Source organism: Carassius carassius, chromosome 22, assembly GCF_963082965.1.
Source record: "Carassius carassius chromosome 22, fCarCar2.1, whole genome shotgun sequence".
NCBI classification, from domain to species: domain Eukaryota; kingdom Metazoa; phylum Chordata; class Actinopteri; order Cypriniformes; family Cyprinidae; genus Carassius; species Carassius carassius.
The window spans coordinates 3,851,991-3,996,169 of record NC_081776.1 but is presented as its reverse complement, the minus strand read 5'-3'; the positions used below and the strand labels follow the sequence as shown (position 1 = coordinate 3,996,169).

Below are 144,179 nucleotides of genomic sequence, written 5' to 3'. Positions count from 1 at the left end.
AAGTCAAGTCACCGGTGATCTTCAGGGACTGAGTCAAGTCACCGGTGATCTTCAGGGACTGAGTCAAGTCACCGGTGATCTTCAGGGACTGAGTCAAGTCACCGGTGATCTTCAGGGACTGAGTCAAGTCACCGGTGATCTTCAGGGACTGAGTCAAGTCACCTCTGATCTTCAGGGACTGAGTCAAGTCACCTCTGATCTTCAGGGACTGAGTCAAGTCACCGGTGATCTTCAGGGACTGAGTCAAGTCACCGGTGATCTTCAGGGACTGAGTCAAGTCACCGGTGATCTTCAGGGACTGAGTCAAGTCACCGGTGATCTTCAGGGACTGAGTCAAGTCACCGGTGATCTTCAGGGACTGAGTCAAGTCACCGGTGATCTTCAGGGACTGAGTCAAGTCACCGGTGATCTTCAGGGACTGAGTCAAGTCACCGGTGATCTTCAGGGACTGAGTCAAGTCACCGGTGATCTTCAGGGACTGAGTCAAGTCACCGGTGATCTTCAGGGACTGAGTCAAGTCACCTCTGATCTTCAGGGACTGAGTCAAGTCACCTCTGATCTTCAGGGACTGAGTCAAGTCACCTCTGATCTTCAGGGACTGAGTCAAGTCACCTCTGATCTTCAGGGACTGAGTCAAGTCACCTCTGATCTTCATGAACAAAGGCAAGTCACCATTGATCTTCATGAGCAAATGCAAGTCACCAATGATCTTCATGAGCAGTGTCAGGCCAGCACCAATCTTCTGGAGTCCAGTAAGGACACCAGGGAATTACCAGAGTTTCGTCGTCCCGTTGGTCCAGCCGCACGGAGGTCTGCTCCGCCTTGGGGGGCTCTGGTCCTGACCACATGGCTGTGGTGGTCTTCTGCTCCGCCCTGGGGGCCTTCCGCCCTGACCACACGGCTGTGGGGGTCTTCCGCTCCGCCATGGAGGACTCTGGCTTCGTCCACAAGGACGTGGTGGTCTTCTGCTCCGCCCTGGGGGGCTTCCGTCCTGACCACACGGTTGTGGTGGTCTTCTGCTCCGCCCTGGGGGGCTTCGGTCCTGACAACACGGTTGTGGTGGTCTTCTGCTCCGCCCTGGGAGGCTTCCGCCCTGACCACACGGTTGTGGTGGTCCTCTGCTCCGCCCTGGGGGACTCCAGTCTCCACCACACGGACGTGGTGGTCTTCTGCCCCGCCCTGGAGGGGCTTCATGTTGTTTTTTTGTTTTTGTGTTCACTCCTGTCCCTGTTCCTCTCTGTCAGTCTGGCCCTCCGTCCCTCCCCCTGAACCTCCTCCGGTCCTCCTCCCTCCTGGTCTCCCTGTTTGGTGTTCACACTTCTGGTGTCTGTTCCCCATGTTTTTCTTTTCTGGCCCTCCGTCCCTCCCCCTGAGCCTCCACCTGCCCGCCTCCCTCCTGGTCTCTGTTTTGTGTCTGTCGTGGAGCGTCTGGGAGCCGCTCCGTAGAGGGGGGGTACTGTCACAGTGTCTGGGTTGTGTCCCTGGGTTTCCACTAGATGTCCCCCTTTCTCACGGTGTCTGTCACCTTATCACTTCCTGTTCCCTAATTTGGTCACCTTCCTCCTTGTTAGTAATTGATTGTTTCCCACCTGTCTCCTGTTCCCTCATTATCCTTCTGTGTATTTATACCCGGTCTGTCTGAGTCTGTGTGACGGAGTCCTTGTTTAATGTTGAAAGTTTATTCATGTCCGTCATCTTGCCTTGCCTTGTCTTTGTGTCTTGTTTATGTTTGGATTTGGATATTCTGGTTTTGACCCTGCCTGGACTGTTTACCCCTTTTGGATTACCCTTTAATAAATGACTTACCTGCGATTGGTTCCTTCTCCTGTGTTTTCTGTAACACCGATCGTGACAATTTTTAAGTTATTCGATTTTTTTTTTCTAATTATTGTTCTATTTTTTATTTATTTATTTTTAATAGTATATCTGTTCTTATAGTCCACTTATTTTTTTAAATTAAATTAATTTTAATTATGTTACAAAATAATTTGAAAAGTGTGGTGTATCTTTCTGTAAAATACACTAGTTTTGCACATGGAACATTTTTTCATGTTTTTATATGAACTCTCTTATGCATGTTAAGGCTGATTTTTTTATTAAAAATACAATTAAAAGAGTAATATTGTAAAATATTATTACAATTTGAAATAACTATTTTCTATTTTCTAATGTAATTTATATCTGTGATCTCAAAGACAAATGTTCAACATCATTACTCCAGTCTTCAGTGTCACATGATCCTTTAGAACTCATTCTAATATAAGCTACTGATTTGCAGATTAAGAAACATTTCTTATCATTATCAATGTTGAAAACAATCGTACTCCTTAACATTTGTGTGGAAACTTTAATATATGTTTTGCTTTATTGGTTCATAAAATGTTTAAAAGCCTTTATTGTCAATTTTGCTGAGTAAAGTATTAATTTATTTTAATAAATAAATGAAGTACACATATACCTTGCAAGTTAGTCAATCCTAGAGTGCACCACCGCAAAAAAAAAAGAAAAAAGTTTATAAAATGTACTGTATATTTCATTTTATAGTGAAAAGTATCAATGCAAATAGATATATTCAGTTAAAATGTACTATTTCACACAATATTTGTGTATGCGGTGTATTGTTACGATTAAGGTATTATATTAGCTTAGTAACATGATAATGCAGACGCAGTCACATTCTTTAAATTATTATCATTTCATTTCAGTTCCATTTCAGTTGTAATGACATCTATACCAATATCGATATCTATAGTTAACCAAGATGGTGAAATGATGGCTATTGCTTGCTGGGTTACCACTGTAAGTTCCCGTCCTTGCCATTGGCCCTCAAAAGATTTAGTAAGACAGTCACCTAGACCTGCAAGCCAAGCATCACACCAATTTCAGCACGGATAACAAGTGTACAAGACATCGTCTTGTGTAAGTAACATTATGGTCCGAGGCAATCCCACATAGTTACTTTCTGTCTGACCTAATAATGATATTTATGACCTACTTGAAATTGCTTTCATTTCTCCTTTGGTGGGAAAATGAGCCATCCGACCGGGATCCCAGGCTGAGAAAAGGCCCGAAGCCGTGGTCATCGTGCATGCTGGGGTGATATTATAGAATTGATTTATATGTTCAGAAATGTTGCACTCCTCCTAATAGAGGTTCATGACAGCATGATGGACGGCTCTCTGAATAGACTGCATATTGGTGTATTTCTCCCCATTAAAAGCGCAAAATTTATAGTAGCTCTGTCGTGATAAATTAAACACACGAAATCCACATCCAAAGCTTTTCACTCTAATCAACAGCATTGTAACACTGCCAGATATGTCACAGTGCCATGAAGACCTCTCTTCATTTATTGGAGGAATAATAAACACTTTTATGCTTTCCATCCCACGACATGATGGTTTATTTGTGGCTGTTAACAGATAAAGAACCTCATCGCATAGAGGAGATCCTTAGTGCTCTTTGCAGTGAGAGCAATATGACATTTAAATATGAGTGAGAGGACCTAATATCTGTTATTTCGCCTATTTCACATTTTATTAAATTGCTTAGTCCAAACCCAAGTTCAATTCCAGCATGGAATTGCAGCATTGTCAATCCTACAACACTGGTTGCACTGTATGGTTTTGATTCACAAAAAAAGTAATTAAAGTAATTTGTTAATGAATCATACCACACTGGTTGTGCTGTATGGTTTAGATATACTAAAAAGAAATGTTCATTTGGGATTTGAACTAAACTGGTCATGCTGTATGTTATTGCATGTAGAAAGCATGTAGAATGTCTTGCCATTAGTTCACAGTAAATGCCAATTTTATCTCATCTGATTCAATTACGACTGTGCACCCCAAGATTTTTACTTTATTTCAATGGGTGGCAGTTGATACTTACACTACCCACTCTTTCTCCTTTATACGGATGTGGACGGACATCTTTAGTTTTTTTCCCAAATGAGGATAATCACATTCAGGAATTGAAGTATGGTATCCTCACAGTTGTAATCCATGATTCCAAGTGTGTAATCTAATCAGCTGTAGCGATTTGCCGTTGTCCCATTCATGTGATTGGAGGAGTCCTTAGCATATAAGAGACCGATTGACCCTTGTGAGTTCTCCGCAAAGTCGTTCAAAACTCATTCACCTGCTAAATGGCATAAATCTTCTCTAATCATGTAAAGTTATTGAGAGGTCTTTTTTTGTGATTTGTCAAGTGGCAGGATTTGATTCAGTCATCAAAGACTGATGTGTCTTGAGCCCTGACTCTGCATTTATAAAGCAGAAAGACAGAGCTGTGGAAGAACGCTGTAATATGTATGTCTTGTGTTTCCATTGTGTGGTTGGATTTTACCTAGTTTTCCTGTGTTCTGAATAGTTCATTCTATCCACTCTTTTGTATTGTTAGTTACCTTATTAGTTCCTTTGTTTGGTTAATAAGTCCTCAGTTCTCCCTCAGTGTTTGTCGGTTCTCGTTTGTGTTGACGTGTAATTCATTCCAGTCTCCAGTATCTTTGTTAAAGTCCATTTCCCTGTGTTTATCTTCGTCTTCGTAAGCTTTATTAGCACCAACCATAACAGAAGAACCAACCTACACAGTTTATATATTTAGCAGTGTTTTTCTTTCTGTTGTTGTATTTACTTTTTCCCCAATGGACCTACCTACTGTCCAACCCCTCTGCCTCAAATAGGAATATCGGCTCCTGGAGAATCACACCAGAGACTTTTTGGATTTGGATTTAGGAACAGTCCCCAGGAGAATTTCGCTGCTTCCATTGAGTAGGTGCTGCTGAATAACAATTCGGCTTTCACCATCAGCCTCGTGGAGGAGGATTTCACCAGCCCTACTCAAAATCCAGAGACCAGCCTGTCACCATCCACGAGCGACGCGACAGAGATGTTGCTTGAGCCCACCACAGACGGAGAGCCCAAGCCTGTTGTGATGCATGAACGAGTGCAAGAGAAAGCGACTGAGCTGACCAGTGCCCCGGTGCCTGAGCCTCATGATGAATCTGCCCAGGTATGCGAGCCGCCAACATCGTGGATTGTCGAGGGAGTATTAGTGGAGAATGATACCTTGGAGGAAAGCCCCACCCACACTCCTGCTGCTGTAAGGGAGCTGAGTCTGGCCTCTGGAGCTTATTATGAGGATCTTTTTAATGTGGATTTAATAGACTGGTTTGGGGAGGTAGTACCCAACCTGAAATTCCTATGACTCCTGAGTCTCTGCTGGTTCCTCCCAGATCTGCTTTGCTGCTGCAGAGAGCAAAGTACCAAGACTTGCTATTGTCAATACACCAACATGCTGCTGCACACATAACGTATATGAAATAACATCCATTTATAACATACATGATATTACCCCACAGCAAATCTATACTTACGGAGCTGGGTAAGGTGGATGGTTTGTGAAGCGCACTGCTACAGCAAACACTAGCCAGGTATCTGAATGTTGAGCAGCAAGCTGTGCCATGGGAATAATGATATATCAGATTGATTTAGAATCTATCAGTCTACGCTGTCTAGAGTTTCACCACAGAACTTTGTATATAATTTCAATTTAATATAAACAGCCATTACAATAAATAAGCCATGTCTCCTCATTTTTTATTTATTTAAATAAAAATATTACAAATATTACATATTACAAATTCTGAATAAATGTGATTTTTTTTAATTAAAATTAATTTAAAATACTTTATAGAACTTAGAAAACATTTATAAAACATTTGTTTGAATAAGTTTCAAACCACAGTTTGTTTAATAGCAAAGCAACTACATTTCCTTCGGCATTATTTGAGGTAATTCTATACTTCTAGCAAAGTTTATATTTTAAATAAATGTTATAAATAAAATTAAAATACTTTATAGTATAATTACTTTTACTTATAGATTACTCCAAATACATATGAATTTTGCCAGAAATGTAACATTGTTGGAGAAGAATTGTGAATTTGTCATAATTGTGACTTTATTTCTCACAGCTTTTTCTCACAATTACAATTTTTTTTAAGTAAAATGCAAAAAAAATTAAATAAATGCAAAAAAAAAAAACTATTCTTTACACAATAACATTTTTATTTTTGATTCTAAGACTTGCAAAAACTATTGGTGCTATGATAAGTCTGGACATCTTCTTTATGTAAATATACAGTACATTTACTTTTATGCATTTATTCAAAACTATACTTATAGAAGAGGAGCAAAAGCAATTCATCAAAAAGCCAACAGTATTCGTAAAACACAATTGCAGGTTTATTAGAACACTAGCTTAGCAAGCAAGCTAGTGAAATGTAGATGTTTTCTACATAGACATTTTACACATCTAAATGTAATCTACAATAATGAAATGACTAATGCAGTCCATTTCCTGTTACACTGAGTTTTTTGTGTACTGAACACTCATTATGACCATGAAGAGTAGGACACGGGCATCTTTGGAGCGCCAGAGCTCTTGACCTTCACTGCTGTTTTACAGCAGCACCCAAATGGCTCCATTGGGTGTCATTTCTAATAACCACCCTCTCCCCCCACTTCAACACACTCTCATCCCAAAACCATAGCTCAATGGACTCATTGAGTCAATTACACCGAGCTCAGCCAGAGTGCTCTGTGATACAGCTAAGTCAGTGTGGCTCTGTGGCCTGAAACATTTCCTGGGACAGCCAATCATATGTTCCCGCTGGAACCACTCAGCCACCCTATTATAACCACTCCATATATAACAGTTTTGCACTGTGCAACAGTCCTTTGGGGCAGATGCTGGCCCAGTGATGTTTTGGCTGAGAGCCAGACCCCTGTGAGATACGGCAAAACTAGTTAAGATGACTTCATCAATTTGATAAGTGACCTTTAACCAAGATTGTTATCTTGTGTTCTATGCCCGGGGATCGTCCATCGCACTGAAATTATTCATTAGCTGATTAAGTGCTAGCTCCAAGGTTAAGTGTGCGTGTGTCGACGGGCCCTGCATGCACACAGGGTCAACCGGGAAAACCCAATCATTTCGCAAATGAAGTCAACATGCCTCGTGGGGAACTGCAACAAAAGGCGATCAATAGGTTTTGCTCACTACAATGTATGAGAATGAAACTCAATTTTAATATGCTGGCTGCTGTTTTTTATTAAATGAGATGGTACTGATGATGAAACATTGATGAAACTGTGCATTGATACACAGATGGAATATTGTAATGGTTTGAATATAACCAAATTTAAGACGTGTTTCATTTTGTATGCATAAAATATATTAAAATAGTTTAAATTTATTTATTTAATAAATTAACAGGGTCATATGATGATGCTAAAAAGAACATTATTTTGAGTATTTGGTGTAATGAAATGTGTTTATGCGGTTTAAAGTTAAAAAATCTAAACTTATTTTCCACATAATGCACAATATTGTTTCTTCTCTATGCACCGCCTTTCTGAAACGTAATTTTTTACAAACCTCACTGGTCTGAAAAGCTAGGTGCGATCTGATTGGCCACATGCCTCAAGTGTGTGACAGAAATTATACGCCCCTTAACATACTGTGATGCATGTCCCGGTCAGAACACTGGTGCGACAAGACAAAAACAATAAAACCCATTACAAACAAGGCATTTGTTTCACTCAGTGGGGACATAATTACGGATTATAATGACTTATACTGTTTTTTTACACGCTGGGTTGCATCACAAACAAACAACAAGCACTACTCTACACTGCATGGCGCCAGCAGCAACAGCAAGAATCAAAGTTACTCCTTCTTTCTTTGTGTGAACATTTGTGTGCCATTATGCAAATCTTCCCACGTCGTGATGTAGACATGTGGGAGCGTGTTTAAACAAGGCGTTTTAGGAGGACGTGGATGAGTCTAAACTTTTATTAAGAATATCTCTTTGGGTTTGAGACTTTAGTCTTTGCAACTTTAAGGATTTTATCTACTCACAAACAGCTTGTAATACTTCAAAGAGAAAGGAAAACTTGAAATCGCATCATATGACCCCTTTAATAAATTCATATCATTAAAACATCTTAATTCATTTATTTTGTATTTTCTTAAATTTTATTACAAATTTAACTTTTAATTTAATTTCAGTATTTTATATAAAATTTTTATATTTCTTATTATATTTTTATATATATACTTTGTATTTCATTGAGTTAATTTTTTTGATTAAAAAATAAATAAATAAATATTAATACTTTAAATATATGAATATATTTTAAATACTTTTTTAAAGTATATAAAATGAATATACTCTATACAATTTGATATTTTAGTAGATTTTTAGTAAATATTTTAGTCAGCGATTAAAAATTCTTATATTTGCCTGAAGCCTTCAGAGTATTTCATGTAAACAGTCCAGAAAGATTAATGAGAGGGCCTCAGACGTGGGTCATGAACATGTTTTTAGGTCGTAAACAACAATGTGATACTCCATTAGGAACGTCGTCACACTGTCAGATGCGTGTTTTTGCGTGCGCCTCAGGAAGATGAATGATCAGCTCTGTATTCAGTTTGCTAATTCAATCCACCCACCCACTTCTTAAAACCATTTGCATCTCTTATTTTCCCTTACCCTGCGACAATCATTGTCTCGTGCATTCATTCCAAGTCTGAATCTCTTTGATTTCAAAGCCATGTGCGTGCACGTAAGGTTTCAGCAACCATGTGGAGTGTTTAAAGAGCAGCGAGCTTTAAGAAATGCCATTTTTAAGTGCCGTTTCATAGAGGTTCTGGAGCGTTACAGCATTAAACCCTCCTGTGGAGCCGGTGTGCACAGGAAATGTCCTGGATTTAGTAATACGTTAACCCCTTAAAGCCCTCATAATGGTCCATCTACTCATATCATCCCCATTCTGTGAGTTATATATATATTTTGTGAGCTATGACACATTATCCGGCTTTAAATGGCTTCTCAGGACTATCGATTTGCCTACTTTTCCGTTTTCCCCAATGTATTGTGTTTCAGATTATAGTATTTATTCGGGCTTTAGACAGATAACCATTCCCAAGGTGTTAGCAAACATGAATGCCCCCGTGTGATTTAAATCATCCCCTCCAACTGAAGCGCACACGCTTGAGATCTTTGTCGTCCTGCAGGGTGGCGGATGAGTTACACCCTTGAACCGTCCTGCTGTCCACGCTCATTTCATCTCTAAATTGCCTCCCAAAAGTCCTGCCATGAAATAACGTTAAATCACTGAGTGAGAAAAAATGATTTTGCAGGTTTAAAAGGGCAAGAGAGCTCGGCCAGTGAATTAAGGTGTGTGGGGTCCAACCGAACCAAATAACCAATCAGAAGACATCAATAATGGGACATCTGAAGACTGGTTTGAGATCTAAGAGGTCAAAGGTTAATAGATAAAGGAGCCCTGTGCAATGAAAAGAAGTAAATGGAATATCAGGTATTGCTGTGAATAGCACTTTGCATTGACAGACTACTGTAATAAAATCTCAGTTTGTTTAATGCATAAGGATCAAATACAATATAGTTGCACAGAAACGGTTTGCTTTACCTTATGGCAATTATTATCATTAGTATTTTTCATAAAGCATTATGTGAAAAGCGCTGATTTCAATATTTAGTTATGCTTATGTATTGGCGCATTTATTTCCCTGGCTCAACCTTTTTCACCAAAGAAACATATAATAATATAAATATAAACTCTGTTCCAAAACCTAAGCGGACTATGTAGAAAATAAGTGAGTTAACTAGGTTCTGGAAAACAGCCATAATGTGTTGTGATAAATGCTTTTCAACATGTAAAAAAAACCTTTTCAGGCCAGATTTGGTTAGCAGTGGTGTTAAAGATAAATTTGTAATACATCCATTCAATTTAGGAATATTCTAGTGCTCATATGTCAGTTGTGTAGATTCAACATCTGGATGCTGTGATGGTATTGTGGAATGCAGAAGATGTTTCTCTTCAGCCTGATTTCCATAATGAGATCATGCGTTGTGATTTATGCCAGAGTCACAAAATATTGTCTATGGGGTATGATGTTCTGCTCAGGAGGGATGGCAGATAAATTAGGTGCACAATGTCGCTGAATTATTCTCTGCCATCTGTAATCTGTTTGTCTGTGATAGGTGAAAAGTCAGGGTATATTTGAATATTGTGTTTTTTATATTTTTAATGCAGAAAACCATATTGTAGGCGATTATATTTTTGTGCTTATATATTATATTATATTATATTATATTACACTGGAAAAAGTTTTTTTTTTATATATATATTGTGTTTTTGTTCTGCCGTAATGATGACTACCATATTATAGGCCTTCATAGTTTTGTGCTTTTATGTACATATTTATTAATTTATCTTTCTTTCTTTTTTCCATTGTGTTTTTTGCATCACATTAGTGCAGAATAACATATTGTAGACCTTTCTTTTTGGGCATTACTATTTACACAATATATTTCGAATTAGTCATTTGTCCAGAATGGAATCTGACTTGGACCAGTGGAAGATTTTTCTACAGTACCTGATCATGAAAGAGCTCAAATTAGACTCCCTGATACTATTCCCAGAAGCTATTAGATGATAATGAGCTTCTCGTCACTCACAAGAAAGGTCCTTTAATGAAGTAATATCATCAAAATATGCTGCCATCACACTCATAAATGCATGCAAACACATTGTCGTGTGTATAAGGTGTAGTTTGTCATAAAAGTATTCATGCAACTTACATGCAAACCATGAAATGAAAGGGGAAAAAGGAAGAAAAAGGTTGATTAGCATTAGATTGGATGTTAGGTGGGGCTGATTTGATATGCATGGCCTGGCAGGATTTGACTGAAATGTGATTACCATTTTTATGTTTTCAGTGCCAGCCTTTTGCATTATCTATTAGATTTTCATTAGTTGCTTGTCCATCAAGTGTGAAGAAACACAAGTTTTCTGACATGGCCGTTGTCTTGAGCAGGTGTAACTGCTGGTCGTTGCACAGGTTTTTATTATAAATATCACAGCTCACAATTCACGTGGCATTTCCACGGATGGAATAATCAAGTTGAAAAGGTTGTTTGTGGAATGGTACATGGAAAGGAAGTTAGATGGGGAAAGATAAGGAGAGGGAAAGAGCAAGCCACAGACATGCTGAGAGGGGAAAACATGCAATAGCTGCAGTGAAGCGTACAGAGAGCTGCTAAGGACACGCTAAATGCCTGCAGCCCTTCAAACCAAGAGAGAAAACAGCCAATGCTTGGATTCGATTCTTGGAGGTGTTTATTCAGGCATTTGATTATTTATTTTAATTTGATGTATTTAAAACTTTATGATAATTTGTTTAAAAAAAAAACTGTGATCAGAGTAAAAAATATTAATATGGGAAATTTTCATTTCCATTCGGCAATTACAGTTAAGACATTTTGAGTTTATTTACTATCTATCTATCTATCTATCTATCTATCTATCTATCTATCTATGTTTATAGTGAGCAGTGATACTCGCCTTCAGTAATTAAAAAGATGCCATTTAACAAATACTACAAATATACTGTCTTTATGTTGTTTCTACATAAATTTGAATATTGAAAGTGAAATTATTGCAATACAAAAGTATATTTAAAAACTTTATTGGGTGGGATGAATCACGATTAATTTCAGAAAAAGGTTTTTTTAAATGATTTACAGCACTTATATATACACACTACAGTATATATAAATTGAAGTTAATTTAATTATATAATTAAAAATATATATTTTAATATTTATTTTAATCAATTTGAAATTGCATCATAACATTTTAAATATGTTAAAATAGAAAACAGGTTTTATAAGTTTTTATAGATTTGATAATAATGAATGAATTTTGATAAATTTAATGCATCATTGCTGAATAAAATTATTCATTTCTTAAAATAATAATAATAATAATTTATAGTCTCCAAACATGTAGATAGAAGTGTGTAATTTATAATTCATTCTATGAAGCACTTTATTGGTCAAAATAAAGAAAAGTCAATCATTCTGATTGATCAATTATTTTGATTATTTTTAAAATAAAAAGTGAAAAGTTTCAGTCTAATTAAAATTGACAAAATGGACATAAGCCATAAAATAAAAAAATCACCTTCATATTTTGAATATCAGTAGCAGTTTTGTCTCTTTTCACTTTAAACTCTGCTTCACGAGCACATAAGCAATGTTCAGGCCTGAAAGACAAACTCAGCCTGTCAATAAATAACGCCAACGTATTTACTACAGCTGTAAAAGGCTGACGACGGGATACTTTTGAAGTGTTAGTGCATAATAAAACGGACGAAGGATGCATGAAATCATGACTGACAGTAATTGCTGCCTTTGTCTGAGCAATCGTGTTTTTTCCGAGAGGTGTTGTAAAGAGGTTATCAGTGATATTAGAATATTTAAAGGGCGACAGAGTAGAAAATGATGCAGTGAAAATGTTAATCCAGAACGCCGGTATCTTTGACCTTCCATCATCCCTAAAGCCTTTGAAGTTCTCTCTCAATCTCAGCTCATCCCGATCTTAAAATCATCCTCTGTCTCTGGGTTTTATACCTCTGCAAAACACAGCGTGCATTTTAAGTGGCTTCTGTCTAGTCGTTGAGATGAAGCGTCGTCTCCAAAATGATGCCACTTTGGCCTTGATGATCTCTTTGAAATGAAAGGCAACCTTCAAAGAAATCAATTAACGTGGAGCATGGTTTCGATTTTTATGGATTTTTGTAAGAGTTGTAGACTAAGATGTGTTCTCAGGTCGGGATGCTTGCTGAGTTAATGTGACTAGTTTGGAATCCTCAGTCATTTGAGGGAACCAATCAGCTCGCGTTCTCCTTCAGAGCCCTGGCAACAACCCCCAGAGCACGAGCAAGTGTGCTTTAATCATCCTACTGAGCAGCTAATAGTGGGCACACACATCCATAACACACACACACATGTTTGTTTTTGTGAAAAGTGGGGACATCCCATAGGCGTAATGGTTTTTATACTGTACAAACTGTATATTCTATGGCCCCACACCAACCCTACACCTAACCCTAACCCTCACAGGAAACTTTGTGCATTTTTACTTTCTCAAAAAAACTCATTCTGTATGATTTATAAGCGTTTTGAACCTTATAAATGACCTCATAAGTCACTCTCTCCTTGTAATACCTGTGTCATACCCATGTCATTATACAGAGTTGTGTCCTAAAATGTCACAAAAACAAGAGCACACACACACACAGGCACTCATATAAGCATTCATGTAAACACACACACAGAGAGATCTCTCAGAAGCCAGCTGGGTGTCTCTGTTGAAGTTCCCGTCCTCTTGCCTTTCTCCCATAATTCCCTGTTCTATTTACTCTTGATTGCTCTTATTTAACTGACCACGGATGAACTCAAATCTGCTCCCACAGCCCCATAACCTACATTTAATTCAGCTAAATGGCTTTGTATCTGTTGTAACAGGACTAACTGAATAAGTTCAGTCCTCTACATTTTGTTGCTTGTCTTCCCACACAGATTTCCAGACTTTTTGACATTGCGAACTGATGTACTGATCTGCTGACTGTACATATGTGGGACACTTTTTGGAAAAGTCCTATGCTAATACTACAGTCGACATATACACTGCTGTTCAAAAGTATGGGGTCTGTAAAATTTTTTAAATGTTTTTGAAGTCTTTTCTGCTCACTAGGGCTGCATTTATTTAATAAAAATACAGTAAAAACAGTACTATTGTGAAATATGTTAATGTAATTTAAAGTGTTATTTATTCTTGTGATACAAAGCTGAATTTTCATTATCATTAACTCAGTGTCACATGATCCTCCAGAAATCATTTTAATATGCTGATTTGCTGCTCAAGAAACATTTTTTTTATCACAATCACTGTTGAAAACAGTTGTCATGCTTAATATTTTTGAGGAAGCATTTATTTCAAATAGAAATAGCATTATTAATGTCTTTACTATGACTTTTGATCAACCCAATGCATCCTTGTTGAATAAAATAAAATAATTTAATGAAAAATTCTTTTGAATGGTATACTGTACCATGTTTTTTATCTCACATTATCATCATCATAATCACCATCAAAAAATAAAATTACAAATTAAAATGAATGCAGGGTATTTACAAATAGGACCATGGTATGTTTCTGTACTTGTTATACTTTTTGTAAGTGTGATTTGTGTTTTTTTGCAACTTTCAACGATCATGGTACTACCATGGTACAAAAACACAGTAATACCAATTTCCTTTACATTACATACAATTGTCTTATAATAGTTGTATATAATTCATAGAGGCTTGTATTTATCTTTTTTAAGCATGAAATAATCCCTTTCATGCAACATACAGTAAATTAGAAATATATGCTACAGCACGGTCAGATCTATCTATAATATCTTGTAATATGCATTGCCACACTTGTAATACTGTATCCATCTTTTATGTTATCAGCGCTCTTGAATAACCTCATGTGGGTGGGTCTGTGTGAATGGAGCTCTAGCAGCGATCTAATATAGTGATCTGCGCTTGAATAGAGGAGCTAAAGTGGCGAACCCGCTGCGCACGCTATTCTGGTGCCAAGGTTCTGGCTCGTGCTGCTTGTGAACAGGTGCCTTGCAATGAACCCCAGCATTACCCAGCTTGGCACGGCCCAGTAAACAGTTGTCAGACCCTGTGAGCATCCGAATGTATCACTGGCCTCCATCACGAGATCGTGTGGCACCGGCTTCCACCGTGACAGTGGGTTTTTGGCCAAAATGAACAGAACGCATATGTGTTTTTGTTGGAGGCTGGCTGCCGACCATGGGAGTGTTTAGGACTGTTCTGTGTTTATGTGTCACATGTTGGAGGAGTCACTTAACATCTGAGCTTGGCTGAAAAAAAAAACAGCATGTGATGGCACGACTGATATCCAGTTCCAAAATTACATTTAATACACAATTTATCATGATCGTGATATGAAGGCGGCACATTTAAACCTAATTAAACCCATTTTTCAATTATGTGATTGAAAATTCAATGGTTTCTGATTTAAACCATCACAGAGGGAAAACTGCATGTGGATAAAGGTGTTGCAAACCACTTAATTAGACCACTAGAGTTCTTGATAAATAATAATAAAGTTTTTTTTTTTTTGCAGTTTAGGGTTGTTTCAAACACTGGGGCCTCCTGTTTTAGTGAAATCAGTGAGGTAATGATTTTAAAACAAAAGCTCCATCAAGTATTATTTGATCTGTCTAAAGGTAGAAATAATTGACACATATTAATGGAAATAAGTTGCAGTGTGAATGTGTTTGTAGGATAATTAATGACGTAACCTCATTAAGACGATGAGTTTAGGGACTTACATTCTCAACAGTGATCAGCTGCCATCTGCTGGAAGATTCAGCTCCTGCAGGTAACTGTTGAATAAAAAATAGTGCACATATTGCTCTGTTTATAACGCACCACAAGCATTAATATCGGTGTAAACAGTTAGTTAAATTATTATAAATGTTAACTGCTTACATAAACCGAAAACAAACAAAAAAATCTATCTATCAGTAAACTAAGTATAAGTAAACACACACAAACAGCCGTTGTGTATTTGTTTAAAGTGTTATGCTAGGTTCTTCTGTGCTAATGAACATAACATTATCGCAGATGTTTCCGCATAAATTTAACTAGAGGTTTCAAATATGCCTAAAAAAACCTGCTGCTATCTGACAATTTAATATATTTGATTAAAGCCATCTTTAGAAGCAGCGAGAGGACATTCGCCAGCTCTCACTTCAGTGTTGTTGCTAAAAAACGATGGAAGTTTCTGCTGGATGTATGACAGCTCAAGAACCGGTTCTTGTTAAATGATTCACTCACCTGCCCGTGAGTTGGCGGTTTGAGCCGTGAGTTCACAAATGATTCCCTCAGTGAACCCCGAGTCATTTTTTTTCGATTATGACTGATTCGGATCGAACCAGGAATATATTTTGAGTTCACGAGGTTTACACAATCTACAACAACAGAGATTTGTTTTAATAAATAATAAATAAATAAATAAGTATAGCTTTATGCATCCCCTAATTGTAAGTCGCTTTGGATAAAAGCATCTGCAAAATGACTAAATGTAATATTTTACACTACAGATTTATATTGCAAATATATCTACTTTTAGTATATCTATATAGAAATTAATTAATACATTTATTGAATAAAATTATGTATTATTTATATTTATATATATTAATACATTATATAAACAAATGTTATTTTTAATATATATTCACAAAAGTCTGTGAAGATGCATTTTCATGTGCAGTGCAACTCTGTGACAAAATAACTCTAATCTATACATGAAATTTTTCATGTCGCTCTGTCTGAACCGTCACGACTGTGGCAACAAGAAGCAGACTGGAGAGGAGGAGTTCTGTCAGGAATTCTGTCATCAGGTCTGATTTATGAAACGTCCCAGAGCTCTGCACCACCAGCTGCTTCAGAGATACTGCTGTGTGTGTTTACTGAATGAGATGCACTCAGACGCACAGCTTTATTTGCTGATTTAGGTTATGCTGACATGCATGACCCTGTTGAACTGAGGTGAAAATAAAAAAACATTAACAAGACATGATTAAAGGAATCATAACTGTAATCTTCTATTGAATAGTTTTGACATTGGTTAAACTACAAAATGTGTATTTAATTGTAATATTTGAATTTGTATATGAAATAATGTGTATTCACTCATTTGTGACTTAATTTTTTATTGTGAAAAATAAACGTATATTCTGTAATATGTGAATTTTCAACCACATGACCAATTACAAAATGTGCAGTAGCTTTACAACGCAATGCATCTGCAAATTAAATACAGTATCTCAATGTATTGTGCTCGCACTGACTTCCATTTCAAGACAAGTACACAAAATTGGATTACAAATGCGAAGTAATTTAAAATTGATAACTGGATGCCACTCAATGACACAAAAATGTGTCATTGCGTAATTAATTTCATTTCACATTAAAAACAATTATAGTACTGTATATGGGCAGGCAGTAGGCTATAAAGTGCACAGTATGCATGAGTGTTATTTTAGTATAATTGAGAAACTATAAAAATAAAAATCTCTTGACGTATTTTTCCCATAACGTCTAGGAAATCATTTAATTTCAGATGCAGTGTATACTACTCTTACTGTTTAAACTCTTCTATATGCTAACACTGTATGCTATTCCAGATTTATTTTAGGTATAGTCTAATAATCACAAAGTTATTATAACCATAGGAAAGAGTACCTGAGAGATACACAGGTGTCCTTATACAATAATTATGCTGACATACGATTTTGTTACAAAACATCAGATGGCTATTTCAGCTTAGTGAATTTGTGTCCATGGCAACTGTGAAGCAAACAAGCGAACAGATTCCATGAAGTGCAGAGGAGGTTCAGGATGTCTGATGTAACCATTTCTTTGAGAGTTCAAGGCCTCTCATCTTATTAAAATGAGTCATCCATAATTATGAGAGATACTGAAAAAAAAAAAAGGACTTTTGAACAGGGGGCATCAACATTTTTTTAATGTACAGCCTAGTCACTACAGTACAGCCCACCGTGACATCACTTATACACAAAATACTCATAAATACTGTGCAATTCATAACATTACAGGACCTACAACTATACAAACAACAGAAAACATTATCTGATGTTACCAACCCAACACCATTTACATATAAACTCAAGTTAGAGTCAAAAGAATGAGTGAATTTATAGATCGCAAATATTAATTTAACATAGATGTATATATAAAAAGAGACCATGTTAGGAATGCAAAGAATCATAAGAGTTAAATGAAAGACGAAAAAATATAATGAGCTTTACAAAAATTTAAAACTCCCCAACATCCACTCTTTTGTCCCGAAACTTGTTTCTGGCCTTGGTACGAGCTTTAAACGCAGCTGCATTGTAGAGGTGCTGAAAGAACAATAGCATACAATTACGCAACAATCAAAACTCAGAATTTCTAAAATATCATAAAAAATAAAATAAAAAAATAAAAACACATAGAAAATAAACCGCTTTCCTACCCTCTCCAGTCTGGAGCTCTTCATGGCTTTCAGAGCAGCAGAATCGATCAACATGGGTGGTCCCAGTTCAAACACGTTCCTTATGAACTCGTTTGCCTGTGGTCAGAAAATTAAACCTCAATAATCACTTCAAAGATCCCTTTTTTGAATCTATTCGCAACATCTGAGAGCTTTACCTGTAGATGGTAGTTCATCCCAGAGCCAACGAACTCTCTGAAGGCGTCATAAGTCCTCTTCTTCACCCAGCTGTCAATGACCATTCGCTCTGTGGCGAAGCGGATTGTCTCGCTCTGAAAATCCCCTTCCTGTTCCAGACACAGAAGAGAGGTCAGGGTCTGAACTGCAGCACCGATGAGTCTGTCAACTATGACAACTATTTACATCCTATCTCACCTCTACGGCCTTAAGGACATCTCTGAAGACGGATCTTTGCTTCCTCTTATCAGTCTTGGCTCTGTGTTTGTTGCAGTCGGTGGCTAAAGCGTTCAGCTGCTCACACAACGGCTCCCAGCCATCATAATCAAACTCCTGTGAAGATACAAATCATATTATATTAGAAACAAAATTATTAAAATAAACATTCCAAATTAAAACTGAAAATTATACAAAATACATTGTTATTTGCAAAGTAATTCACTAAGCTATTAAAACCATTTTATTGAAAGTTAAACACTTTAATGCATTTTATTAATTTATTATGATTCCATATTAAAAAAGATTAATATATTATTTAATAGTAATATATAAAATAAAAGTAATACACTTGATATGGTAACACTTTAGAATAAGATTCCATTAGTTAATGTTAGTTAACTACTTTAGTTAACATGACCTAAACAAGAACAATCCTTCTAAAGGCATTTATTAATCCTAGTTATTGTTAATTTCAACATTTACTAATGCATTATTCAAATTAAAAGTTGTACATGTTCACATTAGCTAATGCACTGTGTATTAGCATGAACTAACAATGAATAACTATTAAATTTACTAACATTAACGAAGATAAATAAATAGAGTAATAAATGTATTGTTCATTGTTTGTTCATGTTAATACATTAATGGAACCTTATTCTAAAGTGTTACCATATGAATTTAATAAATTGAATATTTAATATTTAATTAAATTTCATAATATTAAAACTTTAAAATATTTAGCAATTAAATCTATTTTATTAATATTATTTTGTACTATTAATCCTATTTTTAATACATTTTAATACAATCATTTTTTAAAAGGTTACATAATCATTTCATAAAATTAATTTGTATTAAATATCTAAACATTTTAATACTTTAAATAGAATACTTAAAATATATTAAAATAAATTATTGATTAATAAAATATTAAATACATTAATACTATTCTTTTATCAAATACACTATTTAAAATTTGCGTTTACATTTAAATAATGAAATTCATGAAATCATTGAATAAATATTTTAATAATATGATTGAATAAAATGCTAAATAAATGTGTAGAATTGTATTATTATAAATACTAACAACTTACAGGGTCAACATCTCTGATGAGCTCAAACAGAAGGGCGATGGTCTCCCCAGCAGCAATCCTCATGTTGACATTGTCATTCTCCAGCAGACGTGGAAGTTTAGCGAGATGTCTGAAAACAGGAGAAGGTTGTACCTTAGTTGTAGGTTCCAACGTCTCCTTCAAGATCAGTTTGTGAATACCATCAAGGATCTATGGCCTAATAACAGTGTTTTCCTACACTTACTTTTGTGCAATGACTCTGATATGGCTGCCGGTGCAGATGGTAAGCAGCAGGGCCCAGGACAGGAGAGCGTTTGTGTGGAGCTGCGTGGTTTGAGGATTCACAGAAGGTCTGCTTCCATCTTCGCTGACATACGAACGAGTGAAGAGGCTCTCAAAACACTCCATAGTGGCATACACATCCTGGAGGTGACACAAACATCAGGTCTGAAAGCCTCGGAGGCACCAACAGGTCTAAGTGCAAGGAAGAACTACTCAACGCATGCTTACGGTTAACCTGGGAACCACTTTGACTGGATCATTAAATCGCTCTATGAATGAATCAGTCAATCAGATTTGAGAACCAGTTCAGTGGAAATTCAAAGATCTGTTTTTACTCTGATGATTTTCATGATGGTTGGTTGGTGTTTTAATGCCATGCCAGGTTCCTTGGCTATTTTCAATGGCAAGAAACAAGTTCAAATGCTATAAAACAGCAATACAAAAAGCTAATAAAGGGGTTTAAAAGTTTGTTTTGGATAAAAACCCTAAAATGGATTCAAGGTTGACTCATATTCAAAATGATTTGAGTAATAAACCAGCACGATTTGAATGAACGGCCATTGTATTGACAAAATCTGCAGATATAGTCTGTTAAAAATTCCACATAAAACAATTTTACAATATATGGGTTTGAAATTACATTGATGTCAATAATTTTCTCTCTTTCATTTTTAACTAAAACAACGGTTTAAGACTGACGTCCACTTGAAAGTTAAAAACAGTACAAAAGGTTTATAGCCAAACTTACCATGATATCATCTTCTGCTACAAGAGTGCAGAGGCCTAGACTTGTAGCACACTAGAAAAAGTCGAGATCAACAGATTGTTAAAGATTGTAAAATCATTTTAATTCTTCAAGGCGCAGTAGAGGAGCATGACCGCTTACAGCTTGTCTGGCTTGAATATTAGCTGCTCCATCGTTGAGGATGGTCTTAAATACGGGTTTAAGAGTCTTAAAAACCTCTTCGCTCTCAATCCCAGACCCCAGCTGGATGCACAGTAGACACGCAAGCGAGGCTGCAGCACACTGCTCCACTCCTTTACCTGGTTTAAAAGTGCAAACATCCAACTCAACTTTCCGCACTGATGTCATGACAACATCTTAAGCGAAGCTTAAAGGGGTGGTTCGGGATTTTTGACATCGGACCTCATTTTTAGGTCAGCCTGGTTGTTATTCATCAGTGGAGACATTTTTTTTTTTAATTATCCAGTCCTTATATTTGGATAGTTGGCCGATGCTAGCCTAGCGCGAGTCAATGGGTATATGTTAGCCAGCCATTAAAAACCGTTTTACCCACTCCACAGTGCACCAAACGCAAATCAATTATAAACACTAGACTATCGATGCAAATGTCCGTTGAGAGAATAATGTTAGAAATCAAACTTACCTTTCATCTCAATGATCCTAAAGGAACTAGTTTCTCAGCCGCTGCGGAATTTTACTTTGCTCCGGTTAGTAATGCGGCAAAAAGTAAACACAGAACAGAAGCGCACTACAGTCGTTACATCCAGCTAACCGGCTCACTCGGTGGCCTAGGTAATCAATATCACTCCGCTGCTGCTGTCGACAAGGCTTATGATTACAGGGAACAAATTATAACTAATGCAATGTGATGAAAGGTAAGTTTGATTTCTAACATTATTCTATCAACGGATATTTGCATCGATAGTCTAGTGTTATAATTGATTTGCGTTTGGTGCACTGTGGAGCGGGTAAAACGGTTTTTAATGGCTGGCTAACATATACCCATTGACTCGCGCTAGCCTAGCATCGGCTATCTATCCAAATATAAAGACTGGATAATTTAAAAAAAAAAATGTCTCCACTGATGAATAACAACCAGGCTGACTTAAAAATGAGGTCCGATGTCAAAAATCCCGAACCACCCCTTTAATTCCAACTATACAAAATTTCAAATGAAGGCAACCTTTCTTCAAGCAGCGTTCAATGCTGTCAGTGATTGTCATCCTTCTCTCGGAAATGAATTCGTAGAGGATTTTGGTTGCCATTGCAGTCTTTAGTCCATCAAGGGCACCTTGTCTGGTCTTGGCACTAGAAAGGGAGCATAATTACTTCAATATTACAGACTGCTGCAGGCTTAAGGTTTTAGCAGAAATTGATTATTCTGAACAATCAAGCACAGTTTAGCTCAGAAACCCAAATGAACACAAACCTCTTATCCACCGTGCTGTCAATGTACACCTTCAGTTTGTACTGGAAGTCCTCCTGAGCCATTTCTTCAGTTTCACCAGCTGTCAAATAGGAAGAGAGCTAATCATAAATGTTGCTTTCTTCTCCGATAAAGCTCTACACAAGAGCTTATTCATCCTTTGCATTACACTGTAGTGTAAAAAACAAAAACAAGAGCCTGCGAATACCCACCTTCCTCTGCTGCACTGGTTCTTTCACTGAGGCTGCTGCAGTGACTGAGGGTCTCAATAGATGCATCTTCATCACTGAACGGCTGGACATTCCCCTGTTGTCCCCCTGCAAAAACAGATGAACTATAAATCACTTCATAAAAACTTCACTGCAAAGCTGCATTTCAGCATGAATCTGGATCGGTTACGGTTTTCAGTGTCACTTTTCCTTCAGAAATAATTTTCAAATGCTGATTTGATGGTCGTTTCTGGAAAATAAATGTATAAATAATTGTTTGCTTTGCTTAATATTTTTCTGATGAATTTTAAGTTGAAAAAAATAGCATTTAGTTGAAATGGAAATCCTTTGAAACAAATGCCTTTACCATCAGTTTTGATCAATTCAGTGCATCCCTTAATATTTTTTTTTTTTAAGTGTGTTTTCCAACTAATTTAAGATGGTCATGGGAATAACCTTATACAACCATTGCATTTCTTAATGAGTGTACATAATGATTTAGCCTGACGTCTGCAAAAAGTGTCAAAAGACAAACAAAACTGCCACTGTTAGGGATTTTCTCAGACAAAAGTAAACATGTCTTGCTATAGAATAGTACAGCAGAGTTACAGTAAAACAACATGTGGGATAGTGTGGAGGACAATAGCAGGCTGCCAGTACACAAAGTCTCTTCTTCTCGAAGGCCTGGGCAAATCCAGCGAGCAGATGGGATGAGAACATTTAATAACACACTACAGGCTGATTTATGCACATCTACGGTTGAAAAAAAATTGGACTTCGTGTTCCTGGTTCCTTCTTCCTATCCTCTATTTGGTCCCAAACAGGCCTGTGTTATATAAGCAGGCTAATGTGGCTAATGTGACCACATGGCCAGAAATAACCTAAAACACACACATTGACAGCTGAAAGTTAACACAGAATATTACATTTCACATAACAAATTCGATCTTATATAATATCTTAACATTTATTAATCTTAAGTCATAATATTTTAACATAAATGATCAAAGTTGATTGTTGTTTTGATATTAATCCTGTTATACTAGATGATAACCATCTTAGTTTATTCTATGTTAAGCTTTGGTCGTTTGATACATTTAATTAATCTGACAGACGTTTTATATTAGACCCTAGTATATAAAACTAAACAACGTTCCCTAAAATACCACATTTAGAAACTCCAACGTACATTTTCTGCTTTCCATGACTCACATTGTGCATTATTCTTTTGTTTGTGTCAAAAGAAAGACACTCCTGGCTGTCAACCAATACAGGTCACGTAGTGATGGGAGTTGTAGTTCTCATCCTTCTATTTCATTACGCGGTCGATGTGTACTGAACTACAAACCCCAGAATCCTTTTCGCGCCTCAGGCCGCTAAAAAAAAAACCGGTCATTTCCAGATATTCCATCCTACTTACCTCTGCCGCTCCTTTTCTTGGTCCGTGGCATTTTGCTTAAATTAGTAGTTCCGTGCCTAAAATCAACCAATACTCGACCAGTTTTTACTATAATGTCTTTTCAGTTGAGTATATTCCAGTGGCACAGTGAAAAGGAAAGTATTAAAAGCGATTCCGGTGTTAGACTTGGAGCGCGTGCGATACATTTTCCCTCTCAAACTAGGGCTGCGTCAGCGCGCTGCCGCCAAGCACCTTTATACGACCGATGGTGACGTCCTTAAAGAGGCGTTACCTCACGCGGACCTGGAGACAGTAGGACCAATCACGTTTGAGGATGCGCCGACGTCATCACATATGACAGACTTCCGCCTGGTTTGTATTGCTTTTGTCACGTCCTCATGCGGGTTCTTATGTGTGCACGTTGCAAGTACAGCTCGTGTAATGCTGAGGTATAGTGATGGCAAAATGAGGCTTCCTGAACCACTGAGACCTCGCAGCCCATTGCTTCACCAAAAGGTTCATTACTCGAAGCTTCATTCATTATTGCTCACTAGTGACACCTAGCTACTGTGCAAAGAAATAGCAGACCAATAAAAAAAATACTGAATCAATGACCTGAGCAGACATTTGTCCATTGCCTGGGTATCAAATAAAATGTTTCTCTCTCTGTCTGAATTTACTTGTGCAGAGACAACTGTCACACACAGTTCATTCATTATTCATAAATTGTTTGGATAGTGACAGTAGGAACAACAAAAGTGAGACTGTGTTGAGTGTAGTTCTATGGTGGAGGGAGAATAACGCAAATTGCAACAGAAAAGTGTGGGGTGGGAAAGGTTAAGTAGTAGTAGTAGTAGTATAATTTTATTGTCCTGGAGAGGAAAATTGTTTTGGACTACAAAATTGCTGCATGACCTACATACAATCTACATAGAATAGACAAGTAAAAAAAAAGATAAAACAAACAATATAAAAGATAAAATAAAAAGAAAACCTTAAGATAAACATCTGTTAAACAGGCACACAGATAGTTCTTGTATCGATTTAGCTTACACCTCGGGACTCTGTATCTTCTGCCAGTTCATATTGTGGGTTTAAAAAATGACTCTGATCGCCAAGAATACATTCCTCATATAAATCCTGGAGATTACAATCTCTCTCATGCCCGACAATTTTAGATGCTGTCAATATCAGGTTCATCAACTTAGATTTAAGCTTCACTGAAAGATTACCAAACCATACAGTGATCCCATACCTAACAATACTTTCTAAAACAGCTTTATAAAACAGTCTCATGACATTTTTGTTCACACCATACAGACGTAATCTGCGCAAGAAATACAATCTTTGTTCTAGGGGAGTACAAACCCATTCAATATGTGTATTCCATGTAAGTGATCTCTCTATATACACACCCAGATACTTGTAGGTCTGCGACTGGGTAATATGATGGTTGTGTATAACCACTGGTTGATGGTCACCAATACATTTTGGATGCTGTGGGGGTGTTTTTCAGCTGCAGGGACAGGACAACTGGTAGCAATCGAGGGAAAGATGAATGCGGCCATGTTCAGGGATATCCTGGATGAAAACCTTCTCCAGAGTGCTCAGGACCTCAGACTGGGCCGAAGGTTCACCTTCCAACAAGACAATGACCCTAAGCACACAGCTAAAATAACGAAGGAGTGGCTTCACAACAACTCAGTGACTGTTCTTGAATGGCCCAGCCAGAGCCCTGACTTAAACCCAATTGAGCATCTCTGGAGAGACCTGAAAATGGCTGTCCACCAACGTTTACCATCCAACCTGACAGAACTGGAGAGGATCTGCAAGGAGGAATGGCAGAGGATCCCCAAATACAGGTATGAAAAACTTGTTGCATCTTTCCCAAAAAGACTCATGGCTGAATTAAGGTCAAAAGAGTGCTTCTACTTAATACTGAGCAAAGGGTCTGAATACTTAGGACCATGTGGTATTTCAGTTTTTCTTTTTTTACTAAATGTGCAAAAATGTCAACAATTCTGTGTTTTTGTGTGTACATTTAGAAAAAAAAAAAAAAAAGAACTTACATGATTTTAGCAAATGGCTGCAATAAAACAAAGAGTGTAACATTTAAGGGGGGTTTGAATACTTTCTGTACCCACAGTGTATATAGTATTTTGATATCAGTATAATTCTGCTATTATTAAAGCAAGTGGTTTATGTGCCTAAGCAAAAGCTCCCACTTTGACGTACTTCGATGCAAGCAATACGAAAAAAAAAAAAAATCTGCAAAACTAAATCTTGTCAGGATAAAAAAAAAATGGCACCACTTGAGGGAGCTCTTTCAAAATACTTGCTTGTCATAAACTCAAGCACCTGCCAAGTTCAGAGTATTCTGAGATTGTGGCATTATGCTTAAAGATATTCTTTTGTTGATTCAAGATCAGTCTACTTCAGTCACAAATAGGTTAAAGCACTTTGTGGAACGTATACCACAGCATTCCATCTGATCCCTCTAGTGTTTCCTAAATTAATGTCATGTTGGTAACAAAATACTTCATAATGGGTTTTCTGTGTTTCCATCTGATTTGTTGATCATTTGAAAAAGCGCCCCAAAAGGAAAATATTGCTCTTGCTTTGCTTGACCTTTAGAAGTTCATGGGAATTAGATTTCATGCTATTCTCAACAGGTTGTTCAATAGGATGTGGATTTAACATCAAGAAAGCCTTTTCTGGGCTTCTGTTTACCTGGTTGAGTCTTGTACGTAAGTTTATGTGGGTAAACTGGAAGAAGTGTTATGTATAATGTACAGAATTTGGCCAGAAGTGACGGTTTAAAGTTAAAAGTCCTTTATAATGGATTTGTTTCTCACAAACACACGGCTATTTATTCTAAATGATGTTAATTGATGGGCTGGAGTGGTGTGGATTATTGTGACGTTTTTATCAGCTGTTTGGACTCTCATTCTGATGGAACCCATTCACTGCAAAGGATCCATTGGTGAAATTACATTGATGTCAATAATTTTCTCTCTTTCATTTCTAGTGATGGAATGCTGCATTTATCCAAATCTGTTCAGATGAAGCAACAAACTCATCCACATACTGGATGGCCTGAAGATGAGTACATTTTCAGCAAAATTTCCTTTTCTTTTTTTTTTCATTATGATCGTCCCTATTGCTTTTCCACTCTTCATTCATCTGCTTTTAAATATGTATTCTCTCCCGCAAAAATCCAACCCAGCACAATGTGCTGACAACCTGATTGCACCTATTAAAAATACATCAAGCAAGTCATTACATGTTGGATACACTGGAGTAATGGCAAACTCTGAAAGTGTGTGGTATTTCTATTTTAAATCTGCTGTTGTCATTCTAGAAATAAAGAAATAAAATGGAGGCTAGTGAGATCTTTATCATCTTCTGCTTTATATGTCATGAATAGGGGGCCATAACAAAATTATAAAGACTAGCCGCTATTTATGGTGATGTCTGCATGTGAGGTGACATAGCATTAACATTGTCATTGTCTGTTTTTGTTTTGTTGATGAGAGTACAAAGTGTTGTCTTGGCAAAAGAGGAGTGTTGGCAGTGTTTTTGCCACCATTTTCCAGGTTTCCATCGCACACGCTTTTTTCTTTTTTTCTGGGCAGTGATTCAGATACTTTAGATTTCAGGATGGAAAACTGAATGAATTTCATTTCCTTTATCACTTCCCTCCCCACATATTTCCCCTGCCACCTTCTTTTAGCCTCGAAGTAGGCTGGAAAATGTTTCCGAGTTTGTTCTCTAAATGAATTGCGACTCCTCCGGAAGAGTTTATTCAGCCTTAATGGTCATAAATGTCAAATTGTATATCATCAAAGCAGGTTACTGTATCAGATTTACTTGATAAGTGTGTTTTGGATGACATTATGCATTTTCCTAATAAAGTTTTTTAAGTATGACAAAGCAAATATGTTGATCTCCGTGCCAACAGACTGACCAAGATGATGTGATCTGTTCTCTCTAAACTGCTGAAAGAATAGGTTGTGGGTAGTTGCCAGGTTTCTATGCAATTAGGTTTTTATTTTTATATTTTCGGTTTCATTTTAATTTTATTGCAAGTTTTAGTAATATTGTTTTGTCTATAAATGTTTTATTACATTCAGTTTTAATTGTCATAGTACATCAAAGTAAACTAACTGAAATAATATGTTTTAGTTTGTTGAATTTTTTTTTTCTAGTTAATGTTTTGTTCCATTTTATTTGAAGTAACAATATATATTTCGTTTTAGATAGCAATAAGAAATCTGTAAACTTACAAGACCAAATGAAAAAGCACACCTCCATGTCTGTGATATTCTGATCCCTATTAAATAAATATTATTAGTATAATAACAATAATCCCAATAGTAATTTTATACTATTAATCCCAATGTTACATAATTTTTAAAAAAATATTTAGTTATATACGTTTTTTAATATTTATGTAATTGTTTTTATTTATTTTATTTCATTCGCACAATATTTTGTTGTTTTTCTATTTTGTTTTTCACTTCATTTGTTGTGCGTACTGATTTTTATACAATATTTAATGTATAGCAATAATGCCTTTTCATGTTAAATACTTTATATAGGAATTGGCTCTTGCATTTAACAAACGCCACTAAATAGATTGTTCATTGCTGAAACACTGAAGTTTGGTGTAGATAAACTGATATACACGATTCGAGGAAATAGACATCTTGCCCTTCAATACTTAAAATGATATGCGTGTACCACTTCACCATGCTATTATGAATTTGCTCATTCAGTCAGCTAAGTACAGCACAGTGGGCCTGTCTCTTTGCTGCGGGCCAAGGTTACTCTGACTTCTTTGGGTTGCGTGACTACCATTTTCTGACGCAGTTCATCATTTCGTGCACTTCTCTCTTTTTTTCTTGTCGCTGCCCCTGAGATGTCTTTCTGCTGTCCCACAGAACCACGCGTGAGAAAGAGAGATAGAAATGCAGGCTGATTGATTTTTCAGAATAACGACAAATCTCAACCACCATATGATCAGGTCCCCCCCGATCATAACACATGTGGCTGTAAAAACAGTGATCTTCACCCAGAATGGACATATTCAGTAATGTGGAGTGCTCTTCAGGTTGTGGAGTGCTCCACAACCTGTTTCTTTCAATTTCATTGAATAAGGCATCATTTTATTACATATGACAAGACCGGCTGTTCATGTAGAGTAGTGCCACCCTGAAGACCACACGATCTCTGTTCATTCAGAGCTGGTCTGTGCCATCTCCATTGACTTGATTCCCCAATACTGACAGCGCAGAGCAGCCCACCACAACCTGCATCCATTTTTAAATCGCTCTCCAAGACGTCCTTAAATAAATAATATATTCTGAAAGAGAGATGCAGGCTACATTCTTTCATTCTCTCTTAATACAGCAACATGTCCACAGAAATGTAAAGGCAAATACAGTCTTAGGGAAACTGATCAAATAAAACACACTGTTAAGTTATTATATTCATGACAATGTTTTTGTCGCAGTGCACTGTAAAAAGTAATACCTAGATCTAACTTATAAAAAGTGAGGCAAGTGGCTGCATTGGATGCCTTTTTCAAGTATAATAAACTCTGTAACATTACTTAATTCAAACACAACAAAATCAAGTTGAGTTAACTAATAAGTGCTATAATACTCAGTTAGATAAACCTAATTTTCTTGGTACATGTAACGTATTTTTGTGTTGCTACAAGTAACCTGTACTCATTTTAGTTAGGTTTTATGAACTTTATGTTCATAGTAAATTTAACCTGATCAAATGTGTATAAACATTTTAATTAAGTCCTGGCTATAACCTCAGAAAAAATAAATCTAAATGTATATATTCTAAGCAATACAGTAAATCACTTTACATAAACAGACTTTGTCAATAACAATTACAAATTCAATTGAAGAAGAAAAAGATTGGAAGACAGATTAAAGACAATAAAATTTATTCAATGTCAACTAGTGTCACTTTTAACAGTGCCTACAAAAGATACACAATAGGATGCATGGGGTCCAATCCCACAAAGAGCCTCTGATATATCTCAGAAATATACACCAGTTTTGAGGGATACTTGAGGTTGTGGGCATAGGCAAGTCCAAACAGGAGGCAACATGTTTTCTACAGGTTTGGCACACCTCTGACCACGGGCTGTCCTTCTACTGTATGATAATTCCAATCGTGTTTGGCTGATGGCATGGTATGTTTTCAGTGGGGAACTGCCAAGCTCAGCGTGCACCTCTCTTTCATCATGACTATTGGGGAGACAAAAAAGAATCAAGAGTTTGGTCAGACAAACAGGTAATGAGACGAATATAGCAGACTGGTAGAAGACAGACAAGACACAAAGTCAAAATTTTACTTTTTAGTTGCTTAAGGTGATGGATACTAGACGGATACTTTGACTAGGGCATGTGACCAGAGTGAAGTCTACCATGACAATGTCATTGAGTGTGGGTACTATACTATCATGATCTACTGTAGCATGAGTGTTGGCTTTTCTGGTTCAAAGGATACATTAAAATAAAACAATGCAATTTTCATTGCCTGTACCTTATTGGTCATCACATTACTGTTTTAAATATCTTTCAAGAGCAAAGTAATTACCCCATATATTCACAATAGTAATACATACAGACAGAAATTAGACAAGTAGCTTTAAGCCCAGTACATACATGGTGGACACTGATGAGGTCTTCTTTTCTCTCCCCCATGTACTCAATCAGGCATCTCAGTACTACCACTTCTCTCCTTTTCTCCACATAGGCAGACGGATCCTGTTAACAAGTAAAATCTGATCAAAATTTACTGCCTGATGACAGTAGCACAAATCAGAGATCCTCTGTATTTCAACCATTCAATTGCTGTAAAAGGTTCAACTATACACACACCACTACCACTGTACTGTACAAGATCTCACACTATCACCAGCATCTCACAAAATTAAGTAGGCTGTATTTATCAATATGAATCAAGCTTCTATTAGTGCAGTAGTAGAAGGAGGCAGAAAGGTGATCATATCTGCCTTCTATTGGTGGTTGGTACATAAAACCTTCAGAAATGTAATTTTATGGAGCCAACACTATTGTTTGCAATTTTGCCTATGTTTTACTTACCTGGGAATAATTATAGCTGTAATTGTATCTATTCTGAAGTTTTTCTTACCTGTATCTGAAGTTTGAAGACCCCAGGTAACAAACACTCTTGGTTATCTAAAGACCAAAAAATATGCATGTTAGAATAAGTTTAAAAACCAGTGGTAAATCTAAAATATTTAAGTATTAGGTTAAAATTGTTTTATGGTTTTGAGCCAGTGCTATCAAATGCACTTACATCTCTGCTGCTGATAACACGAGCACCCCAGGAGTCAGCTGCATGCCCCACCGGAGACTGTGTTATTAAAAAGAAATTAAATAAGTCAAGTCACCTTTATTTACAGTACATAGCACTTTGAAAAAAAAAAGATTGTGTATAAGTGCTGTACTCATGCCTCTATGTGTTTTAAGGCTACTTCAATTGGGATTCATTTTGACCAATAATATAACTTAATAATATAATCGTTTGTTAGCCTTAACTAAAACTAGCGTAGCCAGTTACTAATGTTAATGTGTGCTGTCTAGAACATTTACTTTACCGTTGAATGTCAAATATTAGTTTGTGTTAACTGTCACCCGGCCCCTCGGTGGGACACCTATGTTTACTTCACTATATTACAATTAAATCCTAATCTAATCATGACAAACTATATATTGTTGGAAAGGTCTAAGACTGCTAAATAGATATTTTACCAATCTTTTTTATTAAAAATTATAGGAAAAGTAATAGATTAATTTATGGCAAGAGTGCACCCCAAAAACCTACATTATAACAGGAGTTCTGACCTTCGTCAAAAAAGTCTTCTTTGTTGCCTTTTTCTCTATCACACTTTAGAAACATCAGAAATTATATATCACTTGAAAACATAAAATCTCAAATTCATCCTTTGAAACCCATTTTAAATTCATCTACCATGAAAATTTTACATCAAAATTATGTTACAAAATGTTTTCAGTCGTGAATTATAGGTTTGGATCATGCACTTTCAAGTATATGTTCAAAAATGTGAATGGCAGTTAACAGGTTAAGTTAACGCTAACTAACGATTAAAAGTGATATTATTGGTAAAAATAAAGCCAAAGTAGTCTTAAAACATAATAGGCATGACTAAAGCACTTACTTAATTTCATATTACAACACGGTCTGCTATTACAAAACTGCTGTTGTCTGCTGCTGATCATTGCCTACAAGACCTCACTGCTTAGCACTGTGCAGCCAACTTAGCTTGCCATGTGTGCAGGATAGCTAGCTATACAGTACAATTTGCAAACCTTACCTCAGCTCCCTAGTTGAGTAAACGATTTCGCTTGACATTACATCACCAGTAAATCGGCTAATATTGCTCAACTTACCGTGTTAATCAGTCCTTGAAATCTAGATCCGCTGCAGCGTGCAAACAGTTGAAGTGCCGAGGAAGCATCTGCCTCAGAAAGTCCCCGCCAGTGAAAAAGGGATAAATCCAACTTAATTTTTATGTGTTTTTTATTTTAAATATTTAAGTTTGATGAACACACATGCCACATCGACAGCTGCCCAAATAAATTGTGTATGTCAACTCACTTTTATAACATTTCTTTTACACAACAAACTCATACAAAAAGCTACCCAAATAAATTGCAATTGTTTTATTTAAAATATATTGTTATATAAAAAGTGATATATTTTAAGTAAAGAGGAAGTATATTTATACTTTTTAGTATAAAACAAATAAAATAAACTAGATTACAACTATTTAAAATATATAAAACCTACTTTGTGGGTGTAGCACTTTTTACAGTGTGGTATCAATGTATCTGTCTACAAAGGGAGCTGCCTTTTAAGTCCACTTTGATCATGGAACATCATTATTGACTATTTGGAAAACTTGTATGTTAGTACATAAACCTGCAATGCGTTTCAACAGATTTTAGCATACTTTTCAAACGATAAGCACATTTCTTTTTTACAAAGGAAAAACACAAAAAATACATATCACACAGAACTATTGGGTAAAATAACTTTTTTTATTAGTTTAGGCCAAAGATGCCCAAAACAGGGCCAGAGTTGGCCTGTGATTAACTTTGATTTGGCCTGCCACAAGGAGGGAAAAAACTGGTAAAAAAAAAACAAAACAAAAAAAAAAACATGCAATTGAAAAAATAAATAAATAAATAAATATATATATATATATATATATATATATATATATACACACATTATTAAATAATAATTATTTAATAGAATTGTATATACTACAAAATTTGCTTTTGGCCCACAACACTCAGTCAAGTTAAATTTTTGGCCCTTCATATTAAAAAGTTTGGATACCTCTGGATTACATTATTTTATTGCTACTCTTTTGTATAAAATTAATTATGCATGTTGTAATCATATATAATCATTATACCAGCTTCTAATCTTTTTGGATTCTATCTGTTTTTTCATTTATTATACAATTAACAAGGATGGGAAGGACCTCTGATGCTAGCTCTGTTCTTTTTCTATTCTATATGTTTTCTTTTTATTTATTGTATTGTTTAAGGGGCCCTTACTATGTGTACTGCATGGAGCTGACTGGGACTTGTGCACTGTAAAAAATGTACTGTAGAATTTACAGGATTTTACTGGCAAAAAAGTTGCCAATAAAATCATGTAAAAATGATGTTAATTGCTGTAAAATGGATTACAGGACATTACTGCAAAGCAAATTACAGTTAATTGCTGTATGTGAAATACAGTAGTTTGTAGTATTTTTTACAGTAACATTGAATTTTACTAGTAGTTTATTTTAAAGCAATATTTTGTAAATTTACTAAAGTACAGTATTTACCTGGCAAAAAAGTTGCCAATAAAGTCCTGTAAATATATTTTACAGCATTTTTTTTGTAATTTCATTAAATTACAGTATTTAACTGGCAACAAAAGTTGCCAATAAAATCATGTAAATACCCCTAAATACAATATGATGTTGTAATAATTTAACAATGAAACTGCTTTAAAGAATCATTTTAACAGTAAACTATAAAATACTGATATAAATGCATTATCATGAGCTCTATCTTAATACATTTACAAATGAATAAAAACCAAGTCAATGATGTTGCAAATAAGTATTTATTAAAACTGGCAGAAAGACATTGCAAGGCTTTTACTGGTAAAATAAAATTTTCAGTCTTTCAACAGTTAAATCTTATCATAAAAATAGCATAGCATCACAAGTAACTGTTTAAAAAAAAACATATTCAGAGTAGAACATTAACTTTCTATACAAATGAAGGTCAATCAACAGAATTTGTATAATTTTGGTAAAAAAAATGTTTTAAAGAAAAGGATTAAAATAAAATGCTGGAATCAACATTAAATCACAAATTCTGTTGTTTTAGCTTATGTTCTATTAAATTAAGAATATTCCTGCACATAAAAACAAGCAAAAGCATCAGGATAAAGTTAAGTATTGAATGAAACTAGCTCAATAAAATAAATGTCAAAATGCCACTTATACAATACAATCAGCATTTACCAGTACTTAAAAGGTTACTCCACCCCAAAATGAAAATCTTGCCATTAATCACTAATCACCATGTCGTTCCAAACCCGTAAAAGCTGCGTTCGTCTTCGGAACACAATTTAAGATATTTTGGATGCAACCGGGAAGATTGTGACTGTCCCATAGACTCTCCAGTAAATACCACTGTCAAGGCCCAGAAAAGTATGAAAGACATCATCAGAATAGTCCATCAGTATTTCAACAGTAACGTTATGAAGTGACGACAATGCTTTTTGTTTTCAAAGAAAACTAAAATAAGGATTTATTCAACAATTAGTCTCCTCTGCGTCAGTGTAGTGCCATTTTTGGAGAGTATCTGTTGGACACACACTACATAGCCTGTTCTGTGTCAGCTGGGTCACATGGACACGCTTTCTATGTTTATTTACACTTTGATTTGAACGAAAACAGCATATCCTTGTGGTGCGGCTGACATAATAAAAAATAACGACTTTGTTGAATAAAGTTGTTCTTTTTGTTTTCTTTGCATACAAAAAGTATTCTTGTAGCTTCGTAAAATTACAGTTGAACCACTGATGGCAGATGGATTATTCTGATGATGCTTTTCATACTTTTCTGGGCTTAGACATTGTTAATTGTTTGGCTGTCAGTGGGACAGACGCAAGCCTCCCGGTTCTCATATGAAGACGAACATAGCTTTTACGGGTTTGGAACGACATTAACAGTTAACAGTGATGAATGACTACATTTCCATTATGGGGTGGAGTAACCCTTTAAATAAGTAACCTTTTTCACAAATGAAATTACTTAAGTAAAACTTGTTACCTTTGAAAAAATTAATGTGTGCAAAAGATGCCTGCTCCCGGGACGCACAATGTTGAGGTATGAATTCACAACCATCTGACCCTCAAATAGTCAAAAGCCACTGGGTGGACCTGAAATGAATAAATAAAAGTAATAATGTAACATACAATGCAGTATTTCAATATAAAATGTAATCTAAATTACAAGTTTATCAAATTATTTAAATAATTAATACATTACCTAATAAAATCAGCTTCAGAGTCTTGAAGCATCGAACATTTCTCCACATCAGCTGCTAATCTTTGCACCTACAAGACATAAAGAAAATAATCTTGTCATTTCTTTACAGCATTATGTACTGTAAATGAGACCAAAATTAACACCCAAAAAGGCATATATTTTAGAATAAACAAACTATTATAAATTAATAATTATTATAATAAATGATAATTATAAATTGTAATATTACATTGTAGAACTGTACCACCAATCAAATTAAACAATTAACAGTGCAAAATTACAACTGTGTAATGACATGAAATTTGAAAATACAATTAATAAATGTTGGAAAAATGCAATGGTACTTATTAAACCTGAAACTAATCCGCCATTAGGTGGCAGTAAATAACTTAATGAGGGAATCAACTGAGTCATTCATTGAACCGATCCGTTCAAAAAGATGAATCATTTAGCTAAAGTTTGGAGAGTTTTGATTTGAGAATGAACAAAATAGTTTTGCTTTGGTCTTTGTTTGGAACTATATTTGTTGGTGAAATACAACAACAGTTAATACTGTGTTTAAAAAAGTAAGTAACTTGTTAACTCATTGTTTATTGAACTATGTATTTGCAATTGTGATACTCAGCAAAACAGCTCCCTTGTGATGTTATGAATAATATGTTATTCCCCTTCATATGTTATGAATAAACTCAACATTTACATTTACCTCATGTATTTTCCGTGAGTTTATGTGTGCGGTTAAGCTTGTTTTGATGTTGAATGAAAGGTTAATATAATCAGAATCAGTCTTGCGTTTCGATGCTTCCTCAGTCTTTTTTTCTTTTCTTTTCTTTTTTTTTTTAAATCGGCTAACTTGTCCAGTCGGGCATATAAAGATGTCTTTCACTTATTATAATGAGGCGTCACGTCAGTATGGGATAGTTGAACACATATAAACAAATGGAATTTCAAATGTTGCTTTTCGTCAGTTATTTCGACAGATAGTAACGTTAGTTACTATGACAATCGTTCGCATTGGGCTTTATTTTAAGGTAAACACTACTTTTAAATGCTCTCAAAAAGAAAATTTTTCTTCCAAAAATAGAAAATTTGGCCTAACTATGCTATGATAGCAATTCCCAGTTTACTGCACAGAAGTTACCAAGGCCACTTGTCTAAATGTCAGGATAGGAGGCTATTGTGACATGAAATCGCTTATACATTAACTTAAATAAATATAAAAGGATATATTTCTTAAGTATAATTAAGTGAACTTACCAGGAATTATGAATAAAGCCTCTAATCTTCAATCGTTCTCGGGCTGCTCCAGTCGGCTGGGTTTCAGATTTGAATGATGCGCGCGCAATCCCATAATGCCACACTACAGTAAGTTAGTGTAAAAAGCAGGAACTACAGTGACAACACCTGCTTCTTGTAAATGGATTACAGTTGACGTGGAAATATACTGTTAACAACTGTAAAACCTTATTTGACCCATAATGCATTGCGAATTACAGCTGCATCTTGTAAAATGTTTATACAGTAAAATTCTGTAAAATGTTGCTGTAGAAACTACAGCAATTTTTTACAGTTTGGTAGCACTTGTATGTCACTGCTCTTTTGTTGGATTTGGTTGCTTCCATTGTCCTCATTTGTAAGTATTTTGGATAAAAGCATCTGCTAAATGACTAAATGTAAATAAATGTAATAATCACATTTCTATCAACCTGTCCACCATCATGATTTTATTCACTGCGCTGCAATGCATTCTAGGATTACCTTATCTACAAACAATACATGCAGTCTCACACATCTCAGTTGCACATCTCACTTTTTAAAATTTTTATAGCATTGTGGTAAAGTAATTCATCTATTAGAAATGCGTCTGGAGATCCTTGCATCTAGTTCTGCTGTTTTCGAAAACAAAAACGAATGTGAATTAGCTCTTATAGGACAGCACAAACACGCTGACTCCCTCCTTTGAAAAGCCTGCTTAAGATGCCTATTAAGATGCTTATCTAGATAAGCAGCTCACTAGGTTTTGAAATCGAGCTTATGTCTTAAACACCCTAAAGAAATGCACAGCTGTGACTGTTTTATGTTCAGAAAAATTTATATAAAAAGATTTGTCTATTCCTCTCTGAGTCAGTCTGAAAGAAATCAGTGCAAGCAGGCGGGAATCAGTGTTTACAGCATTTCCATTTGGGGTTGGACATATGCATCTTGGAAACAAAAAAATTCATAAGAAGCTGTGAGTCGGACAGATGTGGTGCTTCTTGTTATAGTTTCTGTTCTGCTTCTCCCAGGCTGTGATGTCTGGTGTCAATGGCAGCAGGGAAACAATAACTGCTAATTGATTCAGTTACTCTATAGGAATAATAGAGTATACATCATCTTAATTCAGGTGTTTCAGTTCAATTATGTGTAATGTGAGTCACTCTTGGGAGAATATTGGTTTTCTCTGTGTTGCCTGGCAACCAGATTTTACATTTCATTTATGGAGAAAATTTACCAAGGATGACATCCATCCATTCAAATATGAGCTAATATTAGTGAGAAATGTTCGAAAATCCTTCTAGATCCCATTAGCTCATATTAGTGACATGAATACAGATTACACAGGAATACGGAATGAACTAAGTAATGCAGAATCATCTTGGCGATGAAATGTAATCTATATGAAGAAGTGCAAAGGACTGTAAAAACTGTAAAAAAATAAATAATTAAAAATACAATTCTGAGTGATTTCATGGGTGAGAGGTTTGAACCAACTGATGGTATCACTCTTCTGCTCTGGCATTAAATGTAATATCAGAGAAAAAGAACACTAAAAAAATAACTAAATCTGTTCTAATGTAGATAAATACAAAATAACAAAATATAAACAGCATTTAAAGTTTACCTATTTATTATTATTATTATTATTTCTATGGTGTTTAATTTATCATTATTTTGTTTTTTAGTTAAATAATTAAACTTATTTTTCTGAAGCAGTTCTAATTGTTTATGCTTTTAAGTTTTATTTTAGTTTATTTCAGCTTCATTTTAATTAAATGACTATTTTTATAGTATTAATTTTAACAATAGCAACATTGGTTTATCCACCTAATTTTGCAATAAGTAATCTTTTTTCTTGGAATGGGAAAGACGTACAATTCATTAGCTGCTACAGGTAAACAATTTATGAATGTGATAATAAATCAAAATATGATAACAGAATAACAATTTGCAATACAAAAGCAGAATAACATGGTACAAATACAAGTAAACTTCCTGACAGCCACCAGAATGGGTTATTAAGGTGGATTTTTCAGCATTTTTTGAGTCATTCATTCAACCAATTCATTCAAAGCCACTGATTCATTCATGAAGGAGTCATTAAATCATTCACTCAATTTAGAACTTTTAATATAACAATTAATTTAGAACAACAACATTCTTCCTCACATGAAATTCTGAATTGTATGTTGTTCATGTAGCTGTATTGGTTTTATAGATGTTTTTTTTTTTTTTAATTCAGAAGCAGGAATCATGTGGCCCATATTTAAATGAGTTTGGCATTGAAACACACATCTCACTGTGTGTCGATATGTTTGTGTGTTCACTAGTGCTGCTCATGCATGAGGTACCTACTATTGTACAAAAAGATGAATTTGAGAAAGCACAAAAGATTTTAGCACAAAAGACAAGCTATACTTTTCTCATATTACTTTCAAACCGGATTCAGGTTTTTGCAGCACTAGGAAGTCAAGTGAAGTGATTCCCTTACAGAACATGAAAACGAATAAAGGAAATACTATTGGAATGGCAATTACACTAAATATTCAGAATATGCCCAAATGCAGAGTCATATTTTTGTGCATGCAGCCAATAATTGATCAAGTTACTCATTTGCTAAAAGCAATTTGAAAATCAACTAAAAATATTAAAAGTCATCAATATTAATTAGGGATATCATGTACTGTGTGACATTTCAAAAAGTGGGTGGGACTATATATGGGACTATATTAGTGTAGGATGAACTTGAATTGGCTTGGATCTGCTGTGTGCATTTCCTACAGGCATATTGTTTGTATTACCCTTTTACTACCATAATAAAACACTTGCATCCATGCACACAAAATCCCGTGTACCACATGTACAGGATTCCCGGATGTCCCCTTGAAATACAGCTGTTTTTTATTTATGTGTATGAAAAGCAAGCTGAAAATAGAACAAGAACCCCATTGAGCATGTGATCCGTCGCAGCACCTGTGCCTGTCTCCTGGCTTCAGGACTTATAGATGTGGATCTGCTGTAGGCGTCCTGCGTCTGTGAGGCTTCCATCTCAAAGCTCAAAGGGCCTATTTACTTTTCAAAAAGGCACAATGCTTATGGAGTGTCTTTCCTATTTGCGTGTGTGTGTGTGTGTAAAGAAACAAGCCGGTGATCTTTTGTCATTGATAAGTATATGTATGTGACAATAAAAGCACTTTCATAGATGTTAGTATGTTCATTAAAAATAATCTTTTAACGATTATGCATTTGTAGTTTACTTTATAAATAACATATTTGAAGTGCTCTAGTTTCAGATAAAACCACAAAAACAAGTCAAACACCAATAAAGGTGAAAAGTGAAAATAGTCTTTAACCTTTAAATGCAGATTATGTATATATGTATTCATTTATTATCACATAAATATATTGACATTGAAGTCATTACAAGTAACCAGCCACTTGTGACTGTGTGTGTGTGTGTGTGTGTGTGTGTATGTATATATAAAAAAATCACATTGATATACAATTAAGTCATTACCTGTGACTTTATGTATGTATGCATTTATGTATGTATGTATTTATCACATTGACATATTGACAACAAATATTACTTAAGTAATCACTTTGACATATACAGCCATTACCGATGACTTTCTTTCTTTCTTTCTTTCTTTCTTTAATTTATTGATCTGCTCATTCATTGAATGATTACTGGTGACTGTATTCATGTATTCATTTATTGTATAAGACAATATATTACTGTTTTGGCCCCCATTGACTTACATTGTACGGACAAAACGGGTTGAAACATTCTTCAAAATATCTTCTTCTGCGTTCTACGGCAGAAAGATACTAATACAGGTTTGCAACAACATAATGGAGTAAATAATGACAAGTTTAGTTTTTGTGTGAACTACTATTTAAGATAAAAAAAAAAGATAAAAAAATGACACCCTTCACCTACAAGAAAATTTCAGATTCAAATGCCGTTGTGACATGAAGCTACTTACACCACCAGTCCTCAACACACTCTACAGTCTATTAATATCGATGAAGGATGTATATCCAGTAGTCAAGCTGCTGGGAGCAACGAGGATCCTGAAGGTAATGTCTTTGGAGCTGTGACGTCAGACGAGCTGCTGGTCTGTATGTGCAAGTCAGGATGTATGGTCTGCTGCCCGTCAACAGGTCCGGGCACAACACCATCAATGAGCCACAGAAATGAGAAAAAAAAGAGTGTCATTTCTATTTATATCAGTAAGGGAAACAATTTTCCACTCCGAATAGCAAAAAGAGCAACATTTTTATACACCATGAGGAAAACAAATTAAGCCAGTGGTGATTATTTATGGTCTCTCTGGCTGGGTGTGTGAGAGCGGGGCCAGAAGCTGTACCTTTGTTAGAGCGAGTTTGTGAGGTCATGAGGCATGTCAGCATAAACCGCTCATGTACCGTTGCCATTTTTGCCATCATTGTTGTTTTTGACTCAAGAAACTGTCACCACACACCTCACCACCATATAAAAAAGTGTTTTTTTGGACATGACTGACAGTCAGACCTCTTCCTCCTGCTCAGCTTAGTTCATCATCATCAATTACTCAAAGCAGCACTGCATCTCACACACTGGGAAAGCCAAATCGACAGATTTTAGACATTTGTTACTTGTGCTCATCCTACAGAATACCCATTATTTGCTTCTTTTTCACATGCAAAACTTTCACAAATAACATCTATTCATTCATTCATCACACTGACATATTGACAATAAACACATTAATGTAGACTGTGTTTATTTATTTATTTGAGTACACACTCATGTACTGACAATGAAATCTGTACTGGTGTTTAATTAATTTGTTTGTTTATAAAATCCTGACATAATGACAATAAAGGAATTTGTGTCAACTTTAAGAATATTTATTTATTTATTTCTTATCACACTAGCATATTGAAAATAAAGTAATTAATGTAAATTTGTAAACAAATTTTTTTGTTTATAACACCCTGACATCATGTTGTCTTTAAGATTACTTATTTATTTATTACATTGGCATGTTGATGATAAATATGTCTATGGCTAATTTGTTTAAAATGTGAAATATTTTATAATTTAAATTTATATATATATATTTACTGGCATGTAAATAATACTTATAAACTATTTATTTATTCATACTCGGAAATATTGGCAATAGAGTGTCTATTATCATTATTGTTGTTGTTGTTATTTCTTAATCCTTCATATTTACTGTAAATATTTTTTAAGCTGCTATGACATTGAGGTCATTACTGATCTCTCCCACCATTGCAAATAGTAATCAACCACAGATTTTTTTTGCCTATAGTATAGATTCAAACATAAGGCTGTTATTGAGCTGTAATGGCACCCTGTGGCTTGTTTGCACTAGCAAAGCTTGATAATTCACTGTAATAGTCCAGGGAAGGCTGGTTCTGCAGGTAGCCAGCTTGGAATCAGCACATCCATCTGCAACTGGATTCTAGATTTTCTGACTAACAGACCTTATTCTGTTAAGTTAGATATCCTCTCCTATTCCATCATCACCCTGAACACCGGTGTTCCACAGGGCTACGTACTGAGCCCTCTTCTCTACTCCTTATTCTCCCATAACTGTCTTTCTGTTTATGGCTCCAACACCTTAATCAAGATGACACCACGGTGATAGGTCTGATCAAAGATGATGATGAGTCAGCCTACAGGGATGAGGTGCAGCACCTGGCTGTGTGGTGTGTCACCAACAATTTGGAACTAAACACCCAGAAGACAAAGGAGATCATTGTGGACTTCAGGCGGGCTAGGAGTCATGCACACACACCCGTCTACATCAACGGAGCTGTAGTGGAGCATGTGTCGAGTTTCAAGTTCCTTGGCATCCACATCTCTTATGACCTCACCTGTTCCCTAAAGACCTCCACCCTGGTCAAAAAGGTGCAGCAGTGCCTTTTTTTTCTTACGGAGCCTTAAGACTCCCAGGATCCTTGTGGAATTCTACCGCTGTACTATTGAGAGCATACTCACAAACTGAATCTCAGTGTCGTACAGCAATTTGAGAACATTTGAGAACATTTGAGAACATTTATTATAAGCGCTGCCTGGTCAGGGGCAACGAATCAAGGATGCCTCTCACCCTAACCATGGACTTTTCACCCTCCTTCCATCCGGCAGGCGTTACAGGAGTCTCTAGTAGCCTCAGGAAGAGCTTCTTCCCCCAAGCTGTGACACTTCTGAACTCCACACCACCAATCTAACCTGCACCTGTTTTCTTACTGCACTGGTCACAATACTTTACATACATGTATTTGCACTACACATATTTTGCACAGACTACACACTGTTCTAGCTATTACACTGTAACTAACTAACATTGTTACTGTACATAGCAAAGTAAACTATTTCTATAAAAATATTATTGCCCTACTGATTACTTTGCAAAAAATACATTGTTTAAAAATACTATTGCACACTCATCCAACTGTATTTATTAACACTGTTCTTATGTTGCTGCTGTTTATAATATACATATAATCCCCACATTGCATTACTATATATATTCTGTATATACTTTACTTAAAACTGTATATAGCAACTCCACTGTACATTCTGTAATTCATAGCTTCACTTATTCTGCACTTATATGTATATAAAATACTATATTCTTGCACTTATGGTGCATTTTATTAGCTCTGTACTTGTACTCTGCATAATGACAATAAAGTCAAATCTAATCTAATCTAAAAATGTTTAGAGATGAGGGTGTGGGTGGGCTGTTTTTCTTTTCTGAGCATGTGCTGGGGTTTTACAGAAGCTGCATGTGGGTGTTACACTCATTAGTGGAGTTCATAATCACCAATAAGTGAAATAGCAGCTGTTAATCATGATTCTTCTTCTGTCTTTACACACACAGATGTAGAAACGTAAAAATATATTCTTCTGGTTTCATTTTTTCAGTTTCCGATCTTTCATCACGGTGCTCAAAATTAATAATACCATTATATGTTGAAGAAACAAGGTGGCACTGTGATAGATGTAAAAAAAAACACACAAAAAAAACAGTAATGCTATGGTACTGTACACGCTTAAAGCCATTAAATTAAATAAAGGTGCATGCCCCAAAAAACTGATATAACCATAGTACATGTCCAGAAACATGGAAGGTCTGTGCAACATAGTTTTATTTGAAAATAAATCATAGTTTTTGATGATTGGAGGAAAAGTCTTTGTTCCCTCTACTGAAAGAAGAACAGATGAGACTTCACATGGTGAGCTTCCATCTGCAGCCGCTGCTCTGATGTGCTGAGGGTCGCTGGCATGTTAGCCACATGTTTGTATGGACGGCTGAAAGGAGGAAAGAACAAAGATAGCTGCTCCTCTCATCCTCTTTCCACGTCCTCATGCCTGCATGTGTTGTGTCTCTGAAAACCTGGAGATACGCGGATCAGATTCTTTCAGGTTACAGATCTTTCAGCTTAAAAGAAGGCTGCTAAACAGCACATAGCATTTTCCATCCAATTAAAATCTGCTTTATTTCCTTATTTAATTATTTGTTTGTTTGTTTGCTTGTTTAACACTGACATTGACAATAAAGTATTTTTTGTGACATTATTATTATTATTTTTAAGTGTTTCATTTTTTAGTTTATTTTTTTACCCACCAAAATAATTATTATTAAGTCTACAAAATTAATTAATTTGTTAGTCCTTACTTGGGACTTTATTTAAAATTTTTACTTTTGTTTTAATATTTGTTTGTTTGAATAGTCATTTGTTTTTCTTTCTTTCTTTTGTTTTTTATTCTTTTATTTTTTTATTTGCACACTCAAATAATTACAATTACATCATTTCTTTATTTTAAATAAATAATTATTAAATTATGTAATTGTTTAGGCTATTTAGTGTAGTTTATTTGTTTATTTAGTAATTCATTTTATTTACACAAAAATTATGGCAATTAAGTAATTCTGTTGACTTTATTTTGTAAAAATTCATTCAAATTCATTCATCAATTTATTTGTTTAGTGTTTAGTTTTTTATTTATTTAGAAATTTATTAACAGTATTGTCAGTTTAATCATTACAGGCGATTTCTCTGTTTATTTATTTATTCATTCATGTATTTATTCCTTTTTCTTAAGTAAGGTAATCATCCAGTCAAGCATTATTGAGCGATTCACAGAAACTGACAGCTCGAGTGCAAGACACTTGAAATACTCCAGAGTGAGAGAGAGAGAGTCATGCTGGGACAGGAGCAGACTTTAAAGCTCCAGCATGTGTTTAGTATGCATGGCTGGTTGAACCCTGTTTCTTGGATTCAGCCTCTCGCACGGTGGTCTCTCCTGTGACATAGACACACAGTCTCTGCTTTCAGACCAATGGAAATGAACTTTATCATTATCCACAAATTCAACAAATGCATGCCAAGTTTCCTAGTCCAACTCTGACTGTGTATTTGAGGATTCAGAAACTAGGCTACACAATTATTATGTCATATTTGTTCTGTGGGACACATTTATAATTTATTTAACACAGTTACTGTCCTTGAATTCGATTGGCTGAGCCAATAGCCTGTGTTTGTGTCAGTCTGTGCATTACTGATGGATTTTCATTTATTGTTTTTGCAGGTTACACTGTTATACCAGTAGATGGCAACAAGTGACCGCCTTTTAATGATTCAACTGATTCATTCAAAAACAGCTTCTTTATAAATAATTTATTGAATCATTTACTCAGTCAATTCATTCAAAACACGGATTCTTTCAGGAGCAAAATAAGTGAGCTTTTTAAAAAATGAGTTACTGAATCATTCATTCAACTGATTTGTTTAAAACACGGATTCATTCAGGAATGAAACAAGTAGCTGTCATTATGAGTGAATCGTTCACTCCACCATGATCTTGTGGAAACATTTAGAGAAACAGTGTAATAATAATAATAATAAAAAATGGATTACTAAATAAACTAAAAATAAGATACTAAATATTTGTTTATTTTATTTGAATAAACAGTACATTTAACAGTTTAGTACTATAGTTAATATAAAACCACATTAATGCAATGTAATAGAAATCAAATAATTTCACAATAATATTAAACATTTATTATATAATTGTTTTATATAATTATAGAATTGTTTCTGAAAATATCAACTGGTTCATTTCTAGATGATCTTTGTGCATAGATTTTTCATACAGGAAATGCATGAGGAAAGCCAGGTTGCAAGCAACATTGGATTAGTGCAGATTATTAGATTGGAAATTCAGATAAAATCTACACCATTATCATGTACCAGAACCCTTCGACCCTTGCCTTTTTCTCTGCATTTAACATAGACAATACACTGTATGAGTGAAGGGTTATGATTGAACATGTGCATTTATTTATTTACTATGTATTGTCTTGCATTATCGAATCTGCATCATGTATGGTATACTGGTAAATTCATTATTTATTTTTTCTTAGCCTGCAAAGGGATTTATGGATTATGCCAAAATAATGATTTCTTTAAATGTGTGTATGGTATGGTAGGAATATGTTTGAAAACATGACTTTGGCAGAGATTGCACATTTCAACTTTAAATAGGCTAAATGAACTAATAAATTCAGTATAAAAACATTTAATTCAGATAAAATAAAAAAAGAACATAACAATGTAAAATTTAAAACAGTTAAAATAAATAAAAATATAAAGTATTTCATAAAAACGGAATATCATTATTATTTTTTATCTGAAACCTCATCCTCTTGATATAACTATAGTTCCGATAAAATGTCATGGTTATAATAAAATAAATGAACAAATAAATACATTTCTTGAAAAAAATAAATAAAAATAAAATAAAAAAAGGTAATAAAAAAATCTCTATATAATTTAACCTTTCTGGTCTAATCACTATCGTTGTTGTTTTTTTTCGCGCACGTCACGAAACTACATTTCCCATCATGCTACTCAGTTGCACAGTGGCCGCGCACTGCTTCTTCTATAGCGCGCGCCGCCGCGTTCTCATCTCGTTCAGCGCAGTGGATCGCTCGAGCGGTCTGAACAATGAGTACCCGAGAGGATGATGTGAATCTGGCCGAATGAGTGATTTAACATCAGCACTGCACATCGCACTGTTTTGTACGCTTTTCCCCCTCAGCAGACCCCATGAATATGTGGATTCCTACGGAACACGAGAAATACGGAGTCGGTAAGTTTGCTGTTTATTTCTTCAGGCGACTCTGAGCGTCTGCTACTGCTGAATCAGTGCCTTACCAAATAACTGTTACTGCTATTGCTTTCACACAGTGTTTTTTGTTTTTGTTTCTAACGCGAAACCTGCTTGCTTTTGTTATGCATGTTTGGAAAAGAAACAAGTGTTTCGGGACTTTGTTTGAGTGGCTGAGTGTATGCTGTTTTACACACGGTTGTATTATTAAATGGAAATGAACATATTTAATCACACTCATGTCCTGTGTAAGTTAGTGCATTTCCTTTACTAGGTTTCACCCTTTACTCTTGTTTTCGAAACCCCAGTCCTGTTTTACCAAGAGTGCAATAGGCTACAACTGTGAGAATCAGTGCTACTTTAGTGAGTAATATAGTCGCTGCAAAACAAATGAAAAGCGGAGAACGTGTTTTGTGGGCAGAGATGTCATTCATCCTGTGTATATGTGAAATGAATTACGTGTTATGTGTCGTATTCCAACATGATCCGAGTTTCATGAAATATTGATCTACTGATTCGAGTTGAAAGTATGCATGCTCATATTGGTGGCATTTGGTGAGATTCGGTCAATTCGGAGATTTGCATCATTGTCAAATGAATATGTAGCCTATGTCATATGGCTGATGATACAGGCTAGTTATGCAGTAAACAGTTAAAATGTTTTGTCTTCAATCAGATGGAAACCGGTTTTTGTGCTATTGGACTAGAGATGGTTAATAATAAAGGTTAATAAAGGAAAATATTGAAAAATAAGTTGTGTGTGTATGTGTATATATACACACATACACACACACACACACACACACACACACACACACACACACACACACACATATATATATATATTATACATTTATTCAGTTTGTTGTCTAAATTGATGCACATTTGTTTTCATTATTTCATTTTGTTTATTTTGGGACATGTGTTAAATGGGTAACAAAAAATTGGTACGCAGTGAGAATCAAGTGTCTGCAAAAATAATTCACATTTAATCATTTTGTGCTATTTAGATTTTCTTTTCTTTTTTTTCTTATGTTGAATTGATATGTTGGTTTGTTCCTTCAGGGAGGTTGGTTATCAAGTTTAGGTAGTCACTGTCTTCGTAAACTTCACATTTCCTATTGGTTCTTTGCCAGCTGGTCGAGTGAATTCATCATTTTGATAAATGTGTTCAAAGCTCAGAGATTTTAACAATGAGACCCAAATCTCTGGGCAAAAGAATGCTTGTTAGAGTGAAACCAAATGTTTTCTCTTCAGGGATCTTGTCTTGAGTTATGGTGATTTCTCTGAGGATTTTGTCATCTTGCCACATCTGTTACCTTAAAGTGGGACTCGCACCCCAACAGGGATTTTGGGTTTCATATCCAGCGGCTCCATATTTTTGCTTTTGATCTTTTTCCAGAAACAAAACCCATGTTTTAGTGTTTAATTGGAGGTCTGGCGAGCGGTGCTTGTATGTAAAGTAGTGCAGAATGTCTCAGCCACTGATGAAATATGAATGAACCCCCACAGTCACTGCAATAAGACACAAATTAGCCCTAAATTGGATTAATTACAGCTAATTAAATCAAGACAATGTCTGAAAATCCAAGTTGTGTAAGAGTCTCAGTGGCCCTCCTTTCAGGTTTTTGACCTGCTAACAGGAATTAAGAAGAGATGATAATTTTTGCCCTAATGTTGTTTTTGACAGCCGTGGCATTTGAGGAAACAGACTCAGACACTGAATGGGTGGAAATACCCACATTTTTGTCTGAACTTTTTTTTTTGTGCATTTTTTCCTTTGCTGTCTTCATTTCGCAAGACAAATGTGATTGACTGTGAGCCTGAAATAGTCTGAGGGTGGAATATGACTAACTTTTGAAACTATTTATGCTCCGCTGGATATTTTTTATGAATCAGTCTGCCTTGTTCTGTCAATTTTTAGAAATGCTAGAAAAACCCTCTGCCCCCTCATTGAGTAAAAAAAAAAAAAAAAACCAACAACAAAAAAATCAACCCGTTGCTAAAGTTCAGGCATGACAGTAAAAAATTCTCATTTAAACTTGGATTTATGTTTGAATTCTATCTATTTTCATTGCAAGAATTAGAAGAACATGTCTGTCGATAACTTGTACATTTTCTGTCAATAATGAAGTTTGAGTAAATATTTATATACAATACGTGCACATTTAAATGCAGAAATTCAGTGTGTGTATTATTTGCTGTAATTAAATGCTATTTTATATAAATATCTACATTAGCCCTCTTTAAATTCTCATTATTGCAGTGCAAAAACTAATAATAAATGCAGTATTATTTAAATATAAATATATTGATTAATAAATTATATTATTCAGAGTATCTATACATTATGTATTTTTGTTGTGCAGAATGTAATTTATGCTGAAAAAATAAACGGCAGCATGAATTTGATTACTATACTTTTTTTTTCATTATAGTAAAAATAATTTTATGGGAAAACGTCCAAAAAATTAGCTCAATTTTCTTTATCCAGTGTTTAATGTCACTTGACTTTGTCCAATAATTAAATAATAATATAAATAATAAATATGTACATTCCCCCTCTCCAAATTCTCATTACTGTAGTGTGGAAAAATGACTGTAAATTATATTTTAATCTAAATGTACATTATATTTTTTGGTCGTGCAGAATTTTATTAATGCTGAAAAAAAAGTCAAGGCATTATGATATTGATTGCTGTACTATTTTCTTATTACAGTAATTACGGTTGGAAATGTCCTAAAAATAAGTGTTAATTAATATCACTGGATTTTGGTGAGAAATAACCCAGCAAATTTGAGATGCACTCAATAAAAAGCAAACAGCACAATATGAATGATTTGGAACAGAGGGGTGCCGTCTAAAGTGCCCTTGAATGCTCAGTGAGCCCAGAAGAGCTTTGACTGGGATGTTCTAGTGTGTTTTTTCATGAATGTGTGTTTGTGTGTTCGGCCTGGGGGATAGCTGTCGTGCTGCCCTTGTTTCCTATAGTATTCCCTCCCCCTGGGACAGTGGAGCGGGCGAGGGGGGTTAACACTGTGTGGAAGTGACCACCCTGTGCGAGGCCCTGTGGGATTAGCAGGTTGTTGTGGAAGTGCAGTGGGCCCATTCCTTCATTATAGAAAATCTTCTGTAACGACTGGAGCTGAGGGGGCGGGGCTTCTCAACACCTCAGCGCATGTAATTGCCTCTTCATTCACAGGCCACGCCCCCAAAAGAGCTGACACCGTGATTAAGAAGGACTTGGGAGGAGATAATATCCCATTTCTATCATGACTCAGCCTCCAGATGGGGAAATAACACATATATACTACACATTAACACATGCATAACACGCATATTAATGTGCACAGGATTATCGAGTGGAAAACCAGCACTTTTACTCCAGTTTGTGTCCTTCCAATGTTCTGGCATTTTTCATGTAGGTTTATCTGAATATGTAGAGAGCAGAATATCATGGTGGTTTATTTTTATTTTTATTTTAACTCAAGCCAGTAAGCAATGTCTTAACGAACACCCTAGCAATCGCATAACAACACATTAGATTCAACCAATCAATGTTTGAGTAAAAAAAAAAAAAAAAAAAAGTTTGAATATGGCATCTATCTGGCTGTATAATCCAGAAGCTAATGAGATGTCATCAAAATACCTTACCTAAAGGTCTGTTCGAACCCCTTATAACTGTTGATATGGACACATACGTGAAACAATTAGACGGGCAAGTCTGAATAGAGAAACACAAGATCCTTTCTGAAAACCACAATCCCCCAACCCTTTGAAACAGAAGTCTGGTTCTTTGCACAAATCCCGTTATTGATCCTAAACTAGGCACACTCCCCCCGACCTCATAATCCTGCTGACCTTTGACCAACCGTTCAGGGTGCACACAAACGGGGAGATTATTAATACGCAATCGGCGGCTGGAACGTGGATTTAATTAAGTGTGCCACTGAATGCCTCATTAATGCAGGGAAAAGGCTTCAGTGTGAATCGGGATCATGCGTGAGGGAGGCAAAGAGAAGGACGTTCGTTATCTGTTCTCTTGGCAGGAAGGGGGCTGATGGTGTCTGGCTCAGACGGCAACATACAGCTTTCCCAGACATCTGTTTAATGACTAGTTCTCCCAAAAATGATATCATTTTCTCAACCTCATGTCTCATGTTAGTGCTGTCCTTAATTATTTTATTGTTTAAATAAATCTGTTGATTGAAATCTGTTTATGAGAGGAGCTCTGTAAAAGATTCTAGTTTAACAACAAATACAATTTTCATCATTTAGAAGTTAATTAAAAAAACTACATTTTGGGCAATTTACATGGTTGCATACTTTTTTAGTTGTTGTTTTTTTTGTTTAACTAGTAAGCTAGGCAATATTGCATTCATAATCGAATGCGATTCATCTGCGATTATGAACACGATATTGCCTAGCTTGTCAGTGAACTACGGCTCTGTGTAGTAAATGCTGCTACATCTGAAAGCAGGTGATGGCGATTTACTACCAATCGTGGAACCGGTATTACTGATGAGACAATCACATGCAATTAATTGCACAGCCCTAATTAAAATAACTTCTATGATTCTTTTATATTAATTTTGGAGCATTACTGTATGTCATATGCTTTCATTATATTGATAGAAGTTTTTAGGTGAACTGTTCCTTTCTGCTTTATAGGTAGTTCTTATCCAAATTCACAATATCCTTGCATCCAGAACTTTTGTTGTCTTCACTCTGTCACTCTGAGAGTGTGTTTGAGGATGACCAATCCAGTTGTATACCCATAGCTCCTTTTAAACCCACAGTGGCAGAATCCAAAAGAATCCCACCGAGTTGTTCCTCATTAAGCTGCTTTCCTCACTTTTGACGTCTGCAGATTCCTGTGTCCCACACCTTGTTCTTCCTCTGTTAAGATGGTTTTGTGATCTCTGCTCACCCTGACCCTGATGAGGTTTATCCTCTTATGAGGGATGATGTGCTGTAAACATGGCTTATGCTGTGGTGTCATTATGTTGTAATTTCAGTGACTCTAAATGATACGTGTTGTGTTTTTGCCGTGGGTGTGTATGTAGATGATGTGTAATTAATGTATGCGATTACAAAATGTCTGATGTTAATGTTATAGTTCAACTTAAATTTAACATTTGCATTGTTTGCACATCATCACGTTGTTCTGTGAGAAGTAAAAGTAGAATGAAGAATCTTTTCATATAGCGTTCCATACAATCTGATAAGTAGTGGTTGACCGATAAATCGCCAAGTCCGATATTTGGCATTTTATAATTACTGGAATTGGCTGAAAAGTTTGTTCTGCATAGGCTGATGCATTGTTACTGTGTGTGGGACTTTTATTTTGACAGCACTGAAAATGTCAGTACTTGAGCACACAGAGCTCCCATTCTCCATCATAATTACATTACTGTCTCTGTTTAACTGTTTAAGTTGTATCTAATAATTTAGTTAACCCAGAAATTATTTTTGTTCGCCTTCATGTTGGTCCAAACTCAAAAAAATTTATTTGTGAGAAGCAGAAGTAAAAAAAAACTAGGGCTGCAACTAACGATTATTTTGATAATCGATTAATCTGTCGATTATTTTTACGATTAATCGATGAATCAGTTTATGTACTTATATTTTAGTTTTTTCCATTTATTCCCCAAGTAAATTATTAATAAATGGTCTTTATCCTTCAGCATAGATTTTTAAGAGATTTTAACCATTTTGCACTGTCATATCCTCATCAAAAATATACCTGGAGTTGTTTTATTGTGTTAGTAATCCTTTGTCGAACTCTTCTGCAATCAGAACACTGACCCATACTCTAGCAAATTTCACAAGGAGATTTAAAATAATGTTTTCACCATGGCAGTCCTTAGAGCTCCTAAAATAGTTTAACATCCTGAACAAAGCTTATTAAGGAATCTTTCAGAACATATTTTCATGAAGAATAAGGATAAAACAGAATAAAATTGCAGTGCATTGTATTTTATTATTTACTGGGAAACAGCTTTATAGCTTTTGCTGTGAAATTGTAAACAATCCTTCGAAAAAAGTGCCAATGGCATGAAACCTGAATGGAACTCACAATTTAAAGTAAAATCCATCAGAAGGTTGTCCAGAAAAAAAAAATGGACACACACAAAAAACCTGCTGTGTGAAAAAGAGCAGTGAATACTTAGAAAAAAAGTTCATTTCAAATATCTTTAAACATTTACCTCTCTCATTCAGTCATAATTATGCTGCACGACTGAATTATGAACTGGTAAACGACAAACTGATCACAGAACATGTTTGTAAAGCTTTAATGTTAACTGTTAAAAAGCAATGTTATCAGCTTTTACGACTAAACATTTGCAAACAACATTGTACTGGAGAATCTGCACAAATGAAAGTCTTAGGGGCCGTTCACAAATCGCGCCTAAAAACGCGTGGAAAACGCTAGGCGCACCGCTTTCTCCGTCTTTCCAAAGCGCTCGGGCAGAAGCGCCCCTGAGGCGTCTGCCTTTGCCAAGCAACCATGACGTGCTCTCTCCTTGAAGACGCGGAAATTTCAGCAAAGGATAAATGGAGCTCAAAGAATCGCTTGCAGTAGCTCTGCTACTAAATTTATTTCAAAATGGAAATCCATATACAAGTATGATCAGCTGTTCCTTTCATCTTGACTGAGCCTTTAACGTTGTTACGGGAAAGGATGAAGCTGATTGGTTAGTTCTTGTCACATGACCCGCGGTGCGCTTGCGGCATTCTGAAAAGTTGAGATGTTTTTAACTCGATGCGGTGCGGTGTTGGAAATAACGAACTTGAGCGCGCAAAAGACACGATATGTGAACGTCCCCTTAAACAGTTCAGTAGTGCAGAGTTTACAGGTAACTCTTCTTTTTTGAAGGCTCAAAGTAAAGTACTCCCAGCTCCCTCATTACGCTGAATGCTGCAGAGACGCTGTTCGGGAAGCACGTGACATAAAACGAGGCCAGCTATTGGCTATTCGCTACTTCTCCTGCTGTACTGGCTGAGTAAAACCTCCGGTGGCTCATTACTGCCACACTTTGGTCACCGCAGATTTGAAATATGCACGAAAATAAGTGAAGTGACATTCGGCCAAGTATGGTGACCCATACTCAGAATTTGTGCTCTGCATTTAACCCATCCGAAGTGCACACACACACACTGTGAACACACACCCGGAGCAGTGGGCAGCCATTTTTTATGCTGCGGCGCCCGGGGAGCAGTTGGGGGTTCGGTGCCTTGCTCAAGGGCACCTCAGTCGCGGTATTGAGGGTGGTGAGAGAACTGTACATGCACTCCCCCCACCCACAATTCCTGCCGGCCCGGGACTCGAACCCACAACACTTCGATTGGGAGTCCGATTCTCTAACCACCAGGCCACGACTTCCCCAAATACGACTTCCCCAAATAAATGAGCCGCTTACGGCAAATAAAAGTTATTTAGCAACGAATCGATGACTAAATTAGTTGACAACTATTTTAATAATCGATTTTAATCGATTAAATCGATTCGTTGTTTCAGCTCTAATTAAAACCCCTATTATTATTATTATTATTATTTTTATTTTTTTACTGACAAAAGCACACTATTCCACATTCTGCCCAATGTCCTTAAAACAAATGTGCCAACTGAATGCTCTGAAAACATACAGTGCTTAACAATTTATTAGAGCAACTGTGATAAGACAAAACACAAATATTTTAGGAATCTGTCAAAAAAAAAAAATATTGTAATTTTTGGCCAAATAACAAACTGTAACAAGTAGTATTTTTTCACATAATAACAAAAATTGCCTCCTTTGATAACGGCTCACATGCTTTCTGGCATTGTTTATGTACTTTTTGACTAATTGGGTATCTGAATAAAAAAAACACTAAAAGGACTTGAGTCTCGATAGATTCTGTGTATAGACTACTTTTATGGCACTTTAAATGTGCCTTTTTGCCCTTATAAAAGATGTCCATTATAGTCACTATAATCTATAAGCTGAGTTTTACTGAAAAAATAGCAACCTGAAAAGATAAGTGGGTCAGCAAATGATAACAAAATCTCTATTTTGGGTGAACTTTCGCTTTAATGGACGGTCAGTTTTTCCTTCGAGTCCAGTTGGATCAGATTGGACATGTGTTTTTTTTTTTTTCAGTCTTTCGTTCCAGCCACTTGCACACATGTACATGTCTCGACAGATTTTCTCCGCTCTGTCCGTGGGGAAAACGAACTGAAAGTGGACCTGAGAGGCCATTAGCTGATATCTAAGCTGTTAGGGGTATGATATGGCGTTCATATCCTCGCCTGACTGCTGCTGTCAAGGCAACCACACCAAATTCACTGCTTTAAAGTGTCTCGCTAAGACTAGCTGCCATACTTTCTCATGGACTTGATGATGTGCTAGATCACTTTAAACAAAGTAAGACCAGGAATGGGTATACTTAATGCATTTCTTCTTACATGTAGACAGCAGGGCTAATTAACACCCCATTGATTGTTAATACGTCTTCTACGCATCGTGTGAACCTGTATCGACCTCACTGATTTGAGACTTAGTCATCTGTCCAGTTGCTTTGCTTTATAGCCATTACTGAATAAGAGATACAACATGTTCATGGATAAATGCACACAAGGTTCTTGAGTTTACATTTATTTAATGATGTGGGACAATGAAATAAAATGTCAAAATTTCGAGTTTTTTTAAAAAGCCATTTTATAAAACAGATGGTTTTGACTTTGAATTTTGTTCTGAAAATGTTTCTTTAATTATTTATATATATATAAGGTATTTGTTTAAAAATAATAAAAAATGCTGTCTTTTATATTCAATATATTATTTTATTATTATAATATATTGTATCATATTACTGCCTCCAGAATTTTATAAATAAGCAATACATTTTGAAAATAAGCAAAAAATTGATGATGTGTTTAGTGATTTTTACCATGGTTAATGGGTTTTAGAGAAAATAACGCCACATGAACACCCTTTACCGTAGTAAAACTGTAACACGTGGCTTATTGCTGTACTATGCAACCTCTTTTTATGATGATTGATTGATTATACTTAATCACTGACAGCAAACCATACCATATTTCTAAACTGGCATTTCCTTCCGGGATTCATTACTTTCGAAATGACAAGAGATTCTGTTGGATTTCAAGTAGCCTAATCCAGTGAATCACTTTCATTTCCTTCTCATCATTAAAAGTTAGTTCACCCGGAGAGGCGAGATCTCCTTTTTCCTTCTCATCATTGATTGAACGGGGTCTGCTTAACATTCAGGCGGTAGAATCCGACACAGTTTACGAGCATTCAGGGATTTCCTCCTTTGCTACAAGCCCTTTGTTTTACGTTCAGACACTTTCTTTTGCCCTTTAAACACATTCATTTCACAAACAAGGTCTGTCATGTTAAATATGAACAGAAATGTTGTCAAAAAATATTAGCATGACACAGATTTGACACATTCTGATGCTGGATTGCTGCAGCGGTGTGCATGTCGGACTCTTTCTTTTGGCCAGCACAGAAAGCAGCCTGGATCAGCTGGAGACCCAGATATTTGGGGCAGATCCTCGCCCCCTGGTAGTCTTCCACCTGGCGTCCTTATTTGACTTTCCTCAGGGTGCAAATTAAGTCATAAATGAAATGCCACTCAGTGGCGGTGACTGTAATGTATCTCCTTTGTGTGGCCGAATGGCTGAATTGGGCACGTTTGGCCTGCTGGGAGTTGAATGATACAGTGAGTTAATGCAGACGGCTCTTTTATAATGATGACGGGAGCCTCGGGCCTAATGTTTTATCTTCTGCTGTCTCACGCTTTCAGACATACAGGAGAGATGACAACTAGAATCGATCAAAACAGTCATAGTTTGCTTAAGTGGATTTAAAAGAATAGTTTGCCCCCAAAAAATGTAACTTTTGTCATCATTTACACAACCTCAAGTTGTTCCAAACCTGTACGAGTTTCTATCTTCTGTTTAACACAAAAGAAGATATTTTGAAGAACGTTGGTAGCCAAACAGTTGCTGGTAGCTGTTGACTTCCATAGTATGAAAAAAAAAAATACTTTGGAAGTCAACGGGTACCAGCAGCTTTTTGGTTTCTTCTTCTGTGTTCAACAAAAAATAAATTCATATAGGTTTAGAACAACATGAAGGTGAGTAAATGATGATGACACCATTTTTGGGTGAACCATATAAAGTAAATCGTTATAGTGTATAACATTTCAGTATATACTTCTTCATCCTTAAACTACACAGTACGAGATTTAGCTTCAAAAACTTGATTAGTTCTTTAATAGATGTTTGTTAAAGATGAATGGGCATTTTAGCAGGTAGAAATATGCAGTTAGTCTAAAATAAGAAAGAACCTGTGTCACATTAGCAGTATATTTTCTTCCTTTGTACCCTGCTGGTCTGAGTTTTGTGGTTGCTAGAGCTGAGATGGGTTAGCATAATGAGCAAAGATGCTGTAAATACTAACATGTAAATGGGGCACGCTGCATCTCACATACCTTTGACATCCTCTAATAGCAGCTGGTGCTAAACCACATGACATTTCGTTTTCTGTGAAACATCTGTTAAAAGTAGACCACCACAAGTGAAAGCAATGCCTCAGTCTTGCTGCAATCTTATAGTTTTTTTTTTTTTTTTCATAGTCACAGACATTTTTTACAGTTTTGTATTAATGTGCATGTCAGTGAGATGAGTGAATGTGTGGGAGTCCAATATATTTATTACAACTGGCGCTTTTAAAAATGAAATTATGTGTGTGTGTGTGTGTGTGTGTGTGTGTGCTGTTAAAAACTGAGCTCAGAATTGATTCCAAAGAAATCGTGATGCATTCTGAAAATCTCAGAATCGATCCACGAATTGCGATGCATCGATTTATTGTCGCAGCCCAAATCTTCATCTTGGAATTATAAGGTTCTATCTGCATTCTGAGTAGTTTCCAGATATTGAGCTTCAAGGTTTTTGAATTTCATATACTGATATTGGGAACAATTTTCACTAAAGCTTTAATTTCCATAATGCATCGGGTCAGGAAAAGGTCAAATGTTTGCACAGATGAGGCTTTGCTGTTGTGTTTGTGCTGGGAAGGAGGAAAGCAGACCACACTCCATCTTTTCAGTAAAACTGCCAACTTTTACAGCCTTCACACGTTAGCTGTCAAGCGCCACACTGTTTTCTATCAGGGTGTGAATGGCTGCTGTTGACCCACTTTGGGCCAGAAACTGGGACACATTTGTTTTTTTTCTGGCCTTCATTTGCTCCACTTGATCAGTTCAGTAGATACAGAGTCTGGGATGAATAAATTAGCCAAGCTAGTTGCAGAAACTGTTTAGTCAGCCTAATTATGTTGATTTGAGACTTCTTCTAGTAACATAATAATTCATAGTTTAGCATATTTAAACGTTAAGCATGCTATCCATGTGCTGAAATGTGTTAGAAGTGGTGTGCTAGCAACGTAAGACACACCAGCATAATGTTAAAACATGCCAATTCATGATCGCAACATGTTCTTTCTTTCCACTCACTTCACCGTAAGTTCACACTTGTGGTTTACAAAGCTATTTCAAAGGAATTTTTCAAGCCAACATAAAGGTTTGTCCCAACAAACTTTACAATCTATAGTTGGAGTCTGTAACCCTGCATTTAAAAAAAAACACAAGGTCTAGTTGTCACACTTTCTATTGCACTGTTATCTTTTTGAAAATATGCAGCCAATATGTGCAAAAGTCTTTTGTTCCCTGATTGAATGAGGAAATTTGGTTACTTCTAGGGGAGCAGCCAAGTGTTATTAGTTTTTTTTTTTTGGACCTTGTGCAGTAATCCTACATGATCCATAAACAACACAGGCCACCTGCAAAACAAACAGGCATTCAAACCTCTCAGCTTGAGTGGAATTAGAAACCACGTGCATCATTCAGAGGTCAGCTTTAACATGTGCAAATTTCCGTAGCTTGGTTATTATCTGCTTGCACCGTAGACCCACTTTCCAGGAAAGGTTTGAAAACAAACATTGTGGGTTTCATATATGCATAATCCTGAATTAGATAGATTTGTATGAAGTGAACATGCAGGCACCGTCTGTATTGGTTGTGATGTTATTCCTGCATCCCAGAGAGCTCAGGAATATTAGGACGGATAGGAGTCTGGAGAGGGCAGTTATTGATGCTCTTAAGCTAAAGCAGATGTTTCGGCCGCTCCTGGCATGCCAGTGGCTTAAAACTAGTTGTGGGATGAAAAATTCTCCATTAAAGGGAAAGAATGAGCGAGAGTGAAGTCCATTAGCTGTGCTTTTTGCTCCACTTCACTTTACAGCTCAACTTGGAAAGGAGTATGATGTTTTGACCATAAATCCACCTCAGAAAGCCGTGCTGGATCACTCCGGTGTACCTCTCGGAATTTGTTGGAAACTTAAACCCAGTGTTACATATTTAGCCCAGATATATCAAAAAAAGATGCAGAACGAGTTAGCAGATTGTGATAGCTGTAGTTTTCTGGGTTTATTTCTCACTATTTTCCTCATTTCGTGTCATTTCGAAAATATGTATAGCTAATAATAACATTAATAATAATAATAATAATAATTGTAATAGTTCATTATATAATAAATATAATATAATATATATATATATATATATATATAATCATTTATAAGTAGTAGTAGTACTATTGATTTATTATCATTATTAGTAGAACTATTAGAATTATTATATTATGTATTAAATAGTTATTTATTGCTCTTATTTATACTACTATACAACAATAATTTATTGCTCTTATTTATACTACTATAATTTATAATTGTGCAAAGATAATAATAATAATAATGAGAATAATAATACCATAAATAATAAAGTATTTATAATAAAAATAATACTAATATATAATTATTTATGCTATTATATTTATATTTATATGATTTCTTCTGAAATGGAAAAATGCAGGAGTATTATTTAGTATTTTAGTATATCTATTTATGTATCTGCATGCAAGCATGTCATTCTGTATTTTTGGTCCTTGATGAGAATGATTGTGGTACTACTATGTTGATCCTCAGAAACGTTCTTCAGACACTTCTCGACAGAACAAGCATGCAATGCCAAAACAAACACATGCTGATGTGGCGTTCAGTATCGCCGGATCACATTGTGATAACAGGACTAGCTGATGTGTGACTGATGATGCTTCAAGATTTCCCTCTCTCTTGCTTCTCTTCGCTGTTGCTCATGGATGGGTAAACAGCAGCACGCGGCTGTCTGATCATCACTCTGGACCAACCTGGAGTTAAAATATACAGATAACACCTTACAGCTGCCAGCGAACCACAAAACACTCATTCGGCCTTCCTTCCTCCCTCACAGGAATTTATGTGTCACTGACCACAGTTACCTTTGTTACAGTAGAAAAATCACAAGGCTACATCCTTGGGCATTGGGTTTTGAAACTTTGGTATAGTGATTGCTAAGACAAATAATAATTTTACATTTAATGTTACTATACTCCTGGTATAGAGACCCCTGGTATTAATCTTGGCTTGTTTTCCAGAAGTATTACTTATGGTTGATACTGATGTTATTAAGATGATTTAAGTGTTCAATATCTGATATGCAGAACTGAAATTGTTTATAAAAATGTTAACAACAACAACAACAATAATAATAATAATAATAATAATAATTTAAAATAAAAAAGTTAATTTTATTCTATTTATAATATATTATTTAATTTACAACAACAATAATAACATTATGATAAATATCATAATAATTTCATTATTGTTATTATTATTTCAGAATTATGATTATTATAATTATTATTATTGTTATAATTATGTATTTATTTAAATTTGTTTTGCAGTTTGTACATGAGGCACTTGTCATAAGTACTTTCAGATCTCAAATTTAGGCATTTTATTAATTAAATTAAACATTTTAAATGAATTTTTTTACATTTGTATTTTATCTATACCATTATTTTAGATTAGGTTTTTATCAGTTTTATATTACTTAATTATTATTTAAATAAAAAATCTTATTTTTAAATGTAATTTAATGTAATTGTTTATATTTTAAAAAAATATTTTATATAATTTAATCAGTTTATTTTTATTCAAGTCAATGATTATTTTATATATCATTCAATCTAATTCTTTATATTTTTTATTTTTTATTTTGTCTATTGTATATTGTTTTTCAGTGCTGTTCATGTTGACGTTGCCCTGATCCGTAACTGGGGCAGCTGTCCGGACAGTATTTGGCAGTGTTGCAGTTTAAACACATGCTGCCCGTCAGCCTCCACAACACCACACTGGCTCTTCGGTCTGTTGCTGGACATATGGATGGCCGATTGCATCACATGACTGATGAGTTCACCTGTTAAAGCCCTGTTCCACACCAGCAGCCTCCAGACCGACCCATGCGCACCATTAACTAGTGCATTTTGATTTGGGCTGACCTCGTTGGCTTGTCTTCTTTCGTTGTCTGAGAACATGGACACTTGTTTTGAATAATAATCACAGATTCATACATTTTGGAGTCTTATTGCACTGATGATACACGCTCCAGTAGAGAGAGAGAGAGACATGTCCATATGCTGTTCAGCGCTGTATTACTCTCCTTGGTCTCTTGCCTTTGGTGTCTCACTGCTCTGTGAAGCGAGCTGTGTGTGTTTCTAAAGTGAATCCACTCATACAGCAGTTATCAGAGAGGTTTTACTTCATTTGTTTTCTTTTTCTGTCCTCCTTTTAGCTAGTGACATAGTACTCTACAGCTGATTGGGTATACAGCATGTCAATCACTTGTGTAAGCAATTTGATTGGCTGAAACAGTTCTGGGTTTGAGGGTGATACTGATGTCATGATTGCATCACAGTATCATTACTGGATTGCGTTCGATCAGTTTTATTTAATTTAAATGTTTTATTTTATTTTTCATTTTGTTTTATTCTTTTTTTGTTTATTGTTTATTTATTTTTATATTATTTTCTATTATATTATGTTCTATTTCATTTATATTAATTGTGTGTGTGTGTATATAACATCTTATTGTGATTAGATTATTGAAACTATGTTTCGAGATACTTTAAGGACAGATTCTGACCACATTCAGTGTATGAATGAAATATGCAAGCATTGTTCATTTCATGAAAATTCAATTGTAGGTAAAGTTGTGAACGCGCACATAAACAAAAATATTGATTCGAGGACCTCAAGTATTGATAGAATGTAGTGAGGATAAAAAGTTGCAATATCATTATACAGCTCTAATGTTTTTTCCCTACATTGATTTTGTTTCATACTATTTAATCAACAAAAAGTGTAAAAGTGTAATTTCTCCTGATGGACATTCATTTGTTCTTCAGCTCTTTGGGTGTGGAGACCGTGTCGCTGATGGAGATGTTTGTAATAATAGTGGTGAGTAGATGTGACGATAATGACTGTGTATGACAGTGATGAGATATGGATTCCTTCCTCTGGTTAGTGTGTGTGTTAACAGCTCAAGGCAGTGTGGGGGATTTAATCACATGTGTGTGTGTGTGTGTGTGTGTGTGTGTGAGAGAGAAACGAGGGAGACTGATGCGGTCTGTGTTCTCTTTCACATCTCTGTCTGGGTGTGGCCATCACTCACAGATGAATGTGTGTTAAACAAGGTCACCACATGCGGTGGAAATGTTTCTGGTCATGGTAAAACCTTTACTACGCTATAAAGACTGGTTTGACCAATACCAAAGACCACATGAAAGGCACATGTATAAAAGCAAGTCATGAAACACAGCTTGATCGGTTTAAACCTTTACTTTCAGTCTTCCCTTGGTAAACAAGTTCTAAAGCAGTTATCTGGTTCACAAAGCCAGTAAATACTAGAAAGGTGATTACTGTCCATATGAGAGTAAGTTTGTAGCCTCTCGGGTGGAGATGGTGAAGATATGGCTGCAAAATCTGTGCAAAATCGATCCTGAGGCGAGGGTCTCTACTATATTAAAGGGTGTGATGCTGAAACCCTGCCCAAGTTTGAGGTCGTTCTTACTTGCCTTTGGCAGCCTGGTCACAAAAGCTTATCAGGACTCAATTTCTCTATTTTATTTTATTTTTTTTATTTTTTTAAATCCCCCCATTATGATGATAATAATAATAATAGTAATTTAAAGATAATAATAATAATAATAATAATGACTAATAATTATTAACATTTTATTTTATTTGTTTGTTTTTTGCAAGTAATAAGATCCATTTAATTCATTGATGAGAAGGAAATAGTAATGAAAAGAAGTATTGATTATTATTTGCTGATTGACACTTTGGGAAATAGTTTGAAGATTGACATGTTTATCTGTTTGACAGTTCTTAATTAATTCATCAGCTCTCACAATCTTATATAATCTGATATCTGTGAAGAGTTGCTTACTCTCCTGTCCTCAGGTTCTGGCGTTGGAGATGGTGAAGATATGGCTGAAAAATCTGTATCTCAGACCTGAGGACAACAGAGTTTCATATGGCCAGATCAAGAGGCCAAATATCAGGAGGAAAGAGAATAGAGAAGCAAAACCGTTTGCTCCTCAAATGAAGGAACCATACGAAGAAAAATGGCATGAGAGGTTGATAATTTGAGCTCTCTGTCAGAACACCGTGACTAAACATAACAAGAAAAACACACATAACAATGACAAGGGAGTCTAGATGGACTATAGCGAATTTAGATATGAATCAAGGAAACTCCAGTGGGAAATCAGGATGAATTATCCAGCAGTGCTTTTCCGGCTCTAAGCATTTAAAAGCTTTAATCTAACATTACAGCAACGGATCGCATCGCAATCCCATCACACACACACACACACACACACACACACACACACACACACACACACACTGGGGTGAAAAAAGCAGAGAGCAGATTACGAGACTGAATGAGTTGAAGTGGACAGCTTAACAAGCCTGACCTATATTCTCATTTAATCAGAGTCATGTATGATTTACTGTGGCCCGCAGAGACTGCTTGCTCCGGCTCCTTCATTTATATCACCTTTACACTGAAAAACACACGTTTTACTGCTCGTGCAAGGTGGGCGTGCGTCTCTGGGAGAGGGATTCAGGTATGAAGGATGTGTGAAGCAGATTAACAAAAAAATTTAATATATATATTAATAGTATAATATAAAATTAATTTAATAGATATTGTATTTTTTACATTAATAATATATATATATATATATATATATATATATATATATATATATATATATATATATATATATATATATATATATATATATATATATATATATATATATAATATTATTTAATAAATATAAAAAATAATTATATAGTGTTATATAATATAGTATGTATATGTATATATTAATTAATATAATTTTTTTTTATTGTATATTTTAGTATAATCATAGCTACATATTTGGCATTTAAATGATATGGTTTGGTTTGATTTGATTCATTTTCAAGCTGCATTCATATTCATAATGATTTGACGTTCAAATTGTTGCCTATTTTAGAAGTCATCTGATGCTTTCGATGGTCAGCACAAACCCACACAATACACCGCTCATCTCACGCCTCACTCTGACTCCTTCAAGAAAGAGGAGGCCCTGTGATTATTCTCTTTGTGAGACACCAAATGATATTTCTCTGACCTTTAGATATCTGAAATACAAAGAACAGGCAATTCTCAGCCAGCGGTCGCTCACCAATAGCTTCATTTATTGAGCCTACAATGATGCCCAAATAAACATCTGCTGGAGGGCTGAGGAGTGTGAAGTGTCTCAGGAAGGCTCACTGTGATTATTGTTAATGCCAAAAGAAAGTCATATATATATATATATATAAATTTGATTTTATTATTCAATTATTTTATTTTATACTTTTTTATTATTACTTATTTTTATCAATTGTATTTTACTATGTTTTTCATTTAAGTTTCTTTTTTATTTACTCATTTTATTTCTATTTATTTAATATTTAAGTTATTTATATATTATTATTTTATGTATTTTATTTTAGTTTTATTCAGCTCAATTATTATTCTTTTTTTTCCACTCTTAACCCCAAATTATCTATTTATTTATTCGATTCAAATTCCCTTTTTCTGACTACTCTATGCCATCAGATATCAATGTATTAATTTCCGACTCTTGTAGTTTTCAATTAACCACACGCCTTGAGATCCGTAGCAGACCGAGGGGTTAGATGTGTTCTGGTGTCAACATCCAGGCTGAATAATGTCTAAACGAGCTCATTAATTAACAGCCCCTGCTCTCTGTCAGCCCACGAAGCCTTCACTTACATTCTTCTTCTTCAGCAGCTGCGGTAATGAATGATTTCCACAGTGACCGCTCCTTTGGCACAAACGTACCAAGAGCCATGCCAAAGAACCCCGAGCTCCTGTTATGAAGCACAGATGAATCACTGGTCTGTCGGACTGGCGATAGATTCAGATTCTTACATCACATCATGTGTATTACTGTGTATTATGTCTTTGGTGGGATTTTCTGCAAGAATCACAGGCGATTACATGCACTAAATTCTGTTTTGTATGGGGAAAAAAAAGGTTTTACTTGTACTAAATGCTTTAGCACATCCACGTAATTGTTTTGCAACTTTTTGATCCACCCAACAAACAAAATGTTCCCAGTTTCTGCATGATTTATTTGGCCTGCGCTGCAGGATGCTTCATGTGTAGACATAAATATTGTGTTAATAATTTAGTCTCGTTTTGGCATCACAGTCATGGACAACACAGAAGCTGGTGTACATTTGCATATTAATGTGGCGATTAATAATAAATTAATCCAGAGGTTGATTAGCTGTCAGGTTCGTGGCTGGCTCACAAATCAGTATGGGGTGAACTCGATTTAAGTGAGGTTAAAAGCACGATCCTTTTGAGGTAACTGCTTGTTATTATGTGTCTTTGTTTGGGCGCAGGATGGTTAATAGCTGAATAAAAGAAAATGAAATAGATTTGTTTATATATTTAACAAATGATTTATTATTATCGTTGTGGTTTTGTTGTTGATGTTGTTATATATTATAGTGATTATTCTAATAGTATTCTAATACTAATATATTCTATAGGTGCTAGTTTGAATTGATAAAAATAATAATAAAATATTTTTTCTGTTAAAATATATTTTTGTAGATTTTAGTATAATCTCTGAATCTAGTGAAATAACTCTCCAAAAATTATTTGACTTTCATTCAGGCAGAAATAAGTTGTTAATTATTGTTTCTAGTAGAATATACTTTAGCAATTATACAGTTATAAAAGCATTTATAGAAGATATTAGAGTATATAAATTAGTGTTGAAATGTATATCATAATATTGAATTATAAATGTAATTTGATAAAAAAAAAAAATTATAATAATAATGTATTCTTGTTATTAACAATTACAATTATTATTAACATTTACAATTTAAAATATTTATATAGTTTGGTTTATGCACATGATGATGATGATGATGATGATTATTATTACAATTCAGAGATTAAATGTATATTATTATTTTATTATATACAATTTGATGATGATGATGATGATGATGATGATGATACTAAAAACAACAACAACAATAGTAATAATAATAATAATATTGTATTATTTACAGTTACATCTTAATTACTATTATTAAAATGTACAATTAAAGCCAATTGCAATATTAATTATTTCTATAGTTTGGATTATACAAATAATAATAATAATAATTAATAATAATGTTATGCAATGTTTTTTAAAGTTTTAATGTATATTTTTCAGCATTATATTGGCCACCATACTGTCTAGGTACTGGCATTGCTGTTGAAAACTAGTTAGTGACTTTAAGCCTTTAATATGTTTTTGTTCAGGGGCCAAACCTTCTGATTCTTCCTCACTCCACTCAGCAAATCTTTAGCGCTCTCTTTCTGTTTCCTGGATGGCTCAGGCGAAACCTGAAAGCACTGCGGCGAGGGTAAAGTCATCATCCTGAGCTCTGTGTCGAGCTGTAAGGAGCTTAGACTATGCAACTGTAGCATCACACTCTCTCGAACCCAAACCAGATCTGCAGTTAATCCACACAAACAGAATCTTGTGTTGAGTTCTTTATTTCCATGTCTGAGCCCAGCCAAAGGGATGAGGCTCGCTGTCTCAGGTCTGTGTCAGCCCAGCAGGATTATGGGATGCAAGACCTGAGGTTTAGACTGTGTGTTTCTGTTTCTCTGCCATTTTCCACAATGCACATGCTGTCACAGCTACTTTGACTTTGCTGCCTACTTTTGCAACATTTGTATGGCGTCATCTCCGTCAACAGTATTCAAAATTTTGCAATATTACAAGATATCTTTTTAGGACAAAATCAAAGCATATATCATTTTCTGATAAGACGGTACCAGAATGCTTTAAAATTATTTATAAATTACAATTATAAATTATTTATATGAATTTATTATTAGCCTAATCAAGATCTTTTAGTTCCGTTCTGTTGTGGTCTATCTAGAGTAGCTGTAAACACTCCTTAACAGGTAGACTGTGTAGATGTCAAGGCAGCTTACTACTTTTTTTTTTTTTTAGCACTTAGTGAATCGAGGAGCTTTGGTTAGGAATCATAATGAACATTATGTATCAATCCAAGTGAAGAGAGATGAAGTGTCAAGGTCTGTTTCATCTTTAGTGTAGCATAACTTCCAGTTCCTCATGATTAGTAGTGTGCAAACATAGTCAGAGATGATTTGTTCTGTTAGTTACAGATGGTTTAGAGATGACTAGCATAGATTAGGGTTAGTCCTAAAAAGGATTTTCACTGCAGAATTACTGATGTGATTGTAATTTAGTTCTGAGTAAGGGATAATCTGTGTCTGGGAATCAGGCGCTCTACTATAAATATGTTGTGAAGTATTATATTTCATCATGGTTTTTGAAAGCAAAGTGTTTCTTTTTTGTTGTTTTAGTTACTATACTATGTCAGCAACGTACTGGGGATAGCACTTCTTCTAATCTCATGATAATCTTGAGTACCTATAGAGGATTATTGCATCCTTCATATCTCCAAAGTGTCAAAAACCTTGTTGACGTAAAGGTATTTGGTGATGTTGTTGACTTTGTGGTCAAAAACAAAATGACAAATCCTTCTTGAGCAAGTACTGTGCAGCTCTGGCGAGGACTTCCGCAACAGGAATAAATCATGTTGATGAGATGCTCTCGCACTCGCTTTGGTTGATGTGTGCGCTGGTGATGCACGGATGGTGGTTAAATCCACGGCCTCTGCGGATAATCCGCGGGTCAGGAGGGTCGGTTAATAAAAAAATGCATTTTGATTATTTGCGGGTGGGTCGCCGGTGGATCAGATAAGTCAATAATGATACAAATATTAACAAAATGTTCTAAAATATGAACGTGTTTTAAATGGGCTACATAAATTTAATAAACTGTAAATTAACATATTATTCAACAAAATGTTATTTAGTTAAGAGCAGTGAGGGATTTTCTCTGTCTTTTGTTGTTTGATTAACATTAAAGACTGACGGCACAGCTTTATTAGGCTGCTGCTGTCACAAGTGCTATTTCACGGATCGAATACTGATAAACATGCATTTTCTTTCGCAACTGTTTACATTAACTTAAGACAAAACGGACAGTGTTTATAAGGATACTCGCGAGGACGTCTGTTTTGACATCATTTTGTTTGTATTTGGCCACTTAAGCACAACAAACTCAATTTGACCACTGTGGGTGCATTTGATCTGATGGTTTGTGTGGATTTATTTACTCATCTAACCTACACGTTATACAGAATAAATGCTTTGCATAGGGATGCGCGATTAATTGCATGTGATTGTCATGCATGTCTCGTCAGTAAAGCCGGTTCTGTGATTAGCAGTAAATGTCCATCACCTGCTTTCAAATGGAGTGGCACTTAATATACAGAGTCATAGTTTGCTGAAAAGCTATGCAATATCACGTTCATAACCGCATGCGATTCATCTGCAATTATAACGAGATATTGCGTAGCTTGTCAGCGAACTAGGGCTCTGTGTAGAAAGTGCCGCTCCATTTGAAAGCAGGTGATGGATATTTAGTACTAATGACAATGACAATCACATGCGATTAATCGTGCAGCCCTAGTTTTGCAGCAATTTCCCTAATTTTTAAGTCGAAAGCTGCAGGAATAAGTATGCTATAAATGCGCAATCCTGCATCCAAAAACATAATTTTATTATACAGAGAATTGCAAAATAGATTTCCATGACTTTTGCAAAGCTTTCTGGTTTTATTCATTCATGGAAATTGTGGCTTTAAAATCCCATAGCTTTTCCAGGTTTTTCCTGACGGTACGAACTCTGAATGTGACGATCGGGTGCGGGTAGGGTGCGGTTTTCTAAATCAGAAAAAAAAAAGGTGCGGGCGATTGGTGGGTCGATAATTCGGTCGATGATTCGGGTGACGTTTTAGCTCATCCGTGCATCACTAGTGTGCGCTCTTCCGGGAGAAGTGCCCATACAAGGAATTCCGCCCTTTATGATGTAATACAGGGCCATACTCGAAAAAAACTTTCTGAAAATTATACGAACCCTGAAGGAGTGTCTTTGACACAGAAGTACTCCATCATACATACAACGGGTGGTTTTTTTTTTTTTGAGACTTTGTTCATTTTTACCATGAGAATCCAACTCTTTAACAGTGTAAGTAAGTCAGAATGCATTAGATGGCTTTAGACCTCCCTTTTAAGGTTAAACAGTTGGATCTGACAAAGTTTGCCATCAAATCTTTGAATCATTTTCTATCACTTGGTAGCAAATAAACTAGATATTCATGAGCAGAACTGCATAGCTTTGTTTTCTGATTTATGGCTGTGACAGTTTTGCACTAAGAATAAAAATCACCTGTCTGGGTTACAATTAATTGCAAAAAAAAAAAAAGCTTAGTTTGTTTGCAGTTGCCACTTTGATTAATGTTTTATAATCTTTTGTATTTGTAATTTTAAATATTTAAGTGTGTACAAATACATTTTGGTTCACTATGGTTGAGCTTTTAAAAGCATATTTGTGTGTGTATGCCATTTGAAAGTTTTATATTGGTAGTTCCCCTTTTTGGAAAGGTAAGGATGTCTTTCTCCCTCTCTTTCTTGCTCTTTATATTTCTTCAGGTAATTATAAACCACAGAAAGTATTTTTCGGTCACTGAACACTTTTGAGCCTCTCTGGCACTGCTCCAGCTCGGTTAACAGCTACTATACAGTTACCAGGAAAGGATTTGAGCTCTGTCAAGGACTCCACATCCAGGCTGAATAATTTGCCGCTGAATAATGTGCTGCTGCCGGAAACCTGTATAATTAATTCATTGAACCTACTTTGTTATTTTGACTTCTGAATTTTAAAGTCAAATCACACAGATAGGATGCAACTGAATCCGAAACTCAGGGACATGAAACTTGGGTTGTGATCATCCTTTTGGATGAACAGAAATGTTTGGCGATGAGATCGTAACCGGATAAGTGTCACGCAGAGATGTATTGAACTCTGGAATGGTTTGAAGTTGTCATTTTGTGAATATTTTCTGTTTGATCCAGGCTTTACAATTTTAGTGGTTCAGCTTACAGTATTTAAAGTTGATTGATGAAACATTTAATGTGAACTACAAATTTATGTTTTCTGAGGAAAATATGAGTGCTTCTAGTCTGTGCAAAACATACTTCCATAATGCACAAGTCTTCTGGGTGGATGCCAAGGCATTCTGATGCGGTTGCTAGGGTAGTCTGAGTGGTTGTTAGGTGTAAGGATTGAAATCTTGAGGAGTTTTGTTTCTGATTTCATTTTAACTAGTAATTTGTAACACTTTTATTTTTGCCTTCACTAAACATTTTGATTCACAACAAACAAACAAATAAAAAAAGATTTTAACTTACAGTTGAACTGTACATTTTTGATTCACTACAAAGAATCAAGTCAACCAACTCATAAGACTCTATTTTATTGGCAGTTGGATTACACTGGTCATGTTGAATGCGTTATATTTGTTAAAAAGAATCGGCCCACTAAACCAACTCATAAGATTAATTTTTTTCAATTACGCTGTCATGTTAATTGTTTTTTATTTATTAAAAAGACATAAATCACTAAAAAGAACCAAGTCATTTTTTGGGGAAAACTTGGACTGCACTGTCATGTTTTTTGTTCACCGAACAGAATCAACTCATTGGAGTCATTCTTTTTTTAATTGGTTGGAATACACTGGTCGCACTGTATGTTTCTGATCCACTAAAAACAATCCACTCATAAGAGTCATTCATCAGGGAAACATTTGGACCATACTGATGGCACTTTTTTTGTGATTCACTAAATAGAATCGACTCATTGGAGTCATTCTTTTTGGTATCGTTGGAATAAACTGGTCTCACTTTGTTTTTGATTCACCTAAAAAGAATCGACTCAAATGAATCATTCAATTGGGAATTAATTGGACTACACTGATTGCACTTGATTCTCTAAGAAGAACTAATGACTCATTTGTTTGGGAATGTGTCAGTGTTTCTGGATGCTCAGTGCATCTTAAGAGGACTCTGTCATCATTTATAATCTTATAACACACACAGAAGTTCTCAATTAGGTCAGAGCCTCTGTGTGGGTATCCCAGTTTGGCCTGTGCCCCATAAAACCATGAAATCCACTGCAGAAACCATTTGTGCTTTGTGAATCTCCGGCAGGTGAGAACCTGATTTAACACACTTATCCCATAATCCCCTTTGAGTGAAGTGGGCAATGGTGACATCATTATAATAGATATGAGAGCTTTTATGGCGTTTGTTTTTGTGAGGAACTTTGATTACACAAGACGTGTCCTCTTTCTCTCTCTGCACTCTCTCTCTCTTTTTTTTTGTTGTCATTTTCCAGTACTCTCTCACGGGTCTCTCACTATGATATTGCTCCCATATTTTTAATTTCTTCTCTATGCCTTTCATTTTCTTGGCTCAGGCAGCCTTGACTTCAAAGTCTTTTAGTATGCGTGCTCATCAAAGCGAGTTTCCTCAGGTGACCCTTTACATGGAATGCTTAAGGAAGAGAGACATGTCACTTGTATTAAACCTTGTCATTGCGCTGAACTTCAGAGCAAATCTGGCAACCCTGCCCTTATGAACAGCAGCTGAGGTTAAATTAGGCTTTGAGCATCTGATATTACTTTAGATGCCACAACACTGCAAACCAGGCAGCTTTTACATTTGTGCGCTCTTTGAATTCAGCCAAAGGGTCAATCTGTGACGTTTAAGTCTTCTGTGGGTGAAATGCTTTTGCACTATACAAATAGCACAAATGTGTATAAATGGAAGGGAATGGAGTATTTTTTTATAGGTATATTGGCTTGAAATGTCATTATGTTGTAAACACCAGTATTATTTTAGTATTTTAGATATTAATTAATATCAGCATTTATTATACATTTTTATTATTCATTATATATATATATACACATTTTTTTCTGTTTTCTTGTAATGAAAAAGTTTTAGGCTTTAGTTTTAGTTTAATAACCCTGGTAAACAAGGACTTATTGATTGTGTTTTTTTTGTGTTGCAGTGCTGGCCAGTTTTCGAGGAACGGTGCAGCATGGCTTGCCTCTGGAGATCGGTGACACAGTGCAGATCCTGGAGAAATGGGAAGGTACATAATCACTGATGTCAGCCCTGTTTTACATTTATTTCAGTAGTATAAACCACATTTTTGTGTTTGCACCAGTTTGAACCGGCTTCAATTTCAGAATGTTTAAGATTGGCCATGCTGGTCTGTTACTCGCACAAGCAGATTATTATTGCAGGTCGACCAACTTGACCAGGATGAAAGTGCTGAAAACATGCATTATACTGGTAATCAGTGATAGTATAAGCTGACCAGCTGATTTAAACTGTCTAAGCTTATATTGGCTTTTCTTTTTCATGTCAGCAGGGTTGCTTGAGTATAATGTTGCCAGATTGGTCTGGGAGCTTCCCTACTGAAAGACCAATGGTTGGTCAACAGCATATGTTGTTTTGGTTTGTTTGTTCTGACCAGTCTTCTTAACCAACAGGACTTCATTTTTCCGTCAGCTTTACCAGGAAGTCTGTGTAGGTTGAACAGCTTCATTCATTCATGTAAGGCTGCATCTAGCCGTTATTTTGATATTCGACTAATCTTACAATTATTAGAAAGCTATAAGTAGCCTAAAAAAACTAGTGTGAAAGTCATTCTGGTGAAAGATGGTCTTTCATCAGGGTAGGCTTGATCTGATAAACTGCTGACACAGAGACACCTGTACCACCGCTTGTTCGTCAAGTGAGCGGGAGGATTTGAAACCAGTCTTTTTATGTGACCCACACATGACTCCTTCGTTTCCTGTTTCCACCCTTTGAAGACACTCCTTTGTTCTTTGAGTGCACATACTTCCTGTTTTTTTAGTAAGAGACCCGGTTTCAGTTGGAGAACACCAGAAATGTTATGAAGGAGAACACAAATCTTACCCAGTTATTGTGAAACTACATATTCATTAGTACTTGACTGACTGCAGGTGATAATCATCAGATAAAGTGGGTTGTGTTTCTATATTCAGCTGCTGTTCTTACTCCCTGTACTGACCAGAGGATGGGCCCCTATTTTCACGCCTTGGCTTTTTGCCAGGAAGCACAGTTTGTGGGTTGGTTCACAGTGGGCAAGTTGGTTTATCAGTGCTGGAGATGTTCATATCTGTGGTAGTGCAGAGTCAAAATGATCCTGAGGTTGACAGTATATTGTTGATTCATTTGGTTAGTTGGCAAGTGTGTAAGAATGTGACTGATTGAATGGGTGTCAGTGTAAATACACTTAAACAGTGTACAGTAGTTCCCACAGAAAGTGATAAAAGGTGTTTAACAAGCATTTGTTTTGTACATTGGAAATCTTTGGTGAAACAAATGCTACAATTGCTATTTTATTACTATAGATTGTATCTTCAGTGCTATATGGTTGGATGTTTGCAATATTAAATATATCTTAATGGAAAGAAGCATTTTTTTATTTCCATTCACTGCACACACATCTTAATTATTTTCAGATTTAACATACTTAAAGGGATATTCACCTAAAAATGAAAACTGCGTCATACCCTGAAGTTGACGGTATTCATTGACTTCCAAAGTATTGTGGAGTATCAATGGCTACCGTAAACTGGTTACCAACATTCTTCAAAATATCGTCTTTTGTGTTCAACAGAAGAAAGAACCTCTTACAGGTTTGTGACAACTTGAGGGTGAGTAAATGACGACAGAGCAACATTTTTTGGGTGGACTGTCCCTTTAATTAAATAAGCATAGATTTGCATTTTTAGTACTAATTTAAGAACATTTCCATCATTACTGTTTTTTGTTAGTTAAGTAGCTTTATGATGAGGCTCAGTCAGGAAACATTAGGCCAATATTAAAGATGAAAGTCACAGAAATGTTGTGTGTTTCAGGTTGGTACAGAGGATTCGTCCTCAAGAACCCGAATGCTAAGGTAAGGAATGGTCTCTTTGTCTTTTATCAGTTGTGTCTGTGTGGGATGCTATTTTTAGTTCCTGAAATATCACAGCAACACCCTTAGCCAAAACAAATTGATCAAAGCCAATATCTAGGTTTATTTCTGTCTTTGATTATTATTAGACTTAAACATTTTGGTTTGTTTATCTGTTTATCCATCTTTCTTTTTAGGGCATTTTCCCATGCAGCTACATCCATCTGAAGAATGCTCATATCAAGAATAAAGGGTGAGTTGAAGAAAAGAATGCAGACACATTTAGCTGAGCATTTATATGCGGTTTCAGTATTTACTGTAGTAAGTACTGTAGTATAGTACTGTCTCCCCCCATGATATTAGTAACATTTGTGTAATTTCAGATATCTGTCATGTCTGTGTTGACATGCACATTGTACACATCTGTTCGCTAATGTTACTGCAATACAGCCACCTTAATCTATAGTTTGCAGTCTCTCATAAAATATTGTTAACAGTCTGATTTGTTTTGGATTTTTCAGAAAAAAATCATATATATATATATATATATATATATATATATATATATATATATATATATATATTTTTTTTTAGGGGTGTAACGATACGCAAAAATCACGGTTCGGTACATACCTCGGTTTTAAAGTCACGGTTCGGTTCATTTTCGGTACAGTAAGGGAAAGAAATGCAAACATTAAACTGCAGGTTGTTTATTACTATAAACTTTTTTTTACAATTTGTTTACACTTTTTTAAAATACTTTTTAATAATATATATATAAAATAAAAAAAGAATAAGAAATAAAATACTGCTGCAAAGTTCTCCACTAAATAAAATAGTCTCAGTCTCAAACCAATATCATATAATAAAATATAATGAAAAATATAAATAAATAACTATGATTACAGTGCAGCATTACCAATCCCAGCTTGTAGGCCTGCTCATATTTAGAAAATATATATAACTTTTCCAAAGTGTAAAGTGCAGCATCAACCGTTTCAGTTTTTAGACCTGCTCAGATTTCGTTATTGCGTTGGACCAATAGGAATTAATAGCAAAGGTCTGTTTAAATGTCGACGGGAGCTGCGTTTGAATTACAATTGTGTTTTTCCTAGTTGTAGTGATGTTCACACTCGCGTGATGCCTTTTGAAAACCTTAGGCTGCCACTGAATATGTTTGTTTGGAAACACGAAAATGTACCTATGTTCGGCACACAAAATATTGCATTCGGTCATTCGGTACACACGTGCACCGTACCGAAACAGTCCGGTACGAATACACGTACCGTTACACCCTTTACATATATATATCCTTTTCCCATATCTCACACAGTGTTGGGGACTGAATTTTGTTGATAAACATAAACATGTACAAACATTGACAAACTATTGCAGTATGGAAATTTTATCTCTTTTTAATTCATCTGAAAGTGAAAATGTATGCAAGTACTATTAATTGAAAACTTTAATATTTATGCTGTTTTGTTAGAAATAAATATGTGGGTTTATTAAATTTGCGATCATAGGCTATAATGAAAGATATAATTATAAACCTGTATTAACAGTATTATAATAATATAATTATAACAATTACACAATCCACACAAAATAATCTATAATGCTATATTAATACATTTTAAATAAATCATAATATAATACAATATATTTTTTCACATTCACTCATTAATGCAAAGTTGCTGATCAGATACAATGTGGTGTTAAGTTGAAAAATATTAAGTTAAGACTTTTTACAAAGCAACCAAACAACCCCAAATGCAAAAATCATATATAGATTTTGAACATATAATGAGGGTTAAAAATAACTAAAGTTGTTAACTTAATCGATATAAACAGAAAAATCGCTCCGCTGTAATTCATATATATCTGGCCATGGAATTGTTTTAACTTCATCCATATTCTGCAGCCATACAAAATAAGTGGTGTTCTGGATTTTATGAACTATGTTATGACATTTTGTTGGTGCACAGACATCTGCCTGAATATAATGCTAATGAATGTAGCGATGGTGAACTGAAGGAAAGCACCAGCGCTCCACTGTACATCTGCCTTCTCCTTTGATTAATGAACAGTATAGCATCGGCAGAAGCAGATGAGGTGTATCTCATATTTGTTGCACTGTGTGCTGCCCACATTTGACCCACAGGCAGTTTGAGATGGTAGTGCCGACCGAAGATTCTGTCATTACGGAGATGACGTCCACCCTGAGGGACTGGGGTGCCATGTGGAAGCAGCTCTTTGTGGTAAATACTGTTTACTCAAACAGCAGTCCGCCCACAGCCAGACGCTGGCTTCGTGAACTCTGGATATATTATTTGTATCAAAGCTGTTGTTGGGTGGGACTGTTTTTGAGTTATTTTTACACTAGGTCAAGTCAAGTCACCTTTATTTATATAGCTCTTTTAACAATACAGACTGTGACAAAACAACTGAAAAGCATTAAATATGAAAATAGTGTGTCAATAATGCAAAAAGGCAGTTCATCATTGAATTCAGTGTTGTCTTCATCCAGCTCAGTTTAGTTTAAATAGTATCTATGCAATCAAATTGACAATATCACTGGAAATTAAAGTGTCCCCAACTAAGCAAGCCAGAGGCGATAGCGGCAAGGAACCGAAACTCCATCGGTGACAGAATGGAGAAAAAACCTTGGGAGAAACCAGGCTCAGTCGGGGGGCTCCTCTGACCAGGCGAAACCAGCAGTTCAATTCCAGGCTGCAGCAAAGTCAGATCTGTTTCCTGTGGTCTTTTCCCGATTGCTGTTTAGGAGACAAGGTCTTGACTGTGGATCTGTGTCTGGGGCTCATCTAGTTTTCCTCATCTCCGTTAACATTCAGGGCTGTAGAGGTCCTTTCTAGGTGCTGATCCACCTTCGGTGGGTTCGGAATAAGAGAGAAACAGACTAATATTAGCGTAAATGCCATTCTTCTAACGATGTAGTAAGTACATTGTGTGTTATGGGAAGTGTTCCAGGTTCCGGTTTTCCTAATAATGCAGCCTAATGTAGCCTAAAAACGGATTTGAATATTAGAAATGTGTTAGCCAGGTTAAAGAGGTGGGTCTTTAATCTAGATTTAAACTGACCTTTCTTTCCTGTCTTTTTGTTTATTCCCAAAGAAAAATGAAGGAGATCTGTTTCACAGACTGTGGCACGTGATGAATGAGATTTTGGACCTCAGACGGCAGGTACTGGTGGGTCACCTGACCCACGACCGTATGAGGGACGTCAAACAGCACATCACGGCACGTCTGGACTGGGGCAATGAGTGAGTGTTGTATCACCTCTGTGATGTGTTAAAGCAAAACACCTGTCACAAACACATTCACGTCATGTTTCACACAAATATGAAAGAAATGTAAGTGAAATCTCAAAGCTCCAAATAAGAGTTTATTGAACATCAGTTAGCGTGATTTATGTGAATATGAATTATATTGCATTCTGCATGAAGAGATTGAAGGCTAAGACGTTTGTTTTTGTTTTTTTGCATTTGGCATTAAATACCGTATTTTTCGGACTATAAGTCGCACCTGAGTATAAGTCGCATCAGTCCAAAAATACGCCATGATGAGGAAAAAAACATATATAAGTCGCACTGGACTATAAGTCGCATTTATTTAGAACCAAGAGAAAGCATTACTGTCTACAGCCACGAGAGGGCGCTATATGTGTTCAGTGTAGACTACAGGAGAACTGCGCAGCATAGAGCGCCCTCTCGCGGCTGGAGATGGTAATGCTTTCTCTTGGTTCATGTTTCTTAGTTAATTTCTCTTGGTTCATGTCAAATTAATTTTGATAAATAAGTCGCACCTGACTATAAGTCGCAGGACCAGCCAAACTATAAAAAAAAGTGCGACTTATAGTCCGGAAAATACGGTATATGCATTTCAAATGGGTTTTACCATAGTTCCCCAAAACTGTTTTTCCTGTAACTAAAAAAGATATTATTTATGAATAAGAATAAATAAATATTAAAATCCCCTACTGTTGAAAAGACTAGGGTTGGTAAGGGTGTTTTATGTTTTTGAAAAGAAGAACAAAAAGACATCTGTAATGCTCAGCAAGATTGCATTTATTTGTTTTAAAATACAGTTAAAACAGTGTCAAATAATCCTTCAGAAATCATTGCAATATGGTTCTCAAGACACATTTCTTATTATTATCAATGTTTAAAACAGTGGCGCTGCTTAATATTTTTGTGGAAACATACTTTTTTAAACAAGTAAGCATCATTATACCATATTTTGTTTGTAAATAGAAACTCCAAACTTTTGAACGATAGTGTAAAGTTAAATATTTATTTATCTTGTATTATTTGTTGTACTGTCTATATTTTATGCTGGTTTAAATCAAAGTAAATGAATTCACTCCAGTAATGAGAATCTAATGAGAATCACCATAGAAAGTATTGCAAAATTACAAAAATACTCACTCAAGTAAAAAATCTCGACATATAGGCCTACATTTTCTTCATTTCATTTATGTGAATTCTAATTTCTTGTTTAACTATTTTGATTTCCGGCAGCCTAAATTATTAATTTCTTCCATGAGAAATTCTTGGTTTGTAATTGTTTCGTAGCCCCTGGCTCCACATTAAACACCAGCTATTTTCCTATTGGGTTTTGATTGTGAATTTATGCAACATTTACACTTGCATGATATGGTGAAACATGTTGGACATAGACTTGTAATGCTTGAATTATATTCATCTTTCACAGGCAGCTGGGTTTGGACCTGGTACCCAGGAGGGAGTTCAGCATGGTGGACCCAGATGAAATCAGCATCACCGAGCTCTACCGGCTGGTACGTCTGTTTTGCTGCTTAACCACAACAACCTCGTTCAACCAAAGATTTCTCTCCTTCCCCACTTATCCGTTCTGTTAAATGCGAGAGGCCCGCAATGAAAGCCTCATGTGCTCTCATCAGCTCCCTTTACAGGCCCCATGGGAAAAATGACAGTAATTCTGAACCGCACAGACAAAATACGCCGCAGAAAATGACTGCCATCATGGATGTGGTAGTCTGGTTGCAGACCGGAGGGGTTGTTGACATCGGGTAGTCTCTACTCTGATATAACTGAGTTATGTGGAGCATTACCTCAGCTAAATGTGACCCAGTACTCGTAGCTGGACTAGATTACTGCACCCTGTCTGTGGTTTAAGTGGCACTTTTTGCCATCAGCTGCATATGCCATAAAACACCAGGATTTTTGCAACCTGCTAATTGCTGACGGCCTAAAAAAGACATTTGAATTCAAAAGTTATGACAGCTTTATTAGAACTGGTGTTTATGATGAATGACTATCTATGCTAATTCTTGGCAGCCATTATTGATTTGTTTGGGTTATTTTGTGCTATGATGGTCTAGTTTAGCTGTGATTGAATAGCCGGTCGTTTGGTGTGTGTTTAGACTGCGCTCATTACCTGTGACACATACCCAGAGTGCTGTGATGAATACTGTGGGAGTGAATCAGGTCACAGTCTCCCCACACAAACTTTGATTAGTGCTGAGGATTCAGACAACAACACATAAGAGTGTATGCGAAAGAAACTGGGAGACTGGAAGTGGGAATCATGGCTATAAATAAACTATAAATATGTATCTGCCAAAATTATTATTTTTTCATCACAATGATTTAATCAATTTTAGAAGCAGATATCAAGAATGTTTTCACTTTTTAGTGGCACATTTTTATTCTTGAGGTTTTCTTACTTTTTGGTTTGGTTGATTATTTATGATAATTATTACCCCACACATGCATTATCAGAGCACAGGTGGTCTTTATTTGGAGTTCATGATGTAAAAGTAAGCAGTTTAGAGTCCAGAACCTTCCAGCCTGCCAAACAGGGAAAAAAGTTTTTATTGAAATTCCAGGACTTATATCTTTTTAGCCTATTCATTCCCATTAAAACTCTGTTATTTGAGCTTCTGTTAACGTCAGTTCTCGTGGAGGACGAATTACTGCTCTCTTTTATGGATTTATTTTTTCTTCTATTATTAAGGCACTTCAATACCTTTTGTTTTTACTCGTACAACACCTTACAGTAAGCTGAAACCCAATTTGTGGATTCAGTTGAAGAATTAACCCTTTATTATAATTGTAAACATTTATTTTAGACCCAAAATATTTAAACATATTTTTTATTCATTTTAATTATTTTATAAACTATAAATTTAATTTTTTTCGTAATTTTAACAGTTGCATAAATTATACTATTACAGTATTATTATTATTATTTTTTAAAATAATTATTTCATAATTATAACAGTTGAATGTATAAAAAATGGTTTGACATTTACATAAAGTAAAATTTTATTTTATTTTATTCAATTTATATATTAATATATTTTAGATGCAATTTATTTACCTTTTTGCATACCATAATTATTTTATGTTAGTATCTTATTAAATCCAATACCTCAAAATAAATTATTATTAAATAAATTATGTTCATGCATTTAAAAAGTATTAATGTAGCTTTTTCTATAATTGCAAAAGTTTGATTGCATTTAAAAAAATTTTTTTTTTGCAAGGGATTATGGGTAGTAATATTAGCCCTGCAAAATATTCCACTATCAGCACACCACTGATGTAATATTTTTTTACATATCTTGTAGGGATGGGACGGTATGAAAATTTAATATCACGATTATAGTGACTAAAATTATCACGATTATCAATATTATCACGGTTTTGTTGAAACGAGATGAAAGTGTTCAAAAATAGTTGATGCTCACACTGAAAACATTTCAGCAAGTATTATATTTAATAATCAACAAACAACTAATAAAACAAGCAACTCTATGCACTTAATTTAAAGAAAGATTAAATTCTGTGGCATTTCCTTCCTTACAATGAAAAGTGTAGAAGCATAGAAAAGCATAGAAAAGTCACTGACTTTCGCCATTCCTTCTCGAAAAAAAACAAAAAAAACATTGTGCGCTGCGCTTGCGTCAGACTGTTGCTGGCTGGACATGATTTAATAGTGAGTTATTAAAACCGCGATAATCAAACACGGTTTTAATGATAATTCATTTTTAAACGATATTACTAACCTTCAGCACATTTTATCACGGTTATCAATAAAACCGGTTATCGTCCCATCCCTAATATCTTGGTGCACATTAACTCTAATTTACTAGAATAATTGCTTGCAAAACTTCCAGTGCTAATTAAGTGAGAAATACTTAAAGGCTTAATGTCATTGTTTTATTTAATTGGTTAGTATTAGAACAACTTTTAAAATTAAAGTGTGTTCATTAGTGTTTGTCTCTGTCCTCCTCATGCATACACACAGATAGAGGATATGTACTGCCCCGGTGGTCTTTTTATATGTCACATCTTGCCTGTTCAGATCTCCATGTCCACACACAGAGATGTGCGATCAGAATGCAGTGCATTTCAAGGACTCACACGGTCTAATATCTGATGCTCCCATGTGAGAACCAACACAAAATGTGTTACAAACAAACCGTGTGAATGTGCACTTGTGTGCAGTGATATGCATGTGAGGGTGTGTGTGTGCATTTGACATCGCACTCTGTGGTGTCATTACAAAGAAAGGAGCATATTAACTGAAATAAAATTTGGCTGTAAAGGAGTCTTGATGTGAACATGGAGGCGCTGGAATTCAGTGGAATATTCAGTGCATTCCTGATGATATTATGCACAGCTTTTCCTGCTTTTTTTGGTGTTAAAAAAGAGAAACACAATGCAAAGAATTCATATGCATTGTGTTACTGGGTCACTTTTATGTCTTGCTTTATTGAAAAATGGATGTGTCACATGTAATCACCTGTTTGGATGGATAGATGGAGAATCGGCAACGGAAGAAGGAAACTCCGACTCCTGTCAGCACACATCACCTGTTTGTCCATTTGAAGAGTCTGATGAGCTCAAATCTGGGTGAAGAGCTGGAGGTCTTCTTCTTCATCTATGATAGTCGAGAGAACAAACCACTCAGGTGAGCGTCTAACCAATCATTTATACATGGTTATAAATGTATTATGAATGTAAATCTACACTTGTACTCTACCATTCAAATGTTTGGGGTTAGACGATTCTTCTGCTCACAAAGGCTGCATTTATTTGATAAAAAAATACAATAAAAGGAGTAATATTGTGAAATTCTAATCTGCTTATTTTATGAAACATTTACATTTTTTAATAAAAGCTTGTTTCCACCACAGAATAAAAAAATAAAGGTAATTGAGACACTTTTTTTCTCGCAGTTGCAGTTTTCTGCATTTATATCTCAATTCTGAATTCTATAAATTCAGAATTGCAAGAAAAAATGTGTGAATTGTAAAATAAAAAGTCGCCATTACATTTTTTTTTTTTTTTTTTGTTATAATGAAAGTCCTTTAGTGGTAAAATATCCTATTTGAATCCATGATGTGCTCTTCAATCATAACCCCATTACATGAACTTCCTCCTGTGTTGGTTCCTGGCCACTGCCAGACAGATGAAAAACAAATAAACAGTTTGCATCAGGGAAACACACCTGCAGTGGAAGCTGTGTGTGTGTGTGTACCCGTTTATCTCATCTAATGGTTAATTAGAGACTGTAACCGTCTCAGCAGCTGCTCTGTGGCATCTGCTCACATTATCTCAATGTTTTCCCAGTGTTCATTGATTGAGTATTTTCTCCCTCAATCCCTGTCTTTAGTCTTAAAGGAGAATATTAACGTGGCTCTGATTTCCCTACCTGGTTAGTTGGCTGGTTTTCAGTTAATTCTTCTTCTTTTTTGTTTCTATATAGAATGGTGGCTCCCTTTATTTTCTTTTGCTTTCAGCCTCTGTCAGACTAGCCTGCAGCTTTAAATCTGCTCAATGCCCATCCTGACAACTCCTGTGAATTTAATCACACCGCTGCCCAGATTCCCGGGAATCACTAGGGCTGGATCCCAATTTGTATATTTTACACTAAATGCATTTAATGTGCTGTTACACACATAACTGTACATTACATGTAGAAACATCTACATTTATGCATTTAACAGATGCTTTTATCCAAAGCAGCTTACAAAAGAACAACAACAGCAGCAACAACAATGAAGTTATTGCTGAATTGATGAAACTAGAATAGGAAGGAAGCTAAGAGAAGAAATGCAGAAGGAGGAAGATGATTTATTTATGTATTTGATTTAAAATGATACTCTTTGGAGATATACAGTGTTGTATTATTTTGCTTATTTATAACATTTAATTTAACCCCCCCCCCCCCCCCCCAACTTATTACAGTTTAAAAAAAACTAAAGAGAGCTGTTATAAACTCATATTATTGCATTGATCTATTATTATATTAATTTATTATATTCAATTTAATTTTCTTATTATTAAATGGATAAGGATAATTTCTTATAAAGTATATTTGTGTCAAATTGTTAAATTATATTTATTTTCTATACTATTACTATTATTATTATTTATTAAAAATAAACTAAATAGTTTTCTATTTTACAAACTAAGTTGAATTTTTTTTATTTTTTTTATTTATTTATTTTTTACTTGTGAGTGGAGTGATTCAGCATCTGGTGTTAGGCAGCTCATGGTACCAGTTTCATCTAGCAGTGCACGGACAGTGAGTGCTGTTACAAAAAGACGAGGATGCTGTTTGTATCCATTTTTCTTTAGACAGTCTGAGCGCTGCCACCAAAAGCCCCTTGTGTCAAGTCAAGTGTTTGTGAAGAAGTCTATCTGTGTTTCACTTCACTTTTGCCACAGGATGTGTAAAAAGTGTTGACTGACAGCTTTCTGGGTAACGGGTCCCCCTCTGTTCCCACGGGACCATTTCCCACGGGTTAATATATCCACCCTGACATACAGGGATCACTTTTCCAGCCGTGCCGATTTATCTGGACGGAGGCGGGCGGCTCGTATCGGTGTCCCATTTGAACTTTAATCCCCAGCATCAAGGGAGGAAATATCAAATTCTGGGGTGACAGTGAAAGAAAGCCGCCTGTCTGTGTGTTATGGAAATGTTGGCATGATATCTGCCGATAGCAGTATCCCAGTGTCCACAGACGCCTCTTCAGAAAGCCGTCACAGCCTTGGAGCTGCATGTCAAGGGCCAAAACAGCCTTTGTGCTCCTGCCTCTGCCGATGGGATGCTGGGATCGCAACAATGCTGAGTTAATTACATGGTGTTTGTGCGAAAGGGCCGGTTTAATATAAGTCCGTTCATGAATGTCTGTATATTCCTGAGCGGATCGGATCTGTAAGCTTTGTTTGATTTCTATTGCCAGCTATTGTGCCTGTAGGGATTCATTTATAGGGCCGCTCCTCTTTTTATCACGGAGCTGTGAAAGTCATGTAACTGGATTGTGAGGTTGGTTGGTGAAGGACACATGTGTCTGTCACGTTATTTCTTGTATTGACAGCTCATGCTTTACATGAACATTTCTGTATTTGCTAGATGCATATATTCAAAAAACAGCAGCTCACAAAAAGGTCCTGTGTCACAGATGGTATCATCTTATTTTCAGTCAATAATAACATGTTATGTATCCAATAAATTACCATGATATCACCATGGTATATGTACAGAAGCATGGATATTTTATTTTGTACATGACCAAAAAACATATTACTTCTGTACGTCCAGAAACATGGTGTTACTGTGGTGCATATAAAAAAAAATCATAGTATTACTGCAGTACAAAAAATTTATTGCTGTGTTTTGTTTTATTTTGGTTTTTGTCACTTGTTTTTGTTTTGTATGAGGTTTTGCTTTGTAAACAATGGCAAAGTGAATTTAACAGCATTGCATCTGCTGTGCTAAAAATGACACAATGCAATTTTTAGTCCTCACAGACTAAAAAAAAAAAAAAAGGTAATTTGTAATAAATAAATGCAATAAGCTCATTGTAGAAACTGAAAGTATTTCTCCCGCTCTCTCTCTCTCTGTTTTGCAGTGAAAGGTTCTTTGTTAAACTCAATAAAAACGGTCTTCCCAAGTTTCCAGAGAAGACCGAAAGACAATGCACACTATTTGTGGTGAGTTTTGAGATGAAATGACTGCCAGAGTAATCATGCAGAGTAATCTGTGTTGATTAACTATCGGTTGTTTTGTTCAGGATCTGGGCAGCGGCGACCTGAGAAAAGATGTGTATATTGTCGTACACATCATTAGGATTGGTAAAAGCCGATATTTCTCCACTGAATAATTACTGAAGCCAAAGAGCCTGAGTGTGATGAGCGCTGAATGTTTTGTGTGTTTGTGTGTGTAGGGAGGATGGGTGCAGGAGAGAAGAAGAACACGTGTAATGTGCAGTACAGACGTCCTTTCGGCTGTACTGTATTCAGCATCGCTGATCTTCTCACTGCTGACTCTAAAGATGACCTCCTGCTGAAGGTCTATGCGTAAGTGACCCTCCACACACACACACACACACACTGCATTACGCCTCAGGACCCTGAGTTAAACGGAGTCTGACTTCCTGTTTTTAGACTTGCTCTTTCCCCGATTGGTCAGATTGGATGAAGTTGACTAGTCACCATCATGTTTATATTCAATAATTGTCTACAATTATGGAGAATCTGTGAATATAGTATTTTGTCAACAAGAAATCTTTTTAAAAATCTTTTTTTTAAGCTCAAGTAGACATTTTTATATATAAAATGTATCAGTGACAAAAAAAATTATAAAAAATATTTATATATATATATATAAAAAAATAATAATTAACCCAGTTGTTCAATGAAAATAGTCTTAGATGATTTTAGAATTTAATTTATTTTTTATTTTTATAATTTCATTTTAGGATTTGTTTTGGGTGGCAAATCTCACTGGTTAATAACCTTCCCCGAGAAAAACATTGAAAGTTGAGGAAGTTTTCTGTCGTATACTATTAAAGGGTTAGTTCACCCGAAAATGAAAATTAGTCGATGTTTTACTCCCCCTTGTGGCATCGTAGGTGTATATGACTTTCTTCTTTCAGACTAATCCTGTCGCAGTTATAAGAAAAATTGTCTTTGATCTTTCAAGTTATTTAATGGCACTCAACGGGTGTTGCACTGCATCAGTCCAAAAGTAGTTAAATAAAATCGCTCATCCATAAAAAAAAGTGTCTCAGACGGTTCCGGGGGTTGAACAAAGGCCTCCTGTGGCGAATCGATGCTGATGTTGTACACGGATGCAGTTCTGGGTGGATGACGTACGAGTTCGTCTTTGCGCATGCGCTGTTCAGAAGTGACACACATGGAAACGCAACAGAAAGATCAAAATGCTGAATGGCATTAAACAGCTTGAAAATCAAAGACCATTTTTAATATAACTGGACTGGATTCGTCTGAAAGAAGAAAGTCATATACACCTAGGATGCTTCTGGGGTGAGTAAAACAGAGCCTAATTTTAATTTTAGGGTGAACTAACCCTTTAAATATGTTTTAATCTAAAGAGTTGGTATCTGAAATATAAATGGAAATTTGTCTCAAACATCTGTAATATTGTGGCCTACTTAGGCCTGGATGGCAGACAGATGTGTTTTGCTCTAGATCTTTGTTGGTTCACACATTATCAGCTGGCTCATGGCCAGTCCTTCAGGCTGTTAATGCTATTGTTGTTCTTTATATCTGTGTGGCTCTGTGATTGAATCCAGCACTCTGATTGTCCTTGTTGTTTGCAGTTGCAACACAGAAAGCGACTGGAGTCAGATACACGACAACATCATTAAGAAAGTCAACTCCAGATACAATCTCTCAGGCTCCAACACAGGTAACAAAACCATCACAAGTTATATAAACTATTTTCGTAAACGGCTCAGAAATTGCCATGGATATGACATCACACAATTAATATAAGTTCGCCCATGTTTACATGTCAGCATTGATTTTAATGTCCAGCAACGTATAAGAGGTTATTTGCATGTAGTCTTAAAAGGTACAGTAACATAACAGCCTTTTTTATTTTAAAGGTCAGAAAGAGGCTGTAAATGGTCAAAAAACCCCAATCAAGGCTGTTTTTGGTGCATGAAACTTCGAAAAACATTATAAGTGGACTTCAGGGAAAATAAAACCTTCAAAAGTGAATTTCCAGTTAAATGAAATACCCCCATTTTCCGCATAATGCTTGTGTACGTGGTTTGCCAGCGTATTTGGAGGTGGTATTAAGATGCTCGGCTCTCGCAGAAACCTCATTTGCATGATGACTAGAAGTTAATTATTTTAGATCTGAAGAAGCATGAAAGGACCCTCAGGGTGGCTTATCCAAACAGCTACACATGATAATAAATTTCATTTTGGCAGGGGAAAAACCATAAAGAAGCACAAGCATCCAGATGGTAGATATACAGCTTTTTGCGATTTCTGCATTTTCTGTGAAGGGATGGTAAATGTACCCAGCACCTCCACATCCGTTAGATGTTGAATAATAACATCACAAAAGCAGGGAATACATTAATTTTGATGACAGAATCAAAAGTCATTTATTCACCAAACAATGAACAGTTACAAAAACTGCATCAAGATTTTATCGATATGAATGAAGATATGATTTCTGCTAACATATTACATTATTCGTTGCCCGTTTGTTAAACGCCCGCTCATGCATGAGATCACATCCTTACTACGATACTCACTCATCAGCCGTAATGTTTCTATTAGATTAATCTCTACTACATCAGTTATGCTGAGCAGAACACAGAAACAGCTTTATCAGGACCTTATTAAACATTATGATAATGATTATGATAATGGCCTGAAAATAAATTAGCTGTAATGATGTAATGATAGAGCAAGGTTACATTACATATCACTGAATATATATAGTACTTGTTAAAAAATGTAATGGAGTTTTGTTAATTTAGAGCCAATCCTTAAAGGGCCAGTTTAATAAAAAAAATATTTGGAATTTAGAATTTAGTTAAGTTTAATTATGTAATTTACTTATTTTCTTATTTTATTTAAATGTAAAATTTTATTACATTTTTTATTTAAAATGTTGCCTTAATTGGAGCCAATCCTAAAGGGCTTTACATTTATAATTTATCTTCCTTTATTTAAACCTAATTTTATTTTATTAGCAATTTTAATAAAAAATGTTGCCTTAATTGGAGCCAATCCTAAAGGGCTTTACAATACAATACAATAAAATCAGTTCAATTCAAGTCAATACTTTTTTTTTTTTTTTTTTTTTTTTACTTTTTTTTAATTTAATTTACATTGATTTTATATTTAACCTTGACATTAGTAAATGCATCTTTCTTTATATAGTGACTTGAATATCTCATGCATTCAAATGTAAATCATCTGCATAGCACATTTGATTAATTATTGTCTTCTAATTGCTGAGAAGTGAATACATGCTACTGACGTAACATTTCTATTTGAGTAGGTTTAGTTTGGCTCAATTCCCACGTGCACGCTCTGAATCTGTCTGTGTGATTAATGGAGACGTTGTGCGAGTTCAGTAATTGAATAATTCTCCACCAGCACTTCTCTGACCCTGTGCCATCAAGCAGCGATTATACAATATGAAGCCGTTGCCACTGAGTATGTGCCAGACGAGGTTTATGATCAACCTCAGCGCTGCTTCAGAACATCGTTAAGAGCTGCAGTAGCACAGACCCCGATGTGTGTTTGCTTAATCATTTTACTGTCATGTACTGATGGGCTATTGGAAGCGTTCTAAAGCTCAGCAAAACTCTGACAAGAAAAACAGGTTAAAAATAGGCAAAAATTACGTGTAAGGCAGTGCTATTCTAGTATCATTGAGATTATATTATAGTTTTGTTTATATTTAGAATTATTATTATTTTTTATTTAAAATTTAAAAGTTTTAGTAATATTGTTGTTTTTGTCTTTTTTTATGACTATATACATTTTTTATTTCATCTTTAGACATCAAGTTAAACTAAATGAAAATAAATATAATGCCTGCATTGAATAATTTGGCGTGGATCAATTTCAGTCCGTTTCATGTGGTTAGAATTTTTTACAAGAGGCAGTTCTGGACTGATGGTGTGTGTTTCTGTACATAACATCACTTTCACATTATTACTTGTGAATATTCATTACCATTATTACAAAAGCAGTGCAGTTTACCAAAATGCAAACCACTCTGATATTGACCTGAAACACTGCCAAATCTCTTCTGGACAGAATACAATTAGGCAAAATGTATATTTATCACAACCTCTCAAAATAAGAGAGTTGAGTGTGAGAGGATTATTATATTCAGAGCTTTCTAATGAATATTCATGTGCTCTGCAGTGAATACCTGTGAATATTCATCAGGTGCAGGTGCAAAGTTTTCTCAATGTCGATCTGTTGGGTAAAGGTTCATTCATTAAGTGATTGATTCAAGGAAGCTGTGAAAAAGCATCTGTAATTAGCTCATTATGCTGTATTTGTTGAAAAATTAAGATGAATTGGATGTGTGTGTTCGATCCAGGTCTGGCGGTGGCGCTTCAGCTACTACACGGCGACATCGAACAGCTGCGGAGAGAATACATGGTGCTTTTTACCAGAGGAGTGTCCATCACCAAAAAACTGGGCTTCTCTGATGTCATCATGCCAGGTGAAAATCATTTTTGCTTTAAGATCTACATATTTTCTACATATCATATAAACACTCAATTAAAAGTTTGGGATCAGGAAGTGTTTAAATGTTACTGGAAGTAGTCTCCTTTATGCTCACCAATGCTTCATTTAGTTAAAAAACAGTAATATTGTGAAATATTACAAATTAAAAAATATTTTTTATTAAATATTTAATTTTTTTAGTTTGATTGTATTTTAAGATATAATTTATTTCTGTGATGCAAAGCTGAATTTTCAGCATCATTACTCCAGTCTTCAGTGTCACATGATCCTTCCGAAATCATTCTGATATGCTGCTTTGCTACTCAAGAAAAAAAAGTACTATTATTAATGTCGAAAACAGTTGTGCTGCTTCATATTTGTGGACATCATGAGCATCCTTGCCGAATAGAAGCATTGTTGTTATTATTATTATTATTTTTTTTTTTTTTAAGAAAATCTTACTGACTTTTGAATAGTGTTGTAACAAAGAAAATGACATATTAAGGTGAGATTACATTCTCTGTAATATTACTTATGTGCACATTATTGTGTACATCAGAATAAAGTCTGGTCTACTAAATACATTTGTAAATGATTAGTGTTTTGGCAAGCTAATGTTAAAACAGTGCACAAAATGCATGAAAAAACCATTACTTTTAATAATCAAAAACATATCGCCTCCTCCATAAATCTCTAATTGTAGCCTTCTCCAAATTTGCAAAATTATGGGAAAATGTGTATAAATTGTGATTTAAATGTACAGTACGTATTATATTCAGAAATATCCATTTGTGCTCAAGAAAATAAATTAGATTGCAGATTATTTTCTCAACCATTTTTTTGATGCTATATACTTTAGCCTAGCTCTGCTTTGACAAACGTGACTTTTCCCATCAGACAGTTGAAATCCAGAGTGCCTTGACTCCCAGAAGTTCCACAAAGCCAACCAAATAGATTCTAACTGCAAAGTTTTAGAAGCTCTTGCCATATTTTTGTGTGGCATTCATCAGGCAGTCTGTGTACGTCTAAGACTATTTTCTCCCTCCGTCTTTCCGTTACTGACCCAGATGTTTTGGTTGCACAAGCAGTCTGTCTGCTGCCTCCTGGATGAATGTGCCGTCGCTGGTAGTAACTGTGCCTTATGGCTGGCCGATTTATTATTAGTCTTTTGCTGTAGGCTGATCTTCTCATATTGTGTGTTCACATATAGTTTCCATCTTCCAGGAAACTCACTTTGATTTTGATTTTTTTTTCCTGATTGTTGCTACAGCAACTGTTATATGGCCATTAGTTGGCATGACTACTGGTTTAAATTTGTTTCTTGAAATAGGACTGCACACACTTAAATGCATTACACACACTTACAGGAACCCACACTTCCTCTGCTCGTTGTCACAAGCTCTTTGTCCCCTTCGTTTGCTTCTGCCACAATGCTTCAAAAAACTTGACCAGCAGTTCACAGTGCATTTTAAAATCATGCTGCACGGGGCAAAGCATGCAACAATGCATGCATCTTCTTACTGTATATCTTTAGTCTCAAGAAATGCACCTGTGCTAGTTTCCTCGACATGAGTGAAAACTGGTACATCATATAAATGTTGCTCTGAACCATTGCCTATTTTAGGCCGTAACATTAGCACCAATGTGAAAATGTGTTTGTACTATAGAGCTGTTGATGTGAGGGTGTCGAAGCACGGATGGACCATTAAAAAATTGTAAGGTGTGGGCATGTACTATAGATACACTTCCTTTGTGATAGAGAATGTGTTCAATTGTTAGCAGCCTTATTTGTGCGTTGCAGGATGCACCTGCTGAGGACATTTGGGAGGGATGAACCTTTCATATACTGTATGTCTGTTTGTGCTTCTCCTTTATAACTTTCCATGTTTTATCATTCGCTCATGGGGCTGCACCTGAAGTGTATAGTATTAAACCTGCAACATTTTCAAATCATGCAGCTTGTTGAGGAGAGATGTGCTTTTGCGCTTCTGTTCAGTCGATGTGAAGTGCCTTTTCATTCCAGAATCAATTCGAGTTCCATGAAACATGAGAAAAAGCTTGAGTCTTATTGGTCTGTAGGTATTTCTGCTGAGCAAACAGCTTAAAAATCAATGTACATGGTAAAAAGTCATTCGGTTTCTGTGTGAAGGCATCCATTGGGAATCGTGGTTTCATTTTAACATTGAAAATCCATTTTGAAAATGCACTCTTGGTGCAAATCTTCATAAGTTTTCTGAATTGCAAACAGTTGTAGGTTCGATCCCATTTGAAGGTGATTTAAGACCCTCAGAGTCACTGATCAAAGCATTTAACTAGACTAAACTAAACTAGTTAACTAAATAGGTAATATGTAGGGCAAACGTGCTTTGACCTTCCTTTTTCTTCAAACAAAGCTGTGTCATGGTGGACATATTTGTTAATTTATTAACATTGTCATTTTTCTTTATTTATATATATATATATATATATATATATATATATATATATATATATATATAATTTTTTTTTTTTTTACTCAAAAGTATATCTGTGTGTATATATATGTATATGTGTGTATATATGCATATGTGTATAGGCTGGCCTCAGCCAGTCGGTTATATAAAATATCAAGGTGAAAGTCATCATAGCTCGCCTAGTATAGACCCAGCTCCCAACCCAACTTTGAAAATAGATTAACGGCGATATTTTTTTTATCGCCCGTTAAGAGTCTCACGTTAACGCAGCACGTTAACACCGATAACGGCCCACCACTATATATATATATATATTATACATATGTGTGTGTGTGTGTTTACTTTTTATTCTAAAAATGTATAATAAAAAGAAGTATATATTAATATTATTCATTGTATTACTGGTAAGGTGATCTCTACTGTCCCCATTTTTTTGCATTAAATATAGATTAAAAAAAATTTATAATTCCAAAAATGTTTTTCTCTTGAAGGTGAGATGAGAAATGATCTCTACATAACGTTGGAGAAGGGCGAGTTCGAGAAAGGAGGGAAGAGTGTGGCGAGGAACGTTGAAGTCACCGTATATGCGCTGGATGCCGATGGACAGATCCTCAAGGTTTTTAGACTCATAAATGTGTCCCGTCTCCCTTGATTTCCTATGAGTACACACATCCTGGAAACCAAAACCAAAAAAATACATCGCTGGTTATTTGAAATAGCATTAAAGATAACTTCCTCAGTGTTGAGCTCATCTCAATCTGGGATATATTGTTTTCACACTCACGGCTGACAAACAGCTCTCGAGGTGGAGCGATGAGAGGTTTGTGGTTTTCCGTATCCTCTCACACTCAGTCTCTGCTGAATGTCTCTCTGCAGGGGTTTGTGGCCGTGGGCTCAGGCGAGCCGGGCGGAGACGAGTATCACACCTTCGTGCTTTACCACAACAACAGTCCGCGGTGGGCGGAGCTAATCAAGCTGCCCATCCCTGTCGACATCTTCCGGGGCTCTCATGTCCGCTTCGAGTTCCGTCACTGTTCCAGTAAGTCCAACGTTACTGCTGAGATATCCATTGTTGTTTTTGTTCCTCACTTTAGGATACATTTCATATTCACACAAGACTGAGGCAAGACAGAGCTTAAGAGAAGTTAAATTGGCTGAATTTCAAATGAGTGTTGAAAGTGCAGGAGATGTAGCAGTGAACCGTATGAGTCAGAGCATCACTAGTGGGCACTTGATATGGGCAAGTAGTATCATCCAGAATAGGAGCTCACAAAGGGAGGCTTTTTTATGCAATTACTTTCAAGTTAAGGATATGAGCTAAAGTCCGTTCTGTATTTGTCAGCTGTATAAACTTCCTTTACACCGAATCACCTTAAATCATCTGGAGACCATCATTCGCTGATCTATTGAGCATCCTTGCTGGAAGACCAGTATGCATTTTTGTGCTGGTCCAAATTGGTTTATGCTAGATTTGGTGCTGGTGTAGGGTAACTGACCACTATTATATGAAAAAAAATATATATATATATATAAATAAATAAATAAATAAATATATATATATACTCAAGCTTTTTAGCAAAAACTGACCACAATAATATGAAAATAATAATACTATATATATATATATATATATATATATATAGTATTATTATTTTCATATTATTGTGGTCAGTTTTTGCTAAAAAGCTTGAGTAATATATATATATATATATATATATATATATATATATATATACAGTACAGACTAAAAGTTTGGAAACATTGCTATTTTTAATGTTTTTGAAAGAAGTTTCTTCTGCTCATCAAGCCTGCATTTATTTGATCAAAAATACAGAAAAAAACATTAATATTGTGAAATATTTTTACAACTTGAAATAATAGTTTTCTATTTGAATATACTTTAAAAAATAATTTATTCTTGTGATGCAAAGCTGAATTTTCAGCATCATTACTCCAGCCTTCAGTGTCACATGTAACATCCAGTCTATCACATGATCATTTAGAAATCATTCTAATATTCTGATTTATTATGAGTGTTGGAAACAGTTCTGCTGTCTAATATATTTGATGAATAAAAGGTTAAAAAGAACTGCATTTATTCAAAATAAAAAAACATTTCTAATAATATATATTCTAATAATATATTTTCTTGACTATCACTCTTTATCAATTTAACACATCCTTGCTGAATAAAAGTATAGATTTTATTTTAAAAAAAGAAAGAAAAAAAATAACTGACCCCAAATTACTGACCAGTAGTGTATATTGTTATTGCAAAATATTTATATTTTAAAAACATAGCTTTTTTTATTTATTTATTTATTTATTTTTTTACTTTTTATTCATCAAAGTATCCTAAAAAAGTATCACATGTTCTGAAAAAATATTAAGCAGCAGAACTGTTTCCAACTTTGATAATGAATCATCATATTAGAATGATTTCTAAAGGATCATGTGATAATGATCCTAAAAATTCAGCTTTGCATCACAGAAATAAATGATCATTTAAAGTATAATAAATTTAAAAACAATTATTTTAAATTGTAATAATATATCACAATATTACATTTTTTTCTGTATTTTTGATCAAATAAATGCAGGCTTGATGAGCAGAAGAAACTTCTTTCAAAAACATTGGAAATAGTAATGTTTCCAAACTTTTGGTCTGTACTGTGTGTGTGTATATATATATATATATTGTCCAATGGTCTATTGTCCATTCTTTCCTCAGAATTACAAAAAGACTGGTTGATGTAATTATTAATGAATATGAATTGTTAACTTAATCATTACATATTGATAACTGGTCTAAACGCATATTGCTTGTTATCACCAGCATACAAAAATAGATATTTTTTTTCAAGAAGAGTCACAGACATATACTGGCCTGAAGCTTTAGATTACATTTCAGTGTTTAGTTCCAGTGTAAAAGCGGTGTTTTATTGTTAAGGACTTTTAAATGTCTTGTAATTTACAGTGTTTGTGTTCTCCAGCAAAAGAGAAGGGGGAAAAGAAGCTGTTTGGCTTCTCATTCGTTCCTCTAATGCAGGAAGACGGGCGGACTCTGCCCGACGGCACCCACGAGCTCATCGTTCATAAGGTACAGCTGTCAAAATGTCTCGTTGGCTTTTCTACAACAAATGCAATTTAAGAGCAACTGTATGTCAAATGAAAAATTTTCCCTGCTGACACGTATGCCCCAAAAAACCCTAAATTCATACAGTGGCTTCTTATTAAAAAGTGTAAGAGTTAAATAACCTTGTCAGAAAACACATCCCTGAGGCACACCCAATTTAAAAGCATGCTTCGGGCACAGCTCTGGTAATTGCACACTGTGGAAGTGTTTGTGGATTTAACAGGCTTAAAAGAGGTCACAAACACATATGCACAGACACAAAGAGCTGCTGTTACTTGTGTTATGTTGTACTGTCTTCGCTCACACTCCATTAGTAGTAGTTATAAACACCAGTTTATTAAAGAATCTTGTGCTGAACAAATGAAAGACTAATAATGTTTTCATGATTTCTGAATGTCACATTTTTGCAGCTTAGTAATGTCCATGCAGCCATTTATTTCAGAATTGTACAACCTATATAATGTAACTTAAATCGCTGGGGTATATTTTTTTAGCAATATCCCAAAAAAATATTGTATGGTTAAAACTTAAAAATGATTTTTCTTTTATGCCAAAAATCATTAGGATATTAAGTAAAGATCATGTTCCATGAAGATATTTTCTACCGTAAATATATAAAAACTTAATTTTTGAACTTGAACTTGGACAACTTCAAAAGCAGTTTTCTCAGTATTTTTATTTTTTTGCACCCTCAGATTCCAGATTTTCAAATAGTTGTATCTCGGCCGAATATTGTCAGATCCTAACAAACCATGCACCAATGGAAAGCTTATTTATTCTCAGTTTCGAAAATGTTACACTTAAGACTGTTTGTTTGGTCCAGGGTCACAAATAACTTTTATTGGTGTATATGAATCAATATTTGTAGCCTCAGAAAGGCTTAGCCTATAAACAGGACTAGTCTGAGGCTGTGAGCTTCTGATGGTGTATTTACACTCACTGAAATGGAGCGGTTTACTCCAGCATTTAAACACAAGTCTCGATGCAATACACACGAGATCACTGAATCCTGTAATACTGCACTGTGCTGTGTCACTAGTCATGTACGACAGCAGTTCTGCTGAGTACGTGAAGCAGTTTGAGCAAGATAAATGATGAAAAAGAAATAAGTCAGATGTTTGCATTTCTGCTAGAGGCAACAGAACTGCTGACTGAATGTGGAGCGATTGCATGATGCTAATTAAAGCAATAGTTACAGCCAAAAATAGAACTAATATGTCATCATTGTACTTACCTTTTTTACAATCCCATGTGACTGTGCCTTCTGTGGAACACAAAAGATGTTTTGCAAAATGTTAAAGCTTCCCCTGAAATAAATAAATAAATACATTTTACATATTTGGTAACACATTATTACTAGGGATCAATTCTCACTATTAGCTAGTTGCCTATTAACATATTGGCTGTTCATTAGTTCTATTAAGTACATAATTTGCATGAACATATTCTACATCGCTAAACCTACCCAATACCTAAACTTAACAACTAACTTACTATTGATACACTAACTAACTATATATACACATAAAATTGGGAGTTTGATATATATGTGTATATATATGGAGAGAGAGAGAGAGAGAGAGAGATGAGTAAATGTGCATAGGAAATAAACACCTACACAGTACTATTGTAAAATTCATAAGTTAATTTAAATAATTGTATAACTAAATGTTAAACAATAATATTTTACATAAATAAGTTACGAGATACTTGTATGGAGAATAATTATTATTTTACTATGTAGCTGTGGTCAGTTCTAGTGAAATATTAAAATTAGTAAATAATAAAATCTAAAAATAAATAAATAATCTAAAAATAAACAATTAAATAATATAATATAACAACATAAATATATACATATATATATGTGTGTATATGTGTATATATACACATTTATGAGTTGCCCCAACCATATGTTACATCCTCTATATACACACACACACACACACGCACACACACACACACACACACACACACACACACACACACACACACACACACACATATATATAGGTTGTGTCGTGGTGTGTTTATTAAAAATGTGTTGCCTATATAAAAAAAATGTAATGAAATGGTTGACAGAATTTTTTTCATGCATGTTTTCCAGTGTGAAGAGAACGCTAACCTGCAAGACTGTGCTCGCTACCTCAAGCTGCCCTTCTCGAAATCAGATCTGCCCGGCAACAACCAAACTATGAAAGGCACTAAGGAATCCCTATGGATCACATCATTCCTCTGTTCTACCAAACTCACTCAGAACGGTAATGTGTGTCTCTTTGTACAGGATATGAATGGACAAAACGTCCCTAGTTGGAAGTTTTCTTGGCGTAACAGTGGATATGCAGCATGTAGCAGCACCCAGAATGAATAATCACTGAACATGGGAACATTTGGGTAGCTGGCATTAAGTATCAGGCAGCATTTTGCATATTTTAAACTGATTGCTTATTGGCTGTTTCCTGCAGGTGACATGCTGGACTTACTGAAGTGGAGAGCTCATCCGGAGAGAATCAGCGACAGCCTGTCTAAACTCAAAGAGATCGATGGCTCAGAAATAGTTAAGGTCAGCTGCCCTTCACAGCTTTGCTGTTGGTTAATGAACCTGTCAATCACAGTAATATTTTCCTAATTGTCACATGTTTACTAATAAAGTCAAATATCTTGAATCAGTTTTTACAGGATACACTGGACACGCTTTTCGGCATTTTGGACGAGAGCTCTCAGAAATATGCACTCAAGGTGTTTGATTGTCTGGTAGGTACAGACCCTCATTTTTGTGCACAATAGAGGCCAATGAAATCGCATGTTGCTTATTGTTTGGTGAATTTTTCATTGTTCAGGTGCACATTATAAACTTGCTCCAGGACAGCAAGTTTCAACATTTTAAACCAGTCATGGACACCTACATTGAAAGCCACTTTGCAGGAGCTCTGTCATACAGGTACATTAAAAACCTTCAGTAGAAATGTAAATTTCAAGCATCTTTTTGAGTTATCAGCTTGTGAAGTGTGCTTGTGTTGTCTTTCTTTGGTGTTTTGTTATGTAATGCATGATATTTGATGCACTGAATGTGGCTTAAGTGCCCAAATACTTTGTAGGATCAGGCTCACTGTATTGTTTGCTTTTGTCCAGGACTTTTTGTTCACTGCTCTCTTGAAGCCTGATTCTCAGCTAGTATAGCACCGATTCTTCACTCATATAGCACTTCATTTTGGATGTTCATTCATCTGGGTCAGAGATCAACCCACATTACAGCCTACGCAGTTGTTGAATGTGCGTTACGCAACAAAATAACTCAAAAACTGGAAAGAATCAAACAGACAGCCCTAATATGAAATTAAAAAGATTGTACAGTTTAGTTGCAAGAAGTTAATTTTGTCATATTGTTCAAATAGCATCAAATCTAATAGAAATGGATTAAAAGCCACAATAGTCCAGTTTCATTGGGTGTTTAGACACCGCTTTTTATTTCTAGTTATTCTTGCTTACTGGTGCAAATATATTGTGTCATGCTCTTTCATTTAAAGTCTCTTCCGTTCTGTCTTTCAGTTCTCCTTTTGTTGTGATTTTTAGTCTCTTAAAAAACATGTAACCGCATGCATGCAGATCATTAGAAGCTCAGCTCAAGAACTTTCTTTTGTACTTTACTCATTTCGGTGCAATGGACGTCACTTTCTTTCCCTCAACTTCTCATTGCAATGCTAGGAAATTGCAGTGAAGAGTATATATATATTTAGCATATATATATATGTGTGTGTATATATATATATATATATATATATATATATATATATATATATATATATATATATATATATATATATATATATATATATATATATATATATATATATATATATATATATATATATATATATATATATATATATATATATATATATATATGTATATATATATATATGTATATATATATATATATATATGTATATATATATATATATATATGTGTGTATATATGTGTGTCGGTTCAGTACACTACAAACTTATTGTTAATTTGCAAGTATTCAGTCATTATTATTATTAAAACTACTACTACTACATTGTGGGCTCAGTAACAAACAAAATGTTAAAGCAATAAATGCAACTGAGAAATGGCTTCCATTATGAATCTCCACATTAATGCTTTACATTCTGCTAAACAAACATAATGTAAATGTTGAGTTTTCCACAGTGCTGTGTGTTTGTGTCCCTGGCAGGGATCTGATCAAGGTGCTGAAGTGGTACGTGGACCGCATTATCGAAGCGGACCGTCAGGAACACATCCAACAGGTGCTAATGGTGAGACGCTTCACACTACATGTCCTTTCTCAGTCTCTCACATCATTTTTACCCATACTGTGCTCTTCATAATGATATTTAGAGTCTGTCATTACTGTCTGATTTTGTGCAGCCACAAATACAATTGATATTGTAATGTACTGAATATTCAATTTCTCAGGAATGGTTCGCTCCGGGCCGTTATGACTTCCATATGGCATTAGTTCACACAGCCCATGCATTCTTAATAAGACTGCTTTTATGTTGCTTTTTGTGCTCAGATTTGCAATTCTGTTGGTTTCTTAGGCGACGGAGTATATTTTTAAGTATATTATCCAGTCGCGGCGGCTGTTTGCGCTCGCCACGGGCGGACAGAACGAGGAGGAGTTCCGCTGCTGCATGCACGAGCTTTTCATGTCCATCCGCTTTTTCCTCTCGCAGGAGAACAAGGGCTCACGGCCCATCACACAGACACAGGTGAGAGACAGACAGATCTGTTTATATTGTTTATATTTAACACATGCTGTGGTGCTCATGTGGGTGAAATGGGTTTGAGTTTAGCTTGCAACATTTCTCTTTTTTTTTCTTCCACCACCAGTTTTAAATACAAATCAATTGAATAATGATAATTTCATAAAAATTTTAAAAAAAATTATCTCCACCCCCTCTAAAGGAGAAAGATGAATACGTCCAAAGAAAGAATTACTTTGGGTTTTAATGAGAGAAAGAAACATTGTAAATGAACATGACTAATAAGGCTGAAAAGAATGTAGTAAGATAAAAAAACATTAAAAAGTGAGATAATGACGGCGCAACAACATTACAAGAAACTCTAAGGAGTACTTGAGATATTAGGGAAGTGAGAAAAACAGACAGAACACTCTTTGTTTCACAGCATCAGTGAAGGGACATGTGTTGCACGTTTCGGTTGCAAATCCAGCCGTCTAGTTTATTTAGTCTCCAGATCATGGGATTAGTCTCCAGTATCAAATCGCCAGACATCACAGTAAAGTCTAGTCCACTTGGCAGCCTACTTAGACAGGAACAGATTATTTGATAGACGTGTAAAGATAAAAAAAAAAGAAAAAAAAAAAGTTTTTGTTTGTACATACATGTCTTCCACCACTTATATTTAATAAAATTATAAATAATAAAACAATTATAATTTAATTAAAATAATGAAATATTTATTACTGTAATGTTTTTTTTTTTTGTAAATTTATTTTAATTTAATTTAATTAAAAATATAACATTTTTGAAATATAATTTTATTTTATTTATGAGATTAAGAGGTTGTTTGACAGCTATTTAAAGCTAACAATCAAACTTTATTTCATTTGTATATACAATTTAGGGGTGGTTTTATCTGAAACCAGAAAAAATTGGTGGTAATATGTGTGAACAGACGTTCTGTTCATCTAAAATTATTAAGTGCTGATTATTTCACACGTTACTAAAAACCAAAGTGTAATTTACAGTTTTGCTCTGAACTGGCATCCTCCGTGAAATGGTTCTCATTCGCTCTTGAATATGAATCGACCATGAGTGAATGTCATGATTCAGTTCATCTGGAAGAGAAGATGGGAGAATTTAAATTGAAAGATGCATTTCATTTTATTTTGTTTCGTTAAGTTCAGTTTTTTTTTTTTTTTAACTGTCCTCAATAATAATTAAAATGCATTAAATGCTGGGTGATGTAAACTTCATAGAATGTACACAGTTTTCATGTAGTGCGGATTAAAATGACAATTTTGTAATTTTTTTTGCGCATATTTTTTATTTTTCCGTGTAATTACTGTGTGAATTGGCCTGATTGTTTGTCATGTGACTTCACAGGCAGTGTTTCTGCAGTCATTCCCGGCTGTGTACGGGGAATTGCTGAAGCTCTTCACACTCAGGGAAGTGGCCACATTTATACGGGAGACATTGGGCAGCCTCCCCACCGCGTCCCAGGCCGACTGCCCCCTGGAGGCCATCAAGCTGCACTGCATTGCCAAAACTGTAGAGAGCCAGCTCTACACAAACCCAGGTAAACACACACTCACTGGGGATGAAGACAAAGATTGTTATACCTAAATTTAGAGGCTGTCTGGTCAATGCTTGTGTCTGTTTTTTAATCAGAGTCTAGATGTATCCTGCTCCCGGTGGTGCTGCGTTTGCTCCAGGCTCACATGCATGATCAGCGAGATCTCGTCATGTGCGCTCACATACTCACCTGCATGATGTCTCTCCTCAAGAAGGACGACACGGTATGATAACCCTCACACAACTATAGTACAACACTTCGGACAACAAATCTGGTCTGCTTGCAGACTTAGTCTCAGCAAATAGAGCCAATCTCAATAGAGAAATAATTCTAAACTCTCTAAATGTTTGCTGGTGTTTTCAGTGCTTTTTATGCAATGTAGAGAGAGCGTGTGCATGGTAGCCAGGTTGGGAGGATTAAGTAAACCACTGTTCAGAAAATCAACTTTAATTAATCTCAACTTAAATTTGTGGATTAATACTGCTGTCATTTGGCAACCACAGTCATGAAAGTTTGTGGAGGCTTGTTACTAATACAATATAATGCAAATTCCAAAATTTTAATTAAATGTTTTTAGGATAAATAACTTGAGAGCAAACATTGCAGACGAGTATGTATAAATCCTTATTAAAATACGTTATGTACTTATTTTATCCATTAGAAACTGAAGTGGGCATGTTTATATGTATTAACTTATTATATTAATGTGTATTATGTTTTCTAGACACCTCACTATTTTTTTTATGCATTTATTTAGTAAATTATAAACATTCACTAAATATATATTAAATGTATGTGCATAAATGTGTATTGATATGCTGGAAGATTTTAGTCTTTTAAGTCTTTTCTCGTGAAGTCTTATATATTTAAGGGCAGTTAAAGGAGAGGGTTTTAGCACACTTATAACATAATAAAACTTTAAAACCCACTCAGAGAGGTTGGGTCTTTAAATTGAATGCCTTAAAAGCACTGCTTTTATTCCACTGCCTTCAACACAAATTTTCGAAACGGGAACCGTCAGGCTTTAAATTTCCTGCTTTTAGCAATGCTCAGGTTTTTATGTATAATCCACAGGTCTCCGTTTGTTATGATCGTTTTGTGCAATAAAAGATTATTTAGCTTATTTACTGGTCAAACTTTGCCATTGCTAAGAGTATGAAATACGTTTGTCAAAACATGATCCTAAATCCTTCATGCAACCCAGAAGCTTTGTCGAATTAGTGTTTTTGAACATCCCCAACTTGTGTTGACTTCTGCTTTGAAGAAGACCAAAGGAAACTTGCATTGAAAATTCTGATGCTGCTCTAAATGTAGACATCCTCTCTGACCTTGAATTCAAATAGCAGGTTTCACTCGCAGAGAAGGACCGATGTTTCTTCATGCGCTTGCATAAACTGAAATGACAGCTGAACCTTTCATGGCTGTCTCACCCTTTCTTCCATTTGCGCCCCTGTCATACAGTGTGCTTAAAATCACGTTGACCTCTTGCAAGGGCAGATGTATATATGTCTGTTTGTGTGTGTGTGTGTGTGTGTGTGTGCATGCAGGAGCCAGCCGCATCTGAAGAGGTGGATCTGATCGTGCAGAGTATTTTGGGTGTGTTACTGCGGACCATATTAGAAATCGCTAACCGGCCACAACCAGCAGGGCCTACGCTACGGCCCCAAGTTCAAGACGTTACGGTAAGAAATACAAATATGAAAGGCAAGAGTGAATTTTAAAAAGTGAAACATGTATAGCATCAGAAACAGGCTCTGAGAGCGAGGTAATTACAGCCCAGCAGTCAAAGCGTTTCACACATCAGATTCCCTCCTCACAAACAGCAGCTGAATTCTGACGCCATTGCTGCTAGTTGTGACGTATTCCCCAGCGCCCGAAGGTTTTTGTGAGTGCAAACCTCTCCATACCTCATTTCAACTCATCAACGGATTTATTCATCCGTATTCAACACAGACTGAGATTTATCAAGGGTTTTATGGGGTTGTTCAGTATAGGAATGAAATAGTCTACGATGACTTTTTTTGTTCCCTTGTTGAGGCAGGTTTTTTTTGCAAATGAGCGATGTGTAGCTCGATGTACTGTACATGAAATCTGATAACTTTTTCATGTTTTTGTGCTGACTCTGAGGAAATATATGTAGAAAGCTGCTGAATATTAAAATATATATTTAATGTATATAAATGCGTGTCTTGATGATCAAATGTTTACAGTCAGTACTTTTTATTATTTTTATTTTATTCACTTTGTATTCATCAAGAAACAATGTGATTTTTTTTTTCAATACTGTTTCACAATAGTACTATTTTTAAAGTGTTTTTGATTAAATAAATGCTGCCTTGGTAAGCATAAGTAAAAATGAACACAATTTTAATTATGAAATATCATGTAGAGCTATACCAATGAAAGGTATAGATGAAAGGGTTCAAATTTGTCAACTATAAAATTTTTACCCGTTATTTGTGCATTCATTCAAAACATGATGCTGTTCATTCAAATCAAAATGCTATTAAAAATAAATGTAATATATTAAATATAATGTCTCAGAGCTATACAGAGCATGTTTAATAGAAAGTATTCAAATCAGTGAAACATATAGAATTTTTACCCATTATTTGTGCATTTATTCGAAACATGATGCTGTTTATTCAAAACAAAATGCTATTAAATATAAATTTTGTATATTAAGTATAATGTCTCAGAGCTGGACAGAGCATGTTTAATAGAAAGCGTTCAAATCAGTGAAAAATATTCAAATTGTATGCTACATTTGTGCATTTATTCAAAATGCAGTTAAATTCTTCAAACCAACATCAAACTGTGGATTTGTTTCTTCTGTAGAAATACAGAAGAGTGTCATATGTTGAATGTGTGTGTTCCAGGGTGAGTTTGTGTCATGTCTCTTGGCTCTGTTGAGGCATATGAAGGACAGACACTACCAGCAGCTCCTGCAGAGCTTCACCAGTAAAGACGAGCTGCGGGTGAGGCGCTCCTCTATTTCTCACTGACATCTCTTCATCATACAGACCATGTCGAACATCCTCTCGTTCTCTCCGTCTCTGTCAGGACTTTCTCCTGCACATCTTCACTGTGTTTCGGATCCTGATAAGACCAGAGATGTTCCCCAAAGACTGGACGGTCATGCGGCTCGTCACTAACAAGTTAGATCCTTCATTCCCCTGCAGTTTTTCGTGATGTGGTTTTCAGAGTATGTATTGTGATCTAGCATGTTTGATTTACAGCATCATCATCACCACGGTGCTCTACCTGTCAGACGCTTTAAGAAAAAACTTCCTCAATGACAAGTTTGACTATAAGGTTTGTTCTCAGTCCGCTTGTGTGGTGTTGTTGTTTTCTCTGTGGCGCTGCCTCGAAACTCTCTGTTTTCATGCAGGTGTGGGATTCCTACTTCTGCCTGTCTGTTATATTCATCAACCAGGCCTGCCTTCAGCTCGAGACCTTCTCTGCGTCGAAGAGGAAGAAAATACTGGAGAAGTGAGTCCTGCAAGCCCTCCGAATTCAAACTTTCTTAACATACAGTCTGCCAAAAAAGCAGTGTCAAATGAAGTAGTATGTCTGAAATTATAAGACTTTTATTGTTCAGAATATTTAATATAGTTTTTATTTGTAATAGTTGTATTAAATTTTTTTTTTTTTTTTAGATTATTATTTTTTCTAGTTTTAATGTAGGTTTAGTTTTTCCCTATATATTTAGTTGTGTGTGAGTGTGCTTTTTTTTTTTTTTTTTTTTTTTTTTTATATATATTCAATGAGGGTCAAAAGTTTGGAGTAACTGAGATGTTTTATATTTTGTCAACTCACAAAGGCTGGAATTTTTATTTATTCATTTATTATTTTTTATCAAAAACACAGTCAAAACAGTAATATTGTAATAATTGAATTTTAATTAGCTATTGTCCATCAGAATATATTTTGAAATGTAATCTATTCCTGATTCAGAGCTGAATTTTCAGCATCATAACTCCAGTCTTCAGTGTCACATGATCCTTCAGAAATCATTCTGATATGCTGATTTGCTGCTCAAAAACATTTCTTATTATCAATATAAAACAACAACAACAAAAAACATTTATAATAAAAATCTTTTTTAGGTGTTTTCAACATGGATAATAATAAGAAATATTTCTATTTTGGACATCTTGAGTTTATATTCTTCAGGAAGTCAGTCTACAAATCTCTCAATTATGACTGAGCATAGGAGGACGTGTTGTAACGGTTATTTTGCATTAATTTGTGTTCAGGTACGGAGACATGCGTGTCATGATGGGATGCGAGATCTTTAGCATGTGGCAGAATTTAGGTAGGACATTACCCTTATATCTGAAAGCTTAACCCCTTCAGAGTCTTTCTTACGTGAGAAATGAACGTTTCCGTCTCGTCATGCAGGAGAGCACAAGCTGAACTTCATCCCAGCGATGATCGGCCCCTTCCTGGAGGTGACGCTGGTGCCTCAGCCGGACCTGAGGAGCGTGATGATCCCCATCTTTCACGACATGATGGACTGGGAGCAGCGCCGGAGCGGCAACTTCAAACAGGTCACATAGCGCCCCCTTCTGCTCACTAATTGAACATGCAGCTATCTGACTATAGCACTTATAATGACATTTTTGACAAATTATTATTATTTGTAATAGGTGGAGGCTAAACTTATCGACAAGCTGGACAGCCTGTTGTCAGAGGGGAAAGGAGATGAAACTTACAGAGAGCTCTTCAACAGCATGTGAGTGAGAGATAAACTGCTATATATACACATACTGCGGGTCTTTAGTGGACTGAATTTGGTTTAGAGAACAACGGGTAGATCAGCATAAATCAGTGAGACAAATCTCACCCATCTGTGGGTCAATCTGTGATTGTTTTTTGTGTGTGTGTGTTTGCTTCCCATCTGAATTTCAATTTCTGCACATTTTATGAGATCAGATGTGATTGTGGACACACAAGTGTTCTGCTTTTTTTTATTGGTATTTTTTATAAAAATTGCAATTATGCAGTCTTCCAGTCTAAATTAAATGCATGGAAGAATTAACTTTTGGTTTAACTTTTAACTTTTGGTTTTGTTTTTTTTTTTTCTTCATGAAGGATCACTTTTATGCATATATTTAGTGTAAAAATATACAAAGAAAGCTGAATTAAAGAAAATTTCACAGTTTTTATACTGTGTCTGTATGTGACTTTCTCTGTATTGCTCTATATATTCTCTCTCTATATATATATACAGTACAGACCAAAAGTTTGGAAACATGACTATTTTTAATGTTTTTGAAAGACGTTTCTTCTGCTCAACAAGGCTACATTTATTTGATCAAAAATACAGAAAAAAATGTAATATTGTGATATATTATTACATTTTAAAATAATTGTTTTTAAATTTATAATACTTTAAATTATCATTTATTTCTGTGATACAAAGCTGAATTTTTAGGATCATTATCACATGATCCTTTAGAAATCATTCTAATATGATGATTCATTATCAAAGTTGGAAACAGTTCTGCTGCTTAATATTTTTTCAGAACATGTGATACTTTATTAGGATACTTTGATGAATAAAAAGTAAAAAAATAAATAAATAAATAAATAAAAAAAGCTATGTTTTTAAAATATAAATATTTTGTAATAACAATAACTGGTCAGTAATTTGGGGTCAGTCATTTTTTCAATACTTTTATTCAGCAAGGATGTGTTAAATTGATAAAAAGTGATAGTCAAGAAAATATATTATTAGAATTTTTATTTTATTTTAAATAAATGCAGTTCTTTTTAACCTTTTATTCATCAAATATATTAGACAGCAGAACTGTTTCCAACACATTACAGTTTTTTCTTTATTTTTGATAAAAAAAAATGCAGGCTTGATGAGCAGAAGAAACTTCTTTCAAAAACTTAACTGTAGTCTTAACTTCTAATCTTGAATATTAATGCTATTTTAGATATTGTGAGTAAATAAATATAGTAAATATTAATCTTGTTTCATATTTTGTGAGCGAACAAATAAATAATAAAGTAATAAATGGTTAAAATATATAATAAATACGTATTAGCTGTTTTACAGTATAGTCTGTTTCATAATTTTTTTTTTTTTTGTTTCCAAGAAATGTCTTTGCTGAGTCTCATTTTCATACACTCTACAGCAAGATATATAAATTAAATGTTAATTTAAACTGATGATAATTTGATTGATTTTAGGCTTTTGGCGTGGCAGCTGATTTTATTAATTAACTTGTGCATCTCTCTTCATTTCTCTGCTTTCTGTTAACCGTACTAACTGTACTAAATGAGTTTGAGTGGCTGGTGTGGAGATTTAATCTATTAATATGAATTTGTTTTGTTTATGCTGCTCTGGACTAGAATTCCTCTGTTCGGTCCGTATCCTAGGTAAGATGATCACTAATCACTGTTCTGCTGGACAGGTGTGTGTGTCTGTGAGAGTGTGCAGGGCATGATGGGTAATATGGTGGGCAGCAGTATGACTCGTTCTTTGCCTTGTTGGTTTTCTCTTGTCAGTCTGTTGAAGAAGATCGAGAGAGAGACGTGGAGAGAGAGCGGGATATCCCTTATAGCCACGGTCACACGGCTGATGGAGCGACTGCTGGACTACAGGTGAAAAATACACAGCTAGACAGATGTGCACAAAATACAAGATACTTACAGTTGTAAGCTACCCTTTTGAAAAACTTCTGTTCAGATGATCATGTGACACTCAAGACTGGAGTAATGATGCTGAAAATTCAGCTTTGCATCACAGGAATAAATTACATTTTATAGCTAATTAAAATTGTAATAATATTTTACAATATTGCTGTTTTTTAATTGCATTTTCTATCAAATAAATGCAGTCTTGCTAAGCATAAAAGATGTCTTTCAAAAACATAAAATAAATCTTACCGACCCCAAACTTTTGAACACTTACTGCTTTAAAAATATATATACTCCCCTGTGTGATATATTGTAGTACTTTTGCATTAAAAAAGTCAAATGAAAACTGTAATGAATCTACTTATTGTTTCTTTTTTATTGTTGATTTTCTTTTTTTATATGTATTTAAAAATAAAAGTTTAAGTTAACTTGGAAATAACCCTAAAGTTAAAATGTATTAAGTAAATAAAAATTCTGCATCATTTCATTTCTGTCCTTCTGGCACATGGATACACTCTTTCTGTTTTACAGAGACTGTATGAAGTTGGGGGAAGTGGATGGAAAAAAGATTGGCTGTACAGTCAGTCTGCTGGTACATTTATTTCTCTTTTGTGCCATTATTTGTCAGAATTATTTAATCTGTACTTGCCAGGAGACATTAAGGTCTTTTCATTTCTGTATTGTGGACTTCCCATTCCCATTGAATTTGTTCATAGTAACCAGGCCCACAGTGAAAGTCAGTGCTTGAAAGCACTTGAAGCACTTCATATCCGCAGTCCACCACTCTGTCTCCTTTCTGCAGAACTTCTACAAAACAGAGCTGAATAAAGAGGAAATGTACATCCGCTACATTCACAAGCTGTATGACCTGCATCTGAAAGCGCAGAATTACACAGGTACTCAAGCATGACCTGAACCAGAAGTAGTTTGAAGATGCGGTCCACGGATATAATTTGATGAGGTGTTTGTGTGCAGAGGCCTCATATACACTTCTGCTGTACGACGAGCTGCTGGAATGGTCCGAGAGACCCCTGCGGGAGTTTCTGAGTTACCCGATGCAGAGCGAGTGGCAGAGGAAGGAGTATCTGCACCTCACCATCATCCAGAACTTTGACCGCGGAAAGGTTCGAGTTTTCTGACATCCTCCCTGTTTTTGTGTCATGTTGTTTCTTTTGGTTCTCTTCACGTGGCTCCTCTCAGCCCGCTATTAAATTATCAGTGCGTGATTGCATTTCGAGTAGCTGTCCTTCAGAACTAAATGGCATTTACATAATCAGTAATCTCAATCACTTGATGTGAATAAAAATCTGCTCTCTTCATGGCTGAAGCCGTCTGTTGTGCTGGTGGATTTAGGAAGCAATGGGACTGAAATGCTTCCTCAAATACAAATGCAGTGGCACGCACGTTTATAATTTCGTATTAAAATACAAATTAAACTACAATTATGCAGTGTAATAGTAATATCGTCAGATAAGTCATGAAGTTACCAAAAAGGTGATTAAAGTTGCCTTAAAAACTGTGCATGTGTGTAAATATTTGGTATGAGTCAGATTTAAGAACATGTCTCTGATATTCAACCTTATTTAACCCGTCAGCTCATTAGTAGAGGTTTTAAGACCTGAGATGTCTACTCAGCAATGAAAAAAAAAACTAGGAAATCAGTAACTTTTTTAGCTTTAAGGATTCATCTATATTTAATTTAGAATATAGGGTTTGATAACTTTATTCAATTTTTGTATATTCCCTACTTGCTGAAGGGCACAGGAAGCTGAATATAATATTTATTATAATGGGTTTATGAGAAGATTGTTTTAAGTATTTTTTTTTTAAAGTCTACTAAATGTTAAAATGAATAGCTCTCAATTCTACTGTAATATTGAATGGCTATAGTCAATGGTTAAATATTAGGAAAAAATCAAATATTTCCTTGAGACTCGTGATACTCGGCTTCAGGCATAAAAAAGATGCCAAATATTTAAAAATATGCTGTCTTTGTTGTTTCTACATTCATTTGCATGAAATTATTGCAATTTAAATGTGTATTAAAAAAAGTAGCAATTAATTTTATGTGGGTCAGATATTGAAGTAAGAGAAGCCAACAAATGTCCTCATACCATCTTTTGCATTTGATCCCTCCAAATCCTGCATTTTTGACTCAAGTCCTCAGTCCTCCAAGTTCTGATGGTGCTCTAGTGGCTCCTGCTGGTCAGTTTTGAGACTGCATGTGAAATAAAATACCCCTCTCTACCCCTTTAGTGTTGGGAGAATGGCATCATCCTGTGCAGAGAGTTAGCGGACCAGTACGAATCCTACTATGATTACAGAAACCTCAGCAAAATGAGGGTGAGTTAAAACTCTATGTAATATGACCGTTGTTTGCATTTAGCCAGTTCTTAACAGAATCATAGCACGGAGACATAAGGAAACATAAGATGACTTACAGAACACATCAACCCCTAACTGGCAGCTTGGCTGGATTGTTGATAATTTCACATCCAAAAAAATGTTGGACAATAATAACAGAGGTCTGGAAAGTGTGTATATATATATATTTAAAATATCTAATTCAAATGAGAATGTAGAAATTGTCATCTACAACTAAATTGTTATTTTAGTGCAAGAAACTTTAACTTTCAGTTGATTAAATGCATCATATGTGTGCAATATGGCCCTTTTAGCTGAAAAACTGTATTTTCTGCTAATTATCTGACCGCAAATCACAGATGATGGAGGCTTCGTTTTATGATAAAATAATGGATCAACAGCGTCTGGAGCCAGAGTTCTTCAGAGTTGGCTTCTACGGCAAAAAGTTCCCCTTCTTTCTACGGGTATGTGTCATCCTGACATCCAGCTCCAGATCAGATGTCACCTTCAGTAACTCTGAAGTCCACTTGGTGTCAGTATTCACCAGAATATTTGTTTGTGTGTGTGTCATACAGAATAAGGAGTTTGTGTGCCGTGGTCATGACTACGAGCGTCTGGAGGCGTTCCAGCAGCGCATGCTCAATGAGTTCCCTCATGCCATCGCAATGCAACACGCCAACCAGCCTGACCAGACCATCTACCAGGCTGAAGCCCAATGTATCCTCCAGACAGCTCTTCTCTTTCCTAAACTCACACACTTGGACACCAGAGAGTCTTATACTTGCACATTTCATTCTTTGAAGAGTTGATAAGTTCTTTTAACTCATGTCAGTTTGCCCTAACTAACTGGTTTACTAACTTTACTATTAGCAGCACAAATGCAAGCATCACCATTAATATTGCTTACAAATTTGAACGAACCCCAAACAGTATAAAGTATTAAAATTGAGTGTGCAACACAATTGTTTCTATTTCTATTTCTGAGTTCCATTTGGTATGGGTTAAATTAGCATTTAGATGTAAATGTGACCCCCTACCTTTAAATTAGATTTCATAAGAAGAAAGTTTGTAATAATTCTCAATAGCACATTGCCGATATAAAAATGAAGTAAAAATGAAGTAAAAATTCAGCGTAATATCTCAGAAGCCACAGAAGCACAAGCACAAAGCCAGAAGTGCCCGCTTTAAATACACGTCCATGTGGCAAAAGAAAAAATCAATCCCTTCCCTCTCAGAACGCATATCAGGCTCGGAGACGGTGGGTCGCAGGAGAGCATTTGTTCAATTGATGAGACATGTACCTGGAGGCCAGGCGCTCGGTGAATATGTGACGTCCTCTTCAGCACAATTAGAGCAGACAGGGCCGGTCAAACTACATGAGCACAGCGTTTTGTTATCCAAGCCGGACGATTAATCATTTACCTTCTTGGACGTCTGCCTTGCTCGATTCATATTTATGTGCTGATGAGACCTCACATCTGTGAGGCACAAGATGTTGGTTATTTAAACATTTGCGGAGGATGATTTCCAACTGTACGGTCCACATTTGAAGTAGGAGTGAAGTAGGAGCTCCCAAAGCAAAATGTGTTATCAAACACTTACTTTTGTAAAGTTACTGAAAATATATAATATAATGAGTTATATAAATACATTTAAATACAATGCTTAATTTAACAATAATAAAGAAGTCCTTACTTTTAGTTATTAGTTACTTTCTGTATTCAAATGCATTTGTGTTCGAGCGACATGTATTTCATGTTCCTTGATGAATCATTCATGCAGATCTGCAGATTTATGCTGTCACACCAATCCCAGATAGTCAGGACGTCCTGCAGCGTGATGGCGTCCCCGACAACATCAAAAGCTTCTATAAGGTCAACCATATCTGGAGGTTTCGCTACGACCGCCCTTTTCACAAGGGCACCAAAGACAAAGAAAACGAGTTTAAGGTGAGTTAGTAGCCACAGTGTACTCTTAAATGAGTTGTTCGGCCAGAAATTGAGGTTCTGTCATCATTTATTCACCTTTATATTATTTCAAACCTGTATGACTGTTTTCTGCTGTGAAACACAAAAGGGGAAGTTGTGAAGAATATGCTGGCTACTGTTTTTGATTCAATCTAAGTATGAAAATATGGAATGATTTGGTCACAGATCTGACACCACTACCTCTTTCATGAACTCTTGCGAATGTTCAAAGAAGATCTTGAGATGATTGCATGAGAAGATATTCAGTAAATCATAACTTAAACTCAGTGTGCAACACAAAGTGTTTCCATTCAGTAAATCAGTCAGAATCATGATGATTTCGCTTCTTAAACAAGCTATTGTATGATTTTTAAGGACGTGTAATTTAGTGCATGAGTCATATGAATTGCTTTTGTAGTGCCTGTACGTCCATTTTGAAGCTTGAATGCTCCTGACCATGTTCATTGTAATTGAATGTGTCAAAACTGACCAGTAAATTCTTCAAAATGTGTAGATGGTAGAAAAAAAAAGTCATGCGGGTGAGTAAATAATTTGTGAGTTTTTCATTCTGGGATTTTTCATTCCATCTTTTAAGGCATTCTTATGATGTATTTTTTTTCTCATCACTCTTTCCTCTCTTCTCTCTTGTGTGTTCATTCCTTTACTTCCAGCGTCTGGCGGTCTGTGTGTGTGTGTGTGTGTGTGTGTAGAGCTCAGGTGTTCTCTCACATGCTGCATTATTCACAGCCTTGGTCCAGAGAGGCTAATTAAAGTTTTAGGGGCTGAGAGACGCGCTCCTTCCAAATATCATTTCCCTTCCCCTATCACTCAATATATCTAGCATAGACAATCACAGCCTCTGCATGGATTCGATCCACCGCGGGGGTTAGATTTCCCCCAACCTCTGGTGGTTACCATCTTTGAAATAAACTGTTTTGCCTGCCAGATATTATATTTTCAGAGACACCGGGGGTACTCGCCACCCCGGTCCACTTACCGCACAGTAATAATGTCTGAAAATCTCATTTAGAGGTAAACTTTGGCTGAGACGCTATCCAGATGATATGATTATATTGGACTGAGGTGGTTTTGAATATCACAATCAAGCATCTGAAGTTCTTACAGAGCTTCCTCCGTTATACCTGCGCCAGCTCAGGTTAATTCTCAGGCTGTGCTGGATGGGAAGTGAATTTATGAATGTGAAATTTAATATGTGGAGCAGTGTGGCTTTATAAGCAGACTGTGTTGCTGAGAATGAGCTGTTTAAAGTGTAGATTAAATGATATGTATTAAACATTCTGGAGGAGGAAAGTCACTGGTTCATTGAATATGTTGTAACCGCTTTGCCTTATGGGATCTCTTGGACTTTCTCTGATGGTTGATGTTGGTTAATGAGCATTTGCTTTTGAATTTCAGAGCTTGTGGGTAGAAAGAACAACGTTAACGCTTGTTCAGAGTCTCCCGGGCATCTCACGCTGGTTTGAAGTGGAGAGGAGAGAGCTGGTAAGTAGATCTCTCATGAAACTTTTCCTTTTGTTCGATTCCCACACTGACCACATTAAGGTCAGAATCAGAAACTTGACGCAATCACAGATGTGAATGCACAGCCAATGACTGTGAGTGTTTTGTTCTTGTAGTACATACGTATTGTGCACTTTTTTATTTATCTATTTATGTTTTTTGTTTTTATAGATAGTGCTGATAGTTTCCCTTTATGAATATTCACAATATTCCAGCTTAATTGGTTATAAATGGAACCATTTATTGTGTCACAAAAGAAAAAACTAAATGTGTAGCAAAATAATCTTATTCACAATAATGAATATTATTATATTTAGTATTTACTAGTGCTGTCAAAAGATTAATTGTGATTAATCGCATTCAACATAAAAGTTTTTGTTTTACATAATATGTGTGTATACGGTGTATATAAATTATGTATATATAAATATAAACAAGCATGTATATATTTAAGAAAAAATGTGTCTGTATAATATACAATATAAGAACATAAATGTATATACATGTAAATATTTTTGAAAATACATGCATGTGTTTGTATTTATATATACTTAATAAATATACACTGTACACATCCATGTATTATTTACTGTAATCAAAAACTTTCTTTTGGATTTGATTAATCGCGATTAATCATTTAACAGCACTAGTATTTATATTTTATAATTCTGTTATTCTGTATTTTAATATATCGTAAAATTTGATTTATTCCAGGTTTGTTTTTTTTTTGTTTTTTTGTATTCTTTGACTAATAACAGTGTCTATTTAAAATAGAAATATAAAAGTCTTTACTGTTTTTTCCCCCCATTAATTAAATGCATCTATGGTGAAAGTGTGAATTTATTAAAAAAAAAAAAAAAAAAAAAAAAAAAATTGGTTTAATGACTTCAAACTTTTGATCCATTGTTTTTGGCTTGATTAACTTTTTTTTGGCTTCAGGTGGAGGTGAGTCCTCTAGAGAACGCTATCGAGGTCATCGAGAACAAGAACATGCAATTGCGGATGTTGATCACGCAGTGTCAAACCCGGCAGATGCAGAACATCAACCCCTTGACCATGTGTCTCAATGGAGTCATCGACGCCGCTGTCAACGGAGGGCTCGCTCGCTATCAGGAGGTTGTATATTATATGCATTACAAGTCCTCACTGATACAAGACCACCTCATATTTAAAAAATGTATACATACAAGGTTGTCTCCCAGTGTCCTCTGTCAGAAAACACAGAGCCTTCAGATGGCCGAGGGGAATTCTGGGATACCTTCGTAGTTCTAATGCGTGTTTAGCTTTACCGAAAGAGAACATCTTGGCCGTGACGTCCCTCTGTACTCTACTCAGTAGCATAGCAATCATTCTCCTTGTGAAACCTTGGGAAAATCCATAGTATCTCAAAGAAGTCATATTTTGAATGAATACAACAGATCTTTTCAGATTGTATGAGCAACCTCGCTTTAGTGTCACTGCAGTATTTACCGTGATAGACTTGGAGAGCAGCTATGAAGAGGAGAGTCGACTATATTCAGGCGATTTTTGTTTGTATGTCTTCCAGAATGTACATTTGCGTTAAATTCGCTTCATGTAGGCTACGCCTCCTGAGGCTTAGAGTGTGGGATGAGCAGCAGTTAATGTATTTGGATCTCAAACATGACAGCACTGCCAATTAGTTGTTTATTGAGCATTCCAGCTGTTGATCTTAATATTTTACTTGCATTTCTGCTCTTTAAGGTCAGACTTCATGGAAATTCCACTCTGAAATTCCTCTCATTTGCAAGCCCCTTGCTTTTAATTGGCTCACCCTAACGATTTTTAGACTTTCCGGACATCTGCGTCTCCTCCAGAAGTTTAGAGAGAAATAAATTTAGTAAGGGATGCTTGTTCCATTCCTAAATTTTTTGATGATTCACAAATACACAAGCACATCTGTAAGTGTCACAAATGAAACATTCAAATGGCGTTCATCTACTGGCGATCTGCAAGCATCTCAAGAAATTTGAGAGAAAGCTAGTGGCGTTTTTAATTCCTTAAATTAATGCTCACAAACGTTTCTCAAAAGATCTTTTAGCTCAAATAGTAGCGTATGGCATTACAAGATCATCGGTTTCTTTCCCAGGCATTAAATAAATCTTTGGATAAAAGTGTCAGGTATATCATAGAGGTAATGACAAAACCATTAAGCCATTAAAACCAAACTGATTTATATATATCATAACATCGCCCACTAAGGAGTTTTCGAAAGAAAATGGAAATGCAAAATAGTGCTCATCCGAGGGGACCATTTATACATCTTCAACTTAATTTCATATTGTTCCCTTCTAATCATGGGTACAACAGTCTGCTGGTAATTGTTCAGAACTTCCATCATTGAAAAGATTGTAGAATTCCCAAATTGGGAATTTTTTGTCATAATATATATTTGTTTCATGTGCGTGAACCAATTTGTACTGTGTACGAAAAATAGTGTATAGTAGTGTATATTATAGTCGAGACCATGTTCCTTGCCAAATTAATGACCTTTTTGTTCTCATTGTACCAAAGCCAAAATAGAATATAAGAGAATTTTTCTTTTCTTTTATTCAATCCAAACATATTTGTATAATGCTTTATATAATATACATCTATCCAAAGCACTGAGTAAACTAAAACTGACACTGGCAAGGAAAAATGCACTTAACATATATAAATAAAAACTGTTCTGGAACATATGTAAAAAAAAAAATGGAAGCATGAATATTTAATAACGATAATAATAATAATAATAAAAAGCTATCACTCTTAACTAGTTGCTTATTAGCATGTATATTACTAGCATATTGGCTGTGTATTAGTACTTATAAAGCACATATTCTGTATAATCATAATATAAATCCCTTAATTCTACCCTGTAATTAAAGTGTAGTTAATAGTTAGTTACTAGTGCAAACTGGACCTTACATTAAAGTCTAACAAAAAAAGTATAGTTTTTTTCTTCCCACAAATTTATATGCATTTTAAAGTTGTCAAAATCAGTGATTTCCAGACGGTTTGTCACTAAAATGTTTCTCTCTCGTTGTGAGTGTCTTTAGTGATCTGCAGGTGTAGCGTGCAGCTGCAGTTTAAATGGGCATCTGCCAGCAGCATTCGGCTGGTGTTCAAGCCAAATGTCATACTGAAGGCAATGGAAAAATCTGTATGGTGGAATCTTTGAAGTCTGAGATTTTTGCCTCCTGAAGCTTCTGCTCTCCCACTGTTTCTTTGGAGCAACCAGCCCATCGTCCTTGGAACAGATCTGACACGGATACACCGTCTGTTCTTCCTCCTTCCCCCTGTAGCTTAGAAGATCTGAAAACATGCATGTTTTTAAGCTAAAATTTTTGCACTTCATGTGGTTGCAGCGCTTCATGTCCCTTAAAACAGAAAGTATTTTACCAAACTATGCATGATATTTTGGTAACACTTTAGTATAGGGTCCAATTCACACTAATAACTAGTTGCTTATTAGCATGTCTATTATTAACATATTGGCTGTTTATTAGTGCTAATAAAGTGATTATAATGCATGACATCCATAATCCTACCCAATACCCTAAACTTAACAACTACCTTATAAACTATTAATAAGCAGCAAATAAGGAGTTAATTGAGGCAAAAGTCATAGTTAATGGTTAGTAAATAGTGAGAATTGGACCCTAAAATAAAGTGTGACCGATATTTTTTGTTAAAGATGTCAAAGATGGTAAATTCTAACTCGCACCACAAAATATGTGGAGGCTGGAGAGGCACAATGCATTGTGGTTAAGGAGTGTAATTTTGTGTCTCTTTTATTTCTTGCAGGCGTTCTTCGTGAAGGACTACATCATGAATCACCCCGAGGACGGAGACAAAATCGGCCGTCTGCGAGAGCTCATGTTTGAGCAGGTTTGTCTCAAGAAACCAAATCAAATCTACACCAGATTGTACACACATTTATGATGATTCGCACTCATCATTCACGTCTGTTTCACCAACGCCGTTTGGGATTTAGCTCTTATGTTCTGCACAAGCTGGGTCGCTGTAGGTCTTTCCTTCGTGCCCGTGCTGCTTGGTAACCAGGAACTCTTCAGAGAACTCACATGATGCTGTTGTCTAGACAGTAACCATGGACATAAGCCAGTTACAAGCATGAACTTTTAAAGACTGAAGAGGGAAAATCTAATGCTTAAATTAAATTATGAAGCGACATGAGATGAAAATAGATCCTGTTTGCTGCTTTAATAAATTATTGCTCTTGATTTGTCAGATCTCTGTTGACATAAAATTCATTCTAATTTGTGCAATTTGGACTCTTATAATTTCCTATAATTGTAGCTTTTTCTGGTAATTGCAACTTTATTTCTCACATTTGACCCTTATTTCTCTCTTTATTGAGACTTTCACAATTTGAAAATTTCTTATCATTTCAACTTTTTGTCGGATAATGACAATCTCATATTTTCGATTTATTTCTCGCTACTGATTCACAATTCAGGCTTTATTTCTTATGTATTTCTTATGATTGCATTTGAGGTTTATTTCATGCTACTGAGACTATTTTACAATTTCGACTTCATTGTTTTATAATTGCAATTTTTTTTTTCTGATAATTGCGACTTTATTTATTTCTCGCTATGGAGGCCATTTTTCTTAATTCTTCACATTTATAAGTTATCTTACAATCGTTACATTAGAACTATTTAGATATTTGTTTTATTTTTAAGATTACATAAGTCAGTGATTTTTAAAAAAAAAATTTTATTAGTGAGTTCTTTCTAATAATTGTGATTTAATTGTCTTTTTCTCGCAATTGAAACTTTTTTTTTTAATTCATAGTGCAGCATCCCACATTTAAAGCCTTACAATATACCATAGTTTAGAGTTTATTATTATTTTTTTTTTTTTGCATTATTTTAAGATTTTTATCAGTAATATATAACTAATATATAACTTTTCAAAATGCATTCAAATCCCAATGGATAAAATGAAAAAGTCCCATATTATTTAGCACTTAATATTCTTTTAATGTTCCATTGCTCAAGTTAAAATGCATTGTCATTACTGTTGTACATCCTTAAGACTGGTTTCTCCTTCAGGCTCAAATCCTGGAGTTTGGTTTGACAGTACATGAGAAGTTCGTTCCTCAGGACATGCGGCCTCTCCACAAGAAACTTGTGGATCAGTTTCATCTCATGAAATCCAGCCTCGGCATACAGGTGCATACAAGCAGTCAGATTCTTTCTGATCTCCCAAGCCGCTTCTCGTGCGCTCATCTTTATGTCTTTCCCATGCACTGAAGGAGTTTCCAGCCAATGTGCGAGCCAGTCTGATCCACTTCACCAACGGAAGCCCTCGAGCCACAAGAAACTCTGCGCCCAACATAATGAGTCCAGAGGGAGGAGCGCGTGTGGTGTCACGCCGCAGGTGAGGGTTTTTTGGTGGCTAGTGCTTAAATCTAGAGAGCAGGATAGCTAATAGAAGATATAATCTTAATATGTGTGTGTAAAATAAGTAAGGATGGGGAAAAATAACATGCTAATTTCTGCAGTTTATTGTGATTGAATGCAGTAATTTTTTTCTCACTTCCTGTGGATATCATTATATATGCTCACATTCGTCCTGCTGACTCCTTAATAATTCAAATAATTTAATAATTATGTATTTATTTATGATTGAAGATGATAATGATGATGATGATGATGATTATTATTATTATAATTGTTATTATTAGTAGTAGCAGTATTACTAGAAGTAGTACTACTTATAATGAATAAAATACTGATCAATATAATATACTTTTATATAACCCATCCATTTATTTTATTTCTTATTGTCAAAATTATTTTTTTAGCAGTTCTCCATCCTAAATATGTTTACGTAAAGTATTTTATGATGACACAAAGATAAATAAGCTGCAATTTTTGAAAGCAGAAAATATTAATTATTCATTTAGAAGTCAGTTGATTTTGAAGTCAGCTTATGTATCAATCAATATTGATTATTGGCCAAATGCAACAGATACTAACATTTTGGCTGATTAGGAGCTAATATTCTCCTAAAATGTCAAAATGATAACTTTACTAATCTTCAAGTAAATTCTACACTAATTTTCAGCAAAATTGGATGCTATTTGTTAATACAACAGAGATTAACTGATTAAAAAAAATATTGCCTGAATATGTTTTATAATTTTTCTCTTGTGTTAATTTAAATGTAATTATATTGCTTTTTGTTAATTGTGTGACTCTTCGTTTTATACTCGTTAATTGTTATTCACTTTATATTCACCATAAAAATTACATAGCATTAAATAAAAATGCTACTTGTTAAAGTATTTCTAATTGCATTTTTATTGTATGTCATTCAGTCCCCTCAGCTACCCAGCAGTCAAACGCTACTCTTCATCCTCGCTGTCATCGCAGGCCTCCAATGAAGTGAGCAACATCACGGGCCAATCAGAGAGCTCGGATGAAGTCTTCAACATGCAGGTGAGTGCATGGGCTGCCATTGGATAACTAGTCTCACACACACACACACACACACACACACACACACACACACACACACACACACACACACCAGCAGACTCTCTATTCTCTCACTGTCTTTCATATTTCCTCCTAATCTCCCTCTTTCTCTCTTGTTCTTTTTCTCTTGTTCTTTTTCTCTCCTAATTGCCCTCTTTCTGTTTTCATCTGTCTCTCTCACATCTCCTCTTAATCTTCTTGTCTCGCTCTCTCTTTTCTCTCACTGTGAGAATTGGATTTGTAGGTGTGAATTATAGACTGGACAGACAGATCATTTAGCTTTTTTCTTTTATCCCAGACTCAGTGATTATTGTATAACCCGTCCATATTATAAACTGACAACAAAGTGCTGTAATCTGTTGGCTCTTTCTTATGTTTCTCATGTTTTTTTTCTTGTCTTTTCAGCCAAGTCCATCTACCTCAAGTCTCAGTTCCAATCACTCTGCCTCTCCCAACGTGACCAGCTCGGCTCCGTCCAGTGCCAGAGGTGAGAAGAGTCCATCCGCTCTCAGAGCAGCCATTCCAAAACTTTGCAGTATGTCTATATTAAACTTTTATTTCAGTGTTCACACTGCAAAGCTACTGAGGTTTGATGCCGGCACAGTAACACTAGATGTACTGTGGACTGTGTACTTTTTGATGCAAGACTGAAGTTACAGAAACTGTTCCACCAAAAAATAACAAAAAGCATTTTTGATTATTTCTCATATTTGAGACATTATTTTTTCATAATGCTGTATCTTTGTATCACAATTTGGACCTTATTTATCATAATTGTGACTATTTCTTATTTCTTTTTGTTATTGCTTCTCGTAGTTAAGTCTTCATATTCTCACATATGGAATTTCACATTTGCAATTGTATAATAGAATTTGGATATTTTCTTTTAATTGCGGTAATTGAAAAATTAATTCTCATAATTGAGTCTTTCACAGTTTGATGAATCTCACATCAGCGACTTAATAACACAATTTGGATCTTATTTTTATTAATTGCAACTTCATTTTTGTTGATATTCCACAATTCAAAATATTTCCATATTTGCAACTTTACATCACAGTTTGGACTTTATTTCAAATAATTTAGACTTTTTCACTTTTGAGACTTATTTTTTACAACTGAATCTTTATATTTTTACAATGTGACAACTTATTTGTGACTTATACATTTTTTTCTGGTAATTAAGACATATAATTTGCAAGAAATTATTACTGTTTTTCCCATAATTGCATCTTTATTTTTTTTCGCAATTACAACTCATTCTTAATTTAAGCTTTATCACAATTACCTTTTTTTTTTTTTTTTTTTTTACTCTCATTCAGAATCAGTCTTCCATAATAAAACAGATTTCCGAGGTAAAAATAAAATACTACAGCAAAGCAAAGTTAATGATCCATTTAATGCTGTTTTACTGTGGGTTACAGAAAGTTGGCGTCTTGATATATAGCAGAACTATCCCCTGTTTCGCTGTCTTTTCCACTCTTCCTTGGCCTCTTATCTACTTCCATCCAGCATGTGTTTACGTGCGGACACCGATCATAAAAACAGGAATATGTATGGAGACATTTATGTAATCTTATAGTCTCCCCTTGGCAGCCCTACTTGCCTCCCATAGAGACCCCCATAAAGCAGCGGCAGACAGGAAGCGCTTCTGGAGAATTACAGACGGCATAAAATGCAGCTTGAAGAGCTCTAGACTGATGATGACTATCGCTGGGGTGCATAAGGGCCTCCTGTCCTGTGCTGGAGGAGGAAGTTAGTGTTCTGAGCAGGTCCACGCCACTCCTCATGTCGGCTAGTCTATCTCTCCCTGCAAAATAACCATCTGTCACCCCAGCATAACAATTCTCACCATAGCGGGAGGGAAAGATGAGGAGGAGCCTTTATTTCATGTGCTGGCTGGTTAGACATGAAATGAGAGCAAGATATATATGTCTTTTTTTTGTCTGTGTGTTACTGAAATCACACCCTTGCTTAGACCAACCTCCTCACACTTCACAGGTTCTCCACAGCTGTCAGATAAACGCAAGCATTCCCGAGAGAACTGCCTCTCGCCGCGAGAGAGACCCTGCAGCGCCATATATCCAAACCCCCTGGATCCCGCACAGGTATGAAGATGATTAGAATATCAATGTTTTTAATATTCACCGCAGTCTTAAGGTCATATTGGCGTGATTTTGGAAGCTTTTTTGTTTACTCTTTGGGTTTACTTCTCTTTCACTTTTCTTTTTTCTTGTAAGACTTGCATTAACCACATCCTTAAAAATGACTAGGTGGAATTTATTTTTTGAATGTGTGGAAATTATTAGGTAAAGTATCTGTGCAGAAAAATCTGATGACATATTCACAATTTTATTCCATGAAATTAACAGAATTAAAGCAAAGAACTAGAGAATTAACAGAATTAAAGCAAAGAATTAGATTTTTCATAATTGAAACTGTATTTCTCACAACTTGGACTGTCTCACAAAATTAGGATTTATTTGTAGTAATTAAGACTATTTCTTGTAATTCCGACTTTCACATTATATAGATTCTTTTTTTGCATTTGAGACTTTATTACACATAATAGAGACTACTTTTAGCATTTGAGACTTTATTTCTTGTAGTTGAAACTTTCCCATAATAGAGACTATTTTTAACATTTGAGACTTTATTTCTTTTGTAATTGAGACTTTATTTCTCGTAATTGAGACTTTATTTCTTGTAATTGAGACTTTCTCATAATAGAGAAAAGATTTAGCATTTGAGACCTTATTTCTTGTAATAGACTTTATTTCTTGTAATTTTGACTATTTCTCATAACTGAGACTTTAGTTCTTGTAAATTGACTTTCCCATAGAGACTATTTTTAGCATTTGAGACTTTATTTCTTGTAATTGAGACTTTCTCATAATAGAAACTATTTTTAGCATTTGAGACCTTATTTCTTGTAATAGACTTTATTTCTTGTAATTTTGACTATTTCTCGTAACTGAGACTTTAGTTCTTGTAAATTTACTTTCCCATAGAGACTATTTTTAGCATTTGAGACTTTATTTCTTGAAATTGAGACTTTATTTCTTGTAATATTGACTTTATTCTCTTTATTTCTCGTTAAAATAGGGCCCTATTTCTTGTAATTGAGACTTTATTTCTCATAATTGAGACTTTGTTTCTTGTAATTTAGAATTTATTTCTCGTAATAGAGACTATATTTCTTGTAATTAGGACTTTCCCATAATAGAGACTATTTTTAGCATTTTAGACTATTTCTTGTAATTGAGAATTTATTTCTTGTAATTGAGACTTTATTTTTCGTAATATTGACTTTATTTCTTGTAATTGAGACTTTATTTCTCATAATTGAGACTTTGTTTCTTGTAATTGAGACTTTATTTCTCATAATTAAACTTTATTTCTCATAATTGAGCTTAAGTTGAGAATTAACAGAATTCCAATTTCAAAATTAACAGCAAATTCTAATAGGGAGGAAAATGACATCCTTTTCACTTTTACCTCCTCACTCTATATCATGTCTTTCCTCGAAAATGAATATAACTCTATATTTCATTCAGTACTGTAAATGTAAATTATGTATAAATTCATGGATAGATGAAATGCCACTTTTTTCACTTGTGGGTTGTAGCCAGTTCATGTTAAAATGAAGCTTGAGTCTCTTCTCTGCTATTAATTAAAATGGTAAATAAAACACAAAATATGCTTCAGTATTAAAAACAAATGACAACAACAATAACTGTATCATGGCTTTTTCAAAAAGATACCTTGTAGCCTATAGTAATCTCTGTATGATGTTTCGATGGAAATCACAACCGCATTCAAATGACGTAAATCTCTTTCACAGAGGCCGGTTCCACACCCAGCGGGTGACGCTTCCTTGCCTCGCAGTAACCCCAACATCTCCACTCCCGATAAAGGTGAGCATGTGCATGTGAGTGTATGAATCTTCAGTCTGCCGCCCTGCTGTGAGGAGGGTGTTCTGCAGTGACGGGGGTCTGGCGATCAGTGCACTGGATCTGATGCTTGCTGACAGCTCGCCGCTCCTGTGTTGTGACAGCTGTGACTGAACCACCAAAGAGGTTCACCAACAGACTCACGCTTATTCTGATTGACAGGAAGATGTTGAGTAGATTTCATCATCTTGATTTCATCTGTTCATCCAAGTTATTTAAATTAATAGTTAACTCCTAGTGGGCATATTGACCTGCAAAGAAATTGGCAACTTTTAGCGTTGAACATTTGCTTGTCCTAAAAGATGCCCAGCAAACTATTGCGATTTTTAATTGATTTAATTTTGATTTCAAGACAAAAACATACAAAAGGTTTTGGATATTGAATATTTTCAGGATATTTTTTACATATAAGAGAAAATATATGTTAATGATCCAAAAAAATAATAATAACAACACATCATAACTCATTTGATATACTTTTTGTTTTTGAGGCAGGAGGTTTAGCAGGGCAATGTCTGTTGTTTCAGTGTCCTAGTCCGACCAAATCCTGATTTGCTATTGCAAGTCTTATTTTGAGTAGAGTTGACTGAATGTACCTGAAATGCATGTTTTGTGTGTAAAAGTGGTGAAGCCTGCACCAAGTAGCTGGAGTCTAGACATGCCGCTCTCTGATTTTAATGGAAAGTGTCCCCCTGTCCCTCCTAGACCACTGTACTCAGGTAAAGAAAGAAATCCGCTCCGACCGATCCTTTAGACTCACTTAGATGTTTCCCAAGCCTTTTAACTCTCAGATCTTCCACTCTTCTGCTCTAAAGTCTCCTGGTTTCTCGCTCGTCTTAACTTCTACCTCTCCCTTTATCGTGAGGGCTGCTGGCTCCATATATTTAATGAGAAAAGGCATATCACCTAACAACTGGATCCTTCCAACACATTCTTTTGTTTATAATCGTTCTGGATGAATCTTTCCTGCAGCATTTATGACTTTATACTGCATGACACGTCTTTAAACCTCAATCTGCACTGTTGCTGCTTTATTATCTTTCAAATGTTGGTCTGCATTCTCTTTTCTGCATTGTCTTTTATTTATTTATTTTCATTTTATTATAAACTCTAATTGTTGTATTTATTATTTTATATTTGTATTATTTTTATATTAATTTTAATATGATACATTTATATGTTACATACATGTTACATTTCAGAGCTCTATAACTAGTATATTTACCATTGTTTGTTTTTTCTAATTATTTATTAGTTATATTAGTTATAGTATATTATAGTAATTATTTATTGTAACTTTCTACTATAGGAAACTAGTGTATTTAATGTTTTATTGTTTAAATTTTATATATATATATATAGAGAGAGAGAGAGAGAGAGAGAGAGAGAGAGAGAGCACATGTTAGGTAAAAAATGTACTGTAAGTCGCTTTGGATAAAAGCGTCTGCTAAATGCAGAAATGTTAAATGTTACAATTATTATATAAAAATAGTTATTATAAAATATTAAGTAAAAGTGTTATTATTATTATTATTATTATTATTGCAATTGTGTCCAATAAAACTGAAAAATGGTCATGAAACACTAAATTATTCTAACATTATAACACTAAGTAGACATCAAAGTACAGATTATATTATAAAACAGTATGATATGACCCTTTTAAGGGTCTACATCTGTGGACTCCTGGAAAAGAACTGGTTTTGTACCGAATGGTTAAACTGTTTTGCATTAGCCGACTGACCTTAACAAAGCGTTTTCCTGATTAATCGACAGCCGTGACTGTGTTTACTGTCCCAGGCTCCTGAATCAAGTGAAGAAGATTGACTTTTTGTGTCCTTTAATAGGATCTCCTGCCAAGACTACACGATCACAGTCCCCTGTGATGACATTATGCTCACCGCAGAAGGTATGACCTTTTTTTTGTTGTCTGGGGTGTTTTGTGTAGTGACCTTTGATGCATTTACTGGTGTGGATGTTTACTGTAGTGTCTGGGGACTCGATCCAGGGCGTCTAAACTAGGTCAGATTCATGTCAATCCAACTGGGCCCACAATTACAGAGGGACACAGTTTGTGTGTGTCCATGCCAGTCCTGGGCAGTTCGGTTGGCAGCGATCCACTGCAGACCCTCCAGAAACCTTTAACCCATCTAAAAGTCTTCCATCTCAATAGTGGCAAATGCATATTACAGATATTGAACTCTGGTAACAACTATAAAGCAGAAAGCAACTATCTTTCTATTAGTATATTTTTGATTCCAACACTGTGTTTATGTACGATGACAATACAGTAAAGAAAAAATTACAGCTTTACTGAAAATGCAGGTATCAGTATTTAAGAAACCACAGTATTTTTCTTTCAAAGGGCATAATAGTCAAAAAGGGTCACAGATCTTGAAAAAGGTTGGCGCTTCTCAGAAACTCCCACTCAGCAGCGCCTCATTCAGCCCGCATCGCGTTGATAATTACTTTCCTTACTGTTTCCTTAAATTCTCGTCTCGTGCCATGTATTGATTCATCACCTGGTATTCAGCAACACACACACATGCTCACTAATCACCATATAAAACTCTACAATCCAGCCCGTGTGACTGGATGGATGACTGCATAAAAAAATCGAATCATTCCTCCTCCTGGAAATCAGAAATCTGTCAAGCTACTCAGAAGGAAAAAGAAGAGAGGGTGAGATTTGGATGGGAAGAAATCTCAGCGGGAATGCTGCTGAATTTCCTGAAGGAAGTGCGATCAGTGGGTCGGTAAGGGAAAACGTAACCTGTGTACCATTGCTTTCCCCAGAAATAGTCTCATGTCTGAAGCTATACTGTGTGACATATCACACACAAATGACTGAACACACAAATATGAATATAGATTCCTCAGTCAGTCACAGCTGGAAAAACCGCCATTGACCAGCGCAAATTTCCATTCTGGTCCAGGCTATTTTACTCTATACAGTTGGATTGGAAAACTCTGAAATCTCCAAAACATGATTTATATTTGAAGTAAACCATTTGATAATTGTGTATTTATTCATTTATAGAGATGCACCAGTATTACATTTCTGTACAATACCAATGCTAAATAATCAGACTAAATAATTAGACTCTACAATTTTCATAGTCATGAAAATAAAGAAAACTCTTTGAATGAGAAGGTGTGTCCAAACTTTTGGTCTGTACTGTACATATATATATATATATATATATATATATATATATATATATATATATATATATATATATATATATATATATATATATATATATATATATATATATATATATATACTTTACATGTAAACTCACTGTTATTGAGATGCACTGTTGACAGCTGTGTGTATTTTGTTTGTAGTTGCTGCACAAAGCTGAATTATCCTAGAGGAAATGTTGTGTTTGAAGTTCTCTCCAGAGTGCAGTCAGACTAAATACGCTTTATTTAGTGAAATGAAGTCCAAGAAACAGCTGCAGTCTTAGTTGCGGATTTAATTGCCTAGAAATTATTTCCGTAATGAAAAGACACAGTATTGCCTCAAAATAATAGAGCCAAAATTGCAGAATATTATGCTTTGGCCTTCCAGTGTACAGATTAGCTCTGTGAGGCGGGATGTTGTTTCTGTTGCAGCTGAAGGTTTCTTTATTAAGGCTTTCTGCTAGCAGAAAGAGGTAACTTTTCTTTTGTTAACTACATTGTGGCCCAGAGCTTCATGTTTTCTCTCCTCTTGTATTCGCAGACCTCTATGCCTCCGTTCACCCCCTCACCCACAGAGTGCCAGTCGACAGGGTTGGTGTCGAATTCTCCGGTGCTTTCTGGAAGCTACAGCAGCGGTATCTCATCTCTCAGTCGCTGCAGCGTCTCAGAGGCCTCCGGAACAGAAAACACACCTGCTGACCACGCCCTCCCAAACTCCGCCTCCAGCGGATCAGACGAGCTTATTCGGCGGGAAAACAAGACCCCGCCTCCTTACAGCATGCACGAGCGGAACAACCTACGCAGACAGGTTCCGCTTCCACCGAGCCTTTCAATTCCTCCAAGCATCAACGCACCTCCTATTCCACCCAAACCGCACCAGATTCGAAGGCAAGACACTGAGCCACGCCGGCCTGACCAGTTTCCCAGACCCCGGCCCATTCCCAGGAAAGTCTCACAGCTCTAACGCTGTGCCCTTCACTCCAACCCCACCGTTTGCACTTTTACACTTAACTCTGAGTTTACAAATACAAACTCCCAATTTTGATTAAATGTATAAAGTAGACTGTGGAATATTTTTATTATATATATATATATTTAGAGTGAGAGAGGGGATACAGGGGTATGACTGCATTTTATGCACTTTTTAGGTCAGAAATTATAATTTTGCTTGTCAAACTACCCAAGCCACTGAATTAATTCTAAATGGAGCTTGGTACCATGGTATTTTCTCAGATTTTTCATCATTTATCAATGCTAATGTGTATTTATAGTGGTTGATACAAGACATGTTTGCCTTAAGAGTCTTTATATCAGTGAGAAATGCATGATTAAAAGTACTTTTTATTCAGACAAAAGGTGCTAAATTCATCTAAATTAATGTTGGCACAATATGTTTTGGATTGCATTTTCCTTTGGGTCTATGGCCTATTCACACTGAATGCAAGGAAAAATGTGGGGTAAAATAATTAAATATTATCGCATTCATGGGCATGGCAAAATAATATTATTTATAAAAAAATAAAAAAAATAAAAAATATATATATATATTAGGGCTGGGCAAGTTAACGCGTTATTAATGCCGACAATTATTTTATTGCGCATTAACGCAGTGTTTTATTATTATGAAAGTCCGTTGCTCCCTGGCTCTGAATACACATACAGACAAATCATGGGTGACAGGAGGGGATGTTGCTGATCAAATTATTTAGGATAAGCTTCAACATTCACAAACCACTGTCCACTGTTATTTTTAACAGAAAAGAATGCAACAAGCTCGTAATTATGACATTATAAGTTGGAAATAGGAAGTTTCCAATTGTACATGAAGACAGCAGAGAAGCGCTCTCGCTCAACACAGTGGAGTGAATCATTTTGTTAACTTTGTGGTTTATTATTTTGAGTCATATGGGGCATGGTTACACATGTCCCTCTCAAAATAAATTGCAATTGCAGTATGTATCAGAAGATCTGCACTCCGGCGTGGTTAGGGCTCACACTCACTGATCTATATATAACTGAACCACGCTCTTGCCCACCTCTTCCAACCGAGCCAGGGACTGCTGAACTGAACGATTACACTAGTCAAATGAACCAGCTTACCTTAATTATTCTCGTGCATCCCGCACACACGAGTCTCTACCCGCACTTCAAGTGTTGTCCTGCAGGTCTCTAATAAGAAGGTGTCTGTTATAGTATTATTATTTTTATTTAATTTTTACATTTAATTTAAATTTATTATCAAGGCTCTGGACTCTGAGCATAACTTGTTTTTCTATAACAAACTATAAAATATTTTCTATAAAAACGTTAATGTCCTGGCAGTGACAAATAGCTTGTTTTATATTTAATTTAATTACATTAATGTTATAAGTTGAGAAATAGGCTACAATAAATATTTTAACTGCTACTATGTAAAAGGAACATTGCTGTAAAAAGCACCTTATTTGTGTTTGCAAACCAAATGTTATTATACTTGTAATAACACAAATGTTATTACACTTTTTAGGCCTGCTTTTAAATGAAAAAAGTGCACAATATACTACTTTTGAATGCATTATTAGTTTTGTGCATAATGTGATTGATAAAAATATTTGTTTTTTAAAAATAATTGTTGCCCAGCACTAATATATATATATATATATATATATATATATATATATGCACATATTTTATTAGCAGACTTTCAAAGGAGACTGGGTTTATGTCTGTATTCCAAAGGGTTTACAAACTGGAAGTTCTTACATATGTCATTTTCATGTTCAAAAAGGGGTGTGCAATTCCAGTACAGAAGTTAAAAGGCTTAAATGCAACCAATGTGCTGGACTGTGCAGCTGCAGTGTTGGCTCTATAAATGAAAAAAAAGCATGTATGTCATTGGTCAACCAGTTATATTTGCAGTCTGAAAAAAAAAGTTTGCACTCGGGTGTGAATTTGTCTTTAGAAACGTTGCTGCTTTTGTAATACCAAGCTACCATAGTCTCATTTCTTATTACTAAAAATCCACACACCCAGTTTTCATGGGTTCGATGAATCAGAAAGTTTCACTGTTTGAACTGGCACCTTTGCATTGACTTACATGAAGTTGTACCTTCAGCCCGTTTATGTAATTGGAAGGGAATTGTGGGCGCGTCTACTGTATATGGGCTTTCGGAGCCATGCAGCATTGATAATTTCTTTAGGTTTCTTTGGAGTGTGGGGTCTAAATGATTAAAAACCAGTTGTGGGTGAGTCTACTGGGGCTTTTTGGAGCCCTGCAGCATTGATAGTTCCTTTCGATTTCTTTGGAGTTTGGGGTCTGAATGTTTGGAACCCGTGTAGGAAGTGTGAAAAAATCCCAACAAGGGTTTCCATACAGAGCGTGCATGCCCACACGATATAAATGGAGATGGACTTTTGTGGAGTTTTGCCAAGTGTTGTGCCAAAGGAACAGGTGGGCTGTAAGGAAAATGGATGTCTTGAACCCAAAGATGCTTTATTAGGATGCAAATGGAGCGTCAGACATCCACTGTAATAGACTTCACCATATAACTCATGGTGCACCGGACCACTTTACAGCACTGCATTACCGTACTGCTGCTGGTTGACTAAAAGACAGTGAGACAAAGTGATATAGCCTGGTAAAAGTGATTCATATGAAACACACTTGATCTATTACATTACAGAGACTCTAGCTGCCATTGGGCAATAAGGGCTGCCATTCCTGTTCACACTTCTAATCTAAACTCGTGCTCCAGTCAAATCTGGATTGACACCTCTGGATTACACTTCTAAACATGCATAGGTGCTTCTGTAGAAGCCAACACATGGTTACACGGTGCACAGCAGTGCAAAATGTCCAGAAATGTTTTTGCATTTTGCATGCACAATTTCATCTGTTGTCTGTATGTTGCCATGTTTACAATTCTCTAGGGCCATACAAATGAAATTCAGGCAAATGTAAAGTGAAGAGACCAGCTATTGTTTTGTTTTAGTGGGAAATGTGACCGTCTAACGCAGTACAGTGTCCTCGTTTGCTTTCTGTTTCTTATTAATTCTCAAATGAACTTTGAGTATGATTTTTATTTTCTCTTTTTTACGGTCACCATTTATGAGACTGGGATTTGTTGCGAATGCCAAATGATGACATACACAAAAATCGGTACATGAGAAAACTGTAAATTAAATAACAAGATTGTTGTAATTATGCCAAATGCAATATCTTGTCCATTGTACATAATGTGTTTTTAACAGAAGTGTAGCTATAACAAATTTACAGCTTTGAATGTTTAAACAGCAAATGAAGATGATAAATGTCAAATATTGATGTATTTTGTGAGCGTAGGGAAATGAGGTCGAGAAAGCGCCTAACACATTTGCATTGTAATGAATTCTTGTCTAATAAACATTTCCAGCAAGAACATTTTGATTCACCTGCTCATTGCGTTCTTTTCTCGAAAGGTTAACACACGTCTGTATAGATTCAGTACAGGTTAACAGGCTGAATATGCCAACACACCAAGTCATGTACTGTATGTTCTTCAGGAGTCTTAAAATTTAAACGCAGCTAATATATATGTATATATAAAGTGTGTGTATTTTACAGATTAAGCTTCATGACAGCCCATTGGACCTCTAATAAGGATCATAATGGTGGAAAAGTAGGAAGCTCATTGCTATTCCTCCAGGTGCAGCGAGCCAGTTGCATTATTCATGTATTTGTCTCTGTTCAGTAAGACCTGTATTTGCACACATAATGCAATCTTGCTGTGGTTGGACGTTTGAAGACTCCACGCTGTCATGGTAAGTTTGTTCATAGTTTGAGACGTGAAGAAGCAAGGATTTTTCCAAGGAAATGCATGGTTTACTTGAAAGGTTAAACTGTATTTGTAACTGGGAAGTCTTCCAGAACAGTAAAACCGTAATGTTTATGAAGGGCTCATGCAAGAGTGAATATTCCAAGCCTTTGCCATGCTCCATCCTTTCTTTCATGTTGCCTTCAAGACTTCTGCGAACTGTTCCACCAAAGTGTACCTCATTTAGATTCTAAACACCCAGAGAATTGTAAATTTATGGGCAAAAGCTCGGGAAGAAATGCGGGTCTTAATGTTGCCTTACCTTGGTTGAGCTCTTCATAGCACAAGCTCAAGGTGTTTTTCTGTTTCAGCAAACTCTATAGAACATAGAGTTTCCATCTGGGGCCGAGGTTCATTGGCAGATACTGAGGTTTCAAACAGCTTATGGATAATAGATTTCCTGTTTCATTCTTTCGATTTCCTGTATAACTGCTTTTTTGCTTTCGGCTGATTGGGATTTGCCCGTCAGCTTTACCCACCTTCTGTCTCTCCATTGATTTGTTGTCTTCTGTGTTATGACCTCGTAGAGGACTCTTGCAGATGTTGTATGGGGATTTCCATAGAACATCAAATGAAGGATTGCTGTTGGTAGTGGAATTTCACACACCTTTCTCAGTGTGAGAGCGTTTGTCTTCATTTGAACTTTGATGCTTCGGCTGCTCTCCACACCGGTCGATGGATGATGTTGGATATAACAGTGATCTAAAATGATTAAAAAGCATGGTAACCTGTATGCTAAAAGTGTACTACATAATTTATGCTACATAGATTATTCTTTCTACAGCAATGTTCTAATATGAAATTCTATTAGAACCGGTGTTATTTAAAAAAAAAAAAAAAAACTTTTAAAGTTAGTTATTTTTAGCATTTATTTTTATTTGTATTTATTTAAAATGCAGGTGTTATGATTTTTTTTTAAATAAGTCTATAAGTTTTTTAGCACATCAAGTTAAACAAAAAAGACAAATGCTGAGATTATATATACAAGTTAACATTTATTTAAAGTATTGAAAATGTTTTTTTTATTTATTACATTTTTAGTCACCTATAATAAAGTTAAACTAAAAATAATGTTTTATATATATATATATATATATATATATATATATATATATATATATATATATGTAAAAAAAAAAATTGCAAGTAGTAAAAATGTGTTTCCACAGATATTTATTTATTTATTTATAAATGTATTTTACTATAATAATTGTAATAACCCTAATTTAAATTATGTTATAAGGAGCATGAATTTACCACCTATAGATTGTTTCAAGTGAGTCACTTATCAGATTCTATGTCAGTTTGTATACTATCTATGTAGGCAGCTCAATGTGCTTTGGACCATCTCCAACTGCCTTTGTGATCTTTAACAGGTGCATCCTGCTGGATTGACAGGCTCCTGAGAGAGAGAGAGGACACCGAGAAATCTGCTGACCAGGCCATGACATTGAAGCGGATGAGTGAACTGCCCATCATCATGCTGAGTGGAAAGCCATGGTAATGTGAGGACACTAAACTGCAGTCGATTGGGAAATTACAATAAAAGAGAGGGTAAATTGAAGCACTGGAATCACGATGCATTCTGTATGCCATTTCTCACCTAGGGGTACATTAAAGAGGTCTTCTCCATCCATCCATTCATTCTTTCTTTTCTTCAGTTTTGCATGTGCTTTCATTGACTTCCTCAGTTTGCCCTTAAGCTGCGTTTAAACCACAGATGTGAATTCTTCCCTCCAAGATCACCACTTCATCGTGTACACTTATCTATCAGTCGGTGTTCTTGATCTGTACTTCACTGCGACTGGTGGGTGGTTGTGGGTTGAGAATGCTAAATGTTGAAGATATTAGCCCCAGGCGGCTCATATGCAACGGTGATGGCATATATGCATTTGTCAGCGACCCCGACTCTTAACAGCACATCCTCCATGGTCATGCTGGCATTTGATTATTACTTCAACAGCAGGATCTTTAGCTCAGTCTTTTTTTTTTTCCATTCCCAGCTGGGTAGTGCAGAGAGTCGGTTATCTGCAGTCATATCTCACCTCGGGACTGTGTCACTTCTTCATTCTGCTATAGTATAAATATATAAATGCAGCAGAGATTTCATAAATGCGTTCCCTCGCTTCTTATCAAACGGGAGATAACACGTCACTATCTGCTGACAGCCATTTATTTAAAAGGTGAATTGCAAACCGGTCTTTCTAGAAATAGTCATATTTATATTTAGTTCAAAAATAGTATACAGTATGTAATGTGTACAATACAGTATGTGTTATAAAGTATAAAAACTATTACACCTATGGGGAGTCCCCACAAGGATAGTGAACCAGACTGTGTGTGTTTGTGTGTGTGAGCTTGTTTCGACCACAGGATTAAAAAAAGTAAGAATAGTGTTATGTCCCAGGTCTAGGGTCCGGGAGAATAACATAAATAATGTATGATACAACTGACTTTTTTTTTTCTCTTTTATTACTTTGAAACAAGTTGTTCAAATTGGAAAACAGCAGCACAAGACATGAAAAAGAAGCAAATTACCTTCAGGGTTGAGAAAGTCAAAATAACAAACAAAATTCAATTTACCTTTTTTTTAGAGAAACTTATTATCCTTTCAAAGAAAAAGAAAAAAAAAATACAAACTGAACTGACTCCCTAACTAGCCAAAAAACAGGAGAAAACGTATGTTCACAATAAAGTAAAAGTGGCACCCCAACCCCTACGGCTTCTCTGCTGCAGTAGTGATATTTACTATAACAATAATAATGAACGAAACACTCAGACACGTTGAGTGTTAAAAGAAAAACCGTTCACAGAACGCTTAAAAAAAAAAAAAAAAAGACTAAGAACAACAAACGGGGATAAAGTAACTGGACAATAAATAACACAGTATTTAAGTCACTACACTGAGATATTTCTCTTTCCAACAACACAACAACAATTTCAACAACAGCGCAATGAATGAACAACAGTCCCCTTTCTCTCTCTACCGGATCCACGTCTCTTCCTCTTCTTTTAAAAGACGCGCAGTTCCAGGTTGACCAACCACGGGGCACGTTCTCGACACGTTCAATTAGGGAGGTGCAACCTGCATGAGTGACAAAGCGAGAAAGAGAGAGAGAGAGAGAGAGTGACAATACGTCTCATCATAACAATAGCAAGATATAAATTCACACTTGTGAGAAGAATTGTTGGAATAGTAAAATCTAAAAAAAAGTTAGAATTCTACAATACATTTTTTGTTTCAAAACTGAGATATAAATTCAAAATTTTGAGAATCAGTCAAAGTTGTGAGATGAAAAGTTGTAATTACCTTTGGAAAAAAATCTGAGTTGCGAGATGTAAAATCTGAATTGTAAGAATTCTGATAAAATTGTAAACTTAGAATTGCGAGAAAAAGTCAGAATTGAGAGAGAAAAATCTCAAAGACAATTGTGAGCTCACTGCCCTAAATGCTCTCTTCTCCTTTTCTGCTAGTTGTGACGCCCCTCTAAATACTGTTTTTTATTTAAATTATGTAAAAAATATTGTTATTATTATTACTGTAATGTAAAAGAAATATATATATTTTTTTCTTCTTTTTTAATTTTTAATTATATTTCATTGTAGCATTCTTGCACTGCCTTTAACTCACTGTTAACATTTACAATATTTAAATTCTTTATGCAATATATATATAATTTTTTCTCTCTCTCTCTCTCTCTCTCTCTCTCTCTCTCTCTCTCTCTCTCTCTCTCTCTCTCTCTCTCTCTCTCTCTCTCTCTCTCTCTCTCTCTCTCTCTCTCTCTCTCTCTCTCTCTCTCTCTCTCTCTCTCTCTCTCTCTCTCTCTCAATTCAATTCAATTTTCAATTCAAATGAGCTTTATTAGCATGACTGTGAAACACAATGTTGCCAAAGCATCAACATATTATATATAAGTAATAAAACAAACAAACAAAACATATATGTACAGATCATGTCATATGTAGCATAGTAAATATAAATAAATAGATAAATGCAGTCGGTCTTTCTAGAGAATTAGCTGACTCTGGCGTTGTGAATAGCTAACACATATTTAGCCGCTAGTGCAGCTGTACTATCATCTTCTCCCAGTAAGAAGAACATTTTCTCAGTGTCGCTCAGTTCAGAGAATGATGGAATTAAGATTTCAAACCTGGGCAGAAAGGTTTCTCTTATACTGGTGTATTTAGAGCAGAAGAGCAGAAAGTGTTCCTCATCCTCGATGTGCTGTAGGTCACAGTGTCTACAGATCCTCTGCTCTCTCTCTGTCCATGTTTGTCTATGTCTTCCTCTCTCTATCTCTAGATCATGGTCACTTAATCTGTATTTGGAGAGGATTTGTCTTTCTTCAAAATGTTTAATAAATAGATAACTGGCCAATTTAGTGGTTCTATTGAGGGCCGAGTAACATTGCAGTTTATTCTGGAGGGCAAAATGTGCTTTTAGTGCTTGATCATGAGTGACTTTTAAATGTTTGTGGATATGGTTAATAAAAGGTTTGGGGTTGATGGGGAGTATATTCTGATGGACGAGTTGAAGAGCGAGTGAGTTCAGAGGATGAGGTTCTGCTGAGCTTTCATTGGCGAGGAGGGCTTTATATTGCACTGACTCTGGGTCAGACTGATGGAGGTGATGCCAGAACTGAACACATCTCTTCTGGATCTCCATGTTCAGTGGGTACAGGCCCAGCTCAGCCCTGCAGGCCGCAGTGGACGTGTTTCTGTGAACCCCCAGAATATTTTTGCCAATTTCCAATTGTAATTTTTCTACTGATGTTTTATCCCAATTTTTAAAATTTAGTACTGGTCCCCAAATTTCACATCCATATAAAAGAATTGGTTTTATTATTGAATTATATAATTTTATCCAGGTTTTAATGGGTAATTTTAAGTGTCCACATCGTGACTTTATAGCATAGAAAGCCCTCCGAGCCTTTTCAGCGAGTGTTTTCACAGCCAGACCGAAGCGTCCCGAAGCGCTGATGTCGATGCCCAGATAGCTGTAGCTAGAGCTGTGCTGTAGGACCTGGCCTATATACAGGAACTGGTGTTTGTGTCCCTGAGATCTGGCTTTCTTCTGGAACACCATGACTCTGGTTTTGTCCAGATTGACGGTCAGGGCCCAGTCGTGACAGTATTGTTCCAGCAGGGACAGGCTCTGCTGAAGGCCCTCAGGTGTGCGGGACAGCAGGACCAGGTCATCCGCATACAGCAGACATCTGACCTCTGACCCCTGTAGAGTGAGGCCGGGCGCAGTAGAGCTCTCCAGCGCTGACGCCAGGTCATTGATGTAGATGTTGAATAGAGTTGGGCTCAGACTGCAGCCCTGCCTCACTCCACGGCCCTGCTGGAAGAACGCGGTTCTGCGGTTACCCATCTTCACCGCACTTTTGCTGTTGGTGTACAGAGATTTAATAATGTCAAATGTTTTTCCGCCAATGCCAATTTGTAGGATTTTGTACAGTAGACCATCATGCCAAATTGAATCAAATGCTTTTTTAAAGTCTACAAAACATGCAAATATTTTCCTTTGTTTGTGGTTGATGTTCTTGTTGATTAGAGTGTGGAGAGAGTAGATGTGGTCGGATGTGCGATGTTTTGGTAAAAAGCCAATCTGTGCTTTATTTAAGATGTTGTGTGCTGAGATGTGTGAGACGATGCGTGTGTGTATGATACTGCAGAACAGTTTTCCCAACACACTGCCCACACTTATCCCGCGGTAGTTATTGGGGTCGAATCGATCGCCGCTCTTAAATATGGGGGTGATGAGTCCCTCAGACCAGATCTCAGGGAAGTGTCCGGACCAGAACACCAGATTAAATAATTTGCCTATTGTTTGAATCATGCTGGGACTGCTGAGTTTAAGCATTTCATTATTAATGTGATCTTGTCCACATGCTTTCTTTAATTTAAGATTTTTAATATGTTCTAATATTTCAGATATTGTTATTGATTTATCTAATGGATTTTGATAATTCTTAATAGTTTTTTCCATGTCTTCTAGTGTTTTCTTTATTTTACTCTGAGGTTGGTTGAGGTCGGTCGGTTCAATTTTTTGATACAGATTTTCAAAGTAAGATTTCCAAATTGTGCCATTCTGGAGTGAAATCTCTAATTTGGGTTTTTGGAGTTTTTTATATAGGTTCCAGAAAGTGTTTTGATCTATTGAATCGTCAATTTCTTCAATTTTAGTTTGAAAATATTTTTCTCTTTTTTTCCACAGCAGTGTTTTGTACTTTTGCAGACAGTCTGAGTAAGAAAGCCGTAATGTCTGGCTGGACGGATCTTTGTGCTTTTTATTGGAAAGTCTCCTGAGTTCTTTTCTGAGACCGGCACATTCATCATCAAACCAGACATCCTTTCTCTTTCTCTGTCCATTGGTTCTATGTTTGGTTTGCTGTTTAATATTAGATAGAGTTATCAATGTTACGAATATGTTATTTAAGTTTTTTGTTGCTAAATTTATTCCATTAATATCTAAAGTGAAATCAGTGGACATAAAGTCATCTAGCATTTTTAATATAGTCGGATTGTTCATATTTTCTTTGAATTGTTCTGAGTTGAAATGATTCCACTTGAGTTTCTGTTTCAGAGGAAACAGTTTTTCAGCTTCAGGTGGAGCAGTTTTGGTTATTTGACATGGGGCTTTCAGATAAAGCACAGTTTGGCAGTGATCGGACATCGGGAGCTGAGGTCTGACTGTGAAGGCATTGATAAAACTTTGATCAATATCTGTTATTGAATAATCAACCACACTGGCTCCTAATCTGGAGCAGTAAGTGAATCTACCTAATGTATCTCCACGAGTTCTGCCGTTAATGATGTATAATCCTAAACCTTTACAGAGTTTCAACATTTGTTTTCCACTAATGTTCACTGAAGTATCATAGCTGTTTCTCGGTGTGATATTAGATGAGGGATGAAACGTGGTGTCATTGGGGATGTGGTCATTATCTACAATATTTACATAATCAATTTCTCGCCCTGTTCTGGCGTTTAAGTCTCCGCAGATGAGGATGTTTCCTCTGGACTGAAAGTGTAAGATGTCAGTCTGTAATGTTGGGAAGCTTTGCTCTTCGTAATAGGGAGAGTCATGAGGTGGAATATAGATTGCACAGAGATAAAGATTAGACTGATATATGACGGATTTCACTTCAAGCCAAATGGATGATTTTCCACTTTTAGCAACTTTAATCGAATGCTTTAAATCGTCTTTGTGCCATATGAGTATTCCACCTGAGTCTCGGCCACATTTAATTTTAGAATTTTTTGATGAAGGAACCATAATTTCCTTGTATCCTATTGGACAATGTAAGGTCTCATTACTACGACACCACGTCTCATGAAAGATACAGATGTCCATGTCTGTTACACTGCTGAGTAAGTCTTGGTCTGCAGTCTTATTACCAAAAGTAGAAGAGTGCAGACCTTGTATATTCCAACAACTGATTTTAAATGATTTCATGAATAGGTGTGTGTGTGTGTGTGTGTGTGCTATGCAGGTTATGTCCTCAGCCTGGAGCAGATGACGTTCAGCAGATGTCGGATCTGGTTGAGTTCAGCGGCTGCAGGGTTCTGTGGTTGTTGAGCGGCCGCTGCGTAGCTCTTGTGTTGGGATGGAGGTCCGGTGGTCCGTCTGGGCTCTGCTGGAGGACGAAGGCTTCTCTGTGTTGTGTAGCTCTTGTGTTGGGATGGAGGTCCGGTGGTCCGTCTGGGCTCTGCTGGAGGACGAAGGCTTCTCTGTGTTGTGTAGCTCTTGTGTTGGGATGGAGGTCCGGTGGTCCGTCTGGGCTCTGCTGGAGGACGAAGGCTTCTCTGTGTTGTGTAGCTCTTGTGTTGGGATGGAGGTCCGGTGGTCCGTCTGGGCTCTGCTGGAGGACGAAGGCTTCTCTGTGTTGTGTAGCTCTTGTGTTGGGATGGAGGTCCGGTGGTCCGTCTGGGCTCTGCTGGAGGACGAGGGCTTCGCCTGTTATCGGAGTTTCTGTTGTTTCTTGCTGTGTTTCCAAGGGCTGTGCTTTTCAGCACTCTGGCGAAGACTTTCACTCCTTGCTTATTGAGATGTATGTGGTCATACATATGATGAGGCTGTATGTCTTTGTGATGGGCGAGATGAACATTAGGAATGAGTGCGCAGCTTCTGGAGAGTTCCACATTATTCCCGTGGATGACGTGGAAAGGCACATCGGTGCGTGGCAGCAGTGTGGACAGAGTTACTCTAGCCTCTGGGAAGCGTTGTGTGGCTCTGATCGCCATCTCTCTCATCATAGGAGCCACACGGCCCTTCATGGCCCTTAAATCATTCGTCCCTGTGTGGATTACGATGTGCTTGTAGTTTTCATGTTTACTCTCAGACAGGATCTGAAAAGCACTTCTTGTGTTTGGGCACCAGATTTTCTTGGCTCTCATGTTTGGTAGCAGAAGTCTCTCATTGACATATTTCCCGTTAGAGTCCGTCAGGATAAGAGCATGTGTTTCTCCCGGGTCCTGTGCAGAGGAGCTGTGGATCTGGGGTGCAGGATCAGTCGAGTAGTGAGGCTCTTCTTCCACGGGCTGCTGTTCAGGTTGAGGGTTTTCCATGAGCATCTCTGGACGAGTCAAGGGTTTGGCAGAAGACTCTTTAGGTGCTGAAACAGAGTTGAGTCTTTCTTTCAGATCTGTGATGAGTTCATCTTTGGTGTGGAGTACTGACTTCAAGGCCGATAACTCCTCCTGCATTTCTTTTCTAACTTCCGTTAGTTTTCTTCCTAAAGTTGATTTTACTTCCCTTAGTTCATCTTTGGTTTTCTGAAGTTCTTCTGTCATTTCTTCTCTGTGTCTCTGCAGAGATTCAACTTCTTGTTTTAAGTTCTTTATGTCAATTGTCACTTGTTCCATGTTGTTGTCTTTCAGGTGGGATAGTATTAATTCTTTTATCTCCACGACTTCTACTTCCAGAAGTGAAAAGTTGTCTTTCATTCTTGACATTGGAGATGGAATGGTAGTTGCTGAAGTCACTGTCGTCTTTAGAACTGATTTTTCAGGAGAGGGAACAATGTTCATATTCTTGTCCACTTCATCAGACAATGCCAGGTTTTTTATTAATTCAAAATCTTTAATGAAGATCTTGAGAGCAGACTCTGATCCCTGGGCCATGACAGTGCCATTTTGATACAAGTTCAGGGTCAAAAATCTTGTTTCATCATTTTTTTCAGCATCTTCAAATGCTAAGATCTGTCTGCCTTTACAGATGCCTCTTTTCTTGGTAAAGGTGAAATGTTGACAGAAGGCAGTGTGCCATAAAGGGCTGTGTTCGGTGTGAAAGAGCAGGTTGTTCATGGCACTGTGTTCTTGTAGATCCGCAAACAGTGTGTCGGGCATCTCCTTCATCTGCTTGTGTCTGAGGATCAGCCTGGAGGCCTCGGAGCTCTTCTGAGGGTAGATGAAGGGGCGTGGCCAGGATGATGCGTTGGCCATCATTGATTTGGAATGTAAACAATCAACTGAAATAACTGCCACTGTTTTGAATTGATTTTGTTTATCATCCCCCAGTGGAGATATACAACTGGTAAAAATGAGTAAATTAGCCAAAAATGGGGAAAATATGACTTTCACTGATTTCTTTAAAATTCCAGCTGTGTCCAAAATGTCCAAGAATGTTTTTTCTGTGCTGTTCTTTCAAACAGGAATCAAGCAAAAGTCCAAACAGAGATAAATAGCACTGTCTATTCAAAATGTTTATACCTCTCTTATCCTGCAAGTTTTCTTATAGTGGCTGTTGTTGTTGTTGTTGTTGTTGTTGTTTAGCTTGATGTTATCCTTTTCCAACATGAGTATCCTCTTCTGCAGAGGTTATCCTGTGATCAGCTTCTCTTGAACTTTTCCTCAAATTCAGGTGTGACAGTGTAAAAAAAAACAAAAACAAAAAACTCTCTCTCTCTCTCTCTCTCTCTCTCTCTCTCTTTTTTTTCTGCTCATGTAGTGTGGTCAGCATCATGGCACATCAGCACCCACCACCATTTTTATCCTTGTGAGCTTTTTGTCCTTGTAAATTCCAGCCAGGAGCTGTGATTGCGTCTGTTCCTGGGCCTTACTGTTCTTTTCTTGAATTCTCTCACTAATTAGAGGAGAATCTCATCTGTATAGAGCCAATACTGCCTCTGTTTCCCTTGAGTACTGGAGGTGTGGAAGCACTGAAGCTGACTTATAATTACACAGGCAGGCGGTGAGGAACCTAAATCAGCCTTAAATCAATCTGTTCCGCTCTTCCTCTATCCCTCTTTCGCTCCCCCGATGTGACCGTAAGATCGATCCCGTATTCACACAAGGTGACTCCATCCGTCCTCTCTGTCGTTTGTCTGACTGCCGAGGACAATGTCATTTGTGTTGATATCAATATGCCTTTGGCAGTCCTCCTAGGGCACGAGAGAGCAAATGAGACAATCTCGCCTTGAAGAGCTTTCATTAGTATGCACAACTGTAGAGTTGAAATCCTTAAAAATGCCTTTTTATTTTAAAGTTAATGATGTTTCTCAGTAAATTAAACCCAAATAGCTGGCACTGTGAATTAATGAGGATGCAGCAATTTTTGCTTCGCCTCTTCACTATGATTACAATAGTAGATTTTTATTTATTTTTTCTCATTGATCGAAAAGGTTGGGGGGCACTAATGCACTCTATAAGAAATAATAGCTCTCTAGTATCGCAATAAATGATCCTACTGAAATGTAATGTAGAGCAAATGAACACATTTGCTTAAGTGAGTCTATTTTTTTTTTTCAAAAATCAGAATTTTACACTGAATGACAAAGTGAACTGAATACAAGCAGTTAGCTAATAGTTCATAACCAATGGTCTCATTAAAGGCAGCCTAGTAATAATGAAAATCTAACTACAAGTTTTGTGTGCTGGGTCACTCAGCCTCTCCATCTGTTTTCATATGGGGAAGAAGCTTTCTCACGTCCTCCATCACAGAGCCCTGTCAGACACCAGCTGCCGGGACTCTTTCCCGCTGCCCACCACCAACTGTGCTCTTTGAAATATTTACTCCATGCTGCGTTAAAATAGATCATTTTTACTAGGAATGTCTTCAATGCTTCTTGCTATTAGTGGTAGTGTAATTAGTTGATCTATGTCTCTTTGATTCTTTCATTTCACTCAGAAACTATTTCTAGGGTTTGCATCAGTGGCGCCCACTCAGTACTGTTTACACTTCACAATGTTTAATTTTGGTTGCAGTTAGGTTATAATGCAGTGCAATAATTATAAAAGTTATAGAAGCTAAAACTTTAATTGAAGAAAAAAATAATGATTATTCAACATACCGTTATTCCTCTCAAAACATCAACACTGTACGTTAATCAAAATGCAGGATTTATTTTTGTTATAAAATGTGTATTTGAATATTTCCCTCCAGAAGCTTTTTGCTATGATCAAGCTAAAAAACATCAGAACAAAAGATATTTGTTTCAATAATACAGCTTTTTAATTGAATATAATCCTCAGTCAGTTTTACATAATGATGAACTGGGCTCATTCTTACCCTCTCTTTTTAATTCTTGTTGAATAAGAGTGACTCACATTATGAAGTGAATGAACGACATGCTTCTCTTGTTCAGTCGTTAATCAGATGACTCAATA

At 35.7% G+C, this 144,179-nt stretch overlaps 2 protein-coding genes and 1 long non-coding RNA gene across 6 annotated transcripts; 1 reads left to right on the top strand and 2 right to left on the bottom strand.

Moving 5' to 3' along the window:
- Nucleotides 1-17,488: 17,488 nt before the first annotated feature.
- On the bottom strand, nucleotides 17,489-23,807 carry LOC132098733 (interferon-related developmental regulator 1-like). Of its 2 annotated transcripts, none has more exons than XM_059504878.1 (12): nucleotides 23,587-23,807; nucleotides 22,170-22,274; nucleotides 21,961-22,039; nucleotides 21,715-21,839; nucleotides 20,673-20,830; nucleotides 20,535-20,585; nucleotides 19,749-19,927; nucleotides 19,526-19,634; nucleotides 18,405-18,539; nucleotides 18,188-18,316; nucleotides 18,012-18,107; nucleotides 17,489-17,898 (listed from the first exon to the last, which is right to left on the bottom strand). In XM_059504878.1, exons 1-12 carry the CDS (start codon nucleotides 23,615-23,617, stop codon nucleotides 17,812-17,814), a joined length of 1,284 nt encoding a protein of 427 aa, XP_059360861.1. In that variant the 5' UTR covers nucleotides 23,618-23,807; the 3' UTR covers nucleotides 17,489-17,811. The 2 variants fall into 2 exon arrangements, with proteins under 2 accessions (XP_059360861.1, XP_059360862.1); XM_059504879.1 differs by lacking the exon at nucleotides 23,587-23,807 and adding an exon at nucleotides 23,379-23,570.
- A 10,428-nt stretch (nucleotides 23,808-34,235) lies between these two features.
- On the bottom strand, nucleotides 34,236-36,664 carry LOC132098332 (uncharacterized). The gene is made up of 4 exons (XR_009422874.1): nucleotides 36,467-36,664; nucleotides 35,210-35,277; nucleotides 34,991-35,100; nucleotides 34,236-34,348 (listed from the first exon to the last, which is right to left on the bottom strand). It is a non-coding gene; the product is annotated as an uncharacterized LOC132098332 (long non-coding RNA).
- Nucleotides 36,665-46,460: 9,796 nt separating this feature from the next.
- LOC132098731 (dedicator of cytokinesis protein 4-like) lies at nucleotides 46,461-129,287 on the top strand. 3 transcript variants are annotated; one of them, XM_059504875.1, is made up of 53 exons: nucleotides 46,461-46,646; nucleotides 72,217-72,300; nucleotides 74,102-74,142; nucleotides 74,337-74,392; nucleotides 76,304-76,400; nucleotides 77,275-77,423; nucleotides 78,874-78,958; nucleotides 81,968-82,119; nucleotides 85,073-85,154; nucleotides 85,235-85,295; nucleotides 85,388-85,520; nucleotides 86,786-86,874; nucleotides 89,551-89,676; nucleotides 92,626-92,750; nucleotides 93,011-93,173; nucleotides 95,128-95,234; nucleotides 97,378-97,531; nucleotides 97,736-97,833; nucleotides 97,941-98,024; nucleotides 98,111-98,211; nucleotides 99,488-99,569; nucleotides 99,855-100,025; nucleotides 101,385-101,577; nucleotides 101,670-101,797; nucleotides 103,122-103,256; nucleotides 104,454-104,552; nucleotides 104,638-104,732; nucleotides 104,814-104,889; nucleotides 104,966-105,066; nucleotides 105,834-105,892; nucleotides 105,979-106,127; nucleotides 106,227-106,312; nucleotides 107,941-107,967; nucleotides 108,097-108,192; nucleotides 108,760-108,820; nucleotides 109,031-109,124; nucleotides 109,204-109,352; nucleotides 110,485-110,571; nucleotides 110,952-111,056; nucleotides 111,168-111,309; nucleotides 112,375-112,541; nucleotides 113,976-114,062; nucleotides 115,020-115,196; nucleotides 117,888-117,971; nucleotides 119,162-119,281; nucleotides 119,365-119,489; nucleotides 120,433-120,553; nucleotides 120,998-121,079; nucleotides 122,594-122,700; nucleotides 124,437-124,509; nucleotides 125,169-125,264; nucleotides 126,393-126,454; nucleotides 128,276-129,287. In XM_059504875.1, exons 1-53 carry the CDS (start codon nucleotides 46,604-46,606, stop codon nucleotides 128,696-128,698), a joined length of 5,889 nt encoding a protein of 1,962 aa, XP_059360858.1. In that variant the 5' UTR covers nucleotides 46,461-46,603; the 3' UTR covers nucleotides 128,699-129,287. The 3 variants fall into 3 exon arrangements, with proteins under 3 accessions (XP_059360858.1, XP_059360859.1, XP_059360860.1); XM_059504876.1 differs by lacking the exon at nucleotides 107,941-107,967; XM_059504877.1 differs by lacking the exon at nucleotides 125,169-125,264.
- Nucleotides 129,288-144,179: the final 14,892 nt, after the last annotated feature.

Excerpts from the sequence above, each read along its gene's own strand:
- LOC132098733 (XM_059504878.1), bottom strand. The coding sequence starts at position 23,617 with ATGCCACGGACCAAGAAAAGGAGCGGCAGAG. Across the intron at positions 19,928-20,534 it reads TAGCAGAAGATGATATCATG|GATGTGTATGCCACTATGGA; the intron begins GTAAGTTTGGCT and ends TGTCACCTCCAG. Across the intron at positions 19,635-19,748 it reads ATCAGAGTCATTGCACAAAA|ACATCTCGCTAAACTTCCAC; the intron begins GTAAGTGTAGGA and ends TCCTGTTTTCAG.
- LOC132098731 (XM_059504875.1), top strand. The coding sequence starts at position 46,604 with ATGAATATGTGGATTCCTACGGAACACGAGAAATACGGAGTCG. Across the intron at positions 86,875-89,550 it reads TCTCTCAGGCTCCAACACAG|GTCTGGCGGTGGCGCTTCAG; the intron begins GTAACAAAACCA and ends TGTTCGATCCAG. Across the intron at positions 98,025-98,110 it reads TCAAGGTGTTTGATTGTCTG|GTGCACATTATAAACTTGCT; the intron begins GTAGGTACAGAC and ends TTCATTGTTCAG.